The following is a 144,179-nucleotide window of genomic DNA, read 5'->3' as shown; positions in this document are numbered from 1 at the left end:
TCCAGCCAGACTCTGATGAATCAACAGTCTCAACTCGGCAGTCAAAGTTGCGTCCTTTATAGTGTTGGTAATTTAAGCATTCCACAGCATCGGATTCGAGCGGGAGCTGGCTGATTGCCGTGGCTGATGGCCACTGCAGGCCCTCTTCCAAGGCAGGGATGATTTTCTTCAGAATTTCTCTAAGTGTTTCAATATCAGCACTGATACTCAGTATGTGCTCGGGGCCACTGCTGTCTGGGACTGAAACACGGGCATTGCAGTCTGTATGGAGAGCCTTAATATTCTTGACTCCTCTTCCAACCACTGCCCCAGCATTCCTGCTCTGAAACAGAATGCGTAATTCAACCACCTCATCAGTGTTTCTAGATCTTTTAAAAGCTTGTTCCTCTTCCATATCTTCAGCAGGGTGTTTACCAAGTTCGCCACTGGTTTCGGTGTTGGGAAAGGCTTCCTCTGGCCGTTCAGTTTCCATTTTCTTGTATTAAAGGGACACACCAATCAGTTATTAAATATATCCTTGCAGGGCAGAACTGAAGTGTTCTGGGCGGGACCAACTGACACCTTAGTGCTGCAGTAGCTTGTAGGCCGCAGATAAGCGGGAAGTAGGCAAGACGTCGAGGTTAATGCAGCAGAGAAACAGAGGATAATGACACCTGCCGAGGAAAACAAGCTTTATTTTCTGAGAATTTGGAGCAAATGTTATCCGTCATAGGTACCTTTTAGTCTAAGAACAGGAAATGATGTTGAGAAATAAAACATGACTGAAAAGATTGTTTCTCATTTTGTTCAAAACCGTTTCCTCTATGAACTTTTCCTCTAGGAATTCAAAGAATTACATAGATGGAGCATTACTCAGTCTCTCCACTGACCTCACTTATTGACAGTTGGGAAGTTTGGCTTCCCCATGTCAGTACCCTGACACAGGCCTTTCTACTTATTCACCTGCAGGGAGTTGACTCAGAGGAAACCTCAGAGTTTCAAAATGCCTTACAAACAAATGGCAACACATGCACCAGCCAAACAGAAACTGGATTGTCATCTTTCCATAAGCATTTCTATGTTTCTATGATAAGTAAATAAATAAATATCACATTTATTAAAATACTTGGAAAGGAGGAAGATTGCCAAGCATTTAACAAAATTATTGTTGACCTATTACATGTCTAAAGAAAAGAATACTGAAAAATTGAGGAAATCTGGAGAGAAAATACTGTGTAAATTAGAGATGTGAACCTGGAAAGCTAGATTAGGATACATCGAGTTTACCTGCAATGTTCTAGCCAAGTTAAGTTGAAATTACTAATAGGTGAAGTAAAGGAGGTGTCACACCCTCCACTGGGACACCACCGTGTTTGAACAAGCAGTGTGTGCTGCTCGTTGTGTGAGGGAGAAATCACATCTTGGGGAGGGTGTATCTCATGAAAATGGCATTCATTCAGAAGAACTTCTTTTTAAACTTGGACTTGCATTAGGTGATTTGGGGGGAGGGTTAGGAAACAGGGCTTCGCTCTGGACTGAATGTTGTCAGAAAGTGGGGCAATTCTATGGTTGGGTCTCTTATTAAATCTTACCTAGACAAAGGGATATCAAGACCGAGGCTAAAACTGTAACGAGTAAAGAAGCAGCAGGCGTGCTGATCAGCCTGCACAGCCAGATGTTTGATCATTTTTGTGGCTTAGCCCGCATTCATGATTTACTCTGTGTTCAGCTGTGGTTATGAAGTGGCCTTGTTCGTGTCTTGATCCATCAGGGTCACAGAGCAGCTTGTCTGATGTCAGTGTTCTGTGAAATTGTTTATTTCAAAAAAAGAACATGAAGATCTTGCTGGGAGTACCAGCCCAGTCCCTGGAGGTTGGGGACAGCTTTTCTCTTTCTCAAAACCATACGAGATTTTCAGCATCAAATTATATAAAGCAATTCTTCCTAATCAACAAAGAAACAGGTCCAAAAAGACTGAGAAAGAGATTTGTAAAGTTATAGTGTGAGTGAGGAGAAAATTGTTTTATCAAGTTGACAGCCACTTTCATTAGACAAGCTGATAAAATTTCTCATCTTCATCATTCAAATTCAGATAAATTTTTTAAACTTTGTCAATGCGAAGTTTCAAAATTAGCTAAATAAATTTTCTTTATGTCAGGAAGAACTGGGCAGAATTTTTAAGAGTCCACAAATACTGAGCTGGAAATATTTACAAAGCACGGGCTATACAGAAACATATTTTGATGTATGTCACAACAAACCTGCCCGACCCTTTTGAAAAGTGATTAGGCCATAGACGTCAGGAGGTATAAAAATATACATGTGTTTGGAGTTAGTAACACTGATCATAAGGCTTTATTCTTTGTAAATATTCTTTAAAAATAGAAAAATTACATGCTTAAGATGTTACCATCAAATTACTAGTGGTAATTACAGTTGTTTTTCTTTTTAAAAAAAGGTGCTGTCAAAGGCAGTACTCTTTTTTTTTAATTTATTTTATTTATTTATTTATTTTTGGCTGCGTTGGGTCTTTGTTGCTGCGCACGGGCTTTCTCTAGCTGCTGCGAGCGGGGGCTACTCTTCGTTGCAGTGCGCGGGCTTCTCATTGTGGTGGCTTCTCACTTTGCAGAGCACAGGCTCTGGGCGCGCGGGCTTCAGTAGCTGCAGCACGCAGGCTCAGTCGTTGTGCCTCTCGGGCTGTAGAAGCGCACGGGCTTAGTTACTCCGCGGCATGTGGGATCTTTCCAGACCAGGGCTCGAACCCCTGTCCCCTACATTGGCAGGCGGATTATTAACCACTGCGCCACGAGGGAAGTCCCTAATTACAATTTAATAGCATCCTAATTTCAAACAATAGGAGAAACAATAAATTTGCATCGAAGTCTCCTAGATTATCTACTAAGGCATAATTTAACTGATCATTACTGGAGGTGCTACGGCCCGTCAAAGTTGTCCTGCTTTTGAGTCCAATGGGTCTTTTATCTCCACCTTATCAGTCATCGGATATGGGTATAGGGCCCAGAAGGCTATGACCTTAGGTGAGGTCAGCTCACCTCGGCAGTTCACCTCAGCAACTGAGGCAATTTCCGAAGGGTCTGAGCTGAAGGTCATCTGCTCACAGTATTCCAGTAGTGTCACTGAGTTCAAGCTCATTCTGCTCGCCCCACGACAGGCCGATAAATCGGGAGGTGAGGTGTTGGGGCAAGGTATAGCGACTTTATTCGGAAAACCAGGAGTCCGAGAAGATGGCAGACTAGAGTCCTAGAGAACCACCTTCCCAGGGTCTGGATGCTAGTTTCTTTTATAGAACAGAGAGCGGGTTGGTGAGGAGGTAAAGTAAAAAAAGGCCATAAGTTTTGCAAATGTCTCCTGGTTTCGCCAGACTCAGGGAGGGGATGTATTAATTTCTTCTTTCCTGCAGCCAGTCACAGGTGAGCTGGGTCAGGATGTTCCTTGTGAGCTGAACAAAGGTATTTTAGTTTAACATTCAGGCAGAGGGGCAGGGTTCCCTGAGACAGGCCATTATGTATGTTTATAGCTATAGTCAACATCCTTTTAGTGAGTAACTTGTAACAAAAGCGACAGAAAGCAAAGAAACAGATCTAATAGGGAATCAGATTTGTTCTTCTCTATTCCAGTAGCTAAGGTGATGAAGGAGAACCTAGGGCACAGCGCACATCCACTGCAGTCCACCCCTAGCACTGCCTGGATCTACTTCCTCACATACATACAGGGAGCAGCTTTTCTAGGATTCTGGGGATCTCTCTTCCTAAGGGAAGCTTGGGTGAGGAAATGAAATGGGAAGAACTGTGGTCCCAATCACTGCAACTGATATGGTCCCCCTCCTCCATTATCCACTGTAGATTTCCTTTCTCTTTAGCTGGCTCCTCTGCTTGTCTCAGAGGCTTCCTGGTGACATGATTTGGAAATTCGTCCTCAAAGAGCCTAAAGTCCTGATCACCATGATCTTCTCAAGGCAGGATCACTATACTGGTCTATTTGCCATCAAAACTGGGCAAGAGAGTGCCAAGCGGCACCTAAGTGGATCACCTGAGTTTGATCCACTGGTATGGGAGGCTACATAACATCATATTCAGTCAGAGTCCCATGTTCCACAGAGGAGATGAAGGAGTCAGCCCATGACCATGAGATCCGCTGGTACTTAACAGAGTGCCTGGCACTAAGGAAGCTCTTGTCATCCTCAGTAAATGTGTGAGGGAGGAAAAGGAGCCTACTATGCAGATGAAATTGCTTAGGGGTATGTGTGTGTGTGTTTTGTTTGAGCTGAAGCATAGTAGGTGCTCAGTAAATATGAATTTAAGGAACTATAAATACACAGTTTTTACATTTTGCAAAAGACATTTTGCAAAATAAGGTATTTTTAACCATTAACATTCTCCTTGCTATCCCCAAACAGCATAAGAGCAGCTAACCTCCAACCATGAAGGAAGATGACTCCATATTAAAGGATACAGATTTTTTTCTATTTCTATGATATTCCATTGTATATTTTTTTTCTATATTTCTATTGTGTTTTTCCTTTATAGGGTTTCTAACCATCCTATATTGCCACTCCAGGCTCCTATCTTCAGGCTGGAGAAAAGGCTGATTACTATTCCTCCTTTATGTGTCACAAGTGAAAAAAAATACTGTGAAAACAATAGTAGTATGGATAGGATAATTAGTTACTTTATTACTAGCTCAGGTGACAGCTCAGATAAGTCTCTTAATCTGTGACCTCTGTTATATAAAAAGCAGGCAGCTGGAGCTCAGCTCCTTTCCATTCTAACAGATGTTTGTTGACAGTTTTTTCATTTAATGGGAAGTGCATCTGTAGCCTCCACAAAAAAAAAAAAAAAAGCATCTCAGTCTCTGCCACTAGAGGACGCCACAGCCTAAGACCTGAGATGAGGTTGCCGCTAAGGCCACTGCACTGCAGCTGCAGTGAGATATTGCATTGCATTGCAATGCATTTTTTGCTGTATTGTAGCGTAATGTATTGCATTGAATTGCATTAGATTAAGTTGTGTCATATGATATGGATTTATATGGTATTTAATTGAATTGCCTTAGAGAAACTGTTCTCTATTTGCTACTACATTTTTAAATTGATGCCTATAATTCGTGTCCATAATTGTCATTTTCTTAAATCACAGTGGCTAAATTGAAGTACAATAAAGCATAATTCATCTCAAGAAATCTTCACCAGACTCAGAAAGAGGCAGAATGTTCTAGTTGGAAGGGCGTGGGTGATCCAATCTATCTTGGAACCATTGCCTCTTCACAGCCTAGAACACTGCTTGCACACAGTAGGTTCTTAAGAACATATTTCAATGAATTAGACACAGTTCTATTCCATGTATGCTATTATTGGGGTGAACTTGGGCAAAGTAATTAATCCAGTATTTTTTAGAGTGGGTCCACTGATCAGCCATAGTTGGATCATCTGGGTGTTTATTTAAATTGTTATTTCTTAAACTACCTTAGACCTAATACTTTAGCACTCCTCTGAGTTGCTGGTGGTGGTCATGGGAAATCTGCCTTTTTAATAAGCATCCCATGTGTAATTGAAGTTTCAGGACCACTGGCTTAATCTACTTCTGGTCTCAATTCTGCTCCCCCCCCCATATTCATCTGAGGAATTAATCAATTAACTAACTCATTTCTTTGATGCAAATATGTCTATGGAGTCATCACCACTTGTAAGGGATGGAAAATGTCAGGCCTCACAGCTGCAGAAGCAGAGCACAGTCAGGGAAGAGTGAGACTTGGGCTTTCTCCTGCCCATTGCTTCTAGTACCTCCCTTGCTCAGCCACAAGCAGGAGCCCTGGATGCGAAGCAGAGGGAGCACAGGGTCCAGCAGGGATGGTGGAGGAGGGGTTTGTACACAGCCTTGAAAAAGAGAAGCAGGAAACAGTTCAATGCTCTACTGTATTCCAAAGGCTGATCCCTGACCAGCAGCAGAGCATCACTTGGGAACTTGTTAAAAAATGCAAGTTCTTGGATTTCACCAAGGACTGACTGAATCAGAAACTCTGGGACGGGCACCCAGGAGTGTAAGTTCTAATAAGTCCTCAGGTGATTCTGATGCATACTAAGTTATGCGAACCAGTGCTCTGTCTGTATGCATTGCCCCCAGGGCCAGCCGAACCTGGGGCACCTGAGTCCCTACCTGATTCCCCAGCTGAACCCTGGGCCCCTGTTGACCCACATATGCAGTGGCCTCCATGCGCAGTGGCCGGAAGGTCACACTTTTCCTTCACGGATCAAGCAGTGTTTAGCAAGACGACCCTCTTGGAAAATCTCACAGACCCTTAAATAAGTATTAATATTGGCATATTAATTCATCTGTTAATTTTATCAATCAACAAATAATTTTTAGTGTCTACTGTATTCCAGGCACCATTGTACCACTCAGATTATAGTAGGGAACTGAAGAGACGAAAAGCTCTGTCCTCCTGGAGTTTATAGTCAAGTGAAAGGAGATGAACAGTACACAATGGCAAAAGTGGAGAGCAGTAAGCGCTGTGGAGTCCTCACTGCTCATCACAGCACTATTCACAGTCGCCAAGACATGGAAGCAACCTAAGTGTCCATCAGAAGATGAATGGATAAAGAAGATGTGGCACATATATACAACGGAATATTACAGTCATAAAAAGCATGAAATAATGCCATGTGCAGCAACGTGGATGGACCTAGTGATTATCACACTAAGTAAGTCATACAGAGAAAGACAATTATCATATGATATCTCTTATATGTGGAATCTAAAATATGATACAAATGGATTTATTTACAAAACAGAAACAGACTCACAGACACAGAAAACAAACCTACGGTTACCAAAGGGGAAAGTGGGGAGAGGGATAAGTGAGGAGTTTGGAATTAACAGATACATACTACTATATATAAAATAAACAACAAGGACCTACTGTACAGCACAGAGAACTATATTCAATATCTTGTAATAACCCATGGAAAAGGATCTGAAAATATACATATACATATCTATATACATATATATTTGAATCACTTTGCTGTACACCTAAAACTAACATATAGTAAATCAACTATACCTCAATAAATAAATAAATAAACTAACTTAAAAAATAAGTTCTATGGAGGAACTCAAGCAGGGAAGGGGGATGGGTGGTGCCAGGGTGGGGGTAGGCATGCAGTTTTAAGTGGGGGATCTCTATGGAGGTGACAATTCAGCATAAACTCAAGATGAGCCATGTGCATGTCTTCTCTGGGAGGGATGCATGTCAGGTAGAGGACACAGCAATTGCAAGCACCCTGAGGATGATCCAGAGGCCAGCATGGCTAGAAAAAAGAGGGTTGGGTTGCATTGGTATATCCATTTGTCAAAGGTCATCGAATGGAACATTTAAGATTTGTGCATTTCATTATACCTAAAAAGAAGGAACAATTTTGGTTTATACAGCTATATTGAACTCTAGCTAATAACGTTAATGATATGCACACAAAGGTGTCTGGGGGTAAACAAACTGATTTCTATAATTTATTTAAAATGGATCAAAACATAAGACGATGATGTAAAATGGATAGATGGAAGGATGGATACATATATAATTTCAAAAAACAAGTATAGGAAAGTGTTCATTGTTGAATCCATAGAGTGAGTATATAGTATTCACTGTAAAAGTCTTTCTACTTTTCTGTATATTTGAAATTTTTTATAATAAACTGATCAGTCCAGGTTTTCCTACCCCAGCACCGGTTCCCGTGGAGATTTCTGCTTGTGGGTTTCTGTTCCAGCAAGTTGTGATTCTCTGTACATGCCTGTTGGTCTAATCAATTTGGGGGAAGTGGTTTGATCATGACCTCACTTCTCTCACAGATCTAAGAAGAGATGCTGCATTTTCAGTCTGTTCAGCATTTTATTTGTTAGGACAGAGTGGTGACTTCCAAGCTCCTTACATGCTAGATCAGAAGCCAGAAATCTCTATTTTATTCCTTAGATTTGTGACTGAGGCCATGAAGAATAAGCCTGCTGGTGGCAGCTGAAGGACCGCCTTCATAGGCGGACTCTATGAGGCTTTGGACATGAACAGTACAATTGGGGTCTGGTGCCAGTGTGGCCGAGAGCAGGAACGTCTCTTGTGTATCTGCTGACATATGCACCACTTTGACCCTTCCCCAGTGACAGTGCTGGAAACCTCAGGATAAAATACTCAGGCTTGGGCATCCGACGCTTCACAAAGAAACCCAGCAGCAGTGGAAGTGGAGTGGCCTCAAATGGTTGTAAATAGGGGTCAAGTTGAAGAAAATGGAGAACTGAGTTGTGATCCCTAGAGAAAGCTAGAAGTCCTGAGGAGGGATATTGCCAGGGCCGAGTCCTCGTGTTGTGTCGGTAGAGAACAAATGGTAGTGAAATATGAGGTTATACTTACCCCAGGTTGAGCCACATTTCACCCTCACGAGTGTTCACCTCTCCTTACAGAGGTTTCTGGGTTAAGACAAACGATTAGAGCAAAGAGAGTTAGGAACACAGCAACTCTCAGTGGCAGCAAAGAAAATGTGTTGAAGTCTGCAGTGTAACAATGCACACATAGGTCAGATAGCAACATGTGTAGAAAGGAAAACTGGTAATGTGTGTCCTGCAAGTGCAGCTTCAGTATCACTGAGCACCGGTGTCTGCAGCCTCAAGCTCTCCAGCTTTATAAAGAATGGCAAAGAAACCAGACTCAAAGTAAGAGATTGGCAGGAACAAGGGCACCCTCTGGCTATAACATTGCAATGGAAATGTGAGCCTCTGAGGTTCAGGTTCCAGGAAGCTGTACCAATAGGAGCCTGAAGTTAGGAAAGCCAACCTACTGCTTCTGATGACAGCTGATGTGGAGTTAGAGAGGTGCTGATGGGTTAGCTAATCCCTTTTTGTTCACTCAAAGCCTGGGGATACATCTTGAGTCCCAGCCTACAAGAGCTCAGCCTTCTGCAAGCAAAGGTGGCCATGGGACCTTGGTCTGGATGCAGGAAGCTAAACTGTGTGCAAAATGATGCAACGGGTTCTCAACTCCCATTCCTGCTATCTAGCTCTTTATCTTTTCCCCAGGCTTTAATTATGCTGGGGTGGGTGTCAGGGGATGGGGCCTCCGGGAAGATTGATGTGGATTGATGGTCACACGTGAAATTTGGAGGAGGAGGATGAGCTGCTCCCCAAATAACTCTCCCACTCTTCTTTCTCCCTCATGCACTGACTATTAAGAAACAACACTACGGGGCTTCCCTGGTGGCGCAGTGGTTGAGAGTCCGCCTGCCGATTCAGGGAACACGGGTTCGTGCCCCGGTCCAGGAAGATCCCACATGCCGCGGAGCGGCTGGGCCCGTGACCCATGGCCGCTGAGCCTGCGCGTCTGGAGCCTGTGCTCCGCAACGGGAGAGGCCACAACAGTGAGAGGCCCGCGTACCGTAAAAAACAAAAACAAAAACAAAAAACAACACTAGTCCCTAGAAAGATGCTGTCGAAATTAAAACATTCTTCCGGGGGACTTCCCTGGCGGTCCAGTGGTTAAGCCTCCGCCCTTCCAATACAGGAGGTGCGGGTTTGATCCCTGGTTGGGGAACTAAGATCCTACATGCTGCGTGACGCCGCCAAAAAAAATCCAACTTCTTCCCATTGTCTATTGCCCTTAATAGCTGCAGCATTTGAAAACTCATTAAATTCAAAGCTTTTTCAATTATATACAACACCCTAAGACATTTATACACATCTTGATACCAAGATCAGGAAAACCTTATGTGGGTGTGTTTATTCATATTTATATACGTACATAGGTGTGCATGTGTATATGCTGGAAGGGGGGAGGGGCAAAACTGGCAACTTCTTCAGGCATTAAAATAATAGCTAACACTTACACATATGCTTACTCTGTGCCAGGAACTTTCTAAAGCCTTTGCACATTCACTCTGCTTACTCATTTAATCCTCACAACACCCATATGAAGTAGATATTACTGTTTTCATCATTATCCCTATCCTACAGATAGGGAAAAAAGGACACACAGAAGTCAAGAGTGAAGACGGGATTTGGATCCATGTTATTCGTGCTACAGGCTCTGGGCTATAGGGGCTCTCATCCTGGGGTCCATTTAAAAGGCTGGATGGGTGAGTCTTCCTAATTCTACAGTTCAATTCCACTCTTACTGCTAAAAGAGATTTTCTACAGTTGTTTCCTTGTTCAGAACTTTGCTTGCAGGAACATGTTGGGAGATTGGAACCTTTGCCTGTAGGATAGAAAATGACAGATTAGGGGAACGGAATGTCACATTTCCAGACATGTCTGGGGAAAAAAGATTTAGAACATCGAGCTTCTTTGACCTCTTCCCTCCTTCCTTTCAACCATGCCTTTTAGACATTCCTCTTCTCACTGACAGGCATCTTACATAGTCCAAGACCAAAAGAAAACACCCCACTTTCTCCCTAAACTACAGGTCTGCTGGGCAATGCAGGGACTGAGACACATTTGTCTGCCAGTAGCCCATCACAAAGGTCAAGCACAAATAAATGTTAAAGACAAGGTTGATTTGACTTACGTGATTCAAGAAATGTCTTCATCTCTGCAGCAATTATGTTATAATAATTGTAGCCATCATCTAACTAGTAGCCACTATTGGTTGGGCATTATCTTAGGCTCTCACTAATCCATAAGATAGCCCTCTATGGTTTATAGACAAGGAAACTGAGGCTTCTGCATTCTCCTTGACTGTCTTCACTCCATCTACCTTTGATTTTTCTGTCTTTTAATTTTCCCTGCTCCAGATCTTTTGCACATGCTGTTCCGTCTAAATATAATACTCTTCCCCCAACCTCCTTTAAATTATGATACAGTTTAGAACTTATCTAAGAGTGTAATTATACATTCATTAGTGTCATTTTAAAATAATGTCTGTCTCCCACCTGATACTCTCAAGTCCATGAGAGCAGGTATTAACAGGCGCCTTTGTTCACCATCATATCATCAGAAATTAGTGCAATACCAGGGACATGATAGAGACTCAATAATAGAGGTTGCACTAATTAGTTTGCTCAAGTTGGCAGAGCTAAGAGTCAAACCTACTTCTGCCTGTGTGTGTTGCCTCCAACATATTCATGACATTTCACAAAAAGAAATCAACCTTAAATTAATAACCTAAAAAGAGGTGCCAAGTAAAAGGAGCTGGGCAAACAGTGGCACAAACACAGTTGCAAAACATAGGTCTTGGGCTGAATGACATTGCAAGGTCTTCAGCGTTTGAGTTCATGGAGACCCCCTGTCCTTTCTACCTGACTTCTCTCATAGTTACCGCTCCATCTGTCTATCTAGCAACCTGTGGCTTAGGTTCTCACCACTCTTCCTACTCTTTCCTTGTCCCAGATTAATTTCTGTTACCTTCAGCCTAAGTTTGTCACTAGATATAGATATAGATATAGATATATACATACATATACATATAGACATATATGTCTATGCTTTCGGAAAGTATTAAAATGGATACTTGAGTCACATTAGAAAACAAAAAACTTCAAATTAAAGTTTTTTTCATTGGTCACAGTCTACTTTCATTTTTCATGTAGCTCCATCCTTCCGTTATAACTCAGAACTTCAGTCTTGGAAGCATCACTTTTGAGATCTTTGCCCTCTCCTGTTTACACCTCCGTAAATAGCAATAACAGCTCCTATTAATTGAGCAACTATTATGTGAAAGACAAATGGTGCTTCACTTACCTCTCCTTATATAATATGACTGCATCTGAGGTCTCTATCAAGGTTCTCATGTCACAGATGAGGAAACTAGGGCTCCAAGAGTTTAGCTGCCCAAGGCACAAACCCAGTATGAAGCAGGACCAGAATTAAAGTCACATCTGATCACAGTGCCTCTGTTCTTTCTGCCAAACTGGGAAATAGCCAGAACATTTAACTCAATTTAAAAGAAGTAATAAGGTGGAAGCATGCACGCGGATCCTTAGGCACCACTTTCCCCTTCGCGAGTAGAGAATGGGTACAGAAACTCACCATCCTTTGCCTGATTTCATCAAACAAGCCTTCTGACAGGTCTCCAATCCTCTAGCTTTCTCCTGGCTTCAGTCTATCTTCTCCAGGATGACCCAGCCATGGAGCTGACAGGATCTTGGTGTTAGGGCCAGGTGTCAGGCCAGAGCCGCTAAGGTGGGAGAGCTGAGTTCAGGACACTGGTACACCAGAGACCTTCTGACCCCTCATAATACCAATCAGCAAAAGCTCTCCCAGAGATCACCATCTCAAAGCTAAGACCCAGCTCCACTCAACGACCAGCAGGCTCCAGTGCTGAACACCCCATGCCAAACAACTAGCAAGACAGGAACACAACCCCACCCCTTAGCAGAGAGGCTGCCTAAAATCATAATAAGTTCACAGACACACAACCAGACACGGTCCTGCCCACCAGACAGACAAGATACAGACTCATCCATTAGAACACAGGTATCAGTCCCCTCCACCAGGAAGCCTACACAACTCACTGAACAAACCTCAGCCCCTGGGGGCAGAAACAAAAAACAATGAGAACCACGAACTTGCAACCTGTGAAAAGGAGACCCCAAACACAGTAAGTTACGCAAAATGAGAAGACACAGAAATACACAGCAGATGAAGGAGCAAGGTAAAAACCCACCAGACCAAACAAATGAATTGGAAATAGGCAGTCTACCTGAAAAAGAATTCACAGTAATGATAATAAAGATGATCCAAAATCTTGGAAATACAGTGGAGAAAATGCAAGGAATGTTTAACAAGGACCTAGAAGAACTAAAGAGCAAACAAACAATGACGAACAACACAATAAATGAAATTTAAAATTCTCTAGAAGGAATCAATAGAAGAATAACTGAGGCAGAAGCACAGGTAAGTGACCTAGAAGATAAAATAGTGGAAATAACTACTGCAGAGCAGAATAAAGAAGAAAAGAATGAAAAGAATTGAGGACGGTCTAAGAGACTTCTGGGACAACATTAAAAACACCAACATTTGAATTATAGGAGTCCCAGAGAAGAAGAGAAAAAGAAAGGGACTGAGAAAATATTTGAAGAGATGATAGTTGTAAACTTCCTAAATATGAGAAAGGAAATAGTCAATCAAGTCCAGGAAGAGCAGAGAGTCCCATACAGGATAAATCCAAGGAGAAACACGCCAAGACACACATTAATTAAACTATCAAAAATTAAATACAAAGAAGAAATATTAAAAGCAGCAAGGGAAAAGCAACAAATATCATACAAGGGAATCCCATAAGGTTAACAGCTAATCTTTCAGCAGAAACTCTGCAAGCCAGAAGGGAGTGGCAGACATATTTAAAGAGATGAAAGGGAAATAGCTACAACCAAGATTACTCTACCCAGCAAGGATCTCATTAAGATTTGACGGAGAAATTAAAACCTTTACAGGCAAGCAAAAGCTAAGAGCATTCAGCACCATCAAACGAGCTTTACAACAAATGCTAAAGGAACTTTTCTAGGCAGGAAACACAACAGAAGGAAAAGACCTACAATAATAAACCCAAAACAATTGAGAAAATGGTAATAGGAACTTACATATTGATAACTACCTTAAAGGTAAATGGATTAAATACTCCAAACAAAAGATATAGACTGGCTGAATGGATCCAAAAACAAGACTTGTATATATGCTGTCTGCAAGAGACCCACTTCAGACCTAGGGTCACATACAGACTGAAAGTGAGGGAATGGAATAAGATATTCCATGCAAATGGAAATCAAAAGAAAGTTGGAGTAGCAACTCTCATTCTCATCAGACAAACTCTCATCAGAAAAAATGGACTTTAAAATAAAGACTACTACAAGAGACAAAGAAGGAGACTACATAATGATCAAGGGATTAATCCAAGAAGATATAACAATTGTAAATATTTATGCACCCAACATAGGAGTGCCTCAATTCATAAGGCAAATGCTAACAGCCATAAAAGGGGAAATCGACAGTACACAAAATAGTAGGGGACTATAACACCCCATGTTTACCAATGGAAAGATCATCCAAAATGAAAATAAATAAGGAAACACAAGCTTTAAATGACACATTAAACAAGATGGACTTAATTGATATTTATAATTGATATTTATATTCCATCCAAAAACAACAGAATACACTTTCTTCTCAAGTGCTCATGGAACATATTCCAGGATAGATCATATCTTGGGTCACAAATCAAGCCTTGGTAAATTTAAGAAAATTCAGAATTGTATCAAGTATCTTTTCCAACCACAACACTCTGAGACTAGATATCAATTACAGGGGGAAAAAAAACTGTAAAAAATACAAACACATGGAGGCTAAACAATACAGTACTAAATAACCAAGAGATCACTGAAGAAATCAAAGAGGAAATCAAAAAATACTAGAGACAAATGACAATGAAAACACAGTGACCCAAAACCAAATGGAAGCAGCAAAAGCAGTTCTAAGAGGGAAGTTTATAGCAATAGAGTCCTACATCAAGAAACAAGAAAAATCTCAACTAAACAACCTAATCTTACACCTAAAGCAATTAGAGAAAGAAGAAAAGAAAAACTCTCAAAGTTAGCAGAAGGAAAGAAGTCATAAAGGTCAGATCAGAGATAAATGAAAAAGAAATGAAGGAAACAATAGCAAAGATCAATAAAACTAAAAGCTGACCTGGAAGAAATGGACAAATTCTTAGAAATGCACCACCTTCCAAGACTTAACCAGGAAGAAATGGAAAATATAAACAGACCAATCACAAGCACTGAAGTTGAAACTGTGATTAAAAATCTTCCAACAAACAAAAGCCTAGACCAGATAGCTTCACAGGCAAATTCTATCAAACATTTAGAGAAGAGCTAACACCTATCCTTCTCAAATTCTTCCAAAATATAGCAGAGGGAGGAACACTCTCAAACTCATTCTACGAGGCCACCATTTAACCAGTGGTTAAATATGAGTTGCAATGTGGAATCTGAAACCATGTCAATGAAGTTTTTATACTCTGATATAATAAAATCATCTGGTCTGTTTTAAACTTTGGATGAATCTTTTACCCGTGCAAGATTCTGTGACATTATGTATTGGTCATTTGGAAAATATTGGCTTAATGACTTATGCAGATCTTCCAAATGTTAAGACATTTCACTATATAATATCAAAAAATCACATTGTCTATATCATCATTGGCCTTATCAGAAAAGTGCTGAAGAATTGGGAAAACTCTTCCCAAGAATCACAAAAAATATACCCCAGAAAATCACAAAACATATTCAATATCATTAATCATTAGGGTAATACAAATTAAAACCACAATGAGATACCACTATATACCTAATAGAATGGCTAAAATTAAACAGACTAACCATACCCAGTGTTGATGAATATGTGAAACAATTAGGATTCACATGTGGACAGAATGGAGAGCAGGATTACAAAGGAACGTAAGGATACTTCTGAGGGTGATAGACATGGTCATTATCTTGAATGTGATGATGATTCCATGGTGGTATACATATGTCAAAACTTACTAAATTGTATGTTTTAACTATGTGCAGATTATTATGTATCAACTATACTCAGTAAAACTCAATACATGACAAAAAATCCAATTGTCCAAACTCAAAGTTAAAGAAATGTACTCAGAATATTCCCTCCTCTTAACTTTCACATTGCATATTGACAAGTAATATAAATTTCACCTATGAAATCTAGTTATGATATTATCTCCATTTTTATTGTCATCAATGAAAGAGGATTGGTGGGAAATGTCTGATGCCTGGTGGAAGCTCAATAAACCTTTGTTAAATAAGAAGATAAATCTTCGTTGGAACCTGCAACCATTCCAAGTAAATGTACGGGCTAAGTAAGATCACTGTGGTGACTATACAGATGCAGTTTGAAAACAAGCGAATTGTCTACAGGCAGTAAGGAACACATCAGTACCTGCCCGTGAGTAGGGGTGAGGGACTACAACGGGGAGGAAGGAAATGTGGGGGTGATGGAAATATTCTCCGTCTTGATTGCAGTGGTGGTTGCAGGGTGTGTACATTCGTCAAAACTCAAAACTGTACACTTAAGATGAGTGCATTGTATTAGGCATAAATTACACCTTAATAAAATTTATTTAAACAGAAAAACTAAATTATAATGCAGGAGAAACTTGGGAACTATTCCTCTACATTTCTGGGATTGTTGGCCCAACAAAAAATAAAGCAGCAAAACTATAGAATATAGATGTCAAAGCAAAGACTATGTAGCTGTGGAAATTAGTAAAAAAAAATACATAGCCTAAATGAAAAATGTTCAGATATGCTAATATTAATTCCAGATCAACACTTTATTCTAACTAATAAGCAGACACTACCCAATAATTACAGTTACTTAAGTGTTTAACCCAGTTCTGCCAAAATGCTGTGATCTATATGACGTCACAAGAATTTACCCTAAGAAGAATCCCTTAGCACAAAGAGGATATGTTCCAGGAGCTGCATATTGTGACTGTAACCAACACCAACTCAACTATATCTTGTTTTCTGAAATTATGCAAGCATCTATGCTTAGAACGTATGATGGAGTAGCCAGGGTTATTAAGGGTGGGACAGAAAGCAATTGTGCATCCTTCTAAGAAAAACAATAGTTAATAGTTTAGAACATTGTTTTTAAGTCTGTCATTATGTATGATACCTTTGAGCACCTCATATAGAGTCAGCATTAATGAAAATTGTGTTATTTGTTTGATAATCATATGTCCATGATTTCCTTGAAAATTCTTAATTTCATGTATTCTATCCAGGAATCCAATCAAATATTCCAATTTTTTGTTTAGAAATATTGTCATCGTTACAATACTGCCTTAAAAAACATCCAGGTTACAACCTGACTTTCAGCAGCATTCAACTATTGGGTTGGCCCAAAAGTTCATTTGGGATTTTTCTGTTATGTAAAGCCCGAACGAACTTTTTGGCCAACACAGTACTATACTGACGTTTCAGTACACTGATCTTAATTGCTTATAAGCTGTTATTGCATGGAATTGAAGTTTTCATACATTATTATTACTATTACTTTATTAGTTCTTTTCCAAAACTTGAAGAGAGGTCTTACATGGTATCAAAAATTCTGTGTGTTGGGGGAGAAGGAATGGAGAAACAGAATGGAATACAGATCAAATTAGCTAAATGCCATATTTATAAAAACAGCAATCACTGTCACATTCCATTGAATTTCTTTATGTTTTGTACACAATTATCAGTTTTCAAAAGCAGTACCATTTAGGGTGGGTTAATGACTACTGCTCATTTCATTTATTTAAAAATGATTCTGTATTCATTTACTGAGTACATTTGTTTATATATATTGAATATTAATCCCTTATCAGTCATATCATTTGCAAATATTTTCTCCCATTCTGTAAGTTGTCTTTTTGTTTTGTTGACAGTTTCTTTTGCTGTGCAAAAGCTTTTAAGTTTAATTAGATCCCATTTGTTTATTTTTGCTCTTATTTCCTTTAGGAGGTGGATCAAAAATATATTGCTACAATTTATGTCAGAGAGTGTTCTGCCTATGTTTTCCTCTAGGAGTTTTATAGTATCTGGTCTTACATTTAGGTTTTTATTCCATTTTGAGTTTATTTTTGTATATGGTGTTAGAGAATGTTCTAATTTCATTCTTTTACATGTATCTGTCCAGTTTTCCTTGCACAACTTATTGAAGAGACTCTCTTTTCTCCATTGTATATCCTTGCCTCCTTTGTTGTAGATTCATTGACCATAAGTGTGTTGGTTTATTTCTGGGCCCTCTATTCTCTTCCACTGATCTATGTGTCTGTTTTTGTGTTAGTACCATACTGTTTTGATTACTGTAGCTTTGGAGTATAGTCTGAAGTCAGGGAGTGTGATTCCTCCAGTTCTGTTCTTCTTTCTCAAGGTTGCTTTGGTTATTTGGGGTCTTTGTGTTTCCATACAAATTTTAAAATTAATTGTCCTGGTTATGTGGAAAATACCATTTTGATAGGGATTTTGATAGGGATTGTATTGAATCTGTAGACTGCCTCAGGTAGTATGGTCATTTTAACAATATTAATTCTTCCACTCCATGTTGGTGAGGATGTGGAGAAAAGGAAACACTTGTATATTGTTGGTGGGAAAATAAATTGGTGCAGCCACTGTGTAATATAGTATAGAGGTTTCTCAAAAAACTAAAAATAGAGCTACCATATGATCCAGCAATCCTGCTGCTGGGTATATATCCAAAAACAAACCAAACCCCAAAACACTGATTCAAAAAGATACATGCACCCCAATGTTCATAGAAACATTATTTAAATTGCCAAGATACAGAAGCAACCTAAGTGTCCGTCAACAGATGAATGGAATATACAATGGAATACTACTCAGCCATAAAAAGGAATGAAGTTTTGCCATTTGCAGTAACATGGATGGACTTGAAGGGCATTATGCTAAGTGAAAGAAGTTAGACAGAGAAAGATAAGCACTGTATGATATCACATATATGGAATCTAAAAAATACAACAAACTAGTGAATATAACAAAACAGGAGCAGACTCACAGATATAGAGAAAAAATTAGTGGTTTCCATTGGGGGGAGGGGCAACATAGAGGTGGGGCAATGGGAGGTACAAACTATGGGGGTAAATTAGACTCAAGGATGTAGTGTACAACACAGGGAACATAGTCAATATTTTGTAATAACTGTAACTGGAAAATAATCTTTAAAAATGTTATTAAAATGTTATAAAGAAGTTTTTAATTTAAATAAAGAGTACATTTGTTAAAAAAACATTGTGCCTTCTACTTCTTTAAATCTATCTAAACACCTCTATGCCCTGTGTTTCTTTCTGTCACTGAATTTTGAAAGTACGTGTGCTTTGAAATCTCTTTTCTCCTATGGCAGAGAAGACTGAATGAAGTCCATCTAGATGTTGAAGATTTTTAGTTCCTTGAGGGCAGAGATTGTCTTATTCATCTTTGTATGACCATCTCTGCACCTGCTTGGCACAAAGTAATTTTTCTTTTTCCTTTTCTGTTTTTTGAAAAGAAAGGCAGACTGCTACATGTGTGCCTCATTCAGATGTGTCTGGAGTCTTGAAAGCATGACTGCCCTATGTTCTCCTATAAATTCACCTCGAGAGCTTGTTGGGTACTTTCAGCAGGGGAGCACAGCTACTCATATACCCTTGACCAAAGAACGGTCTGCCTGTGTAGGGGAAGGTCATCTTCCTTGACCTAGGGGAGCATGCAGCTGCAGAAAGGACATTCATGGAGGGGTGAGGGAGAAAGGGGACATCACCTAGCCAGCCAGATCAGTTCTATCAACTCTTGTGATCAGTGGGGTGACTGATGTCCCAGTCAGATCAACCTTACATTCCAGTAATTTTTCAATGTCTTACTAAGCTGAAAGCTTTCCACTGGCCATTACACTATTGAAAAACAGTCCATACTGAAGATAAGAGAGAAGAAAGAAAATGCATTAGAAATGGAGATTACTTTATCACTTCTCAATTAATATAATGTTTTTCATTGTTCAAATTGTAAAAGCAGTTGTGTGGCATTTATGCCCATGATTAGGACAAACTAGAGCCTGATTCAAAAGTCAATATAAGTACAAAATATACAATAACTACAGAAGAGTGAGGCTTTTTAAAAATTCATCAACTATATAAAGGTTTTTAAATGACCTGTACATTAATAACAGCATTACTTTAATTAAATTTTTAGGGGAATTTTAGAAGGGAATTTCCCCTCCCTCATCTTATTTTTCTCAACAATTTTTTAAAAAGTCAAAGTTCTAAAGTCTTTGTTTTTATTAAAAAAGCAATTAAATGTTTCTTAATTTAAACAGGAAATGGTGGATTATTCTTCAAATTCAAGAAAAATGTTGGGATTTTTCAAAGAGAATTAATGTTGTTATTATAATTTATTAAGATCTCTATGGCAAAATTCCCAAATGTAAAATGTATTTATTTTAAGCTTTACATATTGGAAAAGTAATTTATCATGTTGCCTTATCAATGCCTGGCTTCCTTATTAAGGCAATTTCTAGTTAGGTTTTTATTGGGAGTCCCCTCATTGTTTGGAGTTCCTCTGCTTCCTTTTTTTACTTCATTCAGTCTGTAGCCTTGGTTTCCAGTGCAGCCTCAGATACCTAACAAGGTGTAGGCTATGAAACAAACTGGTATGAGTGACCCACAGCAATTGGGTCATAGTGTTACAATCAGGCAATTTGTTGTTCTCTTTGTATTTTCTTCCAGTTGCAATCAGCTCTAAATATTTTTCAGGAGTGATTTAGTGAGATGTAGAAATGACCCATTCTAATTATACACATCTCTTTTTTTCTCCTTTTCTGTGCCATTTCTATGGGTGATTGTATCCCTGCAGCAGAATTATATTAAGAACACATTGTGATGGACATATATACACTACCAAATGTAAAATAGATAGTGGGAAGCAGCCGCATAGCACAGGGAGATCAGCTCGGTGCTTTGTGACCACCTAGAGGGGTGGGATAGGGAGGGTGGGAGGGAGGGAGACGCAAGAGGGAAGAGATATGGGGATATATGTATATGTATAGCTGACTCACTTTGTTATAAAGCAGAAACTAACACACCATTGTAAAGCAATTATACTCCAATAAAGATGTTACAAATAAATAAAAATTAAAAATAGACTGGTCATGGGAGGCCTCTCCAAGGAGTAACATTTGAGGGGAAAAAAAAGAAAAAAATGGAAAGAAAGAAGCCGTGACAAGAGCAGAGCTTTCTTGGCAGAGACAATACCAAATGCAAAGGCAGTGAGGCAATAACCAGCTTGGTCTGTCCCAGGAACAAAAATCAAACAGCAAGAGAGAGTCAGTATCAGGAGAGCAGAGAATCAGTAAGGTCAAAGATGTAGGGAGTTCAGATCTAGATTTTATCCCTGATACAGGGGACAACCGGCAGAAAGGTTTTCAGCAAAAGAGATGAAAGGTGGCATTGTGATCTGGTTTTTGTTTATAGGAGATTACGCTGGCTACAGGTGGAGAATGGACTATTGTGGGACAAGAGTACAGGCAGAAAGACCAATTAGGAGGCCATTTGTAGTATCTGAGCAAGAAGTGATACTGCCTAATCTAGCAGGTAGTGGAGATGCAGAGACTAAGATACAACTTCAAGACTTGCTGGGAGTGGAAGGTTGCAAAGAAAAGAATCGAGTGACTATTAAACATTTGGCCTGAAGAAACAGATTGACATATTGAGAACAAACTAGTGGTTACTGGTAGGGAGAGGAGAAAGATAGGGGTAGGGGATTAGAGGTACAAACTACTCTGTATAGAATAAATGAGCTACAGGCTATGTTACACAGCACAGGGAATATAGCCAATATTTTATAATAACTTTAGATGGAGTATAACCTATAAAAATTTTTAATCACTATGTTGTATACCTGAAACTAATATAATATTGTAAATCAACTATATCTCAAATATATAAATAAGTAAATAAGTGAATAAACAAATAGAACTCTGGTCTGAGTTAACAATGAACCTGCTTGTCATGTGCTAGGCTTTGGAGATAAAATAGAGCAGAAGACATAGTCCTTACCTTGTGGAATTTATAATCTATAATTATTCAATAAATCCTACTTTTTAATAACTAATAATTTTTTAAAATTAATTTAGATTTAAATATCACAGTTGTTAGCATCATAAAGTCCAGATGGGTTGAAATGTTAAATTTAATAGATAAATAATCTCTAAATAAATAAACTAGAAGAAAAATATATATATATACTTTAAGGATGGGAAAGCTTTTTAACACTGAGTTATAAGCAATAAAGAAAAATAGTAATAAATTTAATAACTAAAGTTTTAAACTTTTGTAGGTCAAAAATTACCATAAACAAAATTAAAAGGCAAATAATACTGGGAAATATAGTTACAGCATATATGACTATATGTTGAAGTGATTAATATATAAAGAGATCTTAGAAATCAATACCAAAAAAATGAACAAACAGTACAATAAACAGAAAGCAAAAATGCAGGGTCAGTCTAAATGTGGGTTCAGTCTTACAGGTAATCAATAATATACATATTTAAAATAGGATATGATTTTTTTACCTTTCAAATAGGGAAATGTTTAAAAGAAGAAAAATAATCCAAGAGTTACTCCAGGAGTATAAAATTGACACTTGAGAGAAATTCTATAAAAATGTGTATTACCTTTCATCTGGCAACTTCATTGTTTGAAATGTCTAAAAGGCATAATCGTGGTTGTGTGCAATTGCATACAAACATTTACTACAGCGTTATTTATAGTAATATAAATTTCTCAATAGGGAACTGATTAAATAAATAATAGTATATCCATGTGGTGTAATACAGTGCAGCTAGTTAAAAACATATTGCAGAAAAAAAACTGACTGACATGTGGTAAATTGTTCATAATATGTTTAATGTGATAAAAGCAGATTATAAAACAATAAGCAAATATAATAACATTTTGGTAAATATCCATAGAGAAAGTATGTCAATAAAGACATTCACCAAATTGTTCTTGGTAACTATATTTGAGAGATGGAATTGTAGGTGATTTTTTTCCTCTACATATCTGTGCTTTTTATATTTTCCACATGTGCAATTATGTATTTTTTATATTACAAAATAAAAATTACATATTTATAAAAGGTTAAGTACTCCAGAACAAAAGGAATCACTGAAACTAGTGAAAGGAAACCAGCTGAAAACGAGTAATCGGAATAAAGCCTTCAAGGATGCTTGCAGATAAAAAAGGCAAAACAAGGTTTCTCTGATACTGATAATAAGGAAATGCAGACAATGGGAGTGGGGCATGGATTTGAACAAAGACATTCTGGAGCCTAGGAGCTGTAGACACTGCAGCTGCTGTTAGTCATCATTCAAAGGTCAGTCCATACCAGCAGTTACAAATGGGGGGTTGTAAGGTCAACATGGCCATCAAATGAATCCCCACAGGTAATACCAGGTCACACTGTCCTCATATATGAGGTTGTAGAAGGTTTGATTGTGATCCAATAAGCCAATTTGCCTGTTCAATTTATTAAAATAGCCCAAGGAATGATCAGTCTGATCATCCCTGGCCTCCACACACCGCAAGTCAACTAGATAAACTGTCTGACCTTTTGAACATAGAGAATCCTTAAAGTTCTATATCAAACACGTAACCTGCAAATCTAGAGTGATGGTCAGTCTGTTAATTTGACATTTGAATACACAGGACACCAGAAATCAACTCTGCCTACTCAACTCATTGTAGGAATTATATTTAATTCCTTTTGAGGGCTCTGAGGTTTATTCTTGTAAAATAACCTTCTTTTTTTTTTTTTTTCATGATCAAAGTGCTTTACATAGGAAACAGGTAAAGTACCAATGATACCAAAAAGTGCACTTGTGTGAGTGTAAATAAAAGCACTATTTCCAGAACATCTGTCATCTGAGTGTCTCTGAGTTTTTGGTGCCCTTTTTTGGGGTCTGATTTTACTAATTTTAAGTAAATTTGGTAGTTTTCAAAGAGGGAGCTCTTTTTTTTTTTTTAACTGTCAGTTCCTTTATCCATTCCTTTCTTTTTAATTGAGTTATAATTGACATATAATATTATACTAGTTGCAGGTATACAACATAATGATTCAATATTTACATATATTATGAAATCATCACCATAATAAGTCTAGTTAACTAGACTTTAGTGCCTTTTTTAAAATTAAAGGTATTAAGGAAAAGCTGTCTCCAAACACAATTCACTAGGTAGTGACTAAATTACTATTCATTTCTTCTTGTATACTTTTATTACAATAGTTTTGAAATTTTGATGTCTACCAGATTCTTCTGTGAAGCTTATTTAAAACATACCTGCCGTCTACCCTAGACCTACTAGATCGGAGTCTCATAGGAGCTGAGGCCCATGGGTTATGAGGGTTTCGCAAGATACTGGGTGGCTCTGGTTTGCTCTGAGTGGGAGAACCACCGCTCTGGGTGAAAAGGGTGCCAGTAAGGAAAGGAGGTGGCAAAAGAACAAGGGGGGGAAATTAAGAAATTTCTGATTAAAAGAGAAAATTTTCAAAAGAAAGACATGTGAATAATGACATTCAGTCCTAGTCGGTGTCATTTCTTAAAGACTATTTCTCTACAGACTAGAGAGGAGAGATTAGAATCCGGCCAGTCCAGAGGTTAAAGCGTTAACCAGCATGTCAATTCACTTGTCCTCAAGATGTGTGACAGGGAGCAAAGGAGAGTTCCTATCAGTGGCTCCGAAGAAAGAAAGTAAACACTCCCAACATGCACTGAGGCACAGAGAGTGGCTCAGGTTTCTAACACTTCCCTGCTGTGGCGAAAAGGAGTAATAATTAACAGTTTCTTGGGCTTGCTGTTCGTGGGAGGGGCACTGCCAGGCTCAGAGGGAGCCCCCCCCCCCCCCCCCCCCCCCCCCCCCGGGCAGGAGTGTGTGCGCTCCTCCTCCCGCGCTTGTCTCCGACCCCAGCTCCACCTCCGGGACAGGTGAGCAAGCCCTGACTCTCCAACGACGATCAGAGTTTGGAACTGAGCAGGGAAACACACTCTCCGGAGCAGGTTCAGCTCAACAACGAAGGTAAAAATCTCCCATTCACAGTGTAGCAGGTGAAACATGGGGGTAGGGGAAAACAAAAACCCTCTAATCTACTCCCTGAGGTCAAGTTGAGGACAAGTTGTTAGAAAGCAAAATCCATAGGGAGCCAAGTTTGAAGGTGTGCATGTGTCAGAGCAGCCCGAAACCCGGACGTATTTTCCTTTTGATTTTTTCAGAACACCCTTTCCTGACCAAGGTAAGCATATGGGGAGGGTGAGGGGAAGAGGGGAGGGCTTGAAGGTAAGTGTGGCCCCCAAACCCTCCTCCCTTTTCTGACAAGTGTCATGAACTCAAGTTCTTCACCCGGAATTGTGGTTTGCCTGGAAAAGATACTAGACTCCTGCATTACTCCCCCCTTTCCCTCAGTACTCTTATGGTTACAAGGTTACATTCAACCAGCAGACCTGAAAGGTCTTTTTAATTGCGGTTCAGCTAAACTTTTATTATTTTCCACAAATCAACAGAGACTTCTCTCTCTCTCTCTCTCTCTCTCTCTCACACACACACACACACACACAAAATTGAAAAGGATTTCTGATATAATTTAAGACTGCCCCAAACAATGAAAGGATAATCATAATTAAATGAGAGTCCATGAGTTAAGGGTCCAATTCTGAAGCAAGAGAGCTATAGGTTCAAATCTTGGCTTTGCCACTTACTGGTTTGTCCCATAGCAAGTTACTTAACCTAGCCAAGCTTCTGTTTGCCATCTATAAAGTAAGCGTCATAACAGTATCTGCCAATAGGGCTTTGATGGGAATTAAACGCTTAGCAAGCCTTCTATAAATAGCTATACATAGTGCCTTCAATTAGCATTAAGAAATGTGCAGCTCTGCCAAAGGGTCCATGTCAAGGAGGGTGAGTGAACTAGTGAGACCAGACAGTATGGGGGTACCGCGTTGAACTGGTTTCCAGTGAGTGGGTCCAGGACACGTAAGCAGATGGCAAGTGGGCAAAGCTACTCATTCCTCTGAGTAGCAATGAAATTATCTGGCTTCTTGCCACTTTTCCAATAGAGTATGTGGTGGCAAAATCAAACTTTTTGCTACTCAATCATTTTTACTTTGGGGAAGTCTCACTTATATGAATATGTTATTTCTAACAAGAAACAATAATTTCATAATAGGAGAGAAACACTCAACCCCCTGTTGTAGAACTCATCAATTTTGAGTTTTATTTATGAGACTGCCCCTGAATAACTTTGATAAAATTAGACCATATAGTCCATGTTCTTACATTGTAGCACATATTGTATTGTTTGTATTAAAGTGATATGGACTTTTATTTGTGTTTACGGACAAGAAACATAAACGAATGATACCTGTGTTCTGCTGGTCTTTACCACTTAAATTATAGGGAAGTGAAGTTACTTTATGATTCTTTAAAGGGCATTTTGGTTAATGTTGCTGATGGTTTTATTAATGTGGATGACTTTGAGGAAGGAATAAACTTAGTAGGTGTGACTAGCAAAGTATTTCCAATTATGACATTTTATCTTTTTATTTTATTAATATAAAACAGTTAAATGCTTTGCAATTGATCCTAGCTTAATATTATCATTGTTTTAATGTATTCAAATTGCAGAGTTGAAAATCTGCAATGTATGTACTGTGTTTTCATTTTGTTTGTTCGAGTTTTTTTTTTTTTGTTTTGCGGTGGCTTTTTGTTTTTAGAGATAGAAGGAACTTTTTTTCTTCCAGTTTTATTGAGATATAATTGACATACAGCACCATATGAGTTTAAGGTGTACAGTGCAATGATTTGACTTACATGCATCATAAAATGATTACTACAATAAGGTTAGGGAACATTCATCATCTCACACAGATACAAAATTAAAGAAATAGAAAAACAAATTTTTACTTGTGATGAAAATTCTTAGGATTTACTTTTTAACAACTTTCATATACAACATACAGCAGTGTTAATTATATATATCATTTTGTACATTAAATCCCTGGTACTTATTTATCTTATAATTGGAAGTTTTACCTTTTGACTACCTTCATCCAATTCCCCCTCCTGCCCACCCTTATAATGGGATAGTGACTGGAGGATTGGAGATAGAATTCTAAAGCCAAGTAAACTGAACTGTACTATTATATTGTACTCTGGGGCTTGAATCAGTTTAGTGTAGTTTAACTAAAAACTTGTAAAATAATCCAATCTATTTAGAATAAATTATAGTACCAGTGTTTACTAAACAGTTTTCAAAGAGGAAATATGTCTTTATGCTGCATAAATATTGTTAGAATTTAAACAAGTTATCAATATTTGATTTTTGTATTCCTTAATAGGCATATATCTAAATAGCAAACAGTAGCCCCAACTGAGATAAATCCATTAACCATATTTGAGAATAATTTGAGATTTATTTATTTAACCACATAACCAGTTATAAATCTTCCTAAAGTCTATTTTAGTATACAAATGTTTTTCTACTATTTCTAATGCTTATTATATTTTGTGATAAACTATTAAATGTTTTGGTCAATCAGAAGAGATAGAAGTAACCAGCAGTGATTAAGAAAATATTAAGTTTTCTGGTTACATTTAAAATAGTATAACATATATGTAATATGTCTTTTTAATATGTAATTCAAGGTTTCATAATTGATACTTGTTTTAACTTCCTAAAGTAAGATGCATCCTATACCTTTCATCAAAATAGAAATCTAGTGCTAATAGTCAATTTACTTGTACAGATTCTTCGGTTACAATGCAGACAGGGAATTTAGGGTTGTTAGAGATACATGGGCTTCATATAAAAGTTTAGATTTTTAAAAATAGTCAAGTAAAGGTCAACTGAAAATACAACCTCTGAGAAAGAACTTCTTTTGAATGTTCTCTCTTTTCACTAAAGTCTAGGGTTAGAGAGGATTGGATCTGTTGGAAAAAAATCAGTCTTTTAAAGCTATCAAGTAGAGTGATTTCATCATTTCATAACATCGTCTCAAGTACCGAACAAACCAATACTACTGCTTTCAGTAGTTGAACATGAAGGTGTCTCTCTCTTAAGGGATGAGGGTGTTATCTTAGTAGCTGAGATGGTTGAAGGACATCGCCATCATTATCCCAGAGTCTAGGAAATGGAGCTCAAGAGGAGGGCTGATTCTTTTGCAGCCAACAGATGAACAGGAAAAATTGAGCCATGGCCCCTGTGAAGTCAACCTTAGAATTTCCTCTTGGAAACCCAGATGAAGCAGAGACTCTTGAGCTGTGCCACAGAAGCAATTCCAGAAGAAGCCATCGGCAGATGGAGTAGCTCCTTCCCAGACTGAGTGGTGGCAAGATGCCTTGAGTCCTGAATGGCTTCCAACTAGCTCGCTTCTCCTACTGCTCCTGCTTTTCTCACCTCCCTGAGGGCATTCTGGGGAGAATGGAGCACAGGGCATTAGCGCCATGTAAATATACAATAGCATACTAAATGTTTGGCATTTCAAATTAGATTCCACTGGACTGACTGTGATGGTATACTCACATAGAAGCCTGGTTGTTTGATATTCATCCTGTTTATCCTGTCTTAAATTCAAGCACTGTAATACATTTTTGTTTGTATCTCAAACATTCCCTAACTGCAATCAATATCACTTAATAAAGTGATAGTGATTATAGTCCAACGCTCAACTTTTACCATCTCTGCAAATGACACACATTCCTTAGAAAAAATATGGAGCCAATTATTTCCCAGAAACCATACTTTTCTTGACTCTTTTCTTGTTTTCTAAGAATTGGATAACAATTAGAATTATAGATGTTTTGTCTTGTTTCCTTGAAGTGATGTAATTGTATACGGGTCTACTCTTCTGTACTACAAGGTTCCACGTCAGAGCTTAGAGAAAACAGATTATTTTAGAGGTAAATACATATTTGTAACTTTCCATTGCTTCTTCAGGCCAAAATAATAATTAAAACAAAACCCACCATGCATACAGCCGTTAATCTTAATTCATAATTGAAATACACACTCGCTATTCTAATGTTATACTCTCTGCTCTTTTTTCTTTTTTTGGAATTTTTATGGTGTGTGTTATTAAGATATGTTCCTTGTATATGACTTAGAAAGTACATATGAAATCAAAAAGAAAATAATTATCACTCAATTTCATAGATCTCAATTTTACTGTTAATATTTTTGTACATCTCTCCACATCTTGAATATACAGATATTCATAATTTTATATATGTCTTCTCTACATACTTGCATATATACATTCACTCTAGGAGATACAAAAATGAAATGAGCAATCATCCTGTTCTAGAGGAAATCAGGTAAAATAAAATATGATTAGGGAGAGAAAGTAGTAAGTAATTAGAAAGCTGCAGATATTTTGCTATCAAAGTTCAAAGGCAGGAGAAATTCTCTTTGGCTGGAGGACCCAAGGAAATTAGCACATGTATTTTTTTTTTTGGTTCATTGTAAAATCATGACCACTTTGACACTTCCTGCACGCAGGGGCCTCAGGAATCAGGAGCTGCAGATACAGATGCAGGCTACACTTCCTGGCTACCACAGCAACAGCACAGAGAGGGAGCTCATGAAATATTTGTTGATATACAAAAGAGTGAGCCAAGTTTCCCACTTTTAAACAAGCAACCATTTAATTAATCCATGCTTGGACCAAGGAAGGTACTTTAAATGACCGGCCCTTTTGAGTTAACTGGGCTTCACCTCCCATCCTCTGGCCTCATTCTGGCCAGTCCAGCAAGCCCACATCTAGGCAGGATGCCGAGCAGGAAGAGGTGAACCACCGATGCTCTCAGATGCTCTCTGTTCTCAGCGTTGCCCAGATACTGGTGCTGACTTATTCTGCTTTCTCAGGTTCCTGAACCCTGCTGCCTGCTCAGACTGATTCTATCTTCCTGGTCTTCTCTCTTCCCTGTTGAGCCTCCAAGGTCTGTTTGAGCTTAGACCTGCCTAGCACTTCTAGAACTGTTTATTTCTCCAGGATTTAATTACTTGCCTATTTAATTCCATATCTCTTGAGCTCTACTCTGTCTGGACATAATTAAAAAATAAATAGCCAAACATTAAATAAGTGATCTTATTTCATACACAATCTAAGTAATAAGCTCTGGCCCCAGGATGGGAGAGCCCTGTATGATTATCCCTCCCAGTAAAGTATATAGATTTTTAACAACTACCTTCCTCCTCAAGTCATAGTTTGTTCTGTTCTACCAAAATAATTGTGAACATTCAAAGTAAGACCCTTAGGCTTCTAGACCTGTAATTTTTCTTTTGTTAATAAATCTTTCTGCTAATCACAACCTCTGGTTATCCTCCTCTTAAGCCTTTTGAGGTAACTAGCTCAGACTCATAAATTTACCAAGTCTTTATAACTTAGAGGGTATTCACAAAGTCATTATCAGATTTTAATTTGCAGTGAATCATGGTTAATGGGAATGGAAAAGGGAAACTATTGGAATTCATAGATCTATTTCTCACTTCAGCAATTAATAATAAAATGGGACTTTTACTAAATCACATTTTTACCTTTCAGGTATTTCAATTGTTTGAATATTTTGCTTAGCCAAATTTTGGATTCAGACACGGTCAATATTATCTCCTATTCAATTAGCATATACTGCTTATGAAGAAAAATTTTATCCTATTTTCATTTTTCTTTCATAATTTCCATTCAACTCTCCTTATTTCTAGGGTCAGAGAATAATGTAAGGGCTTTTGAAATTGTTTTCTTTTTAATTAATTAATTAATTTTTGGCTGCACTGGGTATTCCTTGCTGTGCACAGGCTTTCTCTAGTTGTGGTGAACAGGGGCTACTCTTTGCTGCGGTGCGCAGGCCTCTCATTACGGTGGCATCTCTTTTTTCAGAGCACGGGCTCTAGGCGCTCAGACTTCAGTAGTTGTGGCACGTGGGCTCAGTGGTTGTGGCTCACGGGCTCTAGAGCACAGGCGCAGTAGTTGTGGTGCATGGGCTTAGTTACTCCATGGCATGTGGGATCTTCCCGGACCAGGACTCGAACCCATGTCCCCTGCATTGGCGGGCGGATTCTTAGCCACCAGGGAAGTCCCAGGGCTTTTGAAATTGTTTAATCACATCTTCTGAAGCTAGCTATGATTTGCTTCAGCATAGGTCATGAGTTTGACAATATAATTACATAGCGATTTTTGCTATCTTTAATGATACATTAGCTAATTGTTTTTATGAGCACAAATAGAATGGAGCCAATCAGAAAGCCACTGCCATGATTCTTCAGCCCATCACTGTCAATTTGCACTTTGTGCTTCTTCAGTTCAAAATATCCCTGACTTCTAGTCCCAGCTAAAATATCATATTAACTATGAGGTCAAGAAAAAGTTTTATTAATAGTAATTAGTCCTTTGGGTCACAGCTACAATTTGACATTTAGTCAGTCACTCAACAAATATTAATTAAATCCCTTCCATGTTCTAGCCAAAATTCTAAGAACTGGATGTACCCAGGTAAACAAACAAACAAACAAAAAAGCCCACAACCTAAACAGTTCATGTTGTAGTTGGGGAATACAGGCAATGTAAATAAATAAGATCCTTTCAGATACTGATGTGTACCTAGATGAAAATAATGCGATAATGACTGGCTGAGACTTGCTTAGGGAAAGCCTCTGAGAGGAGAGACCCAGGGACTGAGATCCGCATGATGGGAAACAGGCAGCCACGTGAAGGTCTGAGGTAAGGTGCTCCAAGTAGGAGGAGCAGCAAGTTCAAATCCCTGAGGCAGGAATGAGCTTAGGGAGTGACTGAAAACCAGAAAGAAGGCCAATGTATTGATAGATGAAATGTAATCAATGAGGGAAATAATGAAGGGAATGAATACTGAACAGATTGACAGGATCTTGGGGTCATCATAAGGAGGTTATATTTTATTCTAGTTCATTCTTGGAAGTCTTTGCAATGTTTTAATCATGAAATGACAAGATCTAATTTGCTCTTTGAAATTATCATCCTGGATACCATGTGGAGAATGGAATATGGGTCACGATGTGGGTGCAGGGAAACCAGTCAGGAGGCTGATGCAATAATCCAAGAGAAAGATGGTGGTGGGTTGGCTCAGAGTGGTAGCAGTGGAAACAGAAGCTTTGGAGTTACCTATTGGAGGTACCAATAGGACTTACTTTCAGATTGGAATCTAGTTATGATGAAAGAGGAGAAAATAAGACTGAGTTTCAGTTTTGGTGCCCAGTTGGGTAGATTGGAAAGAATTGTGGAGGAGGAAATTCTGGAGCATGGGAGAAAGTCAGTGATTCTGGTTTGGCCATGTTGACACTGAGATGCCTGATAGACATCCAAGTAGAGATAAAGTAGGTAGTGACATGAGTCTGGAGCTCAGCAGAGAGGCTGGGATGGAACTGGATTAGATTAACTGGAAGAAAGTATAGTTAGAGAAAAGAGGATGGCTGAGGACAGACTATTAGAACTAGCCAGCATTTTATATAAAGGAAGAAGCAGTAGAGAAGACTAAAAAGTTGAGACCTGTGAGAGCAAGGAAATAAAGTAAGGTTGTGTGATTGCTGTTTTGTCTCAAAAGTCTCCAAAAAAAGTGTATCAGAAGGAGGGGATAACCAACTCTGTCAATTGCTGCTAAGAGGCAGAGAAAATGAGGAGAGAAAATGAACCACTTGGCAAGATATAGGGTGCTGGAATGTGGAAGGAGAGGTACAGGAGAAATAAAAGTATAGAAATGAAGAATAGATGGTAAATAATTTGGATCCAGGAGGGAGAAGGTTATGTTTGGGTAGCAAGGTGACCACCTGGGGGGGGAGGTGGACCTCACTAGGGAGCATCAGTAACTCTTTTTGAGGATGATTAGAATGACAAAGTCTAGGGGCAAAACTCAGGTTTTAGAAGCAAGAGCAAAGGCTACATAACCAAACAGCCCAGACCAAATCTTGTGACTGAGTAACTGGGATTTGTTGGGCTCTTGGAGTTTGCTGTGTCTCTGTCCCAAGGGAGCCTAAAATGCCCTTGTATCTTCTGACCTATACAGTTAATTTGCCTGGTTGGCTAAGCTTCTGTCTCTTCTGTCATGAGTCCTCCACAAAACCCCCTTCCAATGATGTGCTGTCAAAGAGGATGACATTCCCAACTAGAGAAGCACCACTCTTTGAGCAAGAGGATATGAGTAGAAAATTAGGTAAGGTATAAATCAATCATAACAATACCAATGGACAGCAGAAAGCGGCATCACAGCAGTGTAGAACAGGTCATGGGGAGATTGATACGATCCCACTTGAGCAGATACTAGAACCTGCAATGATGAGGGAAAAGGAAATAGTGAGAAGAGACTTGATGACACGTAATTCCACTAGACTAGAAGGCCTGGTATTAAAGAAAGCTTCAATTTTGAGTTGGGAAATGTAGGTTTGGGTGAAACTGCAGAAAGCCTGAACGTCAGGTTAAGACACTTGGGCTATATTTGCTAAGAACGAGATCCCAAGGTTTGTGAACAAGATGATGTGATGATCAAAATGGTAAAAGCATAAAGGGAAACTAGTCAAGCATTCAGCTTGACTATTACAACTTTAATATTACATTATGCCTGTTGAGATGTGCTCATAGCTCAGTATAAGGAAAAACTATGCATCAGGATTTCGTGAGGATAGCTTTTATCTTTTTTCTTTTTTTTTTTTTTTTTTGCTGGTATTCTCCTGAAGAAAGAAAACATAGAATGTCTTTCACACAGCTTACCCCAACCAAAATCAAAATGACCTGCTTCAGAAGGAAAAGGAGGAAATTCCTCCCCTTTTTTTTAAAAATAAAAAAAAATTGAGTTATTTGTAGTGAGGTGGATGGACCTAGAGTCTGTCATACAGAGTGAAGTAAGTCAGAAAGAGAAAAACAAATACTGTATGCTAACACATATATATGGAATCTAAGAAAAAAAAAAGGTCATGAAGAACTTAGGGGCAAGACGGGAATAAAGACACAGACCTACTAGAGAATGGACTTGAGGATATGGGGAGGGGGAAGGGTAAGCTGTGACAAAGTGAGAGGGTGGCATGGACATATGTACACTACCAAACGTAAGGTAGATAGCTAGTGGGAAGCAGCCGCATAGCACAGGGAGATCAGCTCGGTGCTTTGTGACCACCTAGAGGGGTGGGATAGGGAGGGTGGGAGGGAGGGAGATTCAAGAGGGAAGAGATATGGGGACATATGTATATGTATAACTGATTCATTTTGTTATAAAGCAGAAACTAACACACCATTGTAAGGCAATTATACTCCAATAAAGGTGTTAAAAAAATGGAACTTTTCTCTCTAGCCTACTTTTTATCCTGGCTATAGCTCCTATGATTCTATAGGCTTGAAGCAATGATAATTAAATTTTCTATTTCTGCAAAATGGAATGACTAGAAAATATTATATAAAATCTCTGGTCACACCCTAATGCCATTTATATGGAGACATAAAGGAGGTTATTACTCATGTCTGACCACAGTTTCCAGAGCCTGAAGGAGACTGGAAGGATGTTACATCACACTTAATCAACCCTGCAAGTCAGAGCTTGATTTTGGCTGCCTGGTAACTTCAGGCTGTGTTTGTGAGATGGGACAGGGTTCAGTCAGTTTGAATTCAATTGCTGGAATAGAAGGAATATGTTCCCTTGCACAGAATCATACAGGAGAGAATTTCTTCTAGAAATACTCCAAAAACAGACTTACTAAACTGCCTGATCCTTCCTTGCCTTGGGCCACAGTTTCTCTAGTTTTTCAGTTTACACAGTCCATGTTCCTTTTTTCTGCACAGCACCAAACATGGCCCTAGGATTTCTTCTCTACTTTAGCTAGCTTGTATTATCATGTTGCCCCCCAAAATTTCAATGATTGCAACATGCCTCTTTTTGGATCACATAAGCCTTTGGGAATTTAATATCTTTTTAAAGAAAATAACACCGAGCTGCTATATAAACAGAAGTTTAAAACTAAATGAATTTTTTTAACAAGTCAATTTTATTTTACAAATAAAATTTGGAAATTTTATTTACAGGTATAACAGGAAGACAGGTAATTTTTTCTCAAAAATATCTAGAAATTTTACTATAAAATATAAAATCAGGAAGGCTTCAGAAACATTATTTCAACTAGACAGAATTCCTCATGGGCCTTCTCTTTTTTCCTTTTTACACTTCTCAATAAAGCGTAAGCTCTGTACCAGGAAGCAGCAGCTTCAAACACCCTAAGCCCATCTGTGCATTTATAGATGGAACAGGAGGATAACTTTTTTTGTGTGTGTGTGGTACGCGGGCCTCTCACTGTTGTGGCCTCCCCCATTGCGGAGCACAGGCTCCGGACATGCAGGCTCAGCGGCCATGGCTCACGGGCCCAGCCACTCCGCGGCATGTGGGATCCTCCCAGACTGGGGCACAAACCCGTGTCCCCTGCATCGGCAGGCAGACTCTCAACCACTGCGCCACCAGGGAAGCCCGAGGATAACTTTTAAATCACTAAAACCTGGTAGTATCGGAACTGTGGATAAATGCAAAAATGAAGAAAATTCTTAGCATGTATTCCAAATCAAATACTAAAAATTCAGAAATAAGACTCCTTATAAAGGGAGTTATGCCAAATTCAGACATACTGGATCCCTGCATCACTGGGAGCGTGGCTAGTACAGCCGTGAACTGGGAAGTGATTATCAGCACATCTCTGTTCCAGGATTTCACTTATAAATTTGCAAATCAGTAGCATTTATCATGGGCCAACATTGCAGTTTGTTTTGTCCTTTGTTAGAAATCTTGCTCCATCCCTGTCTGCCTTTCTCTCTCCCCTTCTCTATCACACAGTTGTCAGTCTCTTGAATTGATTACCAAGGGGAAAACCATATGTCAAGCTATGTATTTCTGGCTCATCTAGTACTTCTTCATATGCCCTCTTTATCCTCTTTCTTTAGATGGTCAAAATTAAATTATATGTTCCTCTTCCTTTACTACTATTTTCCATAAATTATATGAAGAATATAATTTTCAGTTTAAAATGGGAAACTGATATCAAAAGAGAATAAAATAGATTTTTCTCAAAAGCATGTATTGAGTAATAAGAATGGAGTAAAACATCTAAACATCTTAAAGCTATATGGAGGTGGGGGAGGGGGGTGGGAGGGGACGGGAAAAACAACACAGTATTACTTGTTCCCAAAACAAATTATCCTGTGAATAAACATGAAAAGCAGGTTTAGAGGATGCCATTTAGAAACCCACTCAAAGTGAGTTGTAGTTAGAACTCTGAACTTATCCTCAAAATTAATTCCCTTTGGCATAGGAAAAAAATCTTTTAAAAGAATCTTAGAACAGACAAATTTATAGAAACTCAAACCCTTTTCAAGCTGCAAAAACAATGCTGGAAAGAAAAATAAGAGGAAACCCTAAAGACATTCAGACCTTGCTTCAAATTATTTGTTCCACTACTTACTAAGTGAAATGGAAATAACACCCCTACTTTGCTGGCATGGTCTGAGGAGTAAATGAGATAACATCCATCAAATGGCCGACATTCAGAGTGTAGGATCCAGAGCAGGCACATGGTAAAAAAAAAACTCTCTTTCCTCCCGGCCCCTCCAACCCAACCCTCATGCCCATACAAAAAACACTACTTAAAAATTCTCCCCAAAATATTTTTATACAATAGGGACACAACAAATAATTTCAGTTTAAGGCAGAAACTGATTTATGAATGCATCACAGGAACATATCATTAATATTATTCTAATGTTTTAGGGTAGCCTCAGATGATCTCAGAAAGGGGGAGAAAATGACTATGATGGCTCACCAGTCCTCTTCTTGGATCTTCATCAATGAGAGGACATTCATTACCAGGTAACTGTACACCTGTATTATATGTTATTCTAGTTATCAGTTGCTTGTGGATTACACCTTTTGTGTATTACACATTTTGTCATTCTAAGCTTCAATTTTTTTTTTTTTTTTTTTTGCGGTACGGGGGCCTCTCACTGTTGTGGCCTCTCCCGTTGCGGAGCACAGGCTCCGGACGCGCAGGCTCAGCAGCCATAGCTCACGGGCCCAGCCGCTCCGCGGCATGTGGGATCTTCCCGGACTGGGGCACGAACCCGTGTCCCCTGCATCGGCAGGTGGACTCTCAACCATTGCGCCACCAGGGAAGCCCCCTAAGCTTCATTTTGAAAGCTTTAACTGTATTGGAAAAACTTGGAAAATGGCATCATTACATTTTCTAATTTTTCTCATCTGCTATGAAGAGACCCCAGTGAATTAAATGTTATAAAAAATTATGAGGGCTTTGTAAAATATTTCAGAAAATATGATATAAAGAGTGCCTAAATTTGGGTCTTCCATAGGTGTTATAATAAAGTCTAAATGTGTATCAATAAAAAAAGCATGATGTATGACCCACAAGATCAATGATATGAATCATCAGTTGAGACACTGAATTAGAAATTGAATAAATACATTCCTGAAGACTGAAAAGCCATAGCCTATCGTGGAATGATCACTCATATTTCATAAATAGTGGTCTAATTTCACCAAAAGCTAGATTTCTATTTTAATAGTTGTCACAGTTCTCAGGAACAGCATTAAGTAAAGGATCCGAGGCTCCTCATAAATAATATATCCAAAGAATTAGCCTATGGGCCTAAACCAGGCTCTCCTGGCCTCTCCTTCCCTCCATTGCTCCTCAGGACATACTTCATTTTTACCGTTTCCCTCTTGATGTTAGATTATGCAATAGATGGTCAGCAGCTATGGCTATTTTCTTATACGCAGCAGATAGCATCTTATGCTAGTTTAGGAATAATAGAGCAGGGATTTGAAAACTGTAAGAGTAAAGATAAGAGACGAACCTGGCTGAGCTAGAGCAGAAGCTGAAAAGGGAAAAGACACAACGGTAAGAAAAAAAACAAGTCGCCCTGGAATGTGATCCATGTCTTACAGGGAAGAGAAACAAAGCCAGATAAATGACAGAGGAAAGTCGTATAAATGATGCAGGATTGCACAATAGGAAAGCAAAAGGAATAAATATGGTCAAAAATGGAATGAAAGCCACAGCTGGAGGATAAGCATGAAATATAAGAGGCGGGAAGAAGGCAGGAAGTAAAAGATAAAGGAGTTACTTATTCATTCCTCAGATACTTACAAACTGCTTCCTAAAAGCAGTTTATACTCCTGTGGACCCTGAGCATTCAGTAATGAATGAAACAAAACCCTTACCCTCATGGGGTTGCCTCCTAAAAGAGGGATACAGTCAAAATGTAGGATAAATGTAAAACAAGATGCACTATTAGGTGCTGAAAGAGATGAAGAATAAAAATAAAGCTGGAAGGGGAGTAATGATTACGGGGGGTAGAGAGCAGTGAGTTATGATTTCATATAAGATGGCCAAGGAAGGCCTCAGGAAGGAGGTAGCAGTAGGGAAAAGCCTGAAGGAGGGAAGCGAGTGAGCTGTGTGGGTATCTGGCTGGGAGCCTCCCAGGTCCCCTTCCAGGAAAGGGGACACCAAGTTCACAGCCCTGAGGCAGGCACACGCCTGTAAGGGTGCAGGAACCTGGTATGGGAAAGTGAAATAGGGAGGACAGTAGGAGAAGGTGAGGTCAGAGACAGAATGGGACCAGAATATGTAAGGCCTCATAGGCCACTGAGACTTCGTCTTTCCCACTTACAAGATGAGAAATCATTGAAGATTATTGAGTACACGAGTGACTGAATCTGTCTGGCTGCTGCTTTAAGAACAGACTGAAGAGGACACAAGGATAGAAGCAGAGAAACTATCGAGGAGCAGATAGTCCAGAGTAGAGATGATGGTGGCTTGGACCAAGGTGGCAGGGGTGGAGGTGGGGAAAAATGCTCAGATTCTGGGTATATTTTGAAGGAAGAAACAATAGGATTTCCTGAAGGATTAGATGTGGGTATGAGAGAAAGAGAAAGATTAAGGATGATTCCAAGGCTTTGGGTCAGGAAGAATGGAGTGAATATTTTTCTGACATTATAAAGACTACAGGAGGAGCAGGTTTGGGGTAGAAGATCGGGAGTTCAGTCCTAGACAAGTTACATTTGAGACTGACTAATGTCACCAAGGGAATAAGTGTGATAGAGAAGATTCAAGATCCAGGGTTAGAAAAGAGTGAAAGGAAAAGTAGGAAACAACAAGGCGAGCAGTAGTACATTGGATGGAAAGTGGGCAGAAGGAATGTGGACACTGAACAGAGAGGAGGGGCAGTGATAGAGTGGGCAAGTATAGAAAACACCGCTTGGGGATGTCAAGGTAGCTAAAGTGTTGCTGGGGATACAAGGAGAAGAGGGAAGTTGAGAAAATGGGAAATTGAAATGAAAGGCAGAAATTAATTTTTTAAATAAGTGCAGATGACTGATAAAGAAAGTCAGAGAAAGTAACATCCATATGAAACCAGGGAAGAGAGATAGAAAGATCCTCGAGAGAAGTAAGAGATGGACATGGTAACAGGATGGACATTGTTGAGAGGACCTGAAAGATGATGGGTTGGGAAGAGAAAATGATGAAAAAAGCATGTGAGTCATCTGTAGGGGAAGCAGGAGGCAAATGAGATTCAGGATAGAGGGATGATGGAGAAGATGGGAGAGACTGTGAAGAAAAGGGAAGACGCTCACGAGAGAGTGACAGAAAGGGCAGAACAGGGTTAAGAGCCCAGCACAGCCCCAAGAAGGTCCCCCTACCACAGTGCCTCCCCCCAGAGAAAATTACAGAAACATTGAACAAAGGTGTCTCCAAAGACAGTAGCCCTGGGTCTACACCAGTGTTCCTTTTTGCGTAAATGCCTTCTGTGCAGTGTTAAGTTTAACCAGCCAGGAATACAAATTTACCACACTGGGAGGGAAGTTTCGAGAAGAAACCGTACACGGCATAAGAGAAGAATGTACGAACCCTTGTACGTATTTTCCTGTTATTCAACTCTGCTTGACGCAGGTCAGCCCATGGAATCCTGATTCTCACCTCCCCCCAGCCCCGCCCTCAGTGCATTGCTAAACTAATCCTGGGGCCACCTCTCAGTTGGAGGTTGCAATCTTTTCTTTTTCATCTACTTCAGCTACACAGCTGCTCTTCACCTCTTGGATTCCTGAGAAAGCAAGGTCCTTTCTCACCAAAACCTTTAGATTTACCCTTATGATCAGATTAAAAGGCACCCTAAGCAGGCACTGCATGATCCAAGTAGCAATTCACAGTCCCCTTCTGCACTCATGGGCATCTCCATGACCTCTCTTCCCCTATAAAACCTCAAGACAAAGGTCAGAGAGAAGTCCCAGTGCCCTCCCTAACTCATGTCTGCTCCAAGGGGTGGTCCTGTCCTTCCCAATCCTGCTATTGGTTCACATGTGTTTCTCTTTATTCTCAGGCCTTGAACCCTCTGTTTCTCTAGAACAGCTTTCTTCCACCTTCATGAAGCTCTTTGTTCTGTTCTTAATTGATTTATGTCGATCTCATTTGTAGCCATGAGCAGCTGATGGTAACTTCTCGTCCTGGACACCACATTCCTTTTATTCATCTGTGTAATCACAGTATGAAAATCAAGAATTTTCACTGAAATAAACACCTATTCCATACACCAGTGATTACCAGGTCAACTTTCATTTCCTTTGTAATATTTTATAGTTTCCCAATCTCAGTTTCTCACTTTTCCCATGAAATCCTCCCTGAACTGCAGTAAGATTTTAATTAGCCTGTTAATTACTTGTGTATTTGTTCTTTTAAAATATTTACTTCCTAATTATGAAAGTATCATTATTTTATAAATTATTGTATTTTATATATTTATATTATAAAAGCTGAGAAAATATAGAAACATATAGATTGAAAGAATAAAGTTATCCATAATCTTACTACTCAGAAAATGTACTATTTAATTTTGTCATATTACCCATATTCTAAGGATTTTATTTTATATAGTTGAGATCATTCTATATCTTGTTTTACACACCTGGCATTATATTACAAATATTTCCCCATACTATTAAAATAATCTTCCTAAAGATGATTTTAATGATACTATATCACTCAACAATATAGAAATGTCATAATATAATTTCTTTAATTTTGACCTTCAAGATGGCTCCAACATTTTGAATATACAAGGACTAGTTCACAGAAGTGTAATTACTGAATCAAAGTATACAAGTAAATCTAATGTTATTGTTACAAATTAGCTTTCTAAAATAGTTTGATGAGCTGTCTCTCCCACCAACAGCTTAAGGCTTCTTGCCTTGTCTTTACTGCCTCATAACAGATGCCTGGTTTCCCAAGGTAGAATGTAAGCCCCTTGAAGGTAAGATCTAAGTATCTTTTGCATCCTCTTTCCCAAGGTGAGGTACCTGGATGGCCTTGATACATGAGATGATTTTAGGTTAAACATAAATAATTGGTTTTTATTTGAACACTCTTGGAAAGCATTAGAAAAATATAACTAGCACATGAAATCTTTGATTTCACAAACATTATTTCTCAGGACAGATAAAATCTTGCTTAGTAACCAAGTTACTAAGTAACTTGGTTGGGTTTCTGTCACTCACAACCATGGGTCCTATAACTAATGAAAACACCCATCCTGAACTACATGCTATCAGAACACTCTCACTTTCTAACGTATTATATTTATTTATTTTATTCCCCAAATAAGACTGAAAATTTAAGGGGAGAGGGTAATGTTTCATATATAATTCTGCAAATATTAATGCAATAAGTAATACATAATTGTTGAATAAATATATAAAAAGAGGAACATCAACTAGAAAAATATTAAGTGATAACAGATTATACTTGGAGTTAGCCAAACTCATAAAAGCAGTACATGAATAATTAGTTTTGAACAGCATATCCATAGCCCTCAGCCAGACTGTATCAATCACTTTCCCACAAAATAGCCTTGAAGCCAGCATTTTGTAATTTTTTAATCGCTGAAAATATTTTAAAACATACATTCTAATCATTTAGAATATAAGAAGAGAAAGAAAATGAACAAAATTTGAGAACCTATGTGCATTCCCATTTTATAACTGGCCTACAATGAAATATGTTAAAATGAAACCACATATTCTGGGGGAGGCTATTTCCAAAGTGTCTGCATTTCTAGTGACCCTTATTTTGTGTCATATTTTGAACTGACTGAATTGGGCACTTGCAGTTTATCTTCTATACCACAGATACACTTTCAGACCCTAGTATCCATGTATTATTGGTATTCCAGGTGGTAAAGTAAAATAATATAGCATTTACGCAAACACTGGACTTGAAGATAGCATTCCTCAAAATGTGGTCCAGGGGCCACCTGCCTTCTGATCAAGATGCTTATTAACAGTGCAGATGCTGCGCTCCCCCTCAGAGCTAATCAGGTGATTCTGAAGTATTACTGGAGTCTAGAAACTACTGCTCAGAGGAGGAAAGGCTTAAAGTTTGAGAACTTCTGCCCACCTGAAATAAACAAAATTTCTGGAACTCAGGGAAATCTTTACAAAATAGTCACCAAAAATTATAATGATACCATTGACTACCTATGATATCCAGCTTGTCATTAACCCCTCCATTCTTTTTTTTTTTTGCGGTACGTGGGCCTCTCACTGCTGTGGCCTCTCCTGTTGCGGAGCACAGGCTCCGGACGCACAGGCTCAGTGGCCATGGCTCACGGGCCCAGCCGCTCCGCGGCATGTGGGATCTTCCCAGACCGGGGCACGAACCCATGTCCCCTGCATCGGCAGGTGGACTCTCAACCACTGCGCCACCAGGGAAGCCCTCTATTCTTCATTTATTCACTTAAGTAGTTATTCAGCTCCCATTCTGTGACAAGCGTTGTTCTGGCAAGACAGAAATCACCAACTTATTTGCGATATTTATTTTCATGCACAGAAATACATGAAAATGCTGCAAATTAATAGGAAAATAGACCTTCCTTAATGAAAACTTTGCTTTCAGCAAACATATGATCCATGAAATAAGAGATATTGATTTAATATCACAGTAAGCAATATAACATTTATGTCTTACTCCTGGATAAGAATTTTCTGAGTTTAGAAACTTCCCTGACTGAAGGGTGTTGGCATAAGTTAACTCCATGCTCAAATGATTAAGATTCCAGTTGCTCTTTCCTTGCCTGGGGTTGTCACTGCTCTGTTGCTTCACGTGGTAAATATTCTAAGTGAGCTGAGTATTAAAAAAAAAAAAAAAGTGGTTCCCTATGGTTGCTTTCAAAGTGCTTTCACTTCAGGTCTTAGGCTAAAATCAGGGCATTTTAGGGGTGAGTAAATGCCAATCCTGAATTTGAAAAAAGAGTTCAAATCCAGTTCTAGAATGTAGATCAGATTTCACTCTCGGAACTTGTTAGATTTTTTTATTCTCCTAATTAGGAACCTAATACAAACACTTGCAGGCTGCAGCTCTTCCAACAGTGGCCACAAGGCCCATGTGCATTCCTGTCCTTACTAACTAACTCTAATTAGCATGATGTAATAAATTTGAGCAGAAAGTGCATCACTCCAAACAGTTCCTTTTGCCAAGCATGTTGGCCAGTACCCTTTGCTGAAACAAAGAAAGCAGCCACCTGCACCTCTGAGCACAAACTCAGCACAAAGAGCCAGTGTTCCAGGGGCTGCATCCTACCTGGCGGGCAGAACCAGAGGGCAGTGTTTGCCCAGGTCCCATGGCCTGGGTCTTCTCTGGATCAAAGGAACTGGCGCAAACACTGCAAGCCTCAGCATGCCCTGCAGGTAGGTGTATAAAGACAGGGCCACACTCTTCTGAAGACCTTTGGACTGTTGTCTTTAATAAAGGATAAGGGAGTCCTCCCTGACATATTTTGATAGGAGTCAGGATTTTAAAATAAGCCAGGGCAAAAAGTTTGAGACATGTGTAGGACCATCTCCTTTAAAAATGAGGAACCTTGGGCTTCCCTGGTGGCGCAGTGGTTGAGAGTCCGCCTGCCGATGCAGGGGACGCGGGTTCGTGCCCCGGTCCGGGAAGATCCCACATGCCGCGGAGCAGCTGGGCCCGTGAGCCATGGCCGCTGAGCCTGCGCGTCCGGAGCCTGTGCTCCGCAACGGAAGAGGCCACAAGAGTGAGAGGCCCGTGTATCGCTAAAAAAACAAACAAACAAACAAAAAAACCAATGAGGAATCTTTTTCTATGTGGGAGTTTTCCTTTTAAATTTATGTAAACATTCCCATTATTCATGTCTGGTGACCTAGTAAAAATTCATTTTTATTGTGAGAAATTGGATATCACAATTTTACATAAAGGTCAGTAATATCACCCCCAGACTAGTGAAAAGGGTCATTAAGCTTTATGTCAGATATTTTTCAATGAATATATATTGTTAACAGTCATTGAGCATACCAATATGACTGCTATTCACAATAAAATGTATCTACTCCACATTTACCTATTTTATCACTTTAGTCCATTAAAAAACAACAAGATCATCTGTCTGCCCAATACACACTGAAAATGTTTCAATAGAAAGTCTGATGAGGTCAAAATTCAAAGACTCCAGAAATAGATGACACAGAGTTTACTTGAATTTCTGGTCCTGTTAGCTATGCTGGTAAAAGATCTTTCCCCTCTAAATGTTGCTCAGCATTCAGTTTCCTATATTTTACTCCCTAAACAAACAATTGCTGAGAGCACACCATTAGTCAGACGCTGACTAGAAGCTGGGGTAGCAATTTTGAGCCAAAACAGACAAGAGCCCTACTCTCATGGAGGCTGGAGTCTGAAGCCACTAATCTCCAACTTGAGCCTTTATCAGAATCTCTGGAGAGCTTGGTAAAATAAAGATTGCTGGGCCCCATTCCCAGAGTGTCTGATTCAGCAGGTCTGGAGTAGAGTGAGCACTTGCACATGTAAGTTCCCAGGTGGTACAGATGCTACTGCTCTGGAAATCACAGTGAGACCACAGCTCTAAAAGCCTGGTAACAAAATGAGGTCAGTGTTCAGAAGGAAAAGAACCAAGTTCTACGAGAAAATAAGGATCTAGTCTAAGCAGGGAAGTCTAGAGATCTGAAGGTGACGCAAGCTAACAAGGTTAAGAGAGTCAGCAGGAGAGCACTCCTGACACAGGGAGCCAGCCTGACATCTTCACGGCCAGAGGGAGCACAGAGTTCCAGCCAGTGAAAGTTCCCAGAATTGTTGAGGTGCAGGACACAGGAAAAAGCATCTCTGGGGCTTCTCTGGTGGTGCAGTGGTTGAGAATCTGTCTGCTAATCCAGGGGACACGGGTTTGAGCCCTGGTCTGGGAGGATCCCACATGCCGCAGAGCAACTAGGCCCGTGAGCCATGGCCGCTGAGCCTGCGCGTCCGGAGCCTGTGCTCCGCAACAAGAGAGGCCGCGATAGTGAGAGGCCCGCGCACCGCGATGAAGAGTGGCTCCCATTTGCCACAACTAGACAAAGCCCTCGCACAGAAACGAAGACCCAACACAGCAAAAATAAATAAATAAATTACTAAACTCCTACCCCCAACATCTTCTTAAAAAAAAAAAAAAAAAGCACCTCTGTAAAAGAGGCTAAAGAGGAAGAGAGACCAAGCAGGACTTCACCTGCTGTGATAAGGATTTGGGGTTTTTATACCAAGAGCAGTAGAGAGACATTTAAGGATGTTAACCAAAGCAGATGATATGCTTATGTATGTTCTACATACTCTGGATAGAGTGTGAAGAGTAGATGGAGGATGCCCAGAATAGAAACAAGGAGGCCGCTTAACATATTTTTTCCAATGTAAAGAGAATCAGTGGTCAAAGTCATGGCGACATTACAGAAGAGCACCATAAAAGCCCTGTAAGGAAAGCCCTGTCTGTAGTTCACGCTCACATAGATGACTCCGAGGATCACTGACCACCTGCTGTGTTTCAGACACTCTAGTAACAATCCGGATGGTCCAAGTGGCTGAAAGCCATATCAGTCTGAAAGGCTTAACAGAATAGTTTCTCCATCTCAAGGGAACAAGGGGCATCAGACGGTGATGTCAAGGTAATCATCCTCAACCAGCACAAAATTTCCCAGCTGTTCATACACAAAGCGTGTTCTTTTACCATCAGCCTGCATCTGCTCCAATCATGATGCGTGTTGTGTGACACATCTGTGTTTACTTTTTAACTGGCTTTAAAAAAAATATCTATAGGGCACGTATTAGAGAGACCTAAAAGTTTAAATCATGGAAAAATGAGAAGCAAGATCCTAAGGGAAGCTAGAAACCAACGTAATTGTTTCATTTCCTCATTTCTACACCCAGCCCCACAGCAAGTCCCATCAACTCCACCTCCAATATACAACCACTTCTCACCATCTAGTCCAAGCCACCACTATCTCTTGCCTGGACAACTATTACTGCCTCCTAATTGGGCTGCCAGCTTCCATTCCCTGTCCCCGTAATCCATCCTCCCCGAGCAGCCAGAACGTCTCTTTACAATGTCGTCACGGCGTCCTGCTTAAACCCTCCAAAGCTTCCTATTGCAGACTCCTTACCATAAGAAGTCTCTCTAAGGTCCAATGCCATCTGGCCTGGAGAACTTTTAGAACCTCATCTTGAGCCATTCTTCCCTTGTTTTTCTCCTTTAAACATGTCAAGCTTAGTGCCGCACACAAGATGTGGCACCGGCATCTCTTGCTCAGGACACTTTCTTCGACTCTGCACAGGGCTATAGCTCCTTCCCATTATTCAGGTGTCGGTTTAATATTTCAGGCCTCCTGATCACGTTCTCTAAAATGCCCTCTTTCATCTGCTGCATCACAGGATGATGTTTCATTGTTATTATGGCACTTACCCCTATGTAAAATCAACATATTTCTTTATTTGCTCTTTTGTTTTGTTTTTTTTTTCTATCTTCTTCCTCCAGAAAGCAACTCCCATCACTGCACGGGCCCCATTGGTTTTAAATATTGCAGTCTCCCCAGCATCTATTACACAGTAATCCCTCAATAAACTTTTGTTGATGATGAGTGAGTATGGGAGTATTAGCATCAAGGAACTAAATCAGGACTTTAGTATTTTGGCTTGACATATGTTACCCTTAAATACTGTTTCATACCTAGTGGCAAGGTGATTATATCAGGGCTTCTCTCCATTTTAACATACATGCAAATTTCCTGGGGAATCTCGGTTAAAATACAGATTCTGATTTCTAACAAGATGCCTCCCAAGTACTCAGACAATATTTGGATAGGAGTCACCCTTGAATCCCGTGATAGAACAATGACCTCCTAAAGATGTCTACTTCCTAATCCCCTGAACCTGTAAATATTTTACATTACGTCACAAAAGGGAATTAAGGTTGCAGATGGAATTAAGGATGCTAATCCATTAGCATCCCTTAAATTTGGGAGATTATCCAGATGGGCCCAATGTTATCATAAGGGTCCTTATGTGGGAGGGTAGGAGAACTATGTGAAAAGATTCCATGTCAGAGTGATGGAGTGGGAAGGATTGTATAGCCAATGCTGGCTTTGAAGATGGAAAAGGGAGCCGGAGGCCAAAGAATGTGGGTAGACTGTGGAAAGTGGAGAAAGCAAGGAAATGTATTCTCCCCTAGAGCCTTCAGAAGAAGTACAGCCTTGCTGATACCTTGGTTATAGCCAGTGAGACCTGTAGAACTGTAAGATAATGTTTATGTTGTTTAAAGCCACTAGGTTTGTAGTAATTTGTTACAGCAGCAATAGGAAACTAGAACAAACCTCCTCCCAAAGAATGTCTGCAAGGACAGTGTTCTCTGGCCTCTTACTTCAGTAACAGAGGAGGAAAGGGCAGAAGTGTTAGCAGGCTGGTTATATGTAACTATTTTAGTTTCAGTTGGAATGTCCGCCTGTTTCAACCTGCAACCTGCCAGTTGATAGACTTCCCTTCCCCTAAAAGAAGAATATCACCATGATTCTCAGCATCCTGAGACCTAAAAGATCTCAAAAGTGTGGTCTCTGGGACTTCCCTGGTGGCGCAGTGGTTGAGAGTCCGCCTGCCAGTGCGGGGGACGCGGGTTCGTGCCCCGGTCCGGGAAGATCCCACATGCCGCGGAGCGGCTGGGCCCATGAGCCATGGCCGCTGAGCCTGCGCGTCCGGAGCCTGTGCTCTGCAACGGGAGAGGCCACGGCAGTGAGAGGCCCGCGTACCGCAGAGAATAAAAAAAAAAAAAGTGTGGTCTCTGGACTAGCAGCACCAGAATCACCTGGGAACACGTTAAAAATGCAAATTCTCAGGACCCACACCGGACATAACTCAATAAGAAACTTTGGAGGTGCCCCTCATGATCTGTTTCAACAAGCCCTTCAGGTCGGGTTTTAGAACCATTTATCTAACATAGCACATCTACCACTGTGTTTCATATTGTCCACACATTCAGGGCACATAATTTTTCTGTAGTTTTCAAAGAGCTTTTTCTTGGTCACTAAATATTTCTTTGTTCTCTCCAAAACCATCAGCTACAACAAGAAACAGACTATTCCATCAAAGTGGAGATAGTTTCAAGTCCCTACTCTGGATTAGAATAGAATATAAAAATCAGTACTAATTTGCAAATAGTGTCAGGGCTGCGAGCCAGAGACCATACTTCTCTGTGTTTCAGGCCAGAAAAGGAGATTGTAGAGCATAGACTTCCCTCATTCTTTCTTCCCTGTCCACAAACTCCTTGGGCTGCCCTTAGGAAGTCAGCTGCATGTGATAACAGAAACCAAGGTCTGATGCGGAAGCTGCTCATTGCAGCCGCCAACTGGAATAATAGACTGTGAATTTTTAAAAAATCTTTTTCATAAAAATCTTCAGAAGCCAAACCATAGAGGGAAAGAGAGTAGATAAGTGTCTTCCTTTATCTGAGGTTGTTAGAAAACAAGCTAGTGTGTTAAAATATAAAATCTGATAGTTACGCTTATAAAGGAATTCTCTTCAAAATCAGATACCAGTTCTAAAACACATTCCTGTCTTCTTCAGAAGCACGAGCATTTTAATAAACAATACAATCCTTCTTTGCCTCTCCCTTTTTAGACCCTCTTCCATGTCTTACCAACATCTAATGACATTGTTCTGAGTAGCTACAGCTCCTCTCTTAAACAGTGGAGTTTTCATAATCAAGAAAACATTTGGGGGGTTTTTGTTTTCTATCAAGCAACTAGCCAACAGTCACTTCAAATTTCTTTTTAATATTGCGAAATTATACCTTAATTTTCAATCCTTTTGCTTTTATCTGAGTTCTAGGTGTTAAGGACCTGAGAGAAGTGGATAGATGTATTCATTAATAGCTCCAGGGCCATTGTTTACAGGGGTAATCTTAAAAAGATGTATACCTCGGAAAATACAAAAGTCACAAAATGGCCAAAAGCAGCCAGAGGGTGGGAGGTGAGACAAGTCTAGTTATATTACCTTACTGATTAATTACTAATGGATTTCAGGAAACTCCCAGGGCCTTTTTATTATCAATTGTCAGCACGGACAGAGACTTAGGGTCTAGAATAGAACTGCTTGGAAGAAAAAGATAAACAAATCACAGGCACCATCCTCCTAACCACCAGCAACAATTAATGATACTTGAGCAGAGTTGCTAAAGCTGTTGAAAACCCTTCCTTTTCAAAAACGGCAGCCCTTTGAAGGAAGTCGGGAGAGTTCAACAAATTCAGGGCTCCCTGATCATTTTAGGTTTTGCATTTTTGCTTCCATCGAGATAGCCCTTCCCTTCCCAGCTTCTCAGTATTCAAACTGTGGAACCCAATCCCTTCATTTGCAATGGAAATGAATAACCTACTTTGCTAACTGAAGAAAGTCTCTAAGCAAAGGTTGAAAAGCAGTCTTCTTTCCTCATCGTTTGAGCCAGGAGATGAGGCCAAAGACAAAAAGAAATGGAGCCGTAGCCACTTATGAAAGAGGGGCGGCAGGAGTTTGCAATTGTATTCCAGGATTCAAGTTGACAGTAACGAAGGATAACGTGGGTTAAGAGAATTCTGCTGCTGCTTGCAGACATCAGTAATATGGAATGATGGTTTGTCTTGGCAAAGAGCTTAATGATAAGGCTTTACTCGTTCTTTTGTCCGCATATTTCCTGGTTCCCCTTTCCAAAAACATACAGAAGTTCATATTACATGTTTATGGAAGAAAAATTATGAAAACATTATGACTGTATTATGCACTTACTATATAGAATTTGAAAAGTATACAGAACTACAACACATAAAATAAAACATCACAACCGTAATTCCCAGAAAATGATCAATTTGCTATCTTTACATGTTAATATATTTTTTGTAAAAATAACTCTGAGTTAAGTTTTAAATTCAGTTTTTTGAACCTGACATTAAATAGTTAATCTCATTGCTAAAATGTAACATTATGAACAAAATTGGGAGGGGTGACTGTATAAAAGAGCAAGCTAGCATTTTTATTCTGCCTCAATTTCTCATCTCTTTGAAAAGACTCTTTCGAATGTTTTAGGTTCCTGCTCTTAAACATGGTAATACAAACAGCAGGATGCTGTCTCTAGTGCTGCTGTCACTATCTGGTTCCGTGGCTGCCTGGCTGGGAGCCTGAACATTTTTCAGCAAGTCTCCAAGAGGCAGAAATAACACAAACTCAGGAAGCACAGCCATGGCCAAATTTGCCTTTGGTGACTACATTGGCCTGTATTTTCCACTGAAGTTTATTTTGTGTCATGTGGCAATCTCTGAAGCTTGCGTTGGGCTACAGCATACAACAGTATTTCAGGTTTGCCTTTGTCCAAATTTTAAGAATCACTTAGTAAAGAATGAGACGGGGTTTTCTGGTTTCCAGGAAAAGGATTAGATAGCCACTGAATTATGCTGTAAATCATTACTAAAATGAGGGAGAACTCTTATTACAACTAAAATTTGACACTCATTCTGTCTATGGGTGCAGGGCATAACTCATTTCCATTCATCATGCTGTCCAATATGTCAATGCATATTACAGTTTATAAAATTAAACACAAAGTGTTTCTTCCGGCCAAATAGCGTGATAAGACTGAGGAACTCTTCTCTTGCTCAGCCCATTATTCATGACAAACGTCAGAATGTGGGTAATTCCCATCTGCTGAGCAGATGCAATTCAGACCACAAAGTGCAAAGTACACCTAAGCATTTTACAGTCAACTCTGGATCCACTTTTACTCATTAAAACTGAGCTGGGAGCCTTACAGGAACAGGGAACCTTTAAAGGAGCAGGAACCCTGGCATCATTCCCCTACACCTGTCGCCCCCTCCCATGTTAAGTCTTTCCCTGGTTAGCACTCACCCAGGAGCTGTAATGACTAATTCTGGGTGTCCATCTGCATCTATCAGGGTCCCCTCTCTGTACTGTCAGTGCACAGTGCCAGCTTCTGTCCCGGCGAAGCTTAAGATTCTATGTGTTCGTTTAGTTAGAAGTCCAGTTTACATGGAAGCTTGCTATTCCTTCGTTTTATAAAAACACTATTCATGTTATATATTATGTGATAATGTTTTTTAAAAATCCTTAGGATATATTATGATACAGTATTTCATGTTTGAGAAAACCAAGCTCTTCTTAAAAAATCAATTTATGTATCACACGTAAAGTATTGATATACAGGCTGTTTGTACCATGCCGACTTCTTGGGTGTCCCTGTGGCTTCTAGAAAAATTTGTAAACTGAGAAGACTGGATATGGAATTCATTCCTTATCACCCACTTTATAGCTTTGTTAGGGCAGCTGAACAGCTGTCTGGTCTAGGCTGGCGGGGGACTTTTTGGAGCTGAGAGGGAAAAGTACACAGATGATTTTTTTCCTTTTTATGAGATAGGGAGGTCCATAGGTAACATTTAAGTTAAATCCTAAAAAATACATTATAATTAGCACTGACAAGTCACCATGTATATTAAATCAGTCTTCCCTTTCCTGACTAGGGACTGCCTAGATAACACTTTAGTGGTGGCCTTTGGATCTCCTAAACCAAATAATCCCTATACTTATTTTAGGTCTCTTCTAGACTTTAGATTCTTCTGTACATGAGGGACATTTGATCACCTTTCCACAGAACATAGCCTTGGCTCTCTACCCCGATACCATTGCAATTGTTCCACTCATCTTGCTGCCTCCGTGTTGCTTTGTCCTGAAATCTGTCTTCCATAAGCTCCCTAGTGGCCCTTAGAAGCATCATACCTTACACTTGCCTGCAACCTCCAGTAAGTGCCCATTGCCTGCAGGGTGAATTTTAAGCTTCTTAAAATGGTTCACAAGGTTCCTGCCTTCTTCTTCATCACTCACCATTCCCCATTTTACATGTTCTACTCTTAGAGTCCCAACTCTTTGAGCTTTTGCCACAAAAACTACAGAAATATCTAGAATGTCCTTGTTAATATTTTCTTTGCCTGGTAAGCTTCTCACACCCTTCTTGCTTAATCCTTCCCCTCCAGAGTGCACAATAGGCAGCATCTATTCCCTCAAGCTCTCACCCACCTCAGTGTACGGATGAGGCCTCTTTATTGTGATCACACAGCAAACCATTAGGACAGGTCTTCTGTTAGAGGACAAAATTTGAATCAGTCAGCGGATAAGAGATAATCAACTTGACAATAACTTCTTCAGCTCTTTGTGCCCTTAATGCCAACAAGTCGAGTTAGAATGTTGCAGGCTACACTTTATCCTCCTGTTGTATTAACCCATTGCTTCAACAGGTGCATAGACTAATCATCTCCAAAATTTCCTCTGGTAAAGTGCATACGATTAAATTGTGATGAAGTTTTAATATTTGGAATGCATACACCATTACTGCAGTTGTTCACCTGACTTCCGGATTTTCTTTTCTAGCTCCTCACTTTATTACACCGTTAACTTACCTAATTTTATCCCAACACTATTTTACTGAACTATTTTCTTCTTCCACATGCCAAAATCCTTCAAAGTTTCACTGATAGTCAGAAAGATCCTGCCTGTGGTGAGAAAAATATGGAAGATTTCTGTGGTATTTAGTTACCCTGTGTTACACATGGTTTATAGGTTGGCCAACTACCTCTGTAAAGGGTCAGATAATAAATATTTTAGGCTTTGTAGGCCATTTGGTTTGTATCACAACTACTCAACTCTGCAGTTATAGAAATAAAGCAGCTATAGACAATAGGCAAACAAAGTAGTGTGGCTGTATTCCAATAAAACTTTATCTGCAAAAGCGGGTGGCCTGGGACCACAGTTCGCTGACTCCCTGGGTCATTTGGAGACTTATTTCTGTGCAGAAAGATTTAGTCAGGTTTTTTCAGATACAGAAACATTTTCCAAGTAGCTTGTTCCCAGAGAATAATCTTTCTAATCAAACACGGTACTGAGGTAAATACTTTGAAGGATACTTGTACCGTACCTTAACATGCAGTTTTATCAGAAACAGAAGCTGAGGGAATAAGGTTATGTAAAGATTCATTTACTTTAATAACAACTCTCACAGCTCAGCATATCAGGAGTTGCATCCCAAGTGAACCGGCAATGTCCGTATGCTGCCCTGGCTCCCAATAATGAGAGCTATAAAAGTGTTCATGCTCTTTACCAGTATGTTAATTTTAAGGAACTATTCCACAGCAATGACTCCAATGAAACAAAATCCCTTGTGTGCCCAGTGATGTTTAGAACAGAAATAGTCATCAACACTAAAATTCTAAAGTAAGCCAGCTGGGAAACGGAAGAATAGCATGGAGGAATTCTGTAGAATTTTTTTATGTGGTGTTCGTGTGGAGTGTACTGATCCTTGGAAATGTGCGCATTAAAAATTACAAGTGAGAAAAGTCAAGTGGAAAGTATGTTTACCTGATCTCAAACATAAAAATCAATACACATGAACTCTGTCATTCATGACTCATTAAATGCTTATTGAATAAGTACCCACTATGAGCACAGCTCTGCTCTAAGCACTGGGAAGACAGCAATGAATAAAATAGACCAAAATTCCTGCCCTCACGGAGCCAAGTATTCCTATGGGAGGGAGACAGGTATTGAAGATCAAAGGGATTTTAGCAATTACTATATCTGGAAGTTTAATATCATGAGATGCCTCCCCCATAAAGCAACTTATATAAAAAAGCTTTCCACCTGTTGATATGTTTGGTTTTATTTTAGGAATAAGACTTCTTCTGATCATTTCATTCAACCAGTGTTTGTTGAGTTCTTACTATGTGCCGTGCTCTCTTCCAGGCACATGAAACATAGTGTGAACGAAACATGGAAGCAAGCCTAGTCTCTTGGAGCTACAGTCTAGTGAAGGAGACAGAATATAAGATAAATAAATAAAATATATTCAAGGTTAGATGGTGACCAAGGGGCAGAGGTAAGGAGGAAAGCAGGATACGAATGTTGGGAGAAGGCAAACTTTCAGATGTCAGATGACAACTTTCAGTTGTCAAGAAGGACTCCTTGAGCAGGTGACTTTGGAGTAAATACCTAAAAAAAATGAATGCACTAACAGTGTGATGGCGTGGGAGAGGTCATTCTGGGCAGAGGGAACAACATGTATAAGGGCCCTGGGGTGAGAATGTGCCTGGAGTACTCAAGGAACATCAAGGAGGCCAGCGGCTAGAGTTCAGTGAGTGAAGGAAAGAGAAGTAGAAATGAGATGGAAGGTGTAAAAGGGATCAGATCACAACTGGCCTTTGAAGTCATTGGAAGGATATTGGCTTTTATTCTAATGATGAGAAGATATTGAAGAGCTTTGAGCAAAGGAGAGAGGTGATCAGGTTTGTTTTAAAATAACTCCTGCTGTTGAGAATAGACAACAAACACAGGGAGGCTTTTAGGAGACTGTTGCCATAACGCAGGTGAGAGAAGATAGCTTGGACCAGCAGGGTGAGTGACAGCAGCATCTTGAGCTGTGGTAGCACAAGGGGAGGATGGAGGTGTGGCAGGAACCAGCATTCCCATTGCCAGAGCCCACCTGCCACAGAGGGTGAGATGCCTAGGAGCAACAACTATTCCTGAACTGTTGCTGTATCTCCAGTGGAAAGCATAAAGTCAGGCACATACTAGGTGCTTAAATTAGGTTGATTAAATGTTGTAAAACAAAAGAGGAATGTGAAACGAAATCTGTTTTACAGCTGTCTCCTGCTACAGAACACTCTCCTCACCACTTTGTCTGCAGTCATTTTCCATTCTTTGGTTATTTATTTATTCTCTTATGAAAATATTTTAATTGTTAACAGTCAAAATAAAACTAACTCAAAATTTTATAAAACAACAACCCCGGGAAGAACTTGACAACAGAGAGGACAGTAGAAAAAAATTTAAAATCATCTCAAATCCTACCACCCACTAGAAATATTTTGATGTATATACTCCAGAATTTTTTTTTTTTTTTTTTTTTTTGGCTGCACTACAGAGCTTGTGGGTCTTAGTTCCCTGAACAGCGATCAAACCTGGGGCCTTGGCCATGAAAGCCTGGAGTCCTAACCACTGGACAGCCAGGGAGTTTCCTTTTACTCCAGAATTTTAAACAAAGAATATTTTTAAATGTCAGTTTGCTACTGTCAGATAAAAAGAACCTATACTTACACCATGTGGAAAATAACTCCTTCCTTGTTTATCAGGAAAGTCTTTCAAAATAGCACATAAATTAGCTATTACACATTGTATATGCAAAACTATGTGTTTATATATAGGATTAACCCACTCCACCCCCCGCAGGGAAGGCAAAGCTTTCATCAGGGTTTCAGAAGATACTGTGACTTAAATGGGTTGAGAACCACTGCTTTAGATTATAAATTCAATTCAAACAGCTCTTTGCAGCCAGTCATTTCTTCATTATGGAAGATTTTGAAGGACTTTTTAAAAATCAAATTCAACTTTGAAATTATTAACACACATCTCCACTAAGGGAAAGTAACCACCTAAGACCAGATTTTATTTGTTTTACTTTGATGATTTATTTATGAATTAACACCTTCAACATTTGTTGATGTCCTAAGAAGGCTTCAGTTTTCAATGACCTATATTAAAATGACAGAATAGTAAAGATTCCATTGAACCATTTTTTCCTATCTCATATCTTTTTGAACTGAAGGCACCATTATTGCCTTCTACCATTAAAAAGCCTAAGACTGATTGTAACTGAATGTAATATTGTTTTTTTAGGGAACAACTTAATTCTTTATTGAAGACCTATAACATCTTTTATAGGAACCAGAAAAATCTGCATATTTTATATGGACAGGTAAGCCCGTCAAAGAAATGCAGTACAGTTTAATTCACAGGAGAAAAAAATCCATAAAAGTACAGAGAAGTCAGGATAAGTTGGAGTCCGTAAGGCAAAACATCTGGGAGAAGCAGGTGAATCTTTAACTTGATCAGGATTTTTCGGTTTTAGACTATATTGCAAAATCCTAGTCCTGAAACATGTGACTTTCCAAGTATTTTTTTAGAATGGGAAAACGTTTAAAACAACTTTAATGACATATTTGCTTTCTACTTTAAAAACAGAGTATGAACATCTTTTGAACAGCAATTCCATTAAAAATCTATCCTAGAAACAATTCAGCAAGCCTTTTTAAGGTTGCAACTGGCAGGCTACTGTACAAAGTGGCCTTAGATTGGTTTTTTAATGCCTCATCCTCCACAGGTCTTCCTACTCAGTCTTGTATTCTAATGAGACTCACTTCACATCTTTACAATATCTTCCTGGTCCTAGGGAACATTAGAACTTTCTACCTACGTTTCAGATCTTCAAATGTGTACAGCATTGACTTTAGGCCACCACTGTTCCAATCTGTAATTGGAACAGAAGGAAATTTATAAACCTCTCTGGCCTTTATTAGTGAGCTTAAATGATTTAGTTTGATTGGACATTTCAGTTACCTTCCCAAATGTAATTTCCTACAGAATTAGGAAATAACTAATCCCTTTATAAAGAAATGGGCCTAAATTTTTTAAATGGCCTAATTTTAAATTATTTCAATATTATCCTGTATCTTAGATCTCTCATATAGGTAACTGTAAAAATATAAAATTTAAGAAAAGATCAAAACTTTAAGAAAATGATTTCATATTTTAATTCGGTTGTTTCCATAGAATTCATGATGTTAAGAAGTTCATTTCCTTTAGGAAAATGTTTGAATTTTGATGTGACAAGCATATAAGTTGAGGCGTGTCATTTCCTATTCTGTGAATCAGTGCTCAATCTGCAAGTCATTTGATTTTTTAGAATAAAGTGCCCTGTCTTACATAATTTTTTAAAACTGTATGAAGTAAAGTATACAGTGAGAATATCAGATTGCTTAATCTTTCCATCTTTACTCACCGTCAATAAAGTTAGAATCCCGGGCTTCCCTGGTGGCGCAGTGGTTGGGAGTCCGCCTGCCAATGCAGGGGACACGGGTTCAAGCCCTGGTCTGGGAGGATCCCACATGCTGCGGAGCAGCTAAGCCCATGCGCCACAACTACTGAGCCTGTGCTCTAGAGCCCGTGTGCCACAGCTGCTGAAGCCCATGTGCCTAGAGCCCGTGCTCCGCAACAAGAGAAGCCATCGCAATGAGAGGAACGTGCACTGCAACGAAGAGTGGCCCCTGCTCACCGCAACTAGAGAAAGCCCGTGCACAGCAACAAAAGACCCAACACAGCCTAAATAAATAAATAAATAATAAAATAAATAAATTTAAAAATAAATAAATAAATAAAGTTAGAATCCGGAATTTTGCAAGTCTCTGACTTAGTTACAATGATGGGCACTGTTAAAAGGGGCAGTCCATGGAGAATAGCATGTAGCTTTCTAAATCTCTGATTAATTAACTTAATGAATATTTATTGTATACAACACAGCAGACATTGTTCTAAAAGCTAGAGACATAGCAATGAAGAAACTAGACAATGTCCTGCCTTCATGCTTGCTTACATTTTAGTAGTCAGAAAAGAAACAAAAAAGTAAACTGTGTATCCAATGGCGATAAAGACTGGAGAGGGACTTCGCTTGTGGCACAGTGGTTAAGAATCCACCTGTCAATGCAGGGGACACAGGCTCGAGCCCTGGTCTGGGAAGATCCCACATGCTGCAGAGCAACTAAGCCTGTGCGACACAACTACTGAGTTGCCTACTGCAGCTACGTGCTGCAGCTACTGAAGCCTGTGCACCTAGAGCCCGTGCTCTGCAACAAGAGAAGCCACCGCAATGAGAAGCCTGCACACCGCAACAAAGAGTAGCCCCTGCTCGCCACAACTAGAGAAAGCCCACGTGAAGCAATGAAGACCCAATGCAGCCAAAAAAATAAAGGCTGTGGAGAATAATAAAGCAGGGAAGAGGGCTCAGGAATCTAAGTGGATGAGGAAAGAGGAACATTTGACCAAAGACTGAAAGATGTCAGAGAGCAAACCTTGTAGAAGTCTGTGGGCACAGACTTCCAGGCACAGACATATCCAGCAGCCCAATAAAGGTCCTGAGCCTGGCTGGTGTAACTGAGGTACGGTGGGGAAGCCAGTGCAGCAGGAACCTTGTGGGAATGGGATAGTAGAGAACAAGGAAGCTATAGAGAGAACTGAGAAGGGGAGGGCACCAGAGCATGTAGGGTCTTATAGATCATTGTGAAGACTTCAGTTTGTACTTGGAATGAGATGGAAAGCCACTGAGGAGTTGTGATATTATCTAAAGATTCATTTTAAAAGGATCTCTCTAACGAACTTATGGTTACCGGGGGGAAGGTGGGGGAGGGATAGTTAGGGAGTTTGGGATTGACATGTACACACTGCTGTATTTTAAGTGGATAACCAACAAGGACCTACTGTACAGCACAGGGAACCTGCTCAATATTATGTAACAATCTAAATGGGAAAAGAATTTGAAAAAGAATAGATATATATATATATGTATAGCTGAATCACTTTGCTGTACACCCGAAACTAACACAACATTGTTAATCAACTATACTCCAATATAAAATAAAAAGTTAAAAAAGTAAAAAATAAAACGATCTCTCTAGCTACTAAGAATACATAGAGGGGCAAGAGAAGAATGAGGTAGACACCAAAGAAACTATTGTGATAACCAGGCAAACAATGACAGTGGCATAAACTAGAATTGTGGTAGTACCCATGGTGAGTATAGCCATATTGGGGATATATTTTTAAGGTAAAGCTAATGGGATTTGCTAACGTATTGGATTTTGAGAGGTTAAGTATGAAAGAAAGTTTAATGGTGACTTTAAAAATGTTGACCTGAACAACTGGAAGGATGGGGGTTCTATTTACCAAGATGGGGAAGACTGGGAAAGGAAAATAGTTACAGGAAGAAAGATCAAAAGTTAATTAGGAACATATTAAATTCGATGTCAAGTTTGACAACTGAAGTTTAGGGGAAGGTTTGGGCTGTATATCTAAAGTTGGGAGCTATCAGTTTAGAGATGGCATATAAGGATCATTGAGATCACCAAGGGTATTGGTGTAGATCTAGAAGAGAAAAGGCCTGAAGATTGAGACAATGAGATTAGATAAGTATAAACAAGGCTTCAGGGATAATTTATTTAGTAAATTTCAAAAGGGATGATTTCTTTTTTTAAATTAAATTTATTTATTTATTTATGGCTGCACTGGGTCTTCGTTGCTGCACACGGGCTTTCTCTAGTTGCAGCGAATGGGGGCTACTCTTTGTTGCGGTGTGCAGGCTTCTCACTGTAGTGGCTTCTCTTGTGGAGCACGGGCTCTAAGTGCACAGGCTTCAGTAGTTGTGGTGCACAGGCTCAGTAGTTGTGGCTTACGGGCTCTAGAGCACAGGCTCAGTAATTGCGGCACACAGGCCTCGTTGCTCCATGGCATGTGGAGTCCTCCCGGACCAGGGCTTGAACCCGTGTCCCCTGCATTGGCAGGCGGATTCTCAACCTCTGCGCCACCAGGGAAGTCCTAGAGATGGTTTCTGAAATTAAAAAATATTCTGATATTCCTTACATGAGAAAACCTCATTTTCTGATAATAGTTGGAGTATTTCTTCTTGAAAGCAAAAGTTAGATAACCTCAGAAGAGCAGTTATTCTATGAGTTTTTTGTTTTGTTTTGTTTTGTTTTTTGCGGTATGCAGGGCCTCTCACTGTTGTGGCCTCTCCCGTTGCGGAGCACAGGCTCCGGACGCGCAGGCTCAGCGGCCATGGCTCACGGGCCCAGCCGCTCCGCGGCATGTGGGATCTTCCCAGACCGGGGCACGAACCCGTGTCCCCTGCATTTGTAGGCAGACTCTCAACCACTGCGCCACCAGGGAAGCCCCCCTATGAGTTTTTGATATAAGGGATTCATTGTAGTATAATTAAGCCACGGAAAGATGTTATACATCAATAACTAAAATGTAGGCTCTGCATCATGTACTGCCCTTTCAGAGGGCAAATTATGTTTGGCTGTTAAGGACAACTGATTGGTACCTGACCTCACAGTGATCTGAAATATGAACTCAAAAGGAGGAGAAAGAGCAAAACTTTGTTTCAGGAGTGACTCCAAAGTAGGCTTGTCAGCCAAAGAAATAATAAGCAATATCATTTATTGAGCACTTTAAATACGAGGTCCTATGAATCAAGGATTGTTATGATTTCATTCTTCAGAAGAAGCAGCACAGTTTTATAGGTGTTTGACATCTTGTCCAAGAGAACACAGCTAGAAAATGGCAGAGTCAGAGTTCAAACACAGGTCTGTCTGATTCCAGAGTCTAGAGTTTTCATTACACTCTCAAATAAGAATTGAGTCATTTATGTTTATATTTATTATGTTTTCTAATTATTGATTTTTCATAATAACAAGTAGTTATTGCATGTTAGAGTAGTTATTGGATAGTTGGAATGTTCTTTCTATATTTCCCAAATTTACTATAATAATAACACTACTTTAATAACAGACTTTTACATATATAAGAGAGCAATAGATTAGAAAATACATTCTATGGGAATGTGCTTTGGTATTAATATGTACATCCACAGGATAAGTAAGTGTTCAATCCTGTTTACTAATTTTTCTTTGCATAGAATTCCCTTCTTTTGTTATAATAGTTCCAACTTGAAAGAGATTACTCAAGTGCTATTGATTTTTTTCAAAAATATAATTTGTTGTGTATTTTACACTGTGTTTTTACATACATTATTTCACTTGTTCTGCATAAGTTTGTGAGTTAAATTTTTCCTGTTCAGAAATGAGAAAATAGCCACTAAACTGAACAATAACTGTTCTTCTGAATTCTACTTTAGCACAGTTTTTAATTCTGCTTTAATTTTACGCTAAATAGAATTAGAGAATTAAAATTCCACTTAATTGAAGAAGCAGAGTTCAGAAAATATTTTAGCATACTGTGCCCTCTGGTGGGCATGTCATTACGATTATGACTTTGCTGGTTATAGCTGTTTTCAAAAATAAAAGAATGTTTCAAAAGTAGAAATGTTTTGTAGATAAATTTAAAAGCCAAACAGTCCCACCTGGGAATTTATCTTTTATCTATTAAGATGTCTTACAGACCTCATTTCTAAATCTTCAGTTAAAACATTTGCCTTCTATAAATAATACAAAAACAGTGTTTGTGATGATTGGTTTCTCCCCTAGACTGACGATGGTAAACTAATTGTTGAAGGAATGCTGGACATTTTCTGGGGAGTAAAGCAGCCTATACAACTGAAAATACAAGATGAGAAGCAAATCCCTTCTTTCACTGTGCTGAAGTCACCAGATGTCTTTTCCAAAAGGTGAGCTACCTTTTATGATTTTAATTCCTTAGAAAATGATCTTCATATTTACCTTTTTTGTGTGCCTCAAGGATGAAAGCTCTAAAGTTTATACACAACCTCATTTAATCCCCCATCAACTCTAGGACGTTTGTGTCCAGGGCTCTGAGAGGTTAGGTAGTTTGTGCAAGATCCCCAATTACCATGTAGCAGAACTGGACTAGACCTCAGGTCTATGAGCGCCAGAGTCTGGCTCTTGACCTCTCTGCTGTATTCCTTCTCTTCTGCGAGACTGCATTCTTTCACTAGAAAAAACAAAATGTAAAGGCAAGATTTCATTAGCCCCGGTCTTATCACCAAAAAGAGGGGGATAAAATTTAAATTTCTCCTCTTCTTAGAACAAAGAGCTTTTCCTGCTTTCTGGAAAGGAGACTTAATTATGTTCCATCTGATTGCTGTGTCCTATTAGGATCAGGACAAAGTGCATGTGAAGTACAGTAAATGCACAAAACAGTACTCTGTGTGGGTTTATGCAACTGTACCTTGAATACGTAAGTTGGGCTGAGATATATCTTTTCATTATCCTTTACAATTTTTAGAAAAATTAATAAATATTCCCAAAGAAATCACAGATATAAATATTGTTTTCTTCCTCCCTCCCTTCTCCCCTTCCTTTTTAATCCTTGACTTTCTAACACATCTCCTTTTTGCGTGTACATGGAGGTATCAAGCGTTCTCTTCATCCATCCTTCTATCCATAACTAGATGAGCTGGAGTTCTAGCAGGAGAGAGGATAGAGAGAGAGCAGCCAGGACCTTTTCCTCAATCTGACCTTTGGTCATAACCAAGGAAAATCGGGTATCACCTTGAGGGAAGCCCCACTTTTCCTTTGGGGAAAACACTGAAGTCCCACTATGATTTGCACCTTGCCAATCTTTCTCAAATGTGAGGTTCCAGCAATTCCAGCAATTTTATAATTCCCTACACATGTCATGCAGTTTCTTACTTTCCTGACTCTCTGCCTGGAAGCCTATCTGCTTCTCGACATCCATTTGCTAGACTCTTCCACCAATCCTTTAAGATTCAGGTCGGTAACACATTCTCCAGAGAGCCTTTTCTGACCCTGTAGTAGGTACCCTGACAACTTTTCTATATCCCTTTCAGAGCACGCCGTTAACTGTATTTTTATACCCCTGCCCCCACCCCCCCAGCCTGTGAGCTCCTCGAGGGTAAGGAGCATGCTTTATTCATTTTTATCCTGGTGCTCAGCAGTGTGTCGGCACAAAGAGAGGACTCAGAATTTAGTATCAAATGAACCCCACGGAATCCTGGTGGTTAAATTACCTCTGCTCTGTTGGGTAAACTGTCTCTCCATCTACCATTTCTGATTAGTCTCCCATCCAAGCTAATGAAGGGCAAAGGGTCCCGTACTTATGAATAGCAGAAGAGAAACCACAGACAGGCAGCCTGATGAAGCCCTGCATCCCTCACCTTCAGGTACTAGAAGATTGATGGGGCTGATGATTCTAAATGACAAGGAGCATCATTTAAAAGTAAAAACTACCCCTGGGCCCTGCTTTTAGGAAACTGTACAAGATATGAATTTGGCAAAATTAGCTATCATTCTTCATATTGCCTAAGAACTCATTGCAAAGTTCTCTGAGCAGCCAGCTCTTTTTGATGCATTTAAATTATTTGAATCATGAATGCTTGATTAATATGGAACACTATGGGAAGATGTCAAAGAGTTGCAGTAAGCTACCTGTATTAGCACATTAAGCTATCACGATTTTGAATGGATATCCCAAGATATTTTCTTTAATTTCTCAAATTAAAATTCAAACCCTTGGGCTTCCCTGGTGGCGCAGTGGTTGAGAGTCCGCCTGCCGATGCAGGGGACACGGGTTCATGCCCCGGTCCGGGAAGATCCCACACGCCGCGGAGCGGCTAGGCCCGTGAGCCATGGCCGCTGAGCCTGCGCGTCCGGAGCCTGTGCTCCGCAACGGGAGAGGCCACAACAGTGAGAGGCCCGCGTACCGAAAAAAAAAAAAAAAAATTCAAACCCTTGTTCCTAGAAACACTGAATTTGAGGATGAGTTTCAGAAGCCCAGGTAGACAAGGTATATTGATGCCTTTCCATATTCTGTGGCAGATTATAAATTAATCTCCTTATGATGTGACTTCCATAGAATCCATTTGCCTTTTCTTATTGTTTATCAGAACAGTGCTGTGAAACAAACATAAGTTATCTCCTTTAGTTTAAAGCTGAGAAAAAAAAATAATAAAGTTGAGAAAGACTACCCTAGAAAACTTAGCTTGCCCTTTACCACAGTAATGAGACTTACTGGGAGAATATTTGAAGTGCAGTGTATCCGATTTTTCTGGTGGGTAAGAATTGTCAGAAAAAGATCCTTGGTCTCTGATTCCCTAGTGGGGTGCAGAGCCACTTTGTTTCAATCCAGTCCTAGACACCCTCACTCTGGTTGCTACCGTCACTGTGTTATTCGTTTAAACTCTGAGCCTTGAATGAAATTGTGTAAGGAAATGGACTATTCCCTCACTCCCTAACAATTCTTATTGTTCTCTTTCCCACACTGGGTTTCTGTGGGCAGAACTTATACCTCTACTCTCTCAGGATCACAGATTTAATATCTCCAGTGGATGGATATGGAATGTGGAATGAAAGACGTGGAAGTTGTGTACTCAGCTGCAGGAAGGGCTGCAATCTTTTCTTTCAATTCACCGTTGGGGAGAATCATCAGTTTGTCAAGCTAGTTTGTTTTAATTATCTTTGAAATGAGTCCCACTGAATCACCTTAATGGGAGTGGTATAAGTTTAAAAGTAAATCAGTTTGAGCTGTGACCACTTGTGATCTTTTATGGAAACAATTCTACGGACAGTACTTTGATCTCTCATATCTGGTCCAAGTATTTTGTCTTGGAAATTTTTCGTAAAAACAGCTTTATTGAGGTTATGTTTGCTTGCACCAGTTTTCATTTCTGCTTTTAATTTCTTTCCAAAGTCTGCTTTGACATGCGTTGGACAAGTCATGGCAGAATGGCATAAAGAGCAAAAACTGGACAGGTGTACATTTGAATGGCATCAATAGTGTTTTTTCTTTTACAAGGTGGGTAGAGAAGTGGCCACCTTCTATGTGTCTATCAAATTTCTACCTCCTTTTTATTTTGCAGCTCATTAGAAAACCTCCCCACAGTTTAAATTTGCTAATGGTATATATCCTGAAGCTTGATCAGGGCAACGCTAACAGTCCTGTGCTTGGGCAAGTTAAACTATTTGATAGTACATGAAGTCCCAACGAGGTTTCTTTGGAAAACTTTGGGTAACTGCCTTCAAGTTTAGTCACTTGCACAGCTGTATGTGGAGACGCTTCAAATTACACAATCCAGAGCTGAAAACGGGGTGATGGGGGCGTTGTTTATTTTTGCTAAGATGGTAGGAAGGAAAATGGGCCAAACACTGACCATATTGAGGCATGTTTGTTTCTCTGTATTTGTGTGACACCACTAAGCTGAGAGAAGGTGAGGACAGGGGTGAAGTTGGGCAGGATTACCAAGAATTTATAGCACATCACTGGTCTGGTATGCTTGGGCTCTCTTATCTTCCCCCATGGGAGATACCATTGGGGTGCTTTGCCTTTTTAGTTTGCATTTTTCGTTGGTATTCTGTCTTTTCCATTGCCAACACTCTTTCTATGATAATCACATCTGCCTTTTTCAATTAATCTTCTATAGATTGGGGAAAATTGATAATTTTATCTCTCATAAGAATAACTAGAAAAGGGAGCCCTCCTACACTCTTGGTGGCAATGTAAATTGGTACAGCCACCATGGAGAACATTATGGAGGTTCCTTAAAAAAATAAAAATAGAGTTACCATATTATACTGCAATCCCACTCCTGGGCATATATCCATAAAAGATTAAAACTCTAATTTGAAAAGATACATGAACCCCAATGTTCATAGCAGCACTATTTACAGTCGCCAAGACTTGGAAGCAACCTAAATGTCCATTGAAAGATGAATGGATAAAGATGATGTTGTGTATATATATATATATATATATATATATATATATATATAATGGAATATTACTCAGCCATAAAAAAGAATTAAATAATTCCATTTGCAGCAAGATGGATGGACCTGGAGAACATCATACTGAGTGAAGTAAGTCAGACAAAGACAAATACCACAAATATCACTTATATGCGGAATCTAAAATAAATGATACAAATGAACTTATTTACAAAACAGAAATAGACTCACAGACACAGAAAACAAACTTATGGTTACCAAAGGAGAAAAGTGGGGGAGGGATAAATTAGGAGTTTGGGATTAACAGATACACACTACTATATATAAAATAGGTAAACAACAAGGGCCTACTGTATAGCACAAGAACTATGTTCAATATCTTGTAATAACCTATAATGGAAAAGAATCTGAAAAAGGAAATATATACACATATATATATATATATATATCTTAATCACTTTGCTATACACCTAAAACATTGTAAATTAACTATACTTCAATTGAAAATAAAAAAGGAAGAATAACTAGAGTCTGAGTCAGGACCAAAACAGTTCTCCTTTGAGTTAAAGTTATTGCCTAAAGTTCTTGGACTTTTAAGACATTTATTTTGACTGGCTATATTCTGTATAGTACAGCTTACTAGAAAATTAATAAACAAATATATTAGGATTATCTTATCTATGTCATAAGGCTTTTATTATGAGGCTCAAATGATATCGAAGTTGTAAAAAGACATCAAAGGAATTCAGAGATCAAGGAAGAAAAGGACCATGTTTATTCATATTTGCCACCACTAGTATGAATAAGCATTTTTTGTTGCTATTGCCACCAGTGACATTTGGGAAGAATTAATGCCACAGATTCCCTATGGGTGAATATTTTTTGTTCACAAGGAAAACAGACATTATGAAAGAGACTCTTAGTAGGACTAAGACTGGTCCCAGCTACGAGAGTGTCTATTAACCTAGAGACATCTAGGAATACCTTGGATCCCTAATGGCTCCTGACCCATCATGAAATGGATGGGGATTATGATGAGGATAACAATGAAGATGAGGATGATCATGATAGTTTTTAACACATATTGAGTGCTTACTATGTGTTGGGCACTTTTTCAAGGATTTTACACAAATTAACTCATTTAATCTTCTCAATAACCTTATCCTACCTCATACTATAATCATCCCCATTTCATAGGTGAGAACACTAATGCACAGAGAAGATAAGTAGCTTATCTAAAGCCAGAAAGAAAATAACAATAAGTGTTGGCCCAACTGGTAAAAATAAGCAGTTGCCCAGTTTTATGTATTCTGGGCATTAGAATGCATTGAAAATTGTTAGTACCCTATATAAATCATGATTGTCGGAAAAGAAGTTTCTTATACATTTTCCTCCTTTATAAATCACATTCTTTATAGTGCTCAAGGGTCTTAAAGATAGGCTTTATATCATTATATTGGAGTCACTTTACCTAAAAATGCTTTGAATACAACAGGAACTTAATGCAAGTTGGCAGAATAAACACTTTGTATCTAAACTCTCCTAAAAGCATTGTGAGGTATCTGTATAAGAATGGATTCTGTATGGTGTTAGGGAGTGTGCTAATTTCTTTCTTTTACATGGAGCTGTCCAGTTTTCCCAGCACCACTTATTGCAAAGGCTGTCTTTTCTCCATTGTATATTCTTGCCTCTCTTATCAAAAATAAGGTGAACATATGTGTCCATCGACAGATGAATGGATAAAGATGTGGCACATATATACAATGGAATATTACTCAGCCATAAAAAGAAACGAAATTGAGTTATTTGTAGAGAGGTGGATGGACCTAGAGACTGTCATACAGAGTGAGGTAAGTCAGAAAGAGAAAAACAAATACTGTATGCTAACACATATATATGGAATCTTAAAAAAGGGTGGGGAGGGGTTCTGAAGAACCTAGGGGCAGGACAGGAATAAAGACACAGATGTAGAGAATGGACTTGAGGACAAGGGGAGGGGGAAGGGTAAGCTGGGACGAAGTGAGAGTGGCATGGACATATATACATTACCAAATGTAAAATAAATAGCTAGTGGGGAGCAGCTGCATAGCACAGGGAGGTCAGCTCAGTGCTTTGTGACCACCTAGAGGGGTGGGATAGGGAGAGTGAGAGGGAGTTGCAAGAGGGAGGAGATATTGTATATGTATAGCTGATTCACTTTGTTATAAAGTAGAAACTAACACACCATTGTAAAGCAATTATACCCCAATGAAGATGTTAAAAAAAAATGGATTATATTGGTTTCTACTAATTCCATTGGCACATATGTTTTACAGAATCTATATAATCTTGTGGTTCAGTGTGTAACTGAATTATCGTGTCAAAACATGCTCAAAATCAGGACAAGAATTATTTAAAATGCAAGCTGACTACTCTGGTATAAATATAATTTTAATAATATAAAAAATTGTTATAACTTAGGATGATGTGTCTACCTACAGAGGCCCACAGCATTATATTAATACTGTAAATCTGAAAACCATCCTATGCCTTTTTATGAATAGAATAATATCACTTACAAGATTTATTACTTTTCAGGGGAATGACACGCTGGGGAGAATTTGATGATCTTTACCGTATTAGTGATTTGGACAGGACTCAGATTCCAGTGTCTGGAGCAACAGATACCCAGGAAGGTCAGTATCAAAATCTTATTAATGAGGAGACTTTTTTAAACTAATACAAAGCATGAATCCTAAATGTTTTTCTGAAATTCAACATTTTATATACCGTTACTTTTTTTTTTTTTTTTTTTTGCGGTATGCGAGCCTCTCACCATTGTGGCCTCTCCCATTGTGGAGCATAGGCTCTGGACGCGCAGGCTCAGCGGCCATGGCTCACGGGCCCAGCCGCTCCGCAGCATGTGGGATCTTCCCGGACCAGGGCACGAACCCGTGTCCCCTGCATCGGCAGGCGGACTCCCAACCACTGCGCCACCAGGGAAGCCCTACCGTTACTTATTAAACCCTTATTTTGTATTAAAAAAATATATCTTAGGAACATACTAACTTAAGTCACTACAGTGCTCATATGATGTTTAAGAACCTTACTTTGCTATATAAAAACATTATTTTTTTAATTACATGAGGTCCCTTAGATTTACTAGATTAGGGAGAACTGATGGTTTGAATAAAGTTTGTGTACATAAAATTGTTTTATATTTTCCCCAAGGATTAGGATCATTTATTATACTCAGAAGATTTCTATGCTAGACCAAGCCCTTCAGATTGAATTTTACATCTTTTGAGAAGCTGAACATTTCGGTTAATAGATATTTATATAACATTGCTTCTCAGAGGCAGATATACTGCATTCACTATATCTGATAGGGTTGTTTCAAGCATTTATTTAAAAAAGAGAAATCTACTTGAACATCAAGTGAGTTCATATCAAATTTGACAAACGAATGGAAAATGCCAGCCCCTATGACATGTGACAACAGTAATCATAATAATGATGATGTGTTAGTAATAATATTAGTATCTGTCATTTACTGAGACTCGGGCATGTTATCTTACATTTTACATGGATTTCATTTGCATGTAATATGTAGAGACCCAAGGAGAAGATGATGACTGAGGCTGGGGTGGGGTTCACATTCCCGGGATGGTGATATTACCAAAATGACTTCAGACTGAACAAGGGTATGGTGCTGGCATTATCTTCATGAATCTACCAACAACTTCCAATGTTTAGCTTAATTTTTTTCAAAGCATTCTCAGTTCAGTCCTCTCTGCTGTCTCTATAACAACTCAGATTCTGTAACAAACATGATGCTCCTTCCCGGATTCCCTTATTTTTGTCTTATGGCCTTTTGGCATCTTTTATATAAGGGTCCTTATAATTAGCCCTTTGACAACACTCATCTAAACACAAGGGAATCCCAATCTCTTGGCACCAAAGATACAATAAAAATCTATTTATATTTAAGCACCAGTGCTAGAGAAAGATGAAGTATCACATGCTTATACTCTAATTACAATATAATTAAAATTCCAAGGTAAAATGGAAAACAAGTGTCACCAGATGGCCCTATTCTTAAAGAAGATCATTGTTATTTTCTGTTTAAAAGCATTATAGTCCATTGCATAGCTATATAATTACTAAGTATGTAATCAAATCCACCCACGATGCAAAGAGGTGAGCAGCTAAATTATATGGGCTTATAACCTTTATTCTCCCCAGATTATTTATCTTATCACAGTAGCACTCTGAAGCTTCATGCAGATGAAGAACCTGAATCCCCATTGCTCTATAGAACCATGAGTGAAGCAGCCCTGGTGAGAAAAAGGATGAAGCCTCCGACGATGGACAGAAAGGACAGACAGAAGCATAGGGCCTCTATTAACGGACACTTTTATAACCATGAAGTGAGTTCCAGTTTCATTAATGTCATTTAAAAGAATGTTGTCTATTGTGCTAACAATATCACTCAATTCAATTTTTGTGTGTGTGTGTGTGTGTGTGGTACGCGGGCCTCTCACTGTTGTGGCCTCTCCCATTGCGGAGCACAGGCTCCGGACGCACAGGCTCAGCGGCCATGGCTCACGGGCCCAGCCACTCCGCGGCATGTGGGATCTTCCCGGACCGGGGCACGAACCTGTGTCCCCTGCATCGGCAGGCGGACCCTCAACCACTGCGCCACCAGGGAAGCCCTCAATTCAATTTATAATTAAAAATAATAATAATGCCTTTAGATATACTACTACTATTATTATTGGGTACTCTCTATGTGTTAAGCATTAAACTGTTTTGATGGATTATCTCATTAATCACTAAAACAATCCTATGAAGCAGATACCATTATGTTCCCTACTTTACGTATGAGTTAACTGAGGTTCACAGAGGTTACACAATCCATCACCGGTCACACTGCTTTTAAGTAGCAGCTCTGAGCCCGAACCCAGCTTCTGTCTGATGCCAGAACCCAAGTTCTTAACCAACATGATCAGTGAACCCTAAGTGGCAGGCCCTGTGATACACACTGGAAATATAAAGATAACTCAATTGATGCCTTTGCCAGCATGGAGCTCAGGGCTTGGGCAAAGAAACCAATACATCCACAAATGGTATTAAAATATGTAAGTGCTACAAAAGAGATTGGTTCAAAGTACATTCAAACATTAATATTTAAATAAAAGGAAAAAATCAGCTATAGGCTTGTTTATTCTGATCAATTAAATTTTCCAGGTCTTATACATAAACTCATATACATAAACCCATATCACCCACAAGTGCAATTGTAGTTTATACTATTTGCATTTTGATTTTTTTCACTTAATATGTGTTAAATATATATGTGCCTTTCTATAGTATTTATAAGACATTTAACTTGGTCGAAGGTAGGAAATACATCATGTTTTTGTAGAACTCAAATTTTTCATGTCATATACTAGGGATCATTCATCCATTCATTCAATAAATACTTAAAAAGCACTCACTCTGTGCAAGGCACCACTCTAAGCCCTTTCATACAAAATATTGACTCATTCATCATAAGCTTTTTTTCTTTAGGGCTTTCTACTTTTTATCCTTCTTTTTCATCCCTTGGGAGAGTATCCATATGTTCCTTTGGAGACTGGTATGGAGAAATCTCCCTTGTGAATTCTCTGTTCAAATTAGACATTTTTCTGGCTCAAGAACTTCCTCCTGGCCAAAAAGTAACATTGACAGTCCCCCACAGATACGCAACTACCTGGTTTCTTCTTCTCCTCAGAATTATGCTGTATGTCATCAGCACTTGTGAGGTGATTTCTGTTAAAGTAGGCTGTGAAAGCCACATTATTCCAAATGAGCAGCTTCCAGATGGGATATGCGGAGCTAAGAATGAAATGGGCACTAAAGTTGGCAGCACAGCATCATAGCTGAATGCTTGGGCATTGCAGCCTGATGACCTGATTGCAAATTCTTGCTGAGCAAATAAAAAAGTACTCAACCTCTTAGCCTTCATTCCTTCATCCTTCCTTCTTTACAGGCTGTTGATGGGATTAAGTGGAATGAGGTGAGTTCAGTACTTAGCATAAGTATCTGCACGAAGGAAGAACTCCGTTTACAGTTAGCTTTATTGATATTGATTGAAAGAGATCAAGTGGAACTAAAGATATTTCACACAAATATCATTCACTGCAGTATAACAACTAGCAGAAAACAAAACCCTGAAACCCAAAGCACTCTATCAATGTGTATGCAATGATGGGCATCTAGGAATTTAAGTTGATATAGTCATAAGATATGTTTTTATATCATGAAACCTCTTGATAATGCCTCCAGTACTAGAGGCTTAGATTGTGATGCAGTAGTCCCAAGGGAATGCATTCCAAGACTCCCAGTGGATACCTGAAACTAAGGATAGTACTGAATTCTGTATATACTATGTTTTTTCCTATACATACATACCTATGATAAAGTTTAATGTATAAATTAGGCAAAATAAGATGTTAACAACAATATCTAATAATAAGGTAGAATATTTATAAAAATATACTGTAAAAAATGTTATGTGAATGTGGTCTCTCTCTCCCTCCATCTCTCTCAAAATATCTTATTGCACTGTATTCACCTTTGTAAGGGTGTGAGATGATAAAACACCTGTGGTGTGATGAGATGAAGTGAGGTGAATAAGGAGGCATGGTGATGCAGCATTAGGCTACTCTTGACTTTCTGACAGTATGTCAGAAGGGGGATCATCTGCTTCAGATGATCCTGGACCATCAAGCCATGATGACGTCGATAGTTGGCTGTCAGGAGCAAACATTGTCAGTGGTTGGGGATCTTGGGCCAGATGGAGTAGGATGGTGCAAGATTTTATCATGCTACTCAGAATGGCACACAATTTAAAATGTATGAATTGTTTATTTCTGGAATTTTCCATTTAATTTTTTTCATCTCTCTCAGAATTCTATTTATTTTAAAATAGGAATAATGATCAAACAATGAGAAAAAATTTTATGGTTATATGTTTCTGATGATTTTTTTATGGTGCATTACTAATCCCCAAGAGAGATGTGTCAGACTTATCTGACCATAGAAATCTTTTACCAGGTTTATCTAAAAGGCAGACTCTTGATTAGAGAAACTTGCAGGAAATATTGTTCTAGATATTCAATTAGCAGCACTTTCACCTCAATCCTCAGTTGAGATATAGGCTGAACCATATGAAATTGCCAACACTGGACCATTTCTGACCAACCAAAAAGGAGTGATTTTATACAGTTCAAATTAAAACAATTTAGAACAATTATTCCCAACCAGGAGGGAATTTTGAAATCTTAAACTACACTGAAGAATGGTGTGACTATCTAGTGAAACTGTTTTGAACATTCTCAAATGATGTTTTACCTAACTTACTCTAGAAAAAATATAAAGCTGCTTAAAGGCATACATAGTACAGTATTCAACAAAAGCAAAGAAAGTAAAAATAAGAAAGCAAATTTTTAAACTGATGATCTTGGATTTTTTGTCCAAAGGAAGGCCAGGTTCAAAATATTGACTCTCGTTAGTTTGTCACATTAAGTCCTTAAAATTATATCAATCTTTTTTTTTCTCTTCTAGACATCAATTTTCACTCCAGCCTTTGGATCAGAAACTAAGGTCAGAATAAACAGTAATATGAGAACTGAAGAAGTAATAAAGCAAATTCTCCAAAAATTTAAGGTAATCTTTATCAGTGAACTGAGCTATAAATATCTTGTATATAATTTAACTGTAGGCACATAAATGGATTTTTCTGAAATTAAATGTTCAGTTCCAAAGAATTCTTTCCTATGTATGGTTGACCCTTGAACAAAATGGGTTTGAACTGCATGGGTCCATTTATAATATAAATGGACTGTGCCTGCGAAATTACATTATCCCCAGGGAGCGGAAAAGGTTTTATATCTGAAAGTGAAAAATGAAAGTGAAGAAACATATATAATTTGGGTCTGGTTGGCTTAGAAAACATTGACAACAAAGAATTCACGTCTGTTCTTTCTTTTCCATTGACAGATTGAAAATAGTGCCCAGGATTTTGCACTTTACATTATTTTTGCAACAGGAGGTAAGAAAGCTTGGTGGTTGTTCTAACATGACTCCAGTGTGTTATCGTTTTCTGCCCATAAGAAAGGCAGAAAAGCAGTTTACCTCCTTCTGTGGAAGAACGGGAGGGAGGGAAGGAAGAAGGAAGAGAGGGGGAGTGTTTTACATTATTCGTATTTCACAATTTCAGAGGAAGACACCCTAAGAATAAGGTATCCTAGAAGAGTTTATAATACAAAAGACTTTGCTTGTTGGCCAGTCATTAAATTATCTGAATGGTGATCAAAGAGCACTGGAGAATAGGTGGAAGGTTCCCAGGAATTGTTAGGCATTTAAGTTGACCTCTGTACTTCTTTCTTTTTCACTTTCCCTTATCATTCTAGCTCTTACTAGAGTCATCATTACATATCATTTCTTCCTCATCTTTCTTAGCACAGTGTCTGACACATTGTGGGAGTGTTCTCTCTTCCTCAGTAGAGAAAAATGTGCAGAACTTTGTGGTGGAGGTAAAAGTTTAGCAGCAGGACATTGGAAAGAGTCTATATGTAGGGTGCTAGGAGCAGGGAGTGAAAGATTAGAGAAACCCTAAAGCAATACTAAAATGAAATTTTTGAAAGCCTTAAAACTGAAAAATTTTAAATGTTAAATTATAAAAATAGCTCAGGTTATAATTTAAGTATCAGAATGTTTGAGCCAGAAATTGAATAGAATAAAATAATACATTTTGATCTGGAACAATTACAAGAAAATGAAAGCTGGATTTCCAAACACATACAAAATTAAAGTCCTTATAAGTCAAAAGCTTAAATATAAGAAATATATTAAATGTTTGAAAATTCTAAGAGTGTGTGTGTGTGTGTGTGTGTGTAATCATTCTAGTTATTTTAGAAAAGAACTAAAATGTAGAAACATTGAACTGTATAAAAATGTATTGATAGAAGATACAAACATTATGAAGAAGGGTCACAATGAAAGCAACTGTAGACACATAAACAAAGTTTTAAAATTGCTTCAACTATCAACTGCTATGGAAGAAAATCACAGAGATAGGCACCACTGAAGAGGACTTGGAGCAGAAGCAGAAGGCCTAGAAGCAGACCCTGTGGTGTCTTTCTACACTGCTGCCTCTGAAAAAAGCCCAGCAAATAGTTAAAGACCCAGAGTGAGGGCAGAGAGCAGAAGCAAGAAGAACTACAATCCTGCAGCCTGTGGAACAAAAACTACATTCACAGAAAGATAGACAAGATGAAAAGGCAGAGGGTTACATACCAGATGAAGGAACAAGATAAAACCCCAGAAAAACAACTAAATGAAGTGGAGATAGGCAACCTTCCAGAAAAAGAATTCAGAATAATGGTAGTGAAGATAATCCAGGACCTCAGAAAAAGAATGGAGGCAAAGATTGAGAAGGTGCAAGAAATGTTTAATGAAGATCTAGAAGAATTAAAGAACAAACAAACAGAGATGAACAATACAATAACTGAAATGAAAACTACACTAGAAGGAATCAATAGCAGAATAACTGAGGCAGAAAAACAGATAAGTGATCTGGAAGACACAATGGTGGAATTCACTGCTGTTGAACAGAATAAAGAAAAAAAAATGAAAAGAAATGAAGAAGGCCTAAGAGACCCCTGGGACAACATTAAACCCAACAACATTCACATTATAGGGGTCCCAGAAGGAGAAGAAAGAGAGACAGGACCCGAGAAAATATTTGAAGAGATTATAGTCAAAAACTTCACTAACATGGGAAAGGAAATAGCCACCCAAGTCCAGGAAATGCAGAGAGTCCCATACAGGACAAACCCAAGGAGAAACACGTTCAGACACAGTAATCAAATTGGCAAAAAGACAAAGAAAAATTACTGAAAGCTGCAAGGGAAAAACAACAAATAACATGCAAGGGAACTCCCATAAGGTTAACAGCTGATTTCTCGGCAGAAACTCTACAAGCCAGAAGGGAGTGGTATGATATACTTAAAGTGATGAAAGGGAAGAACCTACAACCAAGATTACTCTACCCAGCAAGGATCTCATTCAGGTTTGATGAAGAAATCAAAAGCTTTACAGACAAGCAAAACCTAAGAGAATTCAGCACCACCAAACCAGCTCTAACAAATGCTAAAGGAACTTCTCTAAGTGGGAAACACAAGAGAAGAAAAGAACCTACAAAAACAAACCCAAAACAATTAAGAAAACAGTAATAAGAACATACATATTGATAATTACCTTAAATGTGAAAGGATTAAATGCTCCAACCAAAAGACACAGGCTTGCTGAATGGATACAAAAACAAGACCCATATATATACTGTCTACAAGAGACCCACTTCAGACCTAGGGACACATACTGGCTGAAAGTGAGGGGATGGAAAAAAATATCCCATGCAAATGGAAATCAAAAGAAAGCTGGAGTAGCAATACTCATATCAGATGAAATAGACTTTAAAATAAAGAATGTTGCAAGAGACAAGGAAGGACACTACATAATGATCAAGGGATCAATCCAAGAAGAAGATATAACAATTATAAATATATATGCACCCAACATAGGCGCACCTCAATACATAAGGCAACTGATAACAGCTCTAAAAGAGGAAATCGACAGTAACACAGTAATACTGGGGGACTTTAACACCTCACACCAATGGACAGATCATCCAAACAGAAAATTAATAAGGAAACACAAGCTTTAAATGACACAATAGACCACATAGATTTAATTGATATTTATAGGACATTCCACCCAAAAACAGCAGATTACACTTTCTTCTCCAGTGTGCATGGAACATTCTCCAGGATACATCACATCTTGGGTCACAAATCAAGCCTCTGTAAATTTAAGAAAACTGAAATCATACCAAGCATCTTTTCTGACCACAATACTATGAAATTAGAAATCAATTACAGGGGAAAAAATGTAAAAAACACAAACACATGGAGGGTAAACAATATGTTACTAAATAACCAAGAGATCACTAAAGAAATCAAACAGGAAATCAAAAAATACCTAGAGACAAATGACAATGAAAACACGACAATCCAAAACCTATGGGATGCAGCAAAAGCAGTTCTAATAGGGAAGTTTATAGCTATACAAGCCTACCTCAAGAAACAAGAAAAATCTCAAATAAACAATCTAACGTTACACCTAAAGGAACTAGGGAAAGAAGAACAAACAAAACCCAAAGTTAGCAGAAGGAAAGAAATAAAGATCAGAGCAGAAATAAATGAAATAGAAACAAAGAAAACAGTAGCAAAGATCAATAAAACTAAAAGCTAGTTCTTTGAGAAGATAAAAAAAATTGATAAACCATTAGCCACACTCATCAAGAAAAGGAGGGAGAGGACTCAAATCAATAAAATTAGAAATGGAAACGGAGAAGTTGCAACTGACACTGCAGAAATACAAAGCATCCTAAGAGACTACTACAAGCAACTCTATGCCAATAAAATGGACAACCTGGAAGAAATAGACAAATTCTTAGAAAGGTATAACCTTCCAAGACTGAACCAGGAAGAAATAGAAAATATGAACAGACCAATCACAAGTAATGAAATTGAAACTGTGATTAAAAATCTTCCAACAAACAAAAGTCTAGGACCAGATGGTTTCACAGGCGAATTCTATCAAACATTTAGAGAAGAGCTAACACCCATCCTTCTCAAACTCTTCCAAACAATTGCAGAAGAAGGAAAACTCCTAAACTCATTCTATGAGGCCACCATCACCCTGATACCAAAACCAGACAAAGATACTATAAGAAAAGAAAATTACAGACCAATATCACTGATGAATATAGACGCAAAAATCCTCAACAAAATACTAGCAAACAGTATCTAACAACACATTAAAAGGATCATACACCGTGATCAAGTGGGATTTATCCCAGAGATGCAAGGATTCTTCAATATACGCAAATCAATCAATGTGATACACCATATTAACAAATTGAAGAATAAAAACCATATGATCATCTCAATAGATGCAGAAAAGCTTTTGACAAAATTCAACACCTATTTATGATAAAATCTCTCCAGAAAGTGGGCATAGAGGGAACCTACTTCAGCATAATAAAGGCCATATATGACAAACCCACAGCAAACATCATTCTCAATGGTGAAAAACTGAAAGCATTTCCTCTAGGATCAGGAACAAGACAAGGATGTCCACTCTCACTGTTATGCAACATAGTTTTGGAAGTCCTAGCCACGGCAATCAGAGGAGAAAAAGAAATAAAAGGAATCCAAATTGGAAAACAAGAAGTAAAACTGTCACTGTTTGCAAATGACATGATATTATACATAGATAATCCTAAAGATGCCACCAGAAAACTACTAGAGCTCATCAATGAATTTGGTAAAGTAGCAGGATACAAAATTAATGCACAGAAATCTCTTGCATTCCAATACACTAATGATGAAAAATCTGAAAGAGAAATTAAGGAAACACTCCCATTTACCATTGCAACAAAAAGAATAAAATACCTATGAATAAACTTACTTAGGGAGACAAAAGACCTGTATGCAGGAAACTATAATACACTGATGAAAGAAATTAAAGATGACACCAACAGGTGGAGAGACATACCATGCTCTTGGATTGGAAGAATCAACATTGTGAAAATGACTATACTACCCAAGGCAATCTACAGATTCATTGCAATCTCTAACAAACTACCAATGGCATTTTTTACAGACCTAGAACAAAAGAATCTTAAAATTTGTATGGAGACACAAAAGACCCCGAAAAGCCAAAGCAGTCTTGAGGGAAAAAACTGGAGCTGGAGGAATCAGACTCCCTGACTTCAGACTATACTACAAAGCTACAGTAATCAAGACAATATGGTACTGGCACAAAAACAGAAATATAGATCAATGGAACAGGATAGAAATCCGAGAGATAAACCCACACACCTATGGTCAACTAATCTATGACAAAGGTGGCAAGGATATACAATGGAGAAAAGACAGCCTCTTCAATAAGTGATGCTGGGAAAACTGGACAGCTACATGTAAAAGAATGAAAATAGAGCACTCCCTAACACCATACACAAAAATAAACCCAAAATGCATTAAAGACCTAAATGTAAGACCAGGCACTATAAAACGCTTTGAGGAAAATACAGGCAGAACACTCTTTGACATAAATCACACCAAGATTTCTTTTTTTTTTTTTCAGTACGTGGGCCTCTCACTGTTCTGGCCTCTCCCGTTGTGGAGCACAGGCTCCAGACACGCAGGCTCAGCGGCCATGGCTCACAGGCCCAGCCGCTCCGCGGCATGTGGGATCTTCCCGGACCGGGCCACGAACCCGTGTTCCCTGCATCGGCAGGCGGACTCTCAACCACTGCGCCACCAGGGAAGCCCCCAAGATATTTTTTGATCCACCTCCTAGAGTAATGGAAATAAAAACAAAAATAAAAGTGGGACCTAATGAAACTTCAAAGGTTTTGCACAGCAAAGGAAACCATAAACAAGACGAAAAGACAACAATCAGAATGGGAGAAAATATTTGCAAATGAATCATTGGACAAAGGATTAATCTGCAAAATATATAAACAACTCATGCAGCTCAATAGTAAAAAAACAAACAACCCAATCCAAAAATGGGCAGAAGACCTAAATAGACATTTCTCCATAGAAGACATACAGGTGGCCAAGAAGCACATGAAATGCTGCTCAACATCACTAATTATTAGAGAAATGCAAATCAAAACTACAATGAGGTATCACCTCACACCAGTTAGAATGAGTATCCTCAGAAAATCTACAAACAACAAATGCTGGAGGGGGTATGGAGAAAAGGGAACATTTTTGCACTGTTGGTGGGAATGTAAATTGATATGGCCGCTATGGAGAACAGTATGGAGGTTCCTTAAAGAACTAAGAATAGAATTACCATATGACCCAGCAATCCCACTACTGGGCATATACCCAGAGAAAACCACAATTCAAAAAGACACATGCAGGGCTTCCCTGGTGGCACAGTGGTTGAGAGTCCGCATGCCGATGCAGGGGACAGGGGTTCGTGCCCCGGTCCGGGAAGATCCCACATGCCGCAGAGCAGCTGGGCCCGTGAGCCATGGCCGCTGAGCCTGCGTGTCCAGATCTGTGATCCACAATGGGAGAGGCCACAGCAGTGAGAGGCCTGCATACCAAAAAAAAAAAAGACACATGCACCCCAATGTTCATTGCAGCACTATTTACAATAGCCAGGTCATGGAAGCAACCTAAATGCCCATCGACAGACGAATGGATAAAGAAGGTGTGGTAAATATATACAATGGAATATTACTCAGCCATAAAAAGGAACGAAATTGGGTCATTTATAGAGACGTGGATGCATCTAGAGACTGTCATACAGAGTGAAGTAAGTCAGAAAGAGAAAAACAAATATCATATATTAACACATATATGTGGAACCTAGGAAATGGTACAGATGAACGGGTTTGCAGGGCAGAAATTGAGACACAGATGTAGAGAATAAATGTATGGACACCAAGGGGGGAAAGCAGCAGGGGGTGGGGGGTGTGATGAATTGGGAGATTGGGATTGACACATATACACTGATGTGGATAAAATGGACGACTAATAAGAAAATAAATATTTTTTTTAAAAAAAGAAAGAAAAGATACAAGCATTATGAAGAATATCAGAAAAAGATTAATACCTACAATATCAAAAAGTTCTTGCAGGGCTTCCCTGGTGGCGCAGTGGTTGAGAGTCCGCCTGCCGATGCAGGGGACACAGGTTCATGCCCCGGTCCGGGAAGATTCCACATGCCGCAGAGCGGCTGGGCCCGTGAGCCATGGCCGCTGAGCCTGCGCGTCCGGAGCCTGTGCTCCGCAACGGGAGAGGCCACAACAGTGAGAGGCCAGCGTACGGTACAAAAAATAATAATAATAATTTTTAAAAAAGTTGTTGCAAAATGATAGTGAAAAGACAATCCAATAAAAATAAAGTATGATAAAGCAATTCAAAGAATAACAAAGTAACCAGTAAATATTTTTAGGAAAGTCTTAAACTCAAGGAAATACAAATATTAAAGGAAATGCAGAAGTTAAGGAAACGTAAATTCAATCCTTAAATTCAATGTAATATTATCACCTATGTCTGGTGTGGGTAAGGGTAAAAGCATATGTTCTTGCAATTCTGGTGAAGATCTGTCTGTCTACTTTCTTAAAATTCATTCTAGCAACATTTGTTAAAATCCACAGTATACATATCCTTTAGCCCAGCAATTCCACTGGTGAGAATGTGTTTCACAAAAATAAAAGGACTACTGCCTACAGATTTATGTGGAAGGCTATTTATAATGACAAAAAGCTAAAGGCAAAGTTACCCATCATAGAGGAATGATTTAATAAGTGATTATTATGCAACCATTAAATGAAATGAGTTAGATCTATACCAGTTGAATGGAAGGAATTCTATAATATACATTTAATTACAAATGCAAGATGCCTATAAATGTATATAGTATGATCCCATTTTTTTTTTTTTTTTTTTTTTGCAGTACGCGGGCCCCTCACTGTTGTGGCCTCTCCCGTTGCGGAGCACAGGCTCCGGACGTGCAGGCTCGGCGGCCATGGCTCACGGGCCCAGCCGCTCCGCGGCACGTGGGATCTTCCCGAACCGGGGCACGAACCCGCGTCCCCTGCATCGGCAGGTGGATGCTCAACCACTGCGCCACCAGGGAAGCCCAGTATGATCCCATTTTTAAAAAAGAATTATAAATCCCTATTTATATATGTGGTTTATATGATCACATGATCAGGGAGAAAGGTATGGAAAGATAAATACCAAGCCATTAACATTGATTACTTGGTTAGGGGGTTGGGGAGATACAGAAAAGACAATGGGAAGGAGAAAAAGCACAAAAGGAAAAAACAAATTATGATTTTTAAAAATATATGTGTACAATAAAAATATCAAGTGTGATACGACCACCTTTATGTATTTTTTGTGTGTGTGCATAAAGAGATATGTGAAGGGATGGCCACAAAAAGTGAAAAGCTGCTTATCCTAGAGTTCTGGGATTCCAGGTGATTTTTACTTTCTGCCTTATTCTTTTCCTCATAATTACAGTAGTATGTATGTTGTTGAGGAATAATTCAGAATAACTGACAAATATAATTGTATATATTTAAAGTGTACAATGTGATGATTGGACATACATGTACACTGTGCAGCGATTACCAAGATCAAGATAATCAACACATCCATCAGCTTACATAGTTAACTCTTTTTCTTCTTGGGCTAAGAATGCTTAAGATCTACTCTCAGCAACTTTCAAGTGTACATTAGATCCTCAGAAATTATTCTTCTAATAACTGAAAAGTTGTACTCTTTGACCTATATAACCTCCTTTCCCCTCCCCAATACGTATGTTATTTTTAAAATCAGGGGGAAATGCTTATTTTTACTGTAAAATGTAGTTATTTCAATTTTACCTGTGAAAATTATGTTTTCTTTTAAATTGTGTCAAAATTTCTTATACATGAAATCCAGAAGTGAAGATAATCATAACTAGGACCTTTTTAGGGACCAGGAATAGAGAAAAGAATGGAGCATATAGCACTGTTTGGGTAGTAATGTGGAAAACAGATAGCTGTGTTTTTTAATACCTTTTATCTACTAAGCACATGATCTATAACAGTGTTTCTCGAATTGTAGCACCCTTCAGAATCACCTGGAGAGTTCATTTAAAACACAAATTCTCAAGCCCCTCCAGATCTGAGGACAGTCTGGGAATGCATATTTCTAATAATTATCCCAGGTGACCATGAAGCAAGGAACATTGCCCTGTGATATCAAGAATGAAGCAAATCGAGGATGCAAAACCAAGTTAATACAAGATGTAAAGGTCAGAAGAGGATTCTGGTGGGTTAATGACAGGAGCTAAATTATGGGGTTCCCCATTGCTTCAGAAAAAGAAGAGGAATTAAAGCAACGAACACTGACTCTGTGGACATAGGAATGGATGTCACTTTAATTGTGGGGAAGCTGGACTTCTGTGTTCTAGATCCTCTCTTGCCCTTTTTCCTGGGGTAGGTCCAGTCTAGAGGATGAGAACAGTTCTGACACTTGGAACTTTTAAAAGCCCAAGGAAACACATGATACTGTAGAAAGGACTCACTGGTCCACCTTTTTCCCTTCAGTCTACTTCAACAGAGCAGACAGATTATTCTTTAACCATGGAAGTCAGACCATGTCACATCTATTCTTAGATCCTCCAATGGTCTCTCTTCTGACAGTAAAGTCACAGTCTTTGTGCTGGTCCCATTACCTCTTCTCTTCATCATTTAACAACCCTCCCCTCATCTCCGTGCCAGCCACCCTGTTCCCTTGCTGCTCTTTGACGGCATTAGGCATGCACTGACCTCAGAGGTGCTCTATTTATTTACTTACCCTTTCGGCACACACTTCCCCTAAATAGCTTCATGGTTCCTCTCTCATCTCCTTCAGGTCTTTGCTCAAATGTTACATCTTCAGTGAGGCCTTCCTCCACCACTAAAATAATTGCAAACTTCTCCCCTGCACACATGTATTTACACATATGCATGCTTTCTACCCCCTCCCTTGCTTTATTTTTTCCCCTTAATACTTCTCACTATATGTGACATGTCTTATTGATGTATCTTCCTTATCATCTTCTTCTCCACTAGAGTGTAAGGTTCATGAGGGAAGTGATTTTTGTCTGCTTTTTCCGTAGTGTACCCAGTACAGAGAACAAGGCCTGGTACATAGTTGTAACTCAAAAAATATTTGAGGAAGGAAGGAGGAAAGAAAATGAATGTAAAGGCACTGTGTCCTAAAATGAAATCACAGATGTGAAACTACTTCAGCAGAAAGCTAGAAGTATTTTGTGGTGGGAGTATTTGTGACTTTTGGAAATTTGAAGTTCTGGGACTATACCAAATAGGAAGTTATTTTTTTTCTCATCTCATTATTATGGTTGAATGGATGAAGTCCATAGTTTAATGAAATAATAAAAAATACCCCTGATGTGAATAACAATTCTGAATATATTTTTAAGAAAAGCCAAGGATTGGATGTGGGGTGAGAAAGAAATGAAGAACTGAAGATAATTACAAAGTTTTGGATCTGAACTACTAGAAAGATAGAATTACATTAATGGAACTAGGAAAGATCAATAAATATTTGTTGAATGAATGAAAAATTGTAAAAAAATTTTTAGGAGTGTTGCATAATACAAGGCATAAATGGGACTGAAGATTTGTCTGAACATCCAAACCAAAGGCAAAGTTGGCATTCTGAGATAGAAAGTCAAACCCTGAAGGATAGCAAGAGAAAGAAGTCCATTTTTAGTTCATTTAAAGGTTTTAATTTCAATTTACTTTTTTGAGTGAGTTCCTCCTGTTGTATGTTCTTTTTAGGTCTTTCAAAGTGAACTGAAGAAGCAAAATGAATGGACAAATTATGTTTCTTTTTTTCTCTGACTGTAGTTGATTCTTATTTTCATTTGCAGAGCAGAGACGGCTAAAGAAAACAGACATTCCGCTACTGCATAGACTCCTACAGGGACCATCCGAAAAGAATGCTCGCATTTTCCTCATGGATAAAGATGCAGAAGAAATTAACAGTGATGTATGGATGCCATTGCCCTGAATCTGTCTTTGCCCTCTCCTCACTCAGCATCTCTCACACAAATGCTCTGCTTTTGTTGTTTGTTTTTCTTTCAGGTGGCTCAGTATATTAACTTTCATTTTTCTCTCCTGGAATCCATCCTTCAAAGATTAAATGAAGAAGAGAAAAGAGAGATTCAAAGAACAATAACAAAGTAAGTTAAGAGCTTGCACACTGGGTGCTTCGTTCTTTAATAGGTTCAAGGCACAAAATGTGTCCAGTTGTTAATACTCTTTTTCTCCTTATTTCAGATTCAGTACAGAAAAGGCTATCATACTGAAATGTCTCCGAAGTAAACAGGTAATAAAAACAGAGACAACAGTTTAGCAATACAGGTCACTATTGCTAAAACACTTCAACAAACTTAGAAGGGTGTTACAACTATTTGAGTGCATAAATTCTATACTTGCATTTATACAAATATATGTGAACTTGAATCTGTAGGAAATTGAATGTGGTAAAAGCTTGTCTCTCTTTAAACTGAAGAGGTTAAGTAAGGTTCACAGTTGGACTGAAGGAACTTGAATTTAGTTTCAGTAACTGGAATAAGCTCGGATACTATGTATTTCAAATAGTTTTTATAGTAAAACGCTCAATGAACTTGAATTTAAATGGCATCTTCAGATGCCATGCAGCTTAAACTTATTTTAGCTTCAACTGTCAAGAGAACTCTCATCAACTGACTCTCAGAAATGATTCAGAAGTAAAAGCTGCCAGCTCTTAAAATAAAAAATCAGCACATTACTACCCCACCAAGGAATCTGATGGTGATGGTGTTTCACAGCTCCTTAAACTCTAGCCTTTTCATAAAATTTAGGACAATCCTTCTATGGATACGTGACTTTGGGCTATCTATAACATCAGAGCTATCTGTCCTTTGGGATGGAAAAGATTATGGACTCTGTTAAGAAATCCAAATTGTAATTTTCTCAACCTGAGCCCTTCTTTTTCCCCCCTCCCTTCTGTTCTACAGATGACTTTCAAAAGTGTTCTTAAGCTTTTCTTTTGTCAATTGAACTAGTTTTCTTTATTTTTCCAAACAAACATATCACAGAGATTTAGTGTATTTTGTTGGCTAGGCTAAGACTTGACCCATGATAACCATTTGTTGCTGAATAAATATAGAAGATAATGCAAAGCTGTGGTAGGTCGAAGTTGGGCAGGAAATCTGGAGCTCAGCCCTTTTTCTCCAAGACAACTCATTCTACAAAACAACACTCAGGGTCCATCAAGTACACTTAACCAATCTGAAAAAGCACTGAGAATGCCACAAGTATCATCTATGATTTTATTTATGAACTCTATATTAAAAGGGAGTTTTATGCAGCTCTTTTCCATTCCACTACTACTTCTATCTGCATTCCTCATAAGCATTGGATTAAACTGATTATATTACACACACTATGGGATAAGGTTGAATGTAATAAACCCAGTTGGAAGATCAATTATCAAAATATGAAACATGTTTAAGACAAAGATATTACTTCTCAGTGTAACCAAATCCTAAACCAGATGAAAGTAAAAGTGTGCTGTGAGCTTTTCAGTCCTAGGAAATCTCCTTTATTGAATAAGACATGGGCTTGCATCTTCATCCTATTATCTATCAGTTATTAAGAAAATCTCATCTCACAAAAGTAAAGCGAATGTAATGGTTAAAATTCAGTATACTTATTTAAAGTAGTGTCAAGTATCTGCCATAAACATGACAAAAGATTCATTTTAATATATTGAAAGTCTACAAAATGCATTAAAAAATACCATGCCTGGATAGAATAAATAAGACATATGGCTTGAAAAGTAAAATTGCAGAAGAGGAAATGCAAATGGCTAATAAGTATGTGAAAAAAGTTGTATCTTAATAGTGATCAGTTGTATTATTAGTCTGTGTCTAATCAGGAGACAGAAACCACACAGTCATTTAAACAGGGGAAATTTAATATAAAGAACTTAGCTGTGATGATAGAGTAACTATAAAAATGTGAAGAGAACTCCAAAGTGTACCCTAAGGCTGAGGAAGAATACCCCACAAAGGAAAAGCTTGGAGAGAGGAGCTGAGAATTCATTGGAGAAGGTGTGGTTGCAGCCCAGTGGATAGGGGAGACATCCTCTGGTTGCCCAGGACACAGCAGGGCCACAGTCATAGGCCAATCAGGAACAACTCTCTGGAGTGTGGATCAGGTAGACAGGTGAGCAGAGGGACTTGGGGCTTCTCTGCAGGCACAAAGCCAGATCACAGAGTGTTGGTGTCTGGAGGTCTGCAGGAAACAAAGTCTGGGGGTAAGCTGAGGCTGAAGGGTAGGCACACAAAAAAATCAGGGGCGCTGCTGCCAGTGCTGCTAGGACTGCGGGGGCTGCAGGGCCCATCTCTGCAGGAACCTAGTACAACTCTGTGTATGCCTTGGACTGTGGCATCTTTGAGGCTGCATGGGACAAAGGTGGGGCAAGTGGCTTACCAGATGATCAGCCCCACAAGGCACTCTCTGGGAGCATGCACCAAGTTGAGAAGGTATGGAGAGTAATGATCTGAGCTAGGACACAGGCCTCTACTGGGCCTCCAGACTGTGCCACCACAAACCAAATCAAAAGCTACAAAAGGGGTTGGAGGAACACAAGATAAAGAAAGCTGCACCCTACAGGCCACTAGCACTGAAGAAACCACTCTGGGTAGAGCAGTGAAGGAAGAAAGTCAGCTTCCCAGAATCCGGAAAGACCAACTTCCTCCTACAGTGTTTCTCCAGTGCCCCCTACTGACAAAGCATGACATCATGTAAGCTGCAAAGGAAGCATATAGAAAGGCTCCCATGTACATTTTCACAGACAACAGCAAAGAGTGAATTTGGAGCAGAGACGCAATAAAATAACTGGCGTGTCAACAAAATGCAAAGCAAAGAAAAGTGAAATCCATCTATTAAAGAAGATTAAGAAATGATAATATTAAATACTCAACAAATTACAATGAGATGGGCACTTAAACTACTGGTAGAATTACAAATGAATATAACTTTCCTTGAAAGCAATTTAGTAATGAGTTCATCCTATAATTCTACTTGTAGGATCTTATATGAAAATAATCATATATACAAAGATACTATGTAAAGATGATTATTATTTATTGTGATAAAAGGAAGTAAATAGCCTAATGTTCAAAAATAGGAAAAACGATTAAGGAAGGAAAGAAACATTTACCTACAGAATGTTATGCAGCTCTTAAATTGTTTTCTAATAAATTTTAATTATAAGAGTAAATTCTCCTTATGTATCTGGACAAGAATATAGATACAATATCCAAAAGTTTATTATCCATAAGATATATAGATATATGTTTATATATGTATGTATATTATTTGTACATAAACACTACAAACCAAAAACATGTTAAATGTGGTTATGTCTGGTTTGTAGAATTATGTATGGGTGATTCATGTTTTTCATATTTTTCTACACTTGTTAAATAATCTGTAATGAACATATATTGCTTTTTCTATTTAGGAAATAGAAAATTTATGATTAAAAAGTTGCCAACAAAAGAGTAGCAAGTACATGCAAGCACAGAGTTCTACTAGATGCAAAAAAATTCAAATAAATTATGCAAGTGAGATGTTAACATCACTACCGTGGTAGTTTTAAAATATATGTATGAAGTCTTTGATACTCCTCCTCTCAAGATATGGAGCCTAATCTTCCTCACCTTGCCAATGGGCTGGACTTAGTAACTCACTTCTAAGGAACAGAGGAAAGCAGAAGTGCCAGGGTGTGGCTTTGGAGACTAGGTCATAAAAGGCACTGTGGTGTCCTCCTTGCTTGTTCTCTTGGATTGCTGACTCTGGGGGGAGCCAACTGCCACATCCAGAGTAGCCCTAGGGAAAGGCCTATATAACAGGAACTGAGACCTTCTTCCAAAAGCCCAAAAGCCAACAAGGAACTGAGGCACCCTGTCCACAGCCCACAGCCGTGGGAGTGCGCCATCGGCCAGCCCCAGTTAAGCCTTCAACGACTGCAGCCCTGGCAAACAGCTTGACTACAACCTCATGAGAGACCTGAGCCAAAAATCCCAGCTAAACCACTCCTGGATTCCTGATCCTCAGAAAATGTGTGAGGTACGAAATGTTTGTTGTAGTATGCTGCTATGATTTAGGATAATTTGTTACATCACAATAGATAACATATAATTTCTGAGACAAAAATCTGTTCACTTCAGAGTCATCTTGACATAATACAAGAATATAAACTTTTGTCACAAAACCGTTCATCCTTGTTTTAGGTGGTCCAAATATTTCACTACCAGTTACATATTAGTTCAAATTCAGTTCTAGATAATGTTATACTTATTAATGGTAGAGGACCTGTCACATTCATCTTTGTATACTTTGTTGTACTTAATATGGTGTCCTGTGTATTGGATGTGCTCAATAAAAATCAGTTGAATAAAGGACTGAATGAATTAATGAATGAATAAAAGAATGAGTGAATAAATTGTCTAAAATATTTTTTTAAGTCCCCTGTATATATGCCTCCTTTTTCACAAATCTGATCTAGTAGCTAAAAACATATCGAAACTTTTCTATATAGTTTTCCCTAATATCGTGGTGTATTTTATCATCTCTTGGCAGTATGAAATATACAGTTAGGCAGTGTTACTATGGAATTTTGTTTAGGGTTGTTCAGCTTGGCTTCAAGAACTGAAGAAATCCATTTGCAAGCCAGTGGATGAGGTGGAAAAGATGGCAGATGTATTTATTATATTGAGATATCTACATATGAAAGGAAAGCAATAGGATGCAATTCAAGAGGGCAAAACCCTCAACAGCATCCAATTTTCTTCTAAATAACAGCTGAACTATTAGACTGAGACATTTGAAATTGTCCATATTTGGCCTACAAAAGCAGCAATTTTATATTGTTGAAACTAACCACACTTAGCATTTGCCTTACATAGATCAACTCATTTAACATCCATTACACTCCTGTGAGGAAATTAATCTTTCAACCTGATTTTAAAGATGAAGAAAGTAAGCCATGGAGAGGTTGGGAGATTTGCTAAGCTCTTTAGTAGAAGACTGAGGTAGGATTTGAACTTATGGCTCCAGGACCCACACTCTTAACCACTGGAATATATGGCCTCACCCTAATTACACACCCTCAAGTGGCATCTCTCTGTCTTCATTTGTGATATAGAAATAATAGTACCTACTTCATTATACAGTTGTAGGAGTTATAGGAATAATATATTTAAAGGCTGACACGTTGCACATAAGAAGTGTGTGATAAATATTAGCTATTGTTATAGCTAAACTATAATATGTCCTCACCCAACACTGTAGCCTAGGCTTTCACTAAGTCTTACTGCCCACAACTACTTTATTCTTGTCTCAAAACCCACCCATCTGAATCACTCACCATTCGCGCTCATACTCTCCACATCTATCTGTTAAAACATGCCTGTTTTCTAGTCGTTGGCCAGGGTCACTCCTTCCATGAACTTTCCTGGTCTCTGTGGCTCTGTGTGATCTCAAACTCCTGGGTTCCACATTAGTTAGCTCTGCTCTTGTGACACTGGAAACATGAAATCTGCCCATTATTATAATTCCTTATGTGTTTATATCTTGTTTAAATTCTTTAGTGATCTGGCCATATCATATTCATATTATTCCCTGCAACACCTAGCACAGTGTATTGCATACAATAGATACTTAAATGTTTATTGAATTTAATTTGCTAGTATATATGAACATGCTGAAATTACTGGGGTAAGGAAAAACTGAAATCAAGAGCACTATAATGAGAATTAAACATTTTCTCTAACCAAAATCACTTATTTAGTAAGCACTAAAATATCACTGCTTATTTTTACTTCATTACACACGCAAAACTAAGTCGAAATGATAAGTTCTTTATGTCTTTTATGCCGGGATTTCCAGGGAAAAGACTACTATTACAAATCATCACTGAAAGCTCAAGTGAATATAAATATGTTAGGACCCCTTGGTGACAATGTCAACATCACATATCTCGGGTAAAGATGAAAGGGAATACAGTCATGTAAGTACCTTTATTGTAAAACACATTTCATTCAGTTCATCAATAATCATTTTCAGTAGTGGTACAGATAGAAACCGCAAATGGCACTTGGGGTCTTTTTCACTCCAGAAACCCAGCAGCCAGGTCCCAGTTCAATGTGGAAGCTCATTACATCCACCTGAGGTTTTGAAAGGCCCCTTGGTTTCATATTTCTGTTGCTGCTTCTGAGAAATAGAAAGCTTATGGGGAGAGAGAAGGGATGGAAGTGGGTTGTAGGAGAGTTACAATAAGTAGATTTCTCTGCTGAGTAGGAAAGGAGAGATGTAGTGTAGACTAGTTAATGTTCCTGAGTAACATTGCTAGTAGCTGAAAAATGATGTTGATTCTTCTTTTGAATATTAGACATGCATTTCATTATTCATGAAAAACAAAAAGCAGTTCTCAGCAAAGATTGTACATTGACATATGCTGGAATCATTTAGCCTCCCAAAAGAGACTGGCACTTTTTGATCAGTTTGGACCCCTAAAAAAAAGCAAATAAGCACATCTGTGAGAAAGAGAAAACAGCTAAGCAGCTCTGATCCCCAGACAGAAAATCTTTAAGACTTCCCTTTTGCATGCCTGAGATGGGTTCTAATAAGCCTGCCTCTCAAGGTCTCAGAATTTCTCACAGGCCTAGTCCCTTAGCTTAAGGACCTAATTAACTGCAATGCCTCATCCACTTTCAGGACCCCAGATTTAGAATAAATAAAAATTTGCTTCCTCCTCACAAAAATATGGCACTCTTTTGCAGGGTAAGAATGAACAATCAACGTCAGCTTCTCGCTGCATTTTAAAACAGCTCTAGGGTAATCCCATGCTAAATCACTGCATATCCAGGTATAGAAATTCAAGAGGAACAAAACCACTAAAATTGATCAGATTATCTCTACTCCCTTCATCTGTACTGGTGTAGACCTTGATATTAAGTCCAAAAGTTTTCCCCAATTTGTACCTGTATAGTCCTTATTCAAATAAAAATCATTTGTGGAAGCCCAAGTAGATAAAAGTGAAATCTTTAGCTTAGTGGAAATGGGACCCCTAGAACTCCACTGCTAAGGTATGAACACACACACATCTGAGGGATAGATGACTCACACTCCGAAGAGTCTCTAGGACCCTGTAGAAAATGGTTAGAAGTCTAGTAATTCAGTTCTTCTTCCCACCTTCAAACAGTACCACACCTAAATTGTCTAGAAAGATTAAAATCTATTTAGGCTTGTTTATAAAAATACCTCTGGAATTTATGTATCCTTACTGCCACGGTGACCCATGACTATTTTTGTTTTGTTTTGTTTGAATGTTAATTTATTTCCTTTTTTTAATTCATGTTTTAAAATTGAATAGTTAATTTACAATGTTGTATTAGATTCAGGTGTACAGCAAAGTGATTCGAGTATATACATCTATTCTTTTTCAGATTCTTTTCCATTATAGGTTATTACAAGGCATTGAATATAGTTCCCTGTGCTATATGGTAGATCCTCGTTGTTTATTTCATACACAGTAGTGTGTATATGTTAATCTCAAACTCCTAATTTATCGCCCCCCCACCCACGCCATCCCCTCTGGTAACCATTAAGTTTGTTTTCTATGTCTGTGAGTCTATTTCTGTTTTGGAAATAAGTTCATTTATATCATTTTTTAGATTCCACATAGAAGTTGTATCATATGGTATTTGTCTTTCTGTCTGACTTACTTCACTTAGTATGATTATCTCTAGGTCCATCCATGTTGCTGCAAATGGCATTACTTCACTCTTTTTTATGGCTGAGTAATATTCCATTGTGTATGTATATCACATCATCTTTATCCATTCATCTGCCGATGGACATTTAGGTTGCTTCCATGTCTTGACTATTGTAAATAGTGCTGCTATGAACATTGGAGTGCATGTATCTTTTTGAATTAGAGTTTTCGTCTTTTCTGGATATATGCTCAGAAGCAGGATTGCTGGATCATATTAGTAGCTCTATTTTTAGTTTTTTAAGGAACCTCCATACAGTTCTCCATGGTGGCTGCACCAATTTACATTCCCACCAACAGTGTAGGAGGGTTCCCTTTTCTCCATACCCTCTCCAGCATTTATTATTTGTAGACCTTTTAATGACGGCCATTCTGACTGGTATGAGGTGATACCTCATTGTAGTTTTGATTTGCATTTCTCTAATGATTAGTGATATTGAGCATCTTTTCATGTGCCTGTTGGCCATCTGTATGTCCTCTTTGGAGAAATGTCTATTTAGGTCTTCTGCCCATTTTTTGATTGGATTGTTTGGTTTCTTGGTATTAAGCTGTATGAGCTGTTTGTATGTTTTGGAAATCAATCCCTTGTCAGTAGCATTGTTTGCAAATATCTTCTTCCAGCCTGTACGTTGTCTGTATGGGAGACTGCTAACCTGTCATCCATCTGAAGACTTTGGAATAATCATCACTAGTCTATTTCTCCAAATCCTGTGACATGCTTTTCAAACCTTTTTACATTCTAGATACTGCTGGACATAACAACTGAAGACTTTGGAATAAAATACTAGTCTATTTCTCCAAATCCTGTGACATGCTTTTCAAACCTTTTTACATTCTAGATACTGCTGGACATAACAGCTTGCCAAGATCCTTTTAAAATGGGTCACCTCTCATCTCTTTTGAAATCCCAATTCAATAAGAGTAACAATATACCAGAAAGAATAAAGCCTACTGATGCTAAAAAGAAACAAAAAAAACACCATCAATGTAAGAGCTATAATGAACTTCTGAAAAATAGTCATTGGTGTGATATTAATCAACATATAAAAATGCAGAGATAGAAGCTCAGAATAGTAACATTAAAGAAGTACCAGCAGTAAAAGACCAGAAAGTCATTGATTTCTGAGCTGCTTTGGTTCTTATCTCCTGCTCAGCCCATTTTTTTAAACTTCCTAAAGATTCCTGAAGTCACTACTATCCTTTCAATATACTAATTTTTACTTAGGTTAGCCAGAATTTGATCCTATTATTTACAACTAAAGAACCCCAACTAACATACCAGCTTAAAATATAACTGTGTAAATATATGGGTGAAATAATATTTAAATATGCAAGGGTCCCTAAAGTTTATCACCCGGGTGCCCATTCTGAAAAAATACATACATACATACCTAACTTAAGAATGTAGCCCAAAAAAACTTAAAAGAATCCAAGAAAAAAACACAAAATGGGATGTTAGAAATAGTCAATTTTACCCAGAGTTACACTTAAAAAGAAACTCTTAGTGGACAGCCATAAATCAGTCCCAGAAATAACTAAATCCAAACTGAAAGATTAAGTCAGAGGACTTTTCAAATGTTATCAAACTTTAAGTTTCAAATCTTATCAAACTTTAAGATGACAGAATATTCTATTACAAAAACTGTATGATTAAGAACCTGATATAATTTAGCAGTGTGACATATTTTAGTGGTGTGATGAAAGTAGATGCTTTATTTGTCAACATGGAAAAAGAATGGTAATTAGAAACTCTCAAAAAAGAAGGATGTACTAGGAAATCATAGTCCAGATATGTAAAGCTAAATAAATGTGGCATATTTTCTGCAGTTGATAGTAAGAAAAAAGACTTCATTTAATCTTGACACTTTTTAAGTGATCCACGATAAGTCATTGAACTATTGGTCAATCCATTCATTGTACGGCTGTAAATAATATTACAGTTAAACACACTATTGAACACTATTTAATGGCTTCCAGTTTTGGGATCAACCTATTGACAAAGCATATAAACCTTACATTTACAAAGCAGGATGAATAAACCTAGACAGTGTGGAAGTAATGGTATAGCTTTAAAAAGGAAAGCTGGCAAAGAAATCAAAAGAAGTTTAGACATGTTAATTATGTTTTGGAAAATCACTAGATGCTGATTGAAGTCGAAGGACCAAGAAATAGAGTATAACCGATAAAAGAGCTAAAACTACAAAAATACTTTACCTAAAATAAAAAATTGAGAGTCTACTGGTAGTATTGTCGAAATTAGTGTAAGTATACTATATTCTTTAAGTGACAGCAGTATTTTAAAAAACTATTAAAGTAATAATGGTAATCACTAGGAATACTAAAAGTGAAAACTTAAATTGCTTACCTTTTGGGAATGGGAAATGTACCCTGCTCTTCTGTCTGAACTCTTGCCATGTTCGTGTATTACTTATGTAATTTTCAAAACTTGTGTAATGTATCATAAGAAACTAAATACAGTATCCCAGAGTGACCTGATCCATGTGGTTACGATATCACATTGCTTAATCTGATCCTTGTTTTTTCTCCAGAAATGCATCCCAGGATTGCAGTAGCTTTGATAGTAGACCCATCAAGTTGTAAGCATAGGCCACTTAAACCAGCAAGTCTTTCCACATGAACTTGTGTTGAGTTACAACTAAAAGCAGAACTTTGCTTTTTTTATTGTTAAATTTCATGTATTATTTTCAAACCATCATTGCAACCTGCCCAAATTCCTGCTATTTCTCGTTAACTTTCTTCTATGTTATATTCTGTTGGGTGACAGATGAGTATCTCAGGCTACAATTATCATTCCCCACTGACCTGGAGGAGAGAATTTCTGGGTAGTTTTCTCCTTAAAACTGCTGAAGTCTACAATTCACATCATTATTTCATGAAATATGAAATTCCTTTTCTTTGGAAGATCCAAATTCACCTTGTATGGCTGAGTTTCTTATTTTATTCCTTCTTTTTGTTTCATTCTTATTCTTACCAACATTCCAACATTAATTTTGGTTCCCTTTTTTCTCCTTAGAATTTTCCTGCATTCTGGTTTACTTCTCAAAATATGTCTTTCATCTTGTCTAAAAATGTTTTACCCTCCCACTAGCCACAGCTAGAAAGGCAGTCTTCAAACCTGCCCACTTTCTCTTTTAACAGGCAGAACAGATTCACATAATTGACTATTCTAATCTCAGAAAAGAAAACAAAGAAAATGCATGTAGGTCCCTGGAGCAGTTAGTCTAACTTGGAACATCTACAGCCTGCTTAATTGGCTAAACCTCTTCACTTCTGGGATTTTGGTTCCATGGAGACCCCCAAAGCCACTAGGTATTATTCCTTTGCATTACAGTCAAACCTAGATCTCTTCCACAAACATAGAGGCACAAAGACTCACCGAAATTCTTGATGATAAGATTCCAAAATATTTCGATCATATATTCCTATATTTTTTGCTAAGCCTATTCATATAAGGTTATTGCTTTTATATTCCAGTCTTACCTTTGTATTTAATGTCCCCAAAATCTTTCACTTCCTTTCATAAATAGGTTATTTTTCAATTGTTTTATTATTTTTGTTACTGTCCTTGGTTCCAACTTCTCAGTAAGTTAGATACATAAAAATATTGGGAAGGGAGGGAGGAAACAGTTTATGATTATTTACTTTCACCTTAGGAAAGTGGTCACCAAACCAGCAGCATCAGTAGCACCTGGGAACTTGTTAGAAATGCAAATAATCAGACCCCACCCTAGCTCTATTAAATCAGGAATGCTGGGGATGGAAAATATTGATTTTGTTTTAACAAGCCCTCCAAGTAACTCTGATGCACACGAATATTTCAGAATCACCTCCTTAAAATAATCATACGGAGATATACTTGGTCAAACTTTATAGATGGTGCAGAATTACATATAATAATCATTTCTATCTGAAGAAGTTCATCTAGCAAATTTTAATTAACATGATATATTCTTCAGATAGCCCCTATTTTCTCCTTTAATTTGTGGAGAAATCCTAAAAGAAAGTAGAGAGGGAAGGGGAGGGAAGGGGAAAAGTTTGGGCTTTTCAACCATTAAGTTGAAGAGCGCTGTCAGACAAAAAGTGTGGGGGAAAAAAGCACACAGAAATCTTCCTATCATGCTGTTGATGAAATAGTTCAAGCAAGAAGCATTCACGCTCACGAGCAAGAACACTTCAAGAAAATTCCTTTGGGAATTTTTAGGCACAGGCCCTTCTGCAAAAGTGTTTATCTGTGTGGATATGGGGTTGTTACTCAGGTAGAGATCTGTTTTCTGAATGTTTTACAAAAAAGTGAAAGGGCTTTAAAGTAAATAAATGGGCACTTGTGACTATATTCATTTTGTGTATCAGCTGGTCTGGGAGTCAGCAACATTTTTTTGTGAACAGCCAGATAATATTTGGAGCTTTGCAGTTCATTCAGTCTTGTCACAACTACTCAGTCTTACAACTACTCAATTCTGCTGTTGTAGAAAGTGGCCATAGACAACACGTAAATAAATGGGCAAGGCTGTGTGCCAACGCAACCTTGTTTACATAAACAGGGAGTGGAGCTGAGTTAGCCAGAGGGCTGTAGTTGGCCTACCTTTGACTACACCATAGATATATGACTTTTAACATAAGCACATGTACAGTTTAGGTGAAAAAGTAGAAAAGAGCCACTGAAGGTAATTGAGGCATTCATGAAAATTGTTACCTGTGAAAACGTTTCCCTGGGCCACTGCTAAACCTAGTCCTAACTAGGACTAATTAGCCACAGCCTGTTTTGACTGTAAAGCCTGCTATATTATATTTTATTTTTTGAATCACACGTTTGCATTCTTCTACTCGGATACTATTACCTACTATATTCTAGTTTCTGTTTCTCAAGTCATGTCCCCAGGAGAACGGTCCATCCCAGGTCCCCTCCATGAATTCACATGAATTTTCTATGCCACACAGGGATGGTAGGATTACCATGATATTCTTAGAAATTTAAGTCATACAATGTTACCATCTTATGAAAAGTCATTTGCTTGTTAACTGTATGCAATTAGATTAGTTACACAAAACAGTCTCCTGGTACTCAGTTTGGTGTGTATGCACAAAGAGACACTTTTTTCTGGTCACTGTTCTTTTCTCTCTCTATTCTTCAACCCCCTGTTCTAATGATCTGCCACTGAGAAAATGCAATCCTTTCCACCTAAACCGGTTTCCTAGTTAAGCCCCAAACTACATTTGGTGACTCTTCCTGATTATGCCCCCAGAAATTTCTAGAACGAAGCTACAGTTTGCTCTATATTTCCAAGGACACCATTTCTCTATAATGAGAAAGTCTTCAACTCATCCTTCTTCCTCCCACCCTCAGTCCTAAACATCTCAGTTCATCTGGTGTCATAACTTTGTATTTATCTTTATTCACGTCTAACATGCCTAGTTCCCTCAAATGAACACAAATATTAACATATCTTAAACCCAAATATAGTCAATTACACCGATCCACTTAAATTGTGATTTTCTCCTAATCCATTCATGATTGGCATGGAGAAAGGATTTTTTTTTTTTAAACTGTACCCTAAGAGTGCTAAGAGAATAGACAAGGAAACAGAGATACCTCTTCTTGGAGACACATTTCACTTTTCTCTGCTTGACAGCACATCTCCACCAGGTGAGCAAAATCCACAATAACTGATCGGAACTGCATCTCTGCTGCATATGGTTCCTGCTTCACAAGGTTGCTGAGAAGTCTGAATAAGAAATGAGTGGCAAAAATAAAATCACTCCCTGAGTTCTAGAAGGCCAGCTTGCAAACCTGCCTTACTTATTTAAAGCTGCACACCACCCATGCCTTTGCATAGCTCTCACTCTTAAGTATACAGGCCCTGAAAATGCCCTGATGTCTTCATAGTTTTCACAGTATCCATCTCCATCATTTATTCAACATATTTTTCTTCAAGCACATCTCATCGATATAACTATTATATTAAATTTAATTACCTTTATGTAATTATTACTAGGGTAAATATTATTTTCTATTTTTATTACATTGGGTGGTAAATAGGTTATACAATAAATTAGCTTTCCTATAATATTTTGTTATGAACAACATTTATTCTAAACAACTAACTTCCCAATAAATATTACAAGTATAACACACCTTAAAGTTGAGGCCCCCTTATATGTTACTAATAATAAAACCAATACACTAATTTGAAACTTCAGTAGTTTGACAATCATCTCAGATTTCCCTCACAGAATGAGTTTCCCCACAACTATATAAACATCGGTGTTTCAACCACTTAGAATATTTAAAATTATAACCTGGTTTCTGTCTCTCTGTTTAATAAAGTAGTATCGGGCTTCTCTGGTGGTGCAGTGGTTGAGAGTCCGCCTGCCGATGCAGGGGACACGGGTTCGTGCCCCGGTCCGGGAAGATCCCACATGCCGCGGAGCGGCTGGGCCCGTGAGCTATGGCTGCTGAGCCTGCGCGTCCGGAGCCTGTGCTCCGCAACGGGAGAGGCCACAACAGTGAGAGGCCCGCGTACCGCAAAAAAATAAAAATAAAAAAATAAAGTGTATCCCAAATCTTCCAATGTTGTCCTTTTTTTTTTTTTCTTTATTGGTCAAGAGAGATTTAACTACAAAGAAAACAAGCATGAAGGGTAGGGGAAATGTACATTAATCCATATTTTATTGCTTACTCAAAAACCTTCATTTACTCTTCATTTTCAAATTCACATTGATAATACCTAGTGGCCTTATTTGTACTTGAATAGGTATAAAAGAAAATATCTCAAAGCTTTAAGTAGCTATTCCTATGACACTCTAACCCAAGGGTCCGGCAAATATTTTAGCCTTTTTCAGCCAAGAGGCAAAATTGAGGATATTATATAAGTACTTATATCACAAGACAGAGAACTCCAGGCCCGCCCCACCCCTGGGGTGGGCTGCCCCAAGTGGCTGGCGGGCACAGTTTGTGCCAGTTGCCATCAGCTGGAAATGATGGTGAAGAGGGACCAGCGGTGGAGAAGGGGGCGCGCGCCGCTTGTCTCACTCTGTGCCCCAGTGACACGCCCTTTTCTTCTCCCTGCACCCCGCTCTCAGCGCGGGCAGCCGGCCCAAGGCAAGGTGACTCTCTGAGTCGCTTGACTCCTGGACTGAGATGCCACCCACCCCTCTGCTGTCCGGCAGTCGTCAACAGTGAAGTCCCCACCATGCACGTGGCACCAGCGCAGGCACTGGGCAGAGCGAGCTCGGTCCCAGGCGGGGAAGGCAGGAGCGAAGCCGGGGACAGAGGCGAGGCAGACGCGGCACTCTGCAGCTCCCAGGCTTAGCTTGCTCAGGCGGTGCCTGGACCTACAGAAACAGCCCTGGCCAGATGGCCGTAGCGTGCTGACACCATCTAAGCAATCAGATATTTAGCTTCACTTGGTAGCGCCCTGCACATGCCTCTGAACTTCCCATTTCAGCTCAACCCTCTCCCAGCCTCCCCCCAGCCCCCAGCCTTGAGGATAGACAGAGCTGAAACAGCAGCATGACTGAAGATAAGGAAGCACAAGCCAATTTTCTTTTCGGGAACTGCTATAGTGATGAGGTGGGTTTGAGAAGCATGTAATCACTGCATCCTCTAAGCACCAGTAAGACACAGTCAATAGAAGCTAGGAGATTTTAATTAACTCCATGTTTGCCCCTAATCCTAAGACCTGGGAATTTAGAAAAAAATCAGAGAGGGGACAAAGACATATGTACAAAAATATTCATTGTCACAATTTATGATACTTAGAAACTGAAAACAATTTTCATGCCCAGAAACAGGGACTGGTTAAGTTCATTATTGTACCCATATACTGGAATATTAAAAAGCCATTAAAATGCTGTTTTGAAGAATAATCAGTGACAAAACTGCACACATTATCATTTTTAAAGCTACATTAAAAATGATGACAACAGCCAACATCTTTTGAGTATCTTGATATTTGTTCTGTTTCAGACAATGCGCCGAAAATTTATAAATGTTACCTCGTGTAATGCTCTCTGTCACCTCCTTAATAAGGCTCTATGCCATCTCCACTTTGCATTTGTAACACTAGTTTCAACTCCTTGGGAATAATATAGATCTGGGCATATATATATAACAAGCCAGTGAGGTGAGCCTCCCTTCCAGAAGGCATGAGGATTGAGAACTACTTTCGAGAACTCGTCCTGAGACAAGAAGTCAGGCTCACAGACTTCCGCCCATTAAGAAAGGTCTGGTCAGTGGAAGACGGGAGTAATTCAGTGGTTCCCCAGCTGGGCCTCCATTACACTCATTTCTGAGTTATATGGAATCAGGATAACTCTTTGAAAGGGGGCTGTAAGAGTGCTTTCATTAAAGTCCTGCACACCGTTAAGACACAGGCAGCACTGCCACAGCACCTGTTAAACGTGTACAATCCTGAGGTTTGGGGGAGGTATTATTTTTTCCTTACAACAAAACATAAAGCAACTTTGTCATCAATTGAAAGGGATCCAGTCTGCTGCTGAGCAGGAGACAGCAGTACCTGGAGGGCATGACTGTTCCCAGTGGCACAGGAGTGGTGCCAAGGATGCAGGAATGCCTGGAGAATTCCTGCGGAGTGGGAGAGGCAAGGGGAGTTTAATAAGCTCTCCCCTGAGGATTCTGAGGATAATTGCTGAAACTGAAATTCTGTATAAGCAGGTAGTAGTAAGAATGTGCAAAACTTGCATTATTATGTATTCAAACCATAGACTGATGGACAGAGGGCAATTGTGGGAGTGTGCACTTGTGTACAGATATGGAATTATGTATTCCTACACTATACATATATTTATAATGGGTATCTCTGCAGTGTTGGAATAAAAGTATTATGTTTTTCTTCTGCTTTCTGTATTTTCTAAATTTTCTGCAAAGACTATGTATTACTTTAATAATAAAGTAAATCAACATTTTACAAAGAAATAGAATAGTATAAGCATTCTTTTTTCTATCCAACCATTCTGTACATATTTGATCTTTTTTTAAATTATGTTTTATTATAGTTGAGATATGTACATATTCAATTTTCCAATTAGACCTAAACTTGATCCCACTTGAAGGAAAACACTGTGCTTGTTTGTGTCTCTGTATCATTCAAGTCTGTATGGTTATGTATGATGTATGGTCAAAACAGTTGATACTATCTTTGAATAATAATTATCAGTTTTTAACAAATTAATTATTCAAAGTGAGAAATACAGGCTATTTCCCATTGGAATTTTGGTGGTTTTTGTCTCAGAAAATATTCCCCCCCAGATAACAATGTTGTTCATGATGCTGAAATTCACTACCCAACCCATAAAAGCATAGGACAGCTTCAGTCCCATGTTACAGAAACTAAGCATCATGAGTACCTACACAGTGAGATTACCACATTTCCCAGCACCCACTGGGGCTTCTATGGTCTGGCCTAGGGGATTCAGCACCCCAAGTGGCCAAAGCTGGTATAGGAGGGGCACTGGTTTTACTGTGAGTTCGTGCAAAATCTGGACTTCTTTTTCCTTCCAATGTCATAAAAAGTGCACAAACTTTGCAGTCAAACTTACTTTGGCTCAAGTTAGGTCCTCCACTCACTAGTCTGTGTGACGATGGGTAAGATACTTCTCTGACCCTACTCTATAAAATGAGAATTTGAACACCTACATTGCAAGGTTTTTGTGAGGACCAAAAATAATACTATATTAAAGAGCTGAGTACAGTAATTGGCATACTAAAGGCACTTAATAAATAGTGGCAAAGATAATATGAATAATTATTTCATCAAATTATGGCAATTAATCAATAATTATAGTAATAGCACAACTTGCAACTTTCGTTTCAAATTATTGGTTACTTCCAACCACAGCCTCCCTTCTCCCTGACTCCCACAATAAATGGTACATTGTCACAGCTTCTCACCTACTTATTCATTTATTCACTCAGCAAATAATTGATGAGCAGTTTTATAATTTCCCTGAGGGTCTGAGCTGTAGATTTAACAATAATAGAGAAACCTAGTGGAGGATGTAGGAAGGCTCCTTCATATGTACCCTTCTTCTCCTTCCTCACAAGCTCTGGGATTCCAATTGTCTTCATGGTTTGAACCCTCCCAACCCCTCTAGTCTCAGCCCCAAAAGTTCCTCTCCCCTCTCTCACCTATGCCTCAGACACACCCAACTATTCTGCTCTCTCCTCTATCCTGCTGGGTCAGCTGGTTTCTGGATGCACGTCTCCAGAGGCACCAGTAGAGGGAACACTTGTATGACCGCTGAGCTTCCAGATCAGGTGGCAGCTGCTTACCTTAAAGCACAGGGAGCTCAGCTCTGTGCTCTGTGACGACCTAGATGGGTGGGATGGGGGGGTGGAGGTGGGAGGGAGGTCCAAGAGGGAGGGGATATAGGTATACATACAGCTGATTCACTTCATTGTACAACAGAAACTAACACAACCCTGTAAAACAATTATACTACAATAAATAAACAAACAAGGAGAAACACTTTCACTGTACTGGGATAGGTAAGGGGAAAAAAGGGTCCCATTATGAGAATGCAGGTCTGGGAATGAGATTTGGAGCAGAGGTATCAGCATGTCGTGGTACCTCCCCTTGACACTCCAGATATGAAGGCTGCCTTTTCTACAACTGGGGACTCTGTGCCATTTGGAAGCTAGGCCCCCCTCCCTTACAATGACTTGCCACATACCTGTGATCTGCTTGCAGTGGGTTTATCTCTCCTGTCCACTTCCTCGCACCCACCCAGCCCACCCCCCGGATCTCTCTACCTATCAACCTAACTGCTGTTTTAAAACATTTCCCCTAATTCTATTCATTCCTTTAGTTTTAAATTTTTTAATTTACCTTTTAAAATATTAGATCCTACTTTTAATCCTCAACACCATCAAGTTGTTTCCAGCTTTTCATTTCAATGATATTAATCTTTTATCTTCATTACATTTATTCACCCTTTCATTTAAAGCACATTCTAGTCTTCATATACTATCTTAAGTCTTAACATTTCAACTCTGTATTTTTCTTAATTGGATTTTAAATTCTTTTCCTTTGAACTTCTATTCTCTTTATTTCCTCTGTCTTATTCCATGACCTCATTTCTGCCATCTCTTTATAATCCTGCTGAATTTTGTCTTTCCCCTCCAGGAGCCCTTTCGCTTTTTTTTTTTTTCTTTTTTGTGTATATGTGGACTTATGCTATGATGATCAGTCAGAACTATATAGGGGTGAAAGCCATGGAGAGAACCCCTACCACTTCCCAGGAAATTGGAGAGCTTTGTCCAGCCCAGCCCTTGACTCCCAATATGTATCCTCCCAGAATATTCTAGAAATCTCTACATTAGCTATCTCTGTGTTATTGCTTTCTCCATACAGAAAACACAGTGAATTCACTAGAACACGGATGCTTCCTAATATTTCACACTGTTCATCATCTAGCCCTTACATGAAGATTTTCAAGTATTAAAAATTATCACCAGCATTATAACCCCTTGATTAGGGCACACTAACAGCTACATGTTGGTAGTTAAGTATATGTGCTTTGAGCCAGGTAGCCTGGGTACAAATTCCAGTTCAACAACTTATTTACCTGTTGCATGATCTCACTTCTTCTTGCCTTCTTAGCCTCAGTTTCCTCACAATTAAAATGGGGTAATAATATTATCTACCTCCTAAATCTGTGGTAAGGATTTGGTGAGATGACATACATAAAGGGTGCCTATCTATGCCAGAGAATTTCCTCAAGAGAAAGCAAAGCCCGAACTCTAAAAATAAAGTATTATCTTCTCACATCAGCCTGTGCTAAAGAAATAATGGCTAACTAAGTGTTACAGTGGTTTTTGGATGCTTACTGGAAAGCTTTACAGTCTAGTTTGTGATCAGCTCACCTTGGGAACTGAAGAAAGGACCTCAAGGGTCAGTTGGCTTATGAATTTTAAGTACTGTGATAAAACAGAATAAGTGACAACCTTGCGCTTGCTGACCACGGGAATGTGTTTATCCCCAAGGCAACAAAAACTTTGCCTCATTTGGCAAGATGATATTGTTGGACTAATAATATTTAGACTCTCCAAGAGCAAGTCTTAGAGTAAATAAATTAATTAGAAGTAAGCTACCAACCATTTCTAATGATCGGGGGGGAGAAGGAACTATGAGGACCAGGACCCGCTCTCTCCTGAGGACAGGATCAGGGGCACGTGAGGAGGGTGGGAGGAGTGGGTGGGCACTAAAGGGGAACTGCCCCACTGCCAGGAGGTGGAGGGCTTTTGATGCATTGTGTTGATTCAGGGTAACCAGCATGTATATATACATATAAACAAAGATCCTTACTTTTGCTTTTCGGTTTGTAATTCCTCCTCCTGAGCTCTGCACAAGTCCTCATTAAGGTTGACGACTTGGTCACAGGATAAATGTGGAGAAATGTAAGTTCCATCTACTTGCAGATCATCAAAGCAAGGCTTCCTGAAGGCATACGAGTCATCACAGCAGTGACCCACACCAGCATTGATAGGCTCTGCCTCGTGTCTTCTGCATAAAGCTCCAAGAATTAGCTTTGCCTTCCCCAGAAAAGAATTAAAATAAGAGCCATAAGGTTTGTGGTCATTAATATTTTTTTTTTATCCATAGAAAAATATTCTCAAATTCTAGTTTCCTGCTAATTTGGCCTGGATTTCACTGTCTGGGAAAGAGCAAGAGTGTCAGGTGAAACCTGGTTCTCAGCCTTGTCCTCCCTCTTCCTGTCATCCTCAAAGGTCAGTTCCCTTGGACCCGACCTCCCAATTCCTCCTCAGTGTGCAGTTTATAGACCAGTGTTGACTTGAGGCAGGAGTTTCTTATGCTCCATCAAATTCAAATCAAGTCTCAGGTCAACATGACTGCTAATTTGACCCAGATGCAAGACTGATGAATGCACTTCTAAAAAAGCTCAAATCCAATGTGTTTCTGTGTTTTATAACTGGACATCTGTAACTACCACAGAACTTGGTATATGATAAATCACCTATAAACACTTGTCGAATTAATGAAAAAGTGAATAAATGAATGGTGAAAGGAATCCCTGGATCTTATTTCAGTTGTCTCCTTCCATTTTCTTGTCTCCTTCTAGAACAGTCACCTTGCCTTGCTCCCAGGGTGTGTCTGATACTTATCCTGACGCTGTCTGCAAGGCTGCCTGTATTCCACTCTGAGTATAATGACCACACAAATTCCCTGTCACTTATGTATGTGGGGATGAAGTGACTGAAACCAGTGAGCATCTGCCGGGAGCCGTGTAGGAAGTGCCTTTGAGTCTCAGCACGGACGAGACCCATAGTGCCAAGCAAAGCTGGTACTGTCAGGTACAAATATGGAGAAGCAAAGCTCTCCTCTGCGTGGTTCCCCTTGTTCCCCCCTGCTTTTGCTTAAGGTGATTTTTATGGGATTGCTATTAGTGTTGGGAAATATTCCAGCTCCGATGGAGGGTTTAGGGAAAGACCCCAACTTAGGGTAAAGCCAAAAAGATTGTAACTACTCCGGCTCCTTTAATGGCTACACCTGAAATCCCCACTCCCAGGCCAGGGCGTTGGGTTCAGGGAAATACAATAGGAGCATTTGTGTGGCAAAAGCTTACTTTAGAAGACAAATTGAATGGGTTTTGGCCCTCCTGGGGAGTTAGAGATATGTTAGGAAACACTTGGGTATGGTGGCGGGGAGGTTTTATGGCCACAGGGGATGAAAGAGACTATAAGCGATAAGAAGATCATTTAACCTGTTTAACCTGCTGATGTAATCTGTTGATGTAAATTACTTTTGTTTTATGGCTTGTGTAAGAGATTTTTTGGCATGGGAATGAGGTTGTTAAGATTGAAAATGAGATTATTTTATAGTATAAATACTTTGGAATCGTGAAAAATAAATTTGTCAGATCCTTGCATCCTCTGAGGTGTCTTGTGCTCTGTCCACGCCGACTCCGTCTCCCCTTTGGGTGAAACCTGTCCAGCTGGGGCTGGTCCCCGGCAAGCATCAATATTTAATTTATGAATTTATTGAAGTAACCAAAGAGATCACTTAAAAACAAGGTTTTAGGAATATAAATCAAGAGTTCCCCAAGGAAGGCATGATTAGATAATAAAAATTTATAATAAAATAAAAGGAAGACAGAGCTGGATAATAAAACATTTTAAATCTGTAACCAAAACAACTATATTTTATCAGAAAAAAAAGACTAACTTAGTATAGAGGAGATGCTCTACCAAGAATATAGGACAAAGAAAGCTGTCACCAAACAAGAATTCAGTAGCGTTAAAATATACCACTTGAGAGAGACCTGGAGATGAGCATCCAGGTCCTAGAGTGATGTTCTCCATTGCTAGGAGGGAATAATTCATATCCCTGGAAGAAATATCTCTCAAGACCATCCCTGCCCTTCCTCTGATTCTCTTTGCATGAATACCCATATCCTAATTCAACTTCCCAAGTAATGTGATTCAGGGAAAAGTGTAGCCTAGTTATTAGACCCAATTATTCTTGACATTGGAAAGACATTTCTCACTGTAAATGAAACCTGATATTCTGTCTAATGAAGGTAACACTTGTAAGTTTGATGTAAGATAACAGAAAATATAAATATTTGGTCTTTGACCCTGGTTCCTGACACAAAGCTCCTGGTATGCTTATAAATTGCTAAATGATAAGGGCATTAGGAGCAGCTTTTGTTCTAATAAGATGACTCTGAGTGAGCTCCTGGATGGCTCCTGGATGGGGGCTGGTCTCCAGAAAGACCAAGACATGATTAGAAGCTTGGAATTTTTAGCCCCACCCCCATGCTCCAGAGAGGGGAAAGAGGCTGGAAATACAGTTAATAATTGGTCATGTCTATGTGAGGAAGCCTCCATAAAATCCCAAAAGTATGGGGTTCAGTGGGCTTTCAGGTGAGTGAACACATCCAAGCACTGAGAGGGTGAGACACCCCAGCTCCACAGGAAGCTTCTGCACTTGGAACCCTCCCAGCTCTCACCCTATGTATCTCTTATCTGGCTGTTCTTCTGCATCTTTTTCATATCCTTCAATAAACTGGTAACTGTGTTTTCCTGGGTTCTGTGAAGTGCTCTATAAAATTAATTGAACCCAAGGAGGGAGTTGTGGAAACCTCCGATTTATAGCTAATCAGTCAGAAGCACAGGTGACAACTTGGACTTGTGATTGGCATCTGAAGTCAGGTGGGAGCAGTCCTGTGGAACTGAGCCCTCAACCCGTAGGATCTGATGCTATCTCCAAGCAGATAGTGTTAGAATTGAGTTAAATTGTAGGATTCCCAGTGCTTGCTTTGGGGAAAAAAAAAAAACCCACACATCTTGTGTCAGAAGTGTTGTGAGTATGGTAATCGTGTGAGAGTAAAGGAGAAACACAAGAGGAAGCTGGGTGGTTTTTTCCTACACTTTTGATTAGTATGAGTTAGTCTAAAATCAGCAAAATCGCTTTTGTTGACTTGAAAATCCAGGGAATAGACCTTGGGATATGATCCAGGCAAAGGTCTGGTGAATCTGACATCCCCAGTTTTTGCAAAGTGATAGTCTTATTTATCCCTGCTGCTAATCAAAGACAATTGGCATGAACTGACCAGAAATAAATTCTCTTAAGGACAGAATTATTAGGTTCCATTGACAATTCATAGACGTGTCCACCAACGTGAGACTGATTGCTGGGGCTTGGAGTTCAGAACTTTTAACAACAGACAGACATGCAAGGATGCACTTACCGAGTTCTCCATGCAAACAAACTGTTGCTCATCATTCAGTGGGCAACATGTGGTGGCAGCAGCCGCCATGTTCTTCGTGAATATAACCAACTCCTGAGCAGATAGTTGTGGGGCTTTCTTAGTATAAAGGACTATGAGCCTGAAAGAATAATTTCCTCTTATTCCTGGCCATGGCTATGTGCCCAAAATGAAGAATTCTACAAAGTTTTCCTCAATATCTGACATTGTCTCTGATGTGGGATGAGCAAGTCATTAGATTGGGTTTAAGTCTATCCTTTTAGTTCTTGACCCAGTGGCTCAATGGCTTATTCAGTATACCTGGAATTCCCTTTCCACCTCACACATTGCTCCACTCTCATCCATCTTCTTTCTACTTATGAAGGATACTGTGATAGCTAATTTGGATGGCTGCAAAATCAGACTCATAGTAAACAGCTTCTGAAATAAATATATGCACAGGCCATTAAAGCATGTATGGTTGTCTACAACGTGTAGGAATAGAAGCTACATGATCAGGAAACATGTCCTACTCTCATGGTCTCACGCCTCTAGTGGAGGAGATAGAGGAGTACACTCAGTGTAATGAGAGGAATAGAGAATGCTATAGGTGCACATAGAACAACATCTAATCCCATCCCAGGGAGGTCAGGTAGGCTTCCTAGAGGAAATGACATGTGAGCTGAGATCTGACAATAACTAAAAATGAGCCAGGTGAAGGGGAATGAAAGTAAGAAGGGAGCACTTAGAAAGTCACTGATTGTGATTTTTTTCTTAATTAGGGGGGATTGGGAATTGGAGAGAGGAGAAGGAAGAAAGCTTAACTATAGAATCAGATTTACATTGTTTTTAAGATAATTATGGTTGCTATATAAAGAATGGATTGGAGGTGGGCAAGAGAAAAAGTGAGGGAAGAAAAGTCCATGCCAGTAATTCAAGTGATGGCCTGAACTAGGAGAGTGGTAGTGGGAACTGAGGGATATGGAGAGAGATTTTAATGAGAAAGACTCTGCAGAACTGAATTTGAGGACGAAATGTCAGAATCATTTATTGCATTTATATTATAATGGAGTTAGGGGAAGAATTTAGCTACAGCATCCAAGGAAATAGTCAACCTAATCCAGTGCTTCTTAAAGTGTGACCCCTGGATTGGCAGCATCCCCTGGGTACTTGTTAGAAGTACAAATTCTCATGCCCCACCCCAGATTTACTGAATCAGAAACTCTAGGGGTGGGCTGTGTTTAACAAGTCCTCCAAGTAATTTTGATGCACTCTAAAGTTTGAGAGTCACCGGTCTAATCCTTAAGCTAGACGTTAGCAATTAAATACAACAGTAAAAAAAAAAATAATAAGCCAAATATTCTAAAACAAGAATAATTTTTTTGGATCCATTATTCTGGACATTTAATTTAAGCTCAATATTATGGGACACTGTATCAAACTGCACTTTTCCCCAATACTCTGCTTCTTTTTTTTTTTTTTTGAGTAGAGTTCCCTGTGCTATACAGCAGGTTCTTATTAGTTACCTATTTTATATCTGTTTCAATTTTAAGATCATTTTATCAAAACACACACACACACTAAACTGTTTGGATTTTTATTGAAATAACATCCACAAACATGTAGTGCTCTCCACCTGGTTTTCTGCATTCGGTTGTATATATATTTTTTTGAATTTTTGAATTTTATTTTATTTATTTTTTTATACAGCAGGTTCTTATTAGTTATCCATTTTATACATATTAGTGTATATATGTGTGATGAATTGGGAGATTGGGATTGACATATATATATATACTCTGCTTCTTAATAGACTATTACAGTAAGATCTTAAAGATAACTGAAAATTGGCTTTTTTGTTTTTTTGATATCTTAATCTTTGAAATACAATGGGATTTACCAGGCTCTCTGCACACAAAGAGTTAACGTGTGCTCCCTCTGACTAAGGTGCCTATTTATCTCTACTCTTGATGGTGAAAATACTGTATTTGCTATATTGACCTGACTTGAAACTGATGAAGAAAACCTAGATTAGATCTCTGTTGCAGCCTTGACTCCAGATTGCATGCAAAGCCCCAAACTAAACGTCCAGGTGAAGGGTAGAGGGCTCCTGTGGGATTGCGGAAGGGCAGTCAGGGTCTGCCGGCTCCCTGACCTCTGGGCATTGATTGGAATCTGGAAACTGGCCTAAAAAGCAATGTAAAAGCACCCAAGGTTATGTGGACAACTGTCTTATCAAGACAAAGATAACTAGGTTAATTCTGAACTGAGTTTTTCCTTGGCCTCTGAGATTTTAAGGTTGAATATAGACTCTTAGCAACTCTCAGCAGCAGGAGTCAACAAAAACTCACGAACAACCACAAATTTGGACAATATCTTGGAAGCATACCTGTCATGGAAGTTACTATCTCCTAATTTCTCATGTAAATCACACTGATTCTTCACATGCTCATGGCTTTCACGAACCACTCTTTGAAACATCTCTTCCTGAAAAATAAAGATAATCAGTGTTTATCTATCGTTGCAACAATCTATCTTGAGGTAAGATTGCAAAACCATCTTCTGTAATAGTTTAATGTGACTGTTTTACTAAACCCAGGGTTTTATTTACTTAGTGAGTTTGGAAATGTTGAGAAAACACATTTTGCTGAAACAGGAATGGTCATGTACTTTGTGGAGAAAAAAGTGGGACAGCAAAGATTGATATTTAGTTTCCTGTGGTATGAACTCATTTATGGGCTTAAATGGCATATTTTACAAGCATAAAGCTAACCATTCATCAAGCCAAAAAGAGGTCCTTAAAAGTAATTTATAGATCTAAGTTTAATTGATCAGAATGTGTGTGTGTATGTGTGCATACTGGTTATTTTTAATAATACAGCATTTTTATGTAAACAGTACAGATATAGAGATATGGATGTAGGTATAGAAATACAGATACATATTAAGAAGTCATGGTTTAATAAAAACAAGTACCAGACTTGAACATAGTAAAGCACTCCACGAATACACGTTAAAGGGAATCACATGGAATTCTCAGAGCTAAATGAAAGTTCAAAGAATTCTTGAACAGTGCAAATAAAATTCCAGTGGGAAGATACGAGTGACCTTGCAGACTTAGCTCTTTGGTAGGAGCACTGGTTATCTTCTTAAGTAATCAGACCCAGTCCACCTGATCCTAATAAACAGTATTTGTTATAGTAAAAATTTTACCTGATTGGCAAACTGTTTGCCTGGATTTAACACTTAGCCTTGTCCTTACTGCCTGTGTGACATTGGACAAGTCACCTGAACCTTCTGAAACTCAAAACTCTCATCTACAAAATGTAGCTAGTACTTATGCCATTACCTATCTTACCAAGCTGTTGTGAGAATAAAATAGGACACTTGTTGCAAAGCTACTTTGTAAACTCTAAACATCCATGCTCCTATAAGGGGCTATTATCATAATGATGATTGTGGAGTCTACAGGTGATGCTATGAAAGGGTGCTAACCTACAAAAGACTAAGTCGCCTTCATTTAGCCTTCTCTCTGGGAACAGGAAGATGCTAGGTGTACCTGCTTGAGCTCAAACAGGACAAGAAATGCCTTCATCCTCCATCCCCACCCACTAATTAGCATAACAAAAGCCAGAACCACCTGGCTCCTGGTAAACTGTGGATAACAGATTGTCTGGTCAGAGAGTTGTAAGGCAACCGGCTTTTTCCATGTCAACTACACAACAGGAGCTGCTGACTGTGAACAGTATGATTTCTGGCCTGAGATAGGGACAGTTTCCAGGCCTGCTTGGTGAAAACCGTCAACCTTCCCCCACCCTAATAGGCTATGCTTTCATGCTACCTGCTACCATGCCAAGCAAACTTTAGAGAAGATTGCACAGAGTTGTTTTCATAAAACACAGAATCTATAAGGCAGTGACTCACACAGAAAGTTGCTGCTGTATAATGATGTGGCCTTTGGTTTAGACAGAAATCAAAGTTTTTGTGTAGTGCTTGCAATTAGAAAGAACATGCATAATCATCTTACAAAAGTACAGCACTACTAACAGCATTGGACTTTTCCCTATGTTTATAATCACTTATGAGAAACAGGTGTAAAAAAAGGAATTTACCCCATGACTATAGCATTCCAGAGGATTTTCTAATTTACAGCATTTTCCCAGTAAGTTTTGATATACTGTATCCACTCTTAAAATCACCGGAACTGCCAACTCTGGATGTCTTCTTGAATATTCATAAAGAAACCTGTAAGCACATGAAGAATATCAGAAAGTAAACACTAAATTCTGAAGCCATAGTTTTCTTTCAAAAGCCACCTATGACCATGACATTTATTCAATATTTTAACTGACTTTAGGTATTTGAAAATCTTGGGAGGCTGGCAGGGAAGTTTTATTGGCTAGATTTTGAGATAAGGAAACCAAATCAATAAAATTACGTGATTTTTCCAAAGTTACACAGTAGTGAGTGGCAGATTCAAACTTGAACCTAAAACATCCTGACAAGATTTAGTTCCTGGCTCAGGGTCTCTCCTTACTTTTACTAGAAATTCATTTCAAGTGTTTGGGTGAGAACATTTTCTTGATGACCTTTGAGGCTAGATTTTATAAATATTACAATTTTTTTGTAAGACTGTGCTGACTAGGTATTAAATAACCATCTTCCCCTGTTTCCCACATAAGCCTTCAAGCACCAGTTGTCCATAATCTGCACGTTCTTCTGGGTTACAAGAAAGAGAAATTTGGACTCTAGAATATTTTCAAAGGAATCATAGAATTGCAGAAGGGACATCTGAAGTGATCTTATCCAACTGCCTCAGTTTACAGTTGGAACCCAAAAGTCTGGGGAAATTAAGTGGCTTGAACTGCATTTCAAAGCTGATGCATGACCAAGCTAGACTGGAACTCAGGTCTCACAACTCATAGTCTAACGTAATTTCCACTAGGAAGTTGTGCCTATCGACTTTTTCAATACTAAATGCAAGTTTAGGGATAAGTGAGTTCAGGTAGTGACATTTACTTTTATAAGCCAGTGTCAAATGTAATTTCAGAAATATAGCTAAAGTCAATCTACAGAAAACTTTGAGGAAAATTCAAATTCTTACGTTTTGTTAGAATTTAGCTGCTCCAAATAATACTTCACAAAGTGACTTTGGAACTATTTCAATCACTCAGTAATGTTGTCTTAATATTATAATATATTGAAATCAGTTTGCTTTATGCCCCAAATAATTTGCACTTCTGATTGGACACCAGAGATGTTAGAACTCCATCTCTTTAATCTTGTAATGCCACACTATGGCTTTGAGAGTAGGTATTAAATTAATTAGAAGAGCTGGCCAGGCATACCAATCTGAAACCCTTACTTAGGGATGACTCTAAGTCCCTCAGAGCAAAGCCTGCACACACTTGACGCTCACTGTGTTTTTTAAAATTCGTATATTAGTTGTCAACATTTAAAAATCAAGAGACTTCCAACTTCTCTCAAAATGCAGTTGATCCAACGACCCAAAGCCTACATTCCCATATGGTTACAAGTAGCTAGAGCCAAATAGTAGCTGCAACCTTGGACTCCACAAGGCATCTCCTCTCAGCCATTTAACCATTCACTCACATCATTGGCTCGCCTCTGTCATCATTCAAGTTTGCAATCTCTCCCAAAGAATCCATAAATACAATATACCATTACTAAGATTTTACAAAAAGCCATATTACTCTTGTAGGAAGTCATCTTGTTTGTCAGTGAATTGTTTGCATACAAACTGGTCTTCTGTAAACCTGCTAAGTGGCAGGGATGAGAGATCAGGTTTGTCATTTTCTGAGTTGATAATGCATTCCCCTCGGAATGGTTCTGGCAGTTCACAGCATGGAGTGATCTTGCTGGATGGTGTAGCCTGTTTAGAGCAGGTATAGTTCATAAGCTGGCTCTATAAACATAAAAGAGCAGTAATTTTTGATGACTTCATTCTGAACTTATTTCTTTTTATTGTTATCAGTAGAAAACCAGAGAAAAACTTGGCATCTTATATTGCTTTTTCCATGGCAAACTGCGAGACCAAAAAAGGTCATTTATAGTGACTCATTCTACTAAGAAACCTTCTCTATTTGACTTTACTGAAGTGTCACAAGTTCTTCTAACATCTCTTACAGAACTTAAAGAGAGACAGACGGTATTATTGTTTTCAAGTTTAGCCCAACAAAATACAAATGAAGAGTTTTATTACTTGCTACTGTTGTTATCGTTCTGGGATCCCAGTTTAGAAAACATTTTGTCTCTGTCATTTTCTATATACATTACTGTAATATTACTATAAAACTTACATATTTACTTATATATACACATACAAAAATAAGTACATGTGTGTATGAACAAGCTAGTCTCTATACTTAAGGAGCTCACAATCTAGTTGGAGAGTCAAGTAGTTAAACAAGAATAATAATGCATTATAAAATAAATTGTTAGAGAAATGCACGTGTTATATTTTGGAAGAAAAAAGAGAGATTGGCAATCCAGACTGGATAAAGGTCAGAGTGAAGATCTTGAATGATTTGAATCTTGAAGGACAAATAGAAGTTAGTTGGAAACAAATGGAGAGGAAAAGCATACTAGAATTATCCATCTTTATATAAAAGAGTCTTAGATGTGAAGAACATGGCGTACATGGGAAATGGTATATAGGACATTTTGAGCTCATTGGGAAAATTTAGTTGAGATTAAGATTAAGGGATCAGGAGAGAAGAAGAATGTACTGAAGATCTAGATCTGAGAGTGGTAAATTGAAGCTGCATTGTGAGGTCAGGTTGAGACCGATAAGGGAGAGTGTGTACATTAGTTAAGTGACGAGCCTGCTCTCAGTGGCTTAATAGGATCCAGCCTGTTTCTTTCTCAATAAAGTCCTATTGAGAAGGGGAGGTGTATTGCCTCCGGGCAGTAGTTCTGAGAACCAGGCTGACAGAGGCCCTGTCATCTCCAACCTGTAGATTCTAACACTGACCTCAGATTGGGTGTTTTGGACAGGAGATTTTATAGGCCAGGCCTAGAAATGACATAAATCACTTCTGACTAGGCTCCACCTAGTTGTGAGACTGGAGTAAATGTCGTTTTCCAAGAACTCTGTCTTGGAAAAGAACAGTAAATTAAATAGTCTCTTTGCAAAACTAATTACTTAAAGGAGAAAACATATATACATGGGGGGGAAAGGAGGTATAACTACATAATTGATGTTTTTAGTTATCAAATAATAATATTGTCATGTAGAACTCTATATTTCTAAATGAGAAAGTGCTAATGAAGGAGATTTTTTTAAAGGAAAATGTATATTTTAAAACCTGACAAAAATAAGTACAGTTGATTCTCATTACTCACAGTAGTTATAAACACTGAATTCATGAATATTGAATCATCTACCCTAGAGGAAATACAGAACAAGTTTTCTGCAAGTCTCTGGCCACATTTTCGTCAACAGATCAAGACATAACCTTATTTTGTGTATGTTTCTGTTTAAAAACACCTTATTTAATATAGAGTAGCCCCCCCTTACCCACAGGGGTTACATTCCAAGACCCCCAGTCAATGCCTGAAACTGCAGATAGTACCAAATCTTATATATACTATGTTTTTTCCTGTACATACATACCTATGATAAAGTTTAATTTATAAATTAGGAACAGTAAGAGGTTAACAAAAATAACTTATAATAAAATAGAGCAATTATAACAATATACTGTAATAAAAGTTATGTGAATGTGGTCTCTCTCTCTCTCTCTCAAAATACCTTATTGTACAATTTTAATGCCTTTTCCACCTTAATTAAGCACTTATCATGCACTGTGGCCAAAACTTTGGCAGTTTGAGGTGTGACAGCAAAACTAACATGAATTTCTTTTTCCTTCTTCACAATTTCACAGATAAAAGATTTGTTCTTACCATTGATCTTAGCAACCTCAGCATATGATTTTTTTTTTCTCATTCCTATTAAGTTGAGAACTTCCACCTTTCCACTTCAAGGGTACACTTTATGGCTTCTCTTTGGCAGATCCAAATTGCCAGCATCACTACTCTTGTGCACTGGGGCCATTGTTAAGTAAAGTAAGGGTGACTTGAACACAAGCACTGTGATCCCAGGACAGCCAATCTGATAACCTATATGGCTGCTAAGTCACTAATCCCCGAGAAACGCTGGACAAAGGGATGATTCACGTCCCAGATGAGATGGCACAAGATGGCACAAGATTTCATCATGCTACTCAGAATGGTGCACAATTTAAAACTTGTGAATTGTTGATTTCTGGATTTTTCTGTTTAATATTTTCAGATGAAAGTTGACTGTGATTAACTGAAACCTCAGGAAGCAAAGGGGGCAATAAGGGGGACTCCTGCATATGGGTGATTTATTCACATTGAACTCATAGCCACCAGCACTGTTCCTCATGCATGAACAAAGCTTATCTAAAATACATATTCTAAAATAGAACTACCATACGACCCAGCAATCCCACTACTGGGCATATACCCTGAGAAAACTATAATTCAAAAAGAGTCATGTACCACAATGTTCATTGCAGCTCTATTTACAATAGCCAGGACATGGAAGCAACCTAAGTGTCCATCAACAGATGAATGGATAAAGAAGATGTGGCACATATATACAATGGAATATTACTCAGTCATAAAAAGAAACGAAACTGAGTTATTTGTAGTGAGGTGGATGGACCTAGAGATTGTCATACAGGGTGAAGTAAGTCAGAAAGAGAAAAATAAATACCGTATGCTAACACATACATATGGAATCTAAAAAAAAAAAAGGTTCTGAAGAACCTAGGGGCAGGACAAGAATAAAGATGCAGACATAGAGAATGGACTTGAGGACACAGGGAGGGGGAAAGGGTAAGCTGGGACGAGGTGAGAGAGTGGCATGGACTTATATATACTACCAAATGTAAAACAGATAGCTAGTGGGAAGCAGCCGTATAGCACAGGAAGATCAGCTCGGAGATTTGTGACCACCTAGAGGGGTGGGATAGGGAGGGTGGGAGGGAGACGCAAGAGGGAGGAGATATGGGGGTATATGTTTATGTATAGCTGATTCACTTTGTTATAAAGCAGAAACTAACACACCACTGTAAAGCAATTATACTCTAATAAAATAAAATACATATTCTTTCCACAAGGCACATCACAGCTTCTAGGAACACTAGACAACACTTCAGAACTATACTCGGGCCATTGTAAAGAGCTAACTCATCAACAAAAAGCACAGAAATGCAGAAAATGTGGCACTTAATAGACTGCAAAAAGAACACCTATTTACAGTATGAGAGCTACAACAAGAAGGCAGAGAGCATCACCTTGTTCTGTTCTAGCTGGAGCCATGCACATGTGGCAACTCAGATTTCCACTGCTCTGAGCATGCATAAATCTGGGAATGACCACAAAGTGCTGTGAGTATTGATTTGGGGGTCACAAATAAATTTTGGCATGTAGGTGAATTCTCAAGTATAGAATTCATGAATAATAAAGATTGACTAAAAAAATGTTTAAATAAATCCATAACAAAAGAAATGGAGAAGCTGTCACATCAGTTTGTATCTCCATCCCTCCTCCAGTTTCACAGACAAACCTGAAAACAGGTAAGTTACAGTGCTATTTAAGTTATTTCAGAGAATTCGAAAGGAAAAAAATTCTAATTCATCTTTTAGAAGTTATCATAACTGGATACCAAAACCTGATAAAATATGTGCCAAAAAAGAAAGTTCTAGATCCATTTCACATCTAAAGATAAATGCAAAATTGTGACATATATATATGGAGAGAGAGAGAGACACCATAGATATAGTAAAATGATATTGACTTGAGCAATGTAAAAATGGGTAAATATTAAGAAATCTTTTAATATAATTCTTCAATGGATAAGTCAAACAATAAAAATCAAATGATCATCCCAAGAAGACAAAAGAATATTTACTAATGTTCAGAATCCATCCTATTTAAGACAAAACAAGACAACCTCTAAAACAGAGTGAAACATCTCAACACATAAAAGTATCTTTGTCAAGCTAATAACTCTAAACCTGTTTCCTTTATAGTCTAGAATAAGAAAGGAATGCCAGAACTATCTGAAGTTACTTTATATTGCTTATTAATACTACCTAATACAATTAAATAACTGGAGATTGTTCTAGCATTCCTGTCATAGTATAGACAATAACAGGAGCTGTTCTAGAGTTACCAGTTTGGCATCGGTATTGTTTATGTGTTAAAGGATTTTAGAGATTTTTCTTTTGTTTTGTTTTAATACCTATGGATAGGTCCCAAAGTTCCCTGTAATTTTCACCTAATCGTCATGCAGATAGGATCCTGAGAGCCTATCCTAAAGAGCCAGCACGACTTCTAAGTGTATAGGATAGTATCGCTTCCAGTATGCGTTGAGATTCTTGCCATACGGGAAGTAATCCAAGAAGCAACTTTATATTGTCTATCTCCAGGATGGAATTGGCAGTAGCAGCCACCATCTTTCGGTCAAGCACTGACCAAACAATGGCCAACTGCGATGGCTGCCAAGGGAAAGCTATGGTCCGACCCCAACTCTCTGTTCCAGCAAAGTAGACATTTGAGGACTTAGAATCTTAGGGGTTCTACTGAGTGTTCGATTCAATGATTTTTCTATTTTAACTGATATTGTTACCCACATTCCTTAATCTATGTGTAATGGGGCAAAAATTGTTGGGGGTAAGGATTTCTGCCCATAAGAGTCATAGATTCCTCACTGAAATCATGATTGTAGTCTTTCTTTGTTTCTGTTTTATTTTTTATCATGATGAAAATTATTCAGTTTTCAAACTTGTAGAATGAATAGGAACATACTTGTAACTTGTGATTTACTAAAACGTTATCAGGATTTTAACAGCTACAATTTTTTTCCTTCTCTGGGATTTTGAGACTTTACATTTGGACGTGGGGCAGGTGAGTTCTATGCTGTCCATGCCCCAGCCCTTGCCCCTTGACGCCACATCTTTGCTTTTGGTGGTTTCTTCTTTCCTCCAGGCTGATAAGGCCTGAGGGTATAGTTTGCAATTCTAAGACTTCCTAGAGATTCAAAGATGAATGAAATACAATCTCAATTTGGAAGAAAATTAGCAGCCAGCTCTAAAAATTTAAGAATAAAAGAATAAAGTAGATAGAATGAGGAAGGAAGGAAGGAAAGAAGGAAAGGAGGAAGGAAGCAAGGAAGGGAGGAAAAGAAAGAAAAAAATTGTTTCATGAGAAGAGAAGAGAGACGAGGGGAGACACCATTCTGTTGGTAATATTGAGAAATGATAATTACTTTTTTAGATTCATCTATACCACCCTCACTTTTATTTAAAAAGTACAAGTATTTTAAAGAGTTTTAAGAAAAGAGAAAGTCTTACTCTGCCAAGCACACACCCTACTGTATTTCCTTCACAACAGATCTGATGCAGATTTTTAATATCCATGGCCAGTTTGGCAATTTCAGAAAAGTTAGCTTTAGGTTGTTTTTTAGTCAACAGAACCAATTCCCTGGAAAAAAAAAAAAGTACATTTTAAACAGTTTTTTGAATTCAATTCTTTCTAAAATTAGTTGTAGTTCATTGAGTAACCAAAAGAATAGAAACACAGTTGCAAATGTAGGATGAAGACAGTTGTATATTATAAGTGCTTTCTTTTTCTACAGTGATAGAACCCAGAGCCATACAAAGATGTAAATCACAAAATGAAAATTATTCACTTCATAATCGTGTAAATACAGTCATTTTCATCATTCAAATTATTGCTTAAAGTAGTTGAGTTGCTTAGATAGGTAATTTGGGAATTTATCTGACCTGACTTTCCAAATAAAATTCTTTATCAGAAAGATAATAATTGTAAGAGGTTTGGTTCTCCCTTGTCCCTCTCTGTTGACAACTGAAAAACATCCCTGATATTTTTCTAGAAATATGAAAAATGGGCTTGCCTTATAAGGAAAACTGAGCTTCCAGGCAGCCCACTGTTATCCTAAATTGGGGATGAAGGTGATATAAGGGAAGATGCATGTCTTCAGGGGTAAACTTGGGACAGAAACACAATCTGGGCCCAAGATACAGGCACACTGAGTAGCATCAAATTCTCCTCCCACCCCACACTCCTCTATCCCCACCTCAAAAAACACCACTCACTTTTTCTGTCCTACATGACATTAGAGCCAAAATATTTCTTATCTTCCAAGAGAAAAATACCTTTTGTCCTCCAGCCTTTACCATGAAGAACTACTAAGTGTGAGCATCTGAATGTACAGAAACTTTTGTGCACTGGAGAAGAGCCTAAAGGATTTGAGCTGATGAAAGAAGTTGATAGAGGAGATATCAACCCCACAGGAGATAGTGGGTAGAGAGGAGGACTGTGCAGTTTCAGGCACAGCCCAGTGTGCCCTATTGAACAGGCAAATAGCACACGTGTAGAGAAAGGAACCAGATTTGCACTGAGACATTAGCAAATGAAAGATAAATGATTTTTCAAATGAGTTTAATCAAAGAGGGTGATACAAAGCAACAAAGTCCACAAATCTAAATAGGTAACTTACACTGCTTTTGCTACTTTGTGGTTGAATTTAATCCCAATCTCACATAAGTGGTGATGCCTCAAAGATATTTCTCTAACGTATTTTCTGATGGGTTCTAGCTGTAATTAGAAAACCGTCTCATCAAAGAACTATGGTAACAACAGAAGAAGTTTATCTCATGGTTAGTAAAGAAGAGAGAAAAATAAACATCAAGTATCTCCTCAAAATTAGAAAGATTTTATTGTCTTATCTATGAGGCCAAATGTAAAAGCATAATTTGGTGAAGGTTCTGTTTTTTTGTTTTTTGTCTTTTATAAAATAGCATCTCACTTCCCCAGAGATTGTTTGTCCCAGAACTTAGACATTTGGCATATAAATGAGAACAAGAAAGTGGACAAACAAAAATCCAGGGAGCCACTAGAATAAATTTTGATAACGTCTTACAGTTGTATTTTGGTTTTATTCAAGTTACTAGCCCTGTCATCCTGAACATGTCTCCAAATGCTTATCTATGATATATGTTCCAGTTTTGCAATATATATTAATGGAGCCCCCCCCAAGAAAACATTTATATTCTTTAACCCAGAATTTTGACTTTTGACTTCTAATAAAAAGCACATGTATTTAGGTCTCTAACCAAAACTGTATATTCAATTTGATCACAACAATGTACAAAATAAAACCTGTGAATGAAAAAAATGAATAAAAGGAAATATACCAAAATTGGTATCTCTGTGTGATTGGAGAATAAACAACATTTTAAAATTTCAGAAAAGCTCTATATATTCACTTAAAACATTATATTGACCATATATTATTTTAACTTGGGGTAACAACACCTTACAATGCTTTTTTTTAAGAACAAGTTAGATAATGTATACAGAGGCAATATTCAAACCACAAATCTGGCACAACGATAATAAATTATACTTTATAATTAATTATAATATAATTATTATTTTTATTCTTATTTTGTTGTATTATACTCATTTGAAATCAAATACAAACAAGCTTATCCACTTCTTCACAAGAGAGTCTGTGAAGGCTTAACTCATAAACTGCATTCTCTGATCATAGATACAAGTTTTACATGATTGGCTATGCAATTTTCTCTGGGCAAGGAGTAATAACTTCTTGAAACAGACACCCTGGAGGCAGCAAGACTGTAAACATCACAAAGTGAGGGAGAGGAGAAAAGAACTCTTAGCTAACTTAAAAGCATCTGCTTATGCTTAGTATGTGGATGGACCTAGAGATTGTCATACTGAGTGAAATAAGTCAGACAGAGAAAGACAAATATCATATGATATTGCTTATATGTGGAATCTAAAAAAAAATAGTACAAATGAACTTATTTATAAAACAGACATAGAGTCACAGATGTAGAAAATAAACTTATGGTTACCAGGGGGAAATCGGGGTTGGGGGGTAGGGATAAATAGGGAGATTGGGATTGACATATACACACTACTATATAAAAAATCGATAACTGAGAAGAACCTACTGTATAGCACAAGGAACTCAATACTCTGCAATGACCTATGTGGGAAAAGAATCTAAACAAGGGTGGATATATGTATAACTGATTCACTTTGCTGTGCAGCAGAAACTAACACAACATTGTAAATCAACTATACTCCAATAAAAAATTTTTTTAAAAATTATAGGGGCATGTTATACATTAAGGAAAAATTTCCTCTGAAAGGGTTAAGATTAAGAAAACTTTGAAACAAGTTACCTAAAAAAAACTCACCTTCATGAAAAAGTTCATTCTTCCAAAATGCCAGGTAATGAGACCTAAGTCTACACAATCACTTGTTTTTGTTGTTTTTAATAATATGAAGCCAACAGGAGGAAAAAAATGACTGTCCTGCTTAGGAATTCAGAATTGGCTTCTGAAGGAATTGGAGATGACTAGGGAAAGAAATATATATAAGTAGCTTTAATGATAATTGCTGCGATTATTGAGTACTTAGCATATGTCAGACTCTTTAGATACGTTATTTAATTTCTTACACAAGGTAGATGATGAGGAGCTCAACAGGAGAAACAGCTTTAGAGGAATAGACAAATGGGGGTTGAGAGGAATATGAGAGAAATTCTCACTGAGGAGATCAAAGAAAACAGCAAGGAAGAAGCAGCACTGCCCTTAGACTTGAGGAATTCATCAAAATGATTATCAAACTACTATTCATTTCAGCATGACCTTGGGGAAAATCCATCTGGTGTGCCTTCTAAGGATGGCTATTTTGTGTTGATATTTAGAACCTTTAATGAACATACATAAAAAGTACTTTTATCATGGAACTAATCACCGATTTATGTCTATTCAATGAAGGAGAAAAAGCCACACAGTTAAAATTAAGTGTGAGGCTAACTGTATTTTCCAAAGATGGCTATAATAACAACTTCTATCCCATGTTCTTCTTACAATGAGCTTTCGTTACAGTATATTTACTTTCCCCTTCAAACTGGTGACATTTTATTATATTTCAACCAATAGAGTAGAGCAGAAGTAACTTTTGAATCCTGATCATAAAAGGCCATGCAATTTGTGCTTCATCCACTAGAAAACTCATTCTTGAGACTTTGGCCATATGTCAGCAGTCCAGTTTCCCTGAGGCTGCCATTCTGTGAAGCAGCCCAAACCAGCCAAGGCAGAGAGATCACATGGAAAGGCCCTGAGATAATATGAGGAGAAAGAGATGTTGGACCAACCCCCAGGTACTACAGACCTTCAGAGCCCCAGCCATTGACTGCAACCCCATGAAAAATCAGTAGCCAGAAAAGCCCAGATGAGCCCTTCCTGAATTCCTGACCCACTGACACCATAAGAGTACTAAACTCATTGTTATTGTTTTGAGCCACTAAATTTTGGGGTGTTTTGTTATACAGAAATAATAACTGGAATATTAAATACTTACTATGAAGTTATATTTATGCTAGATCATGCTTCTCAAAATTGAAGGACTATAAGAATTGCCTGAGTATCTTGTTAAAATGAAGTCTTCTTTAGCAGGTCTGGAGAAAAGCTTCAGACTGTATTTCTAACAAGCTTCCAGGTGATGCATATGCTACTGGTCCATAGTCCACACTTAGCATAACAAGTCCCTAAGTAAGGGTTGACATATGAATAGCTTACCTTTATCTGGAAGCATTCAGTCTTATTGTCTTCTTGGCAACAAGACCGAACAGCTGTTTCATAGCAAGCAGACATGGTCAGAATAGTGGGTCCATACAAGAATGGATGCTTCCTAGAAGTTTCATAAATGTACCTGTAATTTGACAGATACAAAGCTATATAATTTGGAATTCAAGAACATATGCTGACACTGTTTCTTAAAAACTTAGGATTCATTTAGTTTTGTTGACCTGAAATGTCTAGAATTTCATGGTGACAGAAATAGGATAGCACTGTACTTAAATGCATCAAAAGTTCACTACAGAGAGATCACTGTGAGGTTAGACAGTGCCCATGAAGTCACCAACTGTACTTTCTGGACCAGTAAGTAAAGAAAATCAGTAATTAAAACTTTTCATTTTTATCTAAGTAGTAGGAGATAGAAAGTTCAATAGTCTAAACTGATTGTAAATGGAGAATTGTACACCTGGTGAAGGGGAGTTAAATTTAGAAGCTATTGGTGGGTGTTTACACTCATTATAGAGCCTGGGCACCAGGCCTGCCTTTCACTTATAATCATATCTCCTCACACTAGTCCACAAAGCTTACTCAAATTATTTATGCCCCACCTCCCCACACACACAAATATCCCGAAAAAGTTGACATTGCAGACAAAAACCGGCTCAATGCTCACATAAATCCACTTTCTTTTCTTGTGTTCACAGGAAGACTACTTTTCCAGCCTCTCCTGCAGTTAGGTGGGAACATATAACTGAGTTCTAATCAATGAAATATGAATAAACATGCCATACACCACTCCTAGGTTTGGCTAGTAATTACTTTGCACAGTTCCCTAGTCTCTCTCTTTCTTTTTTGCAGTAACCTTGGAAACACTTGCTCCAGATGGTATAGCTCCAAGATGGAAGGATCTTGCACTCCTGAGTTACCCCTTGGAAGAGTTCCAGAGTAGCCAATGAAGACAAAAAGCCAAAATGAAAGTATAGTTAAGTCTTTAATCATTTTGGGGATAGTATAAGCAAAAGGCTAAACTAGAGGAAATGCTGACCCCCGCCCAACCTCCACCCTCACCCCCCTTACTCTTGGAAGTTCAGTCAATAGATTTGTTACATTTCAGCAAAGTTTCTCAAGCCCAACTTGTAAAAAAAGGAAAGCAAACTGACATTATCAAGATACAACTGCCACCCAAGATAAGGCAAAATTCCTGGTTGATAGGAAATTTCATTGGAGCCATTCAATATCTCTGCTCTCTGTTGGGTACTATGCTAAACTAAGAGTTCATTTTTGTGCTGCAGTAACTTAGTTCCCATAGAGGATTTTCAGTATGAACTAATCTAATTTCAAATCTCCAAAGGCAAAGCTGAACTTAGTATAAGGAAAAAGCTTTCTAATAATTAGAGCCATTTAAAAATAGAATGTCCCTATTGCAAGGTAACAAAGGGTCACACTTATCTTACAATGATCAAAACTGTTATTGAAAATTCCTTAGATAATCCAAAGATACAATAACTACTGTTTGGTGTATCTGTATTCTATGCTATCTTTTGATAAGACTGAAATAGCAGACTTTTCCTCTAGCTTTGATATGTTACTGTTTCTTTGGTTGAGAACTAAACAAAGTTGTTGACATAATTATGAAGCAAGTAGTTAGAAAATTATTTTTCCCTGAATATTTATGGTTGTATGCACATAAGTTAAATTAGCATATAAATAACTCCTTGATACTGACTTAATCGTAAATGTTCAAGAAGAGATTAGATTCACTGCCTGAGTATTGGTTAGATTTCATAATCTCTGAATGCTCAAACTTGATTTTACAATGCCCGAACATGATTTTATAAATCTCACCTAGAGTGGCTAGCACTTCATTTAATAGGTAGCCAAGTTCATATTACAGTTTCCCATTTGGTTGCCCCTAATGTCAGACCAGTTGGAACCGGCCCAATCCTTTATCTCTTAGTCCTTTCTCCCTAAGTGACTGGGGCCATTTAATTCCTTCCTGAAGGCTCAGTAACTTCTGGGGCAATTCTGCCCATGTATAGGTGAATTAAAAGTGTTTACGTTGTTCAACATCAAGTCACCCTGTCTGCTCATTCATTTCTGGTTTAGAGTTTCATGTCTAAAATCTGAAATCAAACCACCACCATGCCTTTTGCACTAGATCCAGCAATCAGATCTTCCCCTTTTTCCTAGTGTCTGAGTCTGTCTTGACCAGATGGTCAGAACTGCATTCCTTGAGAACTGAAGCTTTGTCCTTCTCTTGTCATTTCTACCTCTCTCTGGTTTTGGTTTCCTGCCTCTAACTTGCTCGTACCTCACTCTCAAAAGATAGACTTCTGTGCTAACTAGGAAACCAAAATATGAGCTCACCTACCCATGGGCTATCATGCCATCCACTCCAGGTGGAAATTACAGAATCAGAGTTCTTGAGTAGAAAACTCATCTCTGTCCGATCCGCAAGTATTACTTATTCCTAGGTTCCCAATGACAGACTCTATCTCCATGCCTATCAGATACCCCTCCGGCCATCCCTTCGTGAACCTCCCAAATACTAGCCCATTGCCTGAGCTATTATCTGCTCTCTATTCCCAATACTCTGTTTAGTGTCCTTTGCCTACTAGACTGTATTTTTCAACATCATTTGCTACTGGTCTGACCAACCTAACCTTTGAGGAGATGGGTCTCTTACAGATCCTAGTCCTTTTTAATGTTTCATGGTGCAGACATTTTCATGCCCTCTTGGGTTTACTAAGACCATGTTGTCATTGTGAGGGAAAAAAATAAATTGTAGCTCAAATTTTCATTTTACATAATCAAGCTTTGGGTACTCAGAGGCTTTTATATTAAAACAAAAGATCTGTCTTCAAAATTGGAAAACACTCTTTTTCAAAGACCTGGCAAGGAAATATGACTTACTTCTCTTTCACTGGCACATGATTCTCTTTGTCCATCTCACAGATCTGCTCAGGATTTGAAATTTGGGATATATCACTGTAACCTGCAACATCCTTTTTGTATGACAGGAAGCACTTGTGTCTTGCTGAGTTATTTGTATTGCAACAGTCAGAAAACACATGTCTGTCAGCCAACCCTTGGTTATTGCAAATATGCTCTAGGAAGGTAGTCATCTGTAGGAGGAAATAGTAACTTAAGGGAAGGCACTTGTGGTCTACATTTCTAACCACAGGAAAGTTAAGGAATTATATAGAAAAGGCAACTGAGTGCTTAATGTTATACTCTGTATCCAACAGTCCCTGGACATAGCTCTTTTGAGTGAAAGCCTTTTAAAAGGTTCTTAAGTCTAAATTCCCACATGCTGGACATTGGCCAAATAGAATTTATCATTTTCTCCCTACCTATGTAAGTGCTTCATTTTCATACAGTTGAAGGTATTAAAATAAAGGTAAGCCAAAATGTCCAGGACCTAAAGAAATCAAGGTATTTTTAATAAGAATTACCCACCAAGAAACAGCTCTTAGTTTGCTTTCCTTGCTTCCTCATTGTTTTTAGTTGGTTTCCATGGGAGCTTATTTTAAAAGTTAAACTCTGAGGCAATGTGTATTCGGTGTCAAATATTCAAATAGAAATGTAATGATTCAGTTTTCAAGTATCTTTGAATGGCAGTAAATGTGTGGGATGCTGTAAACCTCAAATGACATATGCTTCCAGATTTGTGGGATAAGGGCAGAAAAAGGTCATCTTTGGAAATGGAAATAAGAAGAAATCGATATAAAATAAGTGAGGCTAGCCACTGGCAAAGGAACTTCATTTAAAGTGTGTCTCTAATTAGACTAATGATTTTTCTATGACTACTTAGAGTCTGGTAAGAAAAAAAAAAAGGTAGGTTTTAGCCCAAGAAGATGGAGTGAAAAAAAATCTATAAATAAAAAAGAAAATTATTTATTTGTATTTAAATTGTTGATATGAGAATAACTGATATAAAAATATGTAGATTATAAGAATATGTTAGTTTTTATCAAGAATTTTTCTAATCACAAGATAGACATATTTTATGAGATGATAGTAATTTCCAAGATTTTCTACTAAGTGGGAAAAAAGCCTATAATAATATTCACTTTTTTCTTCTTTTTTATATTCTCTTAGAAACTTTTAAAATCAGTACGTTAATTTCCCAGAAACCTTTATATGAGGATGTCAGACAATAATATTCTAGTGACAGAGACAGAGCAACCGACTTAAATTAACAAATTGGCATTCTAGGGTATAATTCATTCTCTTGAGCATTTAGTTCTCAGAGTCTGATCTCCCAGATATGAAATGATAAAATGTAAGTTTATAAACCTACAAAGATTATATCTTGAGTGTGACACATGTACATATTGTTGCCTTAAAATCCCTTGCCTAATTATTCAATCATCCCACTTCATAACAACATCCTTTGTTTGCAATTTAGTTTTTAAAACAACAGAGAAAAAGGCAGAACATGATTCACCTACCAATTGGTGACAACATTCTGAAGGTGATTCATGTGGCTTGAGGCTCTTGCACTTCTCTGCAAGATCTAGCAATTCTTTAACTATGGTTTGTACTTTTTCATAAGTCAATTTCTGAAGAAACTGTGCAACCATAATACTAGTGCTGAAACAGAACACTTGTGTGAATGCTGACGATAGAATCAAACTCTTTTCCTCCATCAATCTTGTTATATCACTGCCCTACTCCCCCCCCAAAATAATTAATATGATTTTACATTTCAAACAAAAGAATACTGATAATAAAACTCACACAGCTCTTAAGTTCTCCTCTAGATAATTCTGGCTATTAGAGTGCTGCATGGCTGAAAAAAAATGAGATTTTATTTACAGAAGAGGAAATTTTCCAAACTGAAATCCCCTTTGACAATTCAAATCTATATTTATTCATTCATAAATTTCCAGATTTATTTTTGTTTATATCATAAACCAGAACAAATTATAAGAATATATCTTTTCTTTTATTTAAACTGTATTCTGTGAATGATTTCTTTCTAGTCCAACACATCATGTAGTTGAACCGTCATTGGCTTACAAATAAGTTGCACATACCTGTATTGATACTTCTGAATTAATTAAACTTGACTCTTTGGTTATCTTTTATTAGAAGTTACTAGCACACGCAAAGAACACTAAGAAAATTAAAGCCTGGTATTAGGAACAAAAGTATAAACATTAACACTTTGCCAGGCTTAATTTGGCAAAGACAGTAACTCATACATCTTGGATTCGCTCATCATCTTCATCATCTCCACTCACCACATACACATACACATGCTCTCTATTGAAAACAGTGTCTTCCTTCTAATATCAATAGCTTCAAAAGAGCTTAGCAGCTATCTATTTAATAAAGAAACCATTATTATTTACATATGAACAAGTAAAGGCTTTGGAGATAACATTCTGAGTTCAGCTTCTAGCTCTGATACTCAATATGGCCTTGAGGAAATAACTTAAGCACTCAGAGGTTCTGTTTCTCTATCAAATGTAAATAATTTCTACTACATTGGGTGGTTGTTAGGATTAAATGAAAGCCTATGTGTGAAGCATTGAGCACAGTGCCTGGCACTTAGTAGGTACTGAATAATGTAGCTCATGGGATTATTCTTGCTACTATAAACACTATTGCTCTATCTAAAATCATTTATCCAATTTTAAATACAAGTTTGAAATATGTCATTCTCTGACCTAGAGTGGAAGTAAGGTGGAAAATGGAAAATGAGATCTTCCTGTGTGTGTTGCTTCAATATATCAATTCTCTTTCTGTATCTATTCCACAGGTTAATTTCTAGCAATCTTCAATGACTCTACTGACAGTGATGAGCACTAAGATAGCCTTTCCATGTATATGTTAATAGTCATTATGTTTCATCTCCTGGCACATGGCTGTATAGATTGTAAATAGGATTCCCTACCTGCATCTAGTAAACTTCTCTGAAGAGTCTGACATTTAATGGAGCTGAAGAAAACAAGCAAAGATATGGTTCTAACAGTCTTCATTATTTCAGATGAATCTTTATAGAGTACATTCTATCATTTGAATTGAAGAATCCTTTTATATTCTTTCCAAGTAATTGCTATTAATAATTAACGTTTTTCTGGTGAATGTTTTTCCACCTTGGCCACTATGACCCTCAAACAATTACAGAAATTCACGACAATGAAGAAGTATTTTTCATAGATAGCATTCATTAAAGAATACTGGATTTTAAAATGAGTCATGTCGGGGAGGGGAGGAGCTTCAAGATGGCGGAAGAGCGAGACGCGGAGATCACCTTCCTCCCCACAGATACACCAGAAATACAGCTACACGTGGAACAACTCCTACAGAACACCTACTGAACGCTGGCAGAAGGCCACAGACCTCCCAAAAGGCAAGAAACCCCCCACGTACCTGGGTAGGGCAAAAGAAAAAAGAATAAACAGAGACAAAAGGATAGGGACGGGACCCGCACCAGTGGGAGGGAGCTGTGAAGGAGGAAAGCTTTCCACACACTAGGAAGTCCCTTCGCGGGCGGAGACTGCGGGTGGCGGAGGGGGGAAGCTTCGGCGTCTCGGAGGAGAGCACAGCAACAGGGGTGCGGGCGGGGGGGGGGGGGAAGCGGAGAGATTCCCGCACAGAGGGTCGGTGCCAACCGGCACTTACCAGCCCGAGAGGCTTGTCTGCTCACCCGCCCGGGCGGGCGGGGCTGGGAGCTGAGGCTCGGGCTTCAGAGGTTGGAGCGCAGGGAGAGGACTGGGATTGGCGGCGTGAACACAGCCTGAAGGGGGCTAGTGCGCCACGCTAGCCGGGAGGGAGTCCGGGAAAAAGTCTGGAGCTGCCGAAGAGGCAAAAGACGTTTTCTTGCCTCTTTGTTTCCTGGTGCGCGAGGAGAGGAGATTAACAGTGCTGCTTAAAGGAGCTCCAGAGGCGGGCGCGAGCCGCGGCTATCAGCGCGGACCCCAGAGACGGTCATGAGACGCTAAGGCTGCTGCCGCCACCAAGAAGCCTGTGTGCAAGCACAGGTCACTCTCCACACCTCCCCTCCCGGGAGCCTGTACAGCCCGCCACCGCCAGGGTCCCGTGATCCAGGGACAACGTTCCCGCGAGAATGCACGGTGCGCCTCAGGCTGGTGCAATGTCACGCCGGCCTCTGCTGATGCAGGCTTGCCCCGAACTCTGTACCCCTCCCTCCCCACCGGCCTAAATGAGTCAGAGCCCCTGAAGCACCTGCTCCTTTAACCCCGTCCTGTCTGAGCGAAGAACAGATGCCCTCAGGCGACCTACATGCAGAGGCGGAGCCAAACCCAGAGCTGAACCCCGGGAGCTGTGCGAAGAAAGAAGAGAAAGGGAAATCTCTCCCAGCAGCTTCAGGAAAAGCGGATTAAGTCTCCACAATCAACTTGATGGACCCTGCGTCTGTGGGATGCCTGAATAGACAAGGAATCATCGCAAATTGAGGAGGTGGACTTTGGGAGCAATGATATATATATATTTTTTTCCCCTTTTTCTCTTTTTGTGAGCATGCATGTGTATGCTTCTGTGTGTGATTTTGTCTGTATAGCTTTGCTTTTACCATTTTTCCTAGGGTTCTTTCTAAAATTTTTTTTATTATTTTAAAAAATTTTTTTCTACAAAAAGAAATTTTTTTCTTAATATAATTATATTTTCTTTTACTAACTTTATTTTATTTAATTTTATTTTGTCTTCTTCTTTCTTTCTTTCCTTTTTTTTCCCCCTTTTTATTCTGAGCCGTGTGGATGACAGGCTCTTGGTGCTCCAGCCAGGAGTCTGTGCTGTGCCTCTGAGGTGGGAGAGCCAACTTCAGGACACTGGACCACAAGAGACCTCCCAGCACCACGTAATATCAAACGGCAAAAATCTCCCAGAGATCTCCATCTCAACACCAAGACCCAGCTCCACTCAATGACCAACAAGCTACAGTGCTAGACACCCTATGCCAAACAACTAGCAAGACAGGAACACAACCCCATCCATTAGCACAGAGGCTGCCTAAAATCATAATACGGCCACAGACACCCCAAACCACACCACCAGATGTGTACCTTCCCACCAGAAAGACAAGATCCAGCCTCATCCACCAGAACACAGGCACTAGTCCCCTCCACTAGGAAGCCTACACAACCCACTGAACCAACCTTAGCCACTGGGAACAGACACCAAAAACAACAGGAACTACAAACCTGCAGCCTGTTGAAAAGGAGACCCCAAACACAGTAAGTTAAGCAAAATGAGAAGACACAGAAACACACAGCAGATGAAGGAGCAAAGCAAAAACCCACCAGGCCTAACAAATGAAGAGGAAATAGGCAGTCTCCCTGAAAAAGAATTCAGAATCATGATGGTAAAGACGATCCAATATCTTGGATATAGAATGGAGAAAATACAAGAAACGTTTAACAAGGACCTAGGAGAACTAAAGAGCAAACAAACAGTGATGAACAACACAATAAATGAAATTAAAAATTCTATAGAAGGGATCAATAGTAGAATAACTGAGGCAGAAAAACGGATAAGTGACCTGGAAGATAAAATAATGAAAATAACTACTGCAGAGCAGAATAAAGAAAAAGAATGAAAAGAATTGAGGACAGTCTCAGAGACTTCTGGGACAACATTAAACGCACCAACATTCGAATTATAGGGGTCCCAGAGGAAGAGAAAAAGAAGGGGACTGAGAAAATATTTGAAGAGATTATAGTTGAAAACTTCCTAAATATGGGAAAGGAAATAGTCAATCAAGTCCAGGAAGAGCAGAGAGTCCCATACAGGATAAATCCAAGGAGAAACATGCCAAGACACATATTAATCAAACTATCAAAAATTAAATACAAACAAAAAATATTAAAAGCACCAAGGGAAAAACAACAAATAACACACAAGAGAATCCCCATAAGGTTAACAGCTGATCTTTCAGCAGAAACTCTGCAAGCCAGAAGGGAGTGGCAGGACATACTTAAAGTGATGAAGGAGAAAAACCTACAACAAAGATTACTCTACTCAGCAAGGATCTCATTAAGATTTAAAGTAGAAATTAAAACCTTTAGAGACAAGCAAAAGCTAAGAGAATTCAGCACCATCAAACCAGCTTTACAACAAATGCTAAAGGAACTTCTTTAGGCAGGAAACTCAAGAGAAGGAAAAGACCTACAATAACAAACCCAAAACAATTAAGAAAATGGTAATAGGAAAATACATATTGATAACAACCTTAAATGTAAATGGATTAAATGCTCCAAGCAAAAGACATAGATTGGCTGAATGGATGCAAAAACAAGACCCGTGTATACGCTGTCTACAAGAGACCCAATTCAGACCTAGGGACACATACAGACTGAAAATGAGGGGATGGAAAAAGATATTCCATGCAAATGGAAATCAAAAGAAAGCTGCAGTAGCAATTCTCATATCAGACAAAATAGACTTTAAAATAAAGACTATTACAAGAGGCAAGGAAGGACACTACATGATGATCAAGGGATCAATCCAAGAAGAAGATATAACAATTGTAAATATTTATGCACCCAACATAGGGGCATCTCAATACGTAAGGCAAATACTAACAGCTATAAGAGGGGAAATCGACAGTAACACAATCATAGTAGGGGACCTTAACACTCCACTTTCACCAATGGACAGATCATCCAAAATGAAAATAAATAAGGAAACACAAGCTTCAAATGATACATTAAACAAGATGGACTTGATTGATATTTATAGGACATTCCATCCAAAACCAGCAGAATACACATTCTTCTCAGGTGCTCATGGAACATTCTCCAGGATAGATTATCTTGGGTCACAAATAAAGCCTTGGTAAATTTAAGAAAATTGAAATCGTATCAAGTATCTTTTCCGACCACAATGCTATGAGACTAGATATCAATTACAGGAAATAATCTGTAAAACATACAAACACATGGAGGCTAAACAACACACTACTTAATAACCAAGAGATCACAGAAGAAATCAAAGAAGAAATCAAAAAATACCTAGAAACAAATGACAGTGAAAACACAACAAGCCAAAACCTACGGGATGCAGCAAAAGCACTTCTAAGAGGGAAGTTTATAGCAATACAATCCTACCTTAAGAAACAAGAAACATCTCAAATAAACAACCTAACCTTATACCTAAAGCAATTAGAGAAAGAAGAACAAACAGTTCCCAAAGTTAGCAGAAGGAAAGAAATCATAAAGATCAGATAAGAAACAAATGAAAAAGAAATGCAGCAAATGATAACAGATCAATAAAACTAAAAGCTGGTTCTTTGAGAAGATAAAGTTGATGAACCATTAGCCAGACTTATTAAGAAAATAAGGGAGAAGACTCAAATCAATAGAATTAGAAATGAAAAAGAAGTAACAACTGACACTGCAGAAATACAAAGGATCATGAGAGATTACTACAAGCAACTCTATGCCAATAAAATGGACAAGCTGGAAGAAATGGACAAATTCTTAGAAATGCACAACCTTCCAAGACTGAACCAGGAAGAAATAGAAAATATGATTGGACCAATCACAAGCACTGAAACTGAAACTGTGATTTAAAATCTTCCAACAAACAAAAGCCCGGACCAGATGACTTCACAGGCGAATTCTATCAAACATTTAGAGAAGAGATAACAGCTGTCCTTCTCAAACTCTTCTAAAATATAGCAGAGGGAGAAACACTCCCAAACTCATTCTACAAGGCCACCATCACCCCAATACCAAAACCAGACAAAGATGTCACAAAGAAAGAAAGCTACAGGCCAATATCACTGATGAACATAGATGCAAACATCCTCAACAGAATACTACCAAACAGAATCCAAGAGCACAATAAAAGGATCATACACCATGATCAAGTGGGGTTTATCCCAGGAATGCAAGGATTCTTCAACATATTCAAATCAATCAATGTGATGCACCATATTAACAAGTTGAAGGAGAAAAACCATAGGATCATCTCAATAGATGCAGAAAAAGCTTTTGACAAAATTCAACACCCATTTATGATAAAAACCCTGCAGAAAGTAGGCATAGAGGGAACTTCCTCAACATAATAAAGGCCATATATGACAAACCCACAGCCAACGTCGTCCTCAATGGTGAAAAACTGAAACCATTTCCACTAAGATCAGGAACAAGACAAGGTTGCCCACTCTCACCACTATTATTCAATGTAGGTTTGGAAGTTTTAGCCACAGCAATGAGAGAAGGAAAAGAAATAAAAGTAATCCAAATCAGAAAAGAAGTAAAGCTGTCACTGTTTGCAAACAACATGATACTCTACGTAGATAATCCTAAAGATGCTACCAGAAAACTACTAGAGCTAATCAATGAATTTGGTAAAGTAGCAGGATACAAAATTAATGCACAGAAATCTCTGGCATTCCTATACACTAATGGTGAAAAATCTGAAAGTGAAATTAAGAAAATACTCCCAATTACCATTGCAACAAAAAGAGTAAAATATCTAGGAATAAACCTACCTAAGGAGACAAAAGATCTGTATGCAGAAAATTATGACACTGATGAAAGAAATTAAAGATGATACAAATAGATGGAGAGATATACCATGTTCTTGGATTGGAAGAATCAACATTGTGAAAATGACTCTACTACCCAAAGCAATCTACAGATTCAATGCAATCCCTATCAAACTACTACTGGCATTTTTCACAGAACTAGAAAAAAGTTTTCACAATTTGTATGGAAACACAAAGACCCCGAATAGCCAAAGCAATCTTGAGAACGAAAAACGGAGCTGGAGGAATCAGGCTCCCTGACTTCAGACTATACTGCAAAGCTACAGTAATCAAGACAGTATGGTACTGGCACAAAAACAGAAATATAGATCAATGGAACAGGATAAAAAGCCCAGAGATAAACCCACGCACATATGGCCACCTTATGTTTTATAAAGGAGGCAAGAATACACAGTGGAAAAATGACAGCCTCTTCAGTAAGTGGTGCTGGTAAAACTGGACAGCTACATGTAAAAGAATGAAATTAGAACACTCCCTAACACCATACACAAAAATAAACTCAAAATGGATTAAAGACCTAAATGGAAGGCCAGACACTATCAAACTCTTAGGGGAAAGCATAGGCAGAACACTCTATGACATAAATCACAGCAAGATCCTTTTTGAGCCACCTCCTAGAGAAATGGAAATAAAAATAAACAAATGGGACCTCATGAAACTTCAAAGCTTTTGCACAGCAAAGGAAACCATAAACAAGACCAAAAGACAACCCTCAGAATGGGAGGACATATTTGCAAATGAAGCAACTGACAAAGGATTAATCTCCAAAATTTAGGAGCAGCTCATGCAGCTGAATATCAGAAAAACAAACAACCCAATCCAAAAATGGGCAGAAGACCTAAATAGACATTTCTCCAAAGAAGACATACAGATTGCCAACAAACACATGAAAGAATGCTCAACATCATTAATCATTAGAGAAAGGCAAATCAAAACTACAATGAGATATCATCTCACACCAGTCAAAATGGCCATCATCAAAAAATCTACAAACAATAAATGCTGGAGAGGGTGTGGAGAAAAGGGAACACTCTTGCACTGTTTGTGGGAATGTAAATTGATACAGCCACTATGGAGAACAATATGGAAGTTCCTTAAAAAACTAAAAATAGAACTACCATACGACCCAGCAATCCCACTACTGGGCATATACCCTAAGCAAACCATAATTCAAAAAGAGTCATGTACCAAAATGTTCATTGCAGCTCTATTTACAATAGCCAGGACATGGAAGCAGCCTAAGTGTCCATCAATAGATGAATGGATAAAGAAGATGTGGCACATATATACAATGGAATATTACTCAGCCATAAAAAGAATCGAAATTGAGATATTTGTAGTGAGGTGGATGAACCTAGAGTCTGTCCTACAGAGTGAAGTAAGTCAGAAAGAGAAAAACAAATACCGTATGCTAACACATATATATTGAATCTAAAAAAAAAAAAATGGTCATGAGGAACCTAGGGGCAAGACAGGAATAAAGACACAGACCTACTAGAAAATGGACTTGAGGACACGGGGAGGGGGAAGGGTAAGCTGGGAAGAAGTGCGAGAGTGGCATGGACATATATACACTACCAAACGTAAAATAGATAACTAGTGGGAAGCAGCCGCATAGCACAGGGAGATCAGCTCGGTGCTTTGTGACCACGTAGAGGGGCGAGATAGGGAGGGTGGGAGGGAGGGCGACGCAAGAGGGAAGAGATATGGGGACATATGTATGTGTACAACTGATTCACTTTGTTATAAAGCAGAAACTAACACACTATTGTAAAGCAATTATACTCCAATAAAGATGTTAAAAAATAAATAAATAAATAAAATAAAACGAGTCATGTCAATCTACCTGTTTTTTCAAGATTACACCACATAGACCTTGGAATAAAGTAATCAATAAACACTTTTGGTAAATATCTCATTTCCTAGAAATGTTTGTTGACGTGTACAAAGTTCGAAAATGCCAGGAGATCAGGTAAACATGTACTCTCCCAGATTCAAATAAATGGTGAAGGCCTGAGTTCCAGTGCTGGGCACATTTTTAGGTCGCTGGAGAGAGTGGGGAGCATAGATCTTGGGAGCAAACCCAAAGGAATGTGACCTAATTTACTGAGTGCTTGCTGTGAGTCTGGCACTTTGTATGATTATATTTAGATAGCCATATTCTTATTTCTTGAACAATAAATTAAGACTCAGGGTCATATAATTTGCTCATGGACTCACAGGTGGAACTTCAGGTCTGTCTGATGTCAGAGCCCACAACACCCAAGAGCTAGTATTAACAGCTGAGGTCCCAACATCCCTCAGCTATTTTCTGTTCTGCCAATCATCCAGTTCTTGGGTCTAGGGCAGGACACAGGTGATTACTAATTAAATAAAATGTTTAAGCTAGGGACAAAGTGAAAGAGTGGCATGGACATATATACACTACCAAACATAAGGTAGATAGCTAGTGGGAAGCAGCTGCATAGCACAGGGAGATTAGCTCGGTGCTTTGTGACCACCTAGAGGGGTGGGATAGGGAGGGTGGGAGGGAGGGATAGGCAAGAGGGAAGAGATAAGGGGATATATGTATATGTATAGCTGATTTACTTTGTTATACAGCAGAAACTAACACACAATTGTAAATCAATTATACTCCAATAAATATGTTAAAAAAAAAAAGTTTAAGCTAAATGTAAAGACTAGAAGTTTTGGAAATGGAAGATCACTGGTTAATACTTTAACCATTCCTGTCCTCAGTTTCCTCATTTATAGATGGAGGGTTTGGACCGGATAATCTTTACAACTGGCAGTCCATTGCTTGATTCTTCTACCCACATATTCTCATTTCTGGTTTCCTAGGCGAAGAAATATCACAAGTGAGACAGATATATTTGCCTGCAAAACAACAACAACAAAAAATCTGTTATTTAGATTTGGGACACACTGGCTTATGGTAAAGAATATGGATGGCCCTGTGTGGTAGATTTTCGGGGTCCTCTAAACAGTCCTAATGCTCAGCATCTCTTTCTGTCTTGCATCTTTAGAGCTGTTCCCTTGAGATCTTACTCTAAGCCTCCTGGGACGATCAGAAATGGACCTATTGCTCTAGGGATAGAAAATCCTTTGGATGGGTGCTGCCAGACTGTCACCCATTGCAGACATTACTAATTGATCACTGTACTCTTTCTCTGAACCTAGACTAGCCTTAGAATCATTCATGGCACAATGCCTCATTACAGCCACTATTAATTGATTGTAACTGTCACTTAAAGAAAAAAAAACTGTTGTACGTGTGCTAAACTAATTTCTCTTTTTAAAAATTTTGGACAAAATTAATTTCTCATGGTAATCCTTCTTTCACAGTAAGAGATTCTTGAAGAAATAAAAAAAAGTTAAGTTCTTTATTAGTAATTAGTAACAGAATTTTAGACCAGAGGAAAGACAAGCTGTGGAGATTATTTAAGCAAAGGCAAGGGAATGGGTTTTGTGAAAGAATTCAAAAGACAGCACAGAATTTGTTCTCTAAGAGAGGAAGATCTCCATGCTGACCTTTAGATCAAAAATGGAAGGTGTCCAAGTACAAGACACAATGATGATTTTTAATAAATATTATTTTTACAGGAAACCTAATTCTAGTCCAAGTCATAGAAACAGAGTTAGAAAGAGCAAGGCTGGATCCCTGGATCCCACCAAAAACCTGGGTGGTGATGGCTCACGCACGTTCAGTCTTGGCCCTCATTATAGCACCCGAGGCTGATCACATTTCCAAAAATCTCTAGTACTAGAAAAGTCTTCCTGCATCGAGTGAGTCCAGGTATGTTCTATTCATTGGTATGGATTCTGTCTGAGCAATAGAGTAAGTGTGACTTGCCCTTTTTTCCAAATCCTCTCTTCTCCAGGAAAAGCACGACTTCTGAATAAAACATTCCTCTCCTTCCTTTCTTCACATCACACTGGTTACCCGCCTTCTATCAGTGTGTTCTCTGGCACATCAGTGGAGAGAGTTGCAGGGCAATTTCCTCTGTGATAATAGAGTCTTGTGATGGCAGAGTTTCCTGAGTCTCTGGTTTCATATCTGCCGCTCTTAACATAGCACTGGGCACATAGCAGAATCCACTACTAGGTACAACATTGAATTAGCAAACTATGCTCTGTTTCACTTCTGTTTGATGAACTTATTATTATTTAAGTAAAATTTTCTTCCTTATTATCCTTGTTAATAAACAAGAGTGCTTGGAAAAATGGTAAAAGGACAAAATAGCTTCATGAATTAAACACCTATTATCTGCTGGGCATTGTATTGGATACTTTATATAGTAATTTAATACATTTCTCTAAAGCCTTTGTGACGTGGGGATTATTCTTTCACCCTACACCAAGAAATGGGAGTCTTAAATCGTAGGGTTCTTTTGTCTGAGGCCATACAGCAAGTTACTGGCAGAAGGAATATAATCCCCCCGCTCCCCGCCCACCTGCATCTTCAGTTTAGATTGAGTGCCGGTGCTATGTGCTTCCACAGCAGCGGCTGTTTCCATCCTGCACCTATGACACTGTATGCGATTGCTTACTATCCTTCTCCCGGCCCAGCAGGACTTAAGAACCATATCTAATTGCCTCATATTTGCATCCACAATGTCTGACACACCGTAGGATCTAATAAATATTTGTTGATAAATGAATGAGAATCCCAAACACTATGCTCTAAATGTTAAACCAAAAGAACTCTGAATATTTTCATGTGTTATCTCTTCGATGGTCATAATCTTTCATTTCAGACACTGAAATACTTAAAAGTTTAGAGAAGAGCCAGGATCATCAAGCCATGATCCCTTGACCAACCTTCATTTCCTGGCTTCCCAGTTCCTACCACTCCCTCTCCTTAGACGTCACTGCCAAGCTTACAGCTCCAGCATAATAGCAATTTTGGTGTGGAGTGGGGATGCAGGGAGAAAAGAGTCACTGTCACAGATGCCTTGGGCACTTTTCCCCTTCTCTGAATAACAGATTTTATAAGACACCCACAACACGGCCATACACAGGCAGTGTGTACAGTGGCTAAGAATATTCTGAAATTAGAGGGCTCAAATTCAAACCTTGGTTCTGGCAATACTAGTCATATGACATTGAACAGATTTGTTTATATCCCCAAGCCTCAGGTTCCCTATCTGTAAAATAGGAATAAAAAAGGTTTACGTGATAGAGTTGTTACAGTTAAATGAGATAATGCATTAGAAGTACCTCCAACAATGTTTTTGCATTGAAAACATTCAATCCCAGCTAGTAATAACAGTAGTAGTAGTAATAGTAGTAGTAGTAGTAAAGGTCATGCTGCATGCCCACAACTCCCCATTTTCTTCCCAGTAGCATCAAGAACAGAATCTGTGAGGATTCTACCCTCACAATTGCTATTTCAGAGTCCTGTCTTCCATAAAGTAGTAGATTTAACCAATGAGCCAAAGATCCTGATGGAATGAATGACTCTTAATTGTTTAATTTGGTTAACAAGTTGACACATGACAATTAGTCTTTGAGAAATAACTTTATAATGTTGTTGTTTATTGCTTGCCGCAATAACATGATCTCAGATAATGATTACAGAAGAATCTTTTTACTGTGTTCTCAGAAAACGAAATTCACCACAGGACAGATAGGAAGCAGGTATGTTGGTCTTCCTCTCTTTTCTCTGAAACCTGGAAAGAAAAATAGAATCTTGTGCAGCAAAAGAATATGAAATGTTATAACTTGAGTGATGGAAATTCACGTATATAAAAAAAACTGTTCGTGGTAACTATGTTTTGCCTTTCATAGATCCAAACCCACTCCCTGTGGAGGTCCAGGTCTCTCTTCCTGGACACTGAACATCCTTGCTATATCTACTCAACATTTTGTTCCTAAAGTTTGTGAATTCGTCTTACACAAACTGCAGGGAAGAAGAGATCCTTTATACACATTTTTGAAATCCCTAACATATCACTTTTCTTTTATGTAAATACTGAAGCAAGAAACTCTTAGAACAGCTTTACTGAGGCCTGTCTGCCCATCCCAACCCCCTGCTCTCCCTGTCAACATTCATAGATTCTGTTGCCTTTCCTTCCTGGTCCAGACATCTGACTGTAGTAGCAGAAAGGCAGAAGAGTGGATACCTTTAGGTATTTAGAAAACTGCTGGGACAGTAAGAGTGTGCTAGCACAAATGCAGCTGTGCCATCCCGTAAGGAGTGAATGATACTCAGAGAAACATTACAGGACCAGTACTGGGGTCTGTTAGGTGTAAGGCATGGGGGATGAGCCAGAAATTGACATTGAAGCATGAGAAGGGAAAAGCCAAAACGACCAAATAAGTTACCAATACATTTAGCCTTTGATTGAGATACAAGTTATTACCTTTGGTGAATTTTACTTGATGTTTTTCAAGCAACCTGACTTTTGGCTGACAATTTTGGACCCTGAGAGAGAAAAAAAAGAGAAATAAAAACACATAGGAAGACTTCTGAGAAACCTCCGTACTGTTTTCCACTGTGGCTGCACCAATTTACATTCCCACCAACAGTGTATGAGGGTTTCCAAAAACTGAAAATAGAACTACCATACAACCCAGTGATGCTATTCCTGGATATGTGTCCAAAAAAAGAAGCACTAATTTGAAAAGATACGTGCACCCCAATGTTCATTCATATCAGCATTATTTACAATTGCCAAGATATGGAAGCAACCTAAGTGTCCATCAACAGATGAATGGATAAAGAAGATGGGGCCCGTATATACAATACAATACTACTCAGAGATTAAAAAAAAGAATGAAATTTTGCTTGCAACAATAAGAATGGACTTGGAAGGCATTATGCTTAGTGAAATACGTCAGGCAAAGACAAATACTGTATGATATACGCATATGTGAAATCTAAAAAATACAACAAACTAGTGAATATAACAAAAAAGAAGCAGACTCACAGATATAGAGAACAAACTAGTGGTTACCTATAGGGAGAGGGAAGGGGGGAGGGGAAATACAGGGGTAGGGGATTAAGAAGTACAAACTATTAAGTATAAAATAATCTATAAGGATATATTATACAACATGGGGAATATCGTCAGTATTCCACAATAACTATAAATGGAACATAACTTTTAAAAATTGTGACTCACTATATTATAGGCCTGTAACTTATATAGTATTGTGCAGCAGCTCTACTCCAATAAAAAAAATGGAAAGAAAAATTTAAGACGTTTTATTGGAATTTAGAGAAGCATATTGTCTTGAGTTTTGTAAAGAAAAGTTAAACCACTCCTGTGTTGTACAGGAGACAATGAACAATTTCTTCTGGTGATCTTGGAAACAGACACCCCAGCCTTTTACAAACTGCCAGGGAATTCATCTCTCCCTTTATGTGGTCTCAATACATACACTCACCTGGATAAATGCTAAATGATACTAATACCCTCTAATGAAATCAAGCATGTTTTTCAAAAAACTAGTAGTTTGTGCCAAAAAAATTCCCAGATTAAGCACTCACTCAGAAAAACAGAGGGCTCTCAACCAGAATGAAAGCTCTGTGTGTGTGTGTGTGTGCCTGTGAGTGTGCATGAAGCATGTGAGTGTGAATGAAGTATGTGTGTGTGCATGAGTTGTGAGTGAGTCTGGAGGGGAGTGGGTGTCACTAGGAAAGAAACAGTAAGCAAGGTACTTCCAAGGAGCATCCACTGGGGCTGACACTCACAGGTGCCTGAGGCTCCTGGAACACGAACCAGCAGGGGACACATCTCCTCTCATCTTCTCTGCCACCTCCTCACTTCACACACAGGTATTCTCTAGCAAGGGATGTTGGGACAAAGGCCAGGAAGGTGACACAGCCACCCCCTGAAAGACCTTATCACTTCCTGATGTCCTTCCTGTTCCCCTCTCTTTGAGACTGATATGATCTCCTTTGCAAGTCAGATTAACTATTTATTAACCAACTGGATGGTATAATTCAAGGATAATTATTACCATCCACATTTAAAGAAGATGAACCGCAGTTCAGATTAAGTGACATGACCATGACTGCCAGCATAGAACCTATGATTTCCTGATGCCTTTTCTTACACCATGTCGTCACCAAGGAGATGGTGCCAAAACCCTGTCAGAGAGACGTCTGCATATTTAGTTGTGTAGCGATTGTGCTCTCAGGCCTCAGCCTGGGAGACATTGCAGGGAGGAAGGGGGGTCCTAAGGAGAGTTCTGGTTTCTTTTGTTTGACCAGGAATACCAGTTGGATTTCAGGGGGAAAAGAGCTGGAAGTACCTCTTCCTTGAAGCAGGCTTCAGGCCCCTGGGCCTGGCAGCACTTCTTCACCACATTTGTGAAATCCACCAGCAATGACTGCAGCTCCACCCTTGTAAGTTCAGGCTTCAGTTTCACTAAGTTGACAAGAAACCTGTGACCCAGTGAGTCAAACAGAATTAATTAACGATTTCTTTCTGCAGCCCTCTTCTCCAAAAGGCTAGTTATAGAATCATATGTCTTAGGAATCTCCATTTGGGTGAATGTAAAATGTTAAAGTATTCCACTTTTGAAAGGATGACCTGAAACTTTCCTGTTAAACACATGGGATGGATTCCATTATAACAATCTTTGGAGAGCTACGTAATCATGGATGAAATTGTATAAAATATGGGAACATATAGTAAGTCTTCAATATGCACAATATTGTAGACTATGTGACTACATTTGATGTCTCTAGAAAATTCATGTCCAAAGCAACATCTATTCCCCCTTCCTCAATAACTGAATTCTGTTTCCACTCCACTTGATACAGACACTGCTTAATCTAAAAAAAAAGAAAAAAGATCTGATTCCTTGGCATTTATAGCATTGCCTGAGAAAACAAAAGCAAAATTCCTGTTCCTTTTGGGCCTCTCTTATCTGCAAACATTAAGAGAGATTCTCAGAGCAAACATCTATGACATGCTCTCAAGAAAATCTGATTCATTATGACCCTTCTAGGAGCATTTTTATGGCTACTGTCACCCACCTTTTCAAATCACAGTCTTATGGACCCTCCAAGGCTCTAGCAAAGGAAAAGACTAGCTAGGTTTTAACTTACAATTGGGCAGACTGGACAGTGTGACAGAAAGAACAGGATTATAACACCAAAAATCACATATCCATTACAATAAAACTTCTCATTAATACATGCTATGTCTTCCGGCTGAAGAAAAAGGTGAACAGTAGAGAATGTCTGTACCTGTCTTTCTTTCTCTGGAGCTCCTCATTATGAGCCTGACACAAGTCTGTGTGAAAGGTAAATAAACCTTGAGAGGTAGGTGGAGGCACATACGTCTTATCGGCTTCCGAGCCCTCAAAGCAGGACCTTCTGAAGGCAAAGTTTGTTTTACAACAGTGGTCCACAGCAGGGTTGATACTTCGATTTTCATTTATTCCACATAACTCTCCAAGAACTAAGTCCACCTATACCAATGA

General features: G+C 38.6%; 2 protein-coding genes and 1 pseudogene across 4 annotated transcripts; 1 reads left to right on the top strand and 2 right to left on the bottom strand.

The window, feature by feature from the left end:
* The window catches only part of LOC115864416 (heterogeneous nuclear ribonucleoprotein K pseudogene), a 1,484-nt pseudogene extending 912 nt beyond the window's left edge, over nt 1-572 (bottom strand).
* A 23,914-nt stretch (nt 573-24,486) lies between these two features.
* Nucleotides 24,487-88,220, top strand: RASSF6 (Ras association domain family member 6). 3 transcript variants are annotated; one of them, XM_030877855.2, is made up of 12 exons: nt 24,487-24,603; nt 36,340-36,438; nt 55,658-55,736; nt 61,075-61,214; nt 67,828-67,925; nt 69,475-69,659; nt 72,841-72,942; nt 73,276-73,327; nt 83,803-83,921; nt 84,017-84,114; nt 84,212-84,260; nt 87,450-88,220. In XM_030877855.2, the coding sequence occupies exons 2-12, from the start codon at nt 36,374-36,376 to the stop codon at nt 87,465-87,467; spliced, it is 1,005 nt and encodes a 334-aa protein (XP_030733715.1). In that variant the 5' UTR covers nt 24,487-24,603; nt 36,340-36,373; the 3' UTR covers nt 87,468-88,220. The 3 variants fall into 3 exon arrangements, with proteins under 3 accessions (XP_030733715.1, XP_030733717.1, XP_030733716.1); XM_030877857.2 differs by lacking the exon at nt 87,450-88,220 and having other exon boundaries at nt 84,212-84,300; XM_030877856.2 differs by lacking the exons at nt 24,487-24,603; nt 55,658-55,736; nt 87,450-88,220 and having other exon boundaries at nt 36,345-36,438; nt 84,212-84,300.
* Nucleotides 88,221-90,456: 2,236 nt separating this feature from the next.
* On the bottom strand, nt 90,457-129,201 carry LOC115864404 (alpha-fetoprotein-like). The gene is made up of 14 exons (XM_030878078.2): nt 129,117-129,201; nt 127,955-128,006; nt 127,666-127,807; nt 126,125-126,336; nt 123,212-123,344; nt 120,091-120,188; nt 118,922-119,051; nt 113,228-113,439; nt 111,626-111,758; nt 109,903-110,000; nt 107,517-107,655; nt 104,111-104,337; nt 97,375-97,507; nt 90,457-90,501 (listed from the first exon to the last, which is right to left on the bottom strand). The coding sequence occupies exons 1-14, from the start codon at nt 129,199-129,201 to the stop codon at nt 90,457-90,459; spliced, it is 1,839 nt and encodes a 612-aa protein (XP_030733938.2).
* Between the last annotated feature and the right edge of the window lie 14,978 nt (nt 129,202-144,179).

The sequence above is a fragment of the Globicephala melas genome, chromosome 5 (assembly GCF_963455315.2).
Source record: "Globicephala melas chromosome 5, mGloMel1.2, whole genome shotgun sequence".
Classification (NCBI taxonomy): Eukaryota; Metazoa; Chordata; class Mammalia; order Artiodactyla; family Delphinidae; genus Globicephala; species Globicephala melas.
This window is presented reverse-complemented; position numbering and strand designations above follow the sequence as displayed.

What these genes read in the sequence shown, in the direction of transcription:
- RASSF6 (XM_030877857.2), top strand. Translation starts at nt 36,374, where the DNA reads ATGACTATGATGGCTCACCAGTCCTCTTCTTGGATCTTCATCAATGAG. An exon ending in GACACTTTTATAACCATGAA is followed by an intron (nt 69,660 to 72,840) that starts GTGAGTTCCAGT and finishes TTTCTCTTCTAG; the next exon opens with ACATCAATTTTCACTCCAGC. An exon ending in AAATTCTCCAAAAATTTAAG is followed by an intron (nt 72,943 to 73,275) that starts GTAATCTTTATC and finishes TTCCATTGACAG; the next exon opens with ATTGAAAATAGTGCCCAGGA.
- LOC115864404 (XM_030878078.2), bottom strand. Translation starts at nt 129,201, where the DNA reads ATGAAGACTGTTAGAACCATATCTTTGCTTGTTTTCTTCAGCTCCATT. An exon ending in CACAAAGTAGCAAAAGCAGT is followed by an intron (nt 119,052 to 120,090) that starts GTAAGTTACCTA and finishes TTTTTTTTCCAG; the next exon opens with GGAATTGGTTCTGTTGACTA. An exon ending in GATAGTAACTTCCATGACAG is followed by an intron (nt 107,656 to 109,902) that starts GTATGCTTCCAA and finishes TTATTCTTTCAG; the next exon opens with GCTCATAGTCCTTTATACTA.